At 47.5% G+C, this 144,179-nt stretch overlaps 1 protein-coding gene across 3 annotated transcripts; it reads right to left on the reverse strand.

The window, feature by feature from the left end:
* Positions 1-32,023: 32,023 nt before the first annotated feature.
* LOC126531025 (uncharacterized) lies at positions 32,024-111,912 on the reverse strand. 3 transcript variants are annotated; one of them, XM_072288254.1, is made up of 8 exons: positions 111,588-111,912; positions 61,494-61,843; positions 36,931-37,281; positions 35,062-35,376; positions 34,487-34,738; positions 33,499-33,656; positions 32,482-32,604; positions 32,024-32,270 (listed from the first exon to the last, which is right to left on the reverse strand). In XM_072288254.1, exons 1-6 carry the CDS (start codon positions 111,692-111,694, stop codon positions 33,559-33,561), a joined length of 1,473 nt encoding a protein of 490 aa, XP_072144355.1. In that variant the 5' UTR covers positions 111,695-111,912; the 3' UTR covers positions 32,024-32,270; positions 32,482-32,604; positions 33,499-33,558. The 3 variants fall into 3 exon arrangements, with proteins under 3 accessions (XP_072144355.1, XP_072144357.1, XP_072144356.1); XM_072288256.1 differs by lacking the exon at positions 61,494-61,843; XM_072288255.1 differs by lacking the exon at positions 32,482-32,604.
* Positions 111,913-144,179: the final 32,267 nt, after the last annotated feature.

Raw genomic sequence — 144,179 nt, forward strand, 5'->3', positions numbered from 1 at the left:
CCTCTTAAGCAGGCAAGGAGGTGCTACTAATAAATTGACAGCGGTTGCGGACAAACTGGATAAACTTATGTTCAATGAACCGCAGGGCATGTTTCTCCTATTTCTGAAAATAACACCGTGCAATTCTGTCAAGTGGATATGTGACGCTGTTAGCACCGACGCAAAGCCGCAAAAAGCACTATAGCGTCTAGGGGACACTACGAAAACGACTGCACGCGAAATGAACACTCCTCTCGTCGCTACGGTAGTTTTGCGGCTATGGCGTTGCTCGATATCGCGGGTTACGCCACTACGGCGTGATTGATAATCTGACTGTGGTTTCGACACGTGCAGCCCCATACTTCAGTTGACTATGGACATTTCTGCCACAGTGCCAGGTGCCCTGTGAGGCACTCACAATGCTAACCTCATCGGAGGTTAGGAACCATGGCGCACAACAACGCCTCAAGCAAACACGTCTCGCTCTATGTTCAGTGTACTGCGCAGACAAACAGCAGTGGTACACACTAGGTAGCGTTTACTATCAACTCAACACTCTTGTATTGCACTAAACGCTTGAAAAATTGAACATTCGGCATGAACATCCCCCTTAAATATCGTCAATAAATGTAAACAGCACAGAAAGCGTCGCTTACATCGATTCCCACGGCGACTGCATATCTGCGTGATTTTTTTTTCTTTCTTATTTTCGTGTTGCCTTTTAGTTTTATATTTTTATGGTTACGGTAACAGACACTGACAGGCCGACTTGCTTGCTTTGAAACAGCATATTATTTCTGCAGATGCTCACTCCAAGAATGCATCGACCAGAATGTCACCGCATGTGTAAATAAAGAACACGGCCGAAGTGTATGCCCTCCAGCGCGTTTTGAGAAATGACTGTACACCCATCGAACGGTGAAAGCGTACACTACATTCAAAAGAGATGGAGGAAACGTGCAAGACCGTTCAGAACATGTCGTCGACATCCACTCGGTCGCAGCAGCTAGTCCCCCCCCCCCCCCCGCCCCGCTTGGCTACAAGATCGGCCGGGCAGCGGATCGAAAGAGGGCACACCAGCAAGCCCGTTCGTTACGGCCAGAAGGTGACACTATACCATTGCGTCTGCGCTCGTTTCCAAACGACATGTTTCGACCGACATCACTCATTTCTTTTCTGTGCCATACAGCTATGTTCGTTGTGCAACAAACTACTCTCGAGAGAGACAACCACACTGAGCGTATTTAAGGCGCACTTTAGGCGTCGTTTGTACTGGCGTCGACGCGAGAATATTACGGAGCGCAATCATCCAATACATAGAACTTCTTTCCGACGCCATTTCAGCGCCATGGTTTAGTCGAGTGTCGGCTAATACATTTTGTACTGAGCGGTGACCCCGCTGTAATGTCTACATACCCTGATGTTGCCGACTGAAACGGAAACTCTGTGGTATGTATCTCCAGTATAAATGAAAATTTGTATATTTCACTCTGTGGTACGTAGATATCTTCCGAAGCAATATCAAAGTCGTGTTTTTTTTTCTCTTTTTTGAATAGCAGGAACGCTGAGGCGTATGAGGAAACTGAGTGCACTTGCACTCTTAGCTACTGTACCGGAAGAATCATGGTGATAAATAATGCTTGGAAAGGTGACCGACATTTACCCAATGCCAGCCAAAGGACTGTATATGCGGCTGGTAAGGAGAGCTTGTCGATTCGGTTCTCGCTGAAGTAGATAGATGTGGTGCACCGATCGCTCCTCTGCATGTAGGCGGAGGGGCATCTGCTTTTCTTCAGTAACCGAAGGAGTATATGGGGCTTCAAGGGGCAATCCATGCACAATTCGAGTAGCAGGCTGATGGCCGCCTTACTTATGAACCGTCAAGCTAAGCGTTATGATCAGCAATGCTAAAAGTACAGAACTCTGGGAAGCATCACAGCTGAAAGGCTTTAATGGCGAAGAGCAGTGTCACAGATGTCATACCGAATGACACCCAGATGTAAAATTTCTTTTTTGAACATTCCGCTTCATAATGTGATTTTTTTTGTCACTGTTTCTTTTTTTTGCTCAGGAACCAAGTAATTCTGCCAAATATGAAGCTTAGTGCCTGTCTACTTGCAAATCAGAAGCGATCCTAGGTCATGACGCATGTAAGAAGAAAAACCTGGGTTTCTATTCTTTTTACCTCCTAGCCGCTACGAACATTCTTCCATATTCGCAATCGTCGTAGTTTCACATGCCTTTTCAGACGCACAAACGCTTTCATTCACCAGCCGCACCACAAACCCTTGAACTGAGGAATCGTCTCCCTGATAGTGTAGCTAACATTCGCGATCCCGTATGGTTTCGACATAAATTACCTGCCACGTTCAGATTGTAACATATTGTAACATCCGAGAGGGAAATATACACTCCAAGAGCATTTAGCTCTACGGTAACAGAGCCAGCCTTTGTTAAAACAGAAAATTGCGATGTGATTAATATAGATGGAATGCATGATGCACCACAAATGAGCAGCGCTGAAGAGAGCATCAAAATCAATCATGGACAAAATTAATGAACATAATCATGGTTTTGTGGTACATCGCCTTAACAGCAGCTGATGCTTTTCTGTTAAATATATTTATTTATACTGTTACGTTTCGCCTACAACGCGCGGTAATGCCGGCGCGGATGCAACGGACGCCGGGGCTTTGTTCAAAACGGCGGACATTTTGGCCTGTTCAACGACGCCGCAACGCCTACCCGCCAAGCGTGTCCAGGCGTGTTTCAGTGCCACGTGTCTTCGTGTGTGCGTGTGTGTGTGTGTGCCCTCGCTTGTCAAAGCGCGGCAGCCGGGGAGCGGAGTTCCCCGAATGAGGGGCCTGGAGGTCTCTCGGCTCAACCGCTCGCGCCGTCGTGGGCCCCTGCTGCGCCGTCCCGTGACCTTCATCCCGTGACCTTCCCTCCTTCCCTTTTGGACCGCGACGCCGAGGGTATAAGAGCAGCTGCCCCCGGACGCCAGAAAAGAGGCTCCGATTTGTACTATTGAGTTACGTGCTCTCCCGTCTCTCCACTCCGGTCGACCTGACCGGCCGCTCTTTTGCTATGTTAGAATAAACAAGTTGTTTTGTTACCAGTCTTCTCATGCTTTGCCGGGACCTTCGGATGCTTCCTGTGCCCCAGGCCGCCAGGCCAACGCTACCCTTGGGGCTTGCGACCCATTGGCAATAACGGGCGTCAGCACCGAGACTACAACAACTCGTGCCAGCGGTGCGATTCCAACATCTGGTTGCCAGCGGTGAGATCGCGACAACGGAGGCCAGCAGCGAAGAGATGCGGTTGACTGTATGCTGAGCAGCACAACGACCATCCGGGAGCAGCGCAACGAGCCCTGTGTGATGACTGGTTGCCTGCAGCGGAACGACTGCGCTGAAGTCTTGGCTGCAAGGTTTGGTGAGTGCGGGACTTTCTTCTTCTGAGTTTTGCCAGGCTTTTGTTAGTGTTAGAAACAGAGCTGGTAATTGTGGTTGTCGTTGCTACCGGGTTAGTTTGCGGCAAGACAATAGTAGGCAGTAGAGAAAGCAGCATTCAGAGCAGCCATGGATTTGAAGTCGTTGCGCAAACCGAAATTGTTGGAGCTTGCGAGAGAGTTGGGTCTGGATGTCTCAGACAAACTCAGAAAACCAGAACTGCTAAGGGCTATTCTTGAGTTAGAAGCTGAGGATGACGAGCTGTCGGAATGCCTTGAGACCATTGAGGAGAGGGAGACGGCAAAAAGACAGGAGCGCGAACGAAAAGAACAGAAAGAAAAAGAAGAGCGTGAACGTAAAGAACAGATAGAACGAGAGCAACAAGAAAAAAAAGAAGAGCGCGACCGTCAACACGCTTTGGAAATGAAGCGTCTCGAGTTAGAGATGGAACGCGCTCGTAATGGAAGTCAGGCACACGGTGCAGGAGAACGAGTATTGTTCAAAATGACTGACCTGATGCGGCCGTTTAAGCTTGGAGAGGACATTGGTTTGTTCCTGGTTAACTTTGAGCGAACGTGCGAGAAGCAGGGGTTCTCTCGGGAAACGTGGCCACAGCGCTTGCTCACTTTGCTACCCGGCGAGGCGGCCGACGTAGTCGCTCGCTTGGAGAGAGAGGAGGCAGAGGATTTCGACAAAGTGAAATCGAGTCTGCTAAAAAAGTACCGGCTGTCAGCGGAGGCGTTCCGTCGGAAGTTTCGGGAAAACGAGAAAGGCAAAAGTGAGTCATATACAGAGTTTGCGTACAGGCTTATGTCAAACATGCAGGAGTGGCTCAAAGAAGAGAAAGCGTTTGGTGACCACGAGAAAGTTCTGCAGTGTTTCGGGCTAGAACAGTTTTATAGTCGGTTACCTGAGAACGTGCGGTACTGGGTCTTGGATAGGCCAGACGTTAGTACGGTGGCTAGAGCCGCTGAGTTAGCCGAGGAGTTTGTGACGCGTCGGGCTCGCGGAGCTAAGGACGGTCAAAAGGGTGAATTTGGCTCCAAGTTTGAGAGGCCGAAGTTCACAACCATGAGGGCAAAGGGGGATACACGTAGTGCGGATGCGAGTGAAAGCAGTCCGACCGAACGTAAGGAAACGGCGGCAACCGAAGCCGAACGCAGAAAGCGGTTCGAGACGAGGCAAGCGCGCGTTTGTTATACGTGCCAGAAGCCGGGTCACTTTTCGGCGCAGTGTCCAGAAACAAAAACACAAGTCGTGTTTTTGTCTATATGCAGCACTGACGAGAACATGAAGCTTCTCGAGCCTTACATGCGAGACCTCCTCGTGAACGGGAAAGAGTGCCGAGTGCTTCGCGATTCCGCAGCCACAATGGATGTAGTTCACCCCTCTTACGTAGAACCCGATATGTTCACGGGCGAGTGCGCATGGATCAAGCAAGCAGTGGAAGCTCATAGCGTGTGTCTGCCGGTAGCAAAAGTGCTTATTGAAGGACCTTTCGGAGCACTTGAGACGGAGGCCGCAGTGTCATCTATGCTGCCCCCCCAGTACCCATACTTATTTTCAAACAGGTCCGATCACCTCCTGCGCGAGAAGGGGCTTTTGTTTGGTGAGGCTAGCGTTCAGGCCTTAACCAGATCGAAGGTTCGGGAGCTCGCTGCAAAGGCGGTAGTTGCGGGGCCGACGTTGTTGAACGATGAAAAAGGGTCAGAGGCGCAGCAAGCTGGTATTCAGAGCACGCCCGAACGGGATAAAATTGAGCCTGTAGCGTTAAAGGCAGCAGATACTGGAGAGGAAATTCCCGACACGGGAAAGTTAGAAGAGCTGTCTCCAGATTTGCTCATCGCGCCTACGTCAGACGGACTTAACAGGTTGCTAAAAGTCAGCCGGTCGGCTTTGATAGCCGAGCAAAGGAAGGATGGCAGCCTAGAAAACATACGCTGCATTATCAAGGAAGGTATCGCCAAGAAAAATGCTCGCTTTGTGGAAAGAGGTGGGGTCCTGTACCGGAAGTATCTAGACCGCAGGGGAGTGGAGTTCGATCAGCTGATCGTGCCTCAATGCTATCGTCAGGATCTGTTGCGCTTGTCGCATGGGGGTTCGTGGTCCGGACACCTAGGAGTTAAGAAAACTAAGGACCGTCTCTTGCAAGAGTACTATTGGCCAGGGTGTTTTCGGGACGCAGACCACTTTGTGAAGACATGCGACACCTGTCAGCGGGTGGGCAAGCCAGGGGACAAATCGAGGGCGCCGTTGAAGTTGGTGCCTATCATTACGGAGCCTTTTAGACGGCTCGTTATTGATACAGTGGGACCTCTGCCGGTAACAGCCACGGGGTACCGACACATTTTGACTGTGATCTGCCCAGCGACAAAGTTCCCTGAAGCAGTGCCGCTTAAAGAACTCAGCTCAGTTGAGATAGTCAATGCACTACTGTCCATATTTGCGCGAGTTGGTTTTCCTGCAGAAATCCAGTCAGATCAGGGCACAGTGTTTACTAGCGCTTTGACGACAGCCTTTCTCGAAAGGTGCGGGGTAAGGCTATTACACAGCTCAGTGCACCACCCCCAGTCGAATTCCGTTGAGAAGCTCCACTCCGTCATGAAGCGCGTGTTGAGAGCATTGTGTTTTGAACATCAAACTGACTGGGAGCTGTGTCTGCCTGGAGTGATGTTTGCTTTAAGAACCGCGCCGCATGCGGCTACGGGGTTCTCGCCAGCTGAGCTGGTGTACGGTCGCTCGCTGCGATCTCCGCTTCGCATGCTTCGAGAATCATGGGAAGGCAGGGGCGACGACCCAGTCGTGGTAGAGTACGTGCTTAAGCTCCTCGAACGCTTAAGAAGGGCACAGGAGTTGTCAGGTGAAGCAATGGCAGAGGCCCAGCAGAGGGCCAAGGTTTATTATGATCGGACAGCCAGGGCCCGTCGTTTTGAGGTGGGCGATGAGGTCATGATATTGCGCACATCGCTAAAGAACAAACTCGACGTGCAGTGGGAGGGCCCAGCACGGATTGTTCAAAAACTGTCGGACGTTAACTACGTGGTGAGTCTGCCAGGAAAGCGGAAAGCACAGCAAGTTTACCACTGTAATCTGCTCAAACCCTATAAGCAACGGGAAGCAGTGGTGTGCATGATGGTAAACGTGCCCGAAGAGCTTCCGGTCGAGCTTCCGGGACTAGGCTCAGTGACAAACAGGAAAGACGCCGATCAAGTCATTAGTGACTTAATAAGTAAAGCATCGCTGTCGCCTGAGCAGAAAACAGAACTACACCAGCTCTTACAAGAGTTTCAAGGTCTGTTCTCTGAGAGGCCTGGTAGGACTTCTGTCCTTACTCATGACATAGAACTTACCTCCCCAGAGCCAGTACGATCCAAGGCGTACCGGGTGTCACCCCGCCAGAGCGATATTATGGAGGCTGAGGTAAAGAAAATGCTACAGCTCGGTGTTATTGAAGCGGGTGAGAGTGATTATACCTCCCCTTTGATTTTAGTTGAGGTACCGGGCAAGGAACCTCGTCCTTGCGTCGACTACCGCAGGCTTAATTCCATCACTAAGGATCAAATTTATCCGATCCCTAACATCGAGGAGCGCCTTGAGAGAGTGAGTAGCGCTCAGTTTATTTCCACCCTAGATCTTGTCAGGGGTTATTGGCAGGTTCCACTTACAGAAGAGGCTAGTAGGTATGCGGCGTTCATTTCACCAATGGGGACATTCCGTCCTAAAGTTTTGAGTTTTGGTTTGAAGAACGCGCCATACTGCTTTTCAAGCCTCATGGATAAAGTGTTGCGGGGACAGCAAGAATTCGCTTTACCGTATCTAGACGACGTAGCGATATTCTCCGCATCCTGGCCGGAACATATGGCGCACTTGCGGGCAGTGCTAACCCGCCTGCGCGATGCGGGCTTGACAGTCAAGGCTCCCAAGTGCCAGTTAGCACAGGCCGAGGTTGTCTACCTCGGACACGTGATTGGTCGGGGTCGTCGCCGCCCCTCTGAAATAAAAGTGGCCGCTGTGCGAGACTTCCCGCAACCGCGCACGAAGACCGATATTCGGTCGTTCTTAGGTGTCGCCGGCTATTATCAGAGGTACATTCCCAGGTACTCTGATATCGCGGCTCCCTTGACGGATGCTCTAAGAAAGACAGAGCCGCAAACAGTCGTCTGGGATGAGACGAAGGAAAGAGCTTTTAGCGCCCTAAAAAGCGCCCTAACAAGCCAGCCTGTGCTACGATCGCCCGACTACACAAAAGGGTTCGTTGTTCAGTGTGATGCTAGTGAGCGAGGCATGGGCGTTGTACTGTGCCAACGGGAAAATGGAGAAGTAGAACACCCCGTCCTGTATGCTAGTCGTAAGCTGACGAGTCGTGAGCAGGCGTATAGCGCCACCGAGAAAGAGTGTGCGTGTATCGTGTGGGCCGTTCAGAAATTGTCATGTTACCTAGCTAGCTCGAGGTTTATCATTGAAACGGATCACTGCCCTCTCCAATGGCTGCAGACCATCTCTCCCAAAAATGGCCGCCTCCTGCGCTGGAGCCTCGCTTTGCAACAATATTCCTTTGAGGTGCGTTACAAAAAGGGGAGTCTCAACGGTAACGCCGATGGCTTAAGTCGAAGCCCCTAACGTGGGAATCAGCCTCAAAATTGCTTGTTACTGATGTTTTTCTTCCTGAGGCAGGATTTTTTTCTAACTTATTGCTTTTGTGTAGTGTTTCAAAGTGATGATGTGCTTTTTAGTGCAATTTTTCCGATTTGTGGACGCGTTCTGAGTGCTGCTAAACTACTGTAAGGCACTAGGCAGCAGTATAAAAGGGGAAAGAGCCTGGCAGGGCTTAGTGAGGGTTGTGCCGTGCTTGCTGACTGAGCGGTTGACTTTCAGGCGTGGTTCTAACGCTTGCCGGAAACGAGAACAAAAATGTCAACTCTCCCGAAGTCACTTTGCAGTGTCCTGTGTGCACCTGAACGTGAGAACGAGGCCTTCTCTGTGCGCTGCGCTCAAGAAACGCCAAGGACGCCCAACTTCGGTTATGAGCATCATCGAGCGACATCCCTCCGGACAGCGGATGCAGTCCCCTGACCATCGGGATCTCCTTCCCCCGGCGGGGCGGTCTGTTACGTTTCGCCTACAACGCGCGGTAATGCCGGCGCGGATGCAACGGACGCCGGGGCTTTGTTCAAAACGGCGGACATTTTGGCCTGTTCAACGACGCCGCAACGCCTACCCGCCAAGCGTGTCCAGGCGTGTTTCAGTGCCACGTGTCTTCGTGTGTGCGTGTGTGTGTGTGTGCCCTCGCTTGTCAAAGCGCGGCAGCCGGGGAGCGGAGTTCCCCGAATGAGGGGCCTGGAGGTCTCTCGGCTCAACCGCTCGCGCCGTCGTGGGCCCCTGCTGCGCCGTCCCGTGACCTTCATCCCGTGACCTTCCCTCCTTCCCTTTTGGACCGCGACGCCGAGGGTATAAGAGCAGCTGCCCCCGGACGCCAGAAAAGAGGCTCCGATTTGTACTATTGAGTTACGTGCTCTCCCGTCTCTCCACTCCGGTCGACCTGACCGGCCGCTCTTTTGCTATGTTAGAATAAACAAGTTGTTTTGTTACCAGTCTTCTCATGCTTTGCCGGGACCTTCGGATGCTTCCAGTGCCCCAGGCCGCCAGGCCAACGCTACCCTTGGGGCTTGCGACCCATTGGCAATATCGGGCGTCAGCACCGAGACCCCAACAACTCGGGCCAGCGGTGCGATTACAACAATACACGCTACTCCTGAGCAAACTCGCATTCATATTTCTTGGCATTGCTTGCCAAATGTTTCGTATTTCCTTCGTGTTCAATAAAACTTGCCTCTACAAATATCAGCACGTGTAGTTCACTTGATATTTCTTCATGTCAAAATTAAAAGTTCCTTTTTCACTTATGCATCATGTTTACACAGGCTCTCAACTACTGTATGTGTTGGAGTTCATCAATAAATTTTTCGTTACACTGCTGTACCCAGCCGTTGATTGCAGCCATTATGCAAGGAACCATGTATCACTTTAATGATATCTGTAGTTGGCGAAATCACACTATGTTTGAAACATTTGCTAAATATAAAGCAATGCATGTATTATTGACTCATCAAATGTCTGAGCACGTCTCACAGTACACATTCTGATGTATGGTACATATTAAAACCGATCGGTACATGCCAAAACGAACAAAATAGTGGCAAGACAGGACGAATGGTGAGAATGGAATTGGACGGAAACGTTTGATATACAGGTTGTTCAAAATTAAGCTTTATGGTCTTCTTGATGTTACGCACTGCGAGGCACGCGAAGACCACCTGTGCAAATAAGTTGTGTGGCCAGGGGGACACTAAGTGAGATGATAATTATCGCTGTCGGCAGCCTGATTGACTAAAATTGATTAATGAACTTTTTGTTGACTACAGTAAGTGGGTATGTTTGCAGTGAAAAGTTAGAGGCAGGCGTCTTTCTACACAGAATCAGTTCGAAGAGTTCTTCTCGCGTGTCTGTGCTCGGAGATACCCAACTCCAACTTTTAAATGTCGTTAGCATGATTACGCATGCAAGAGAGTTAGGATCGGCGCAAGGCTCCTCCCTGATGTGACGCGGCTGTTGCGTGCGGGGTTTAGTCTGACAACGGGGCGGAGGCATTGGCAAAGATGATAACTGTCGCCCTTCCCCTGCAGCAAAGCAGCAACGCCTGTGCGATATCGACAGTCCTCAAAGACCGACGCCATCTATCAAAACATGGTGAAAGGAGTGCCAAAAGTTTTAAGCGGCAACGGCACAAATAATCGACTGGCATCATCAATACGTCGTTAGGGGCCTGCTTCTTTTCACCTTGCAACTGATCTCTAGGATGGGGTTTAGTTCTTTTTGTCACTACACAAGAAATCTTTTTCTTTGTCCTGTTGGCACATGTTTAAAGGCGGCCATAAATGTATTAATAGCTTTTTGGAACGTCGGTTTGAAATAAAAAAGCAGGTGAAAGAAAAAGCGAAGCACGTGGTCGAGAACGGTTACATACATACATACATATACATACATACATACATACATACATACATACATACATACATACATACATACATACATACATACATACATACATACATACATACATACATACATACATACATACATACATACATACATACATACATACATACATACATACATACATACATACATACATACATACATACATACATACATACATACATACATACATACATACATACATACATACATACATACATACATACATACATACATACATACATACATACATACATAGCTGTTCAGTGAGAACATGCGGGCTATTCTTATAACAGAGATGGCTGGTACAAGAGAGGTGTAAGTGGAGGTCACCGAGAGCGGTTTTCTTTATGAAGAGAACATAAAATCAAATTATAATTAAAGGGATGATAACTGACTGCGAAAGCGTCGGTAGTCTATCAAACTGGCATGTCGGCGTGATATCCTTTGCAGTAGCTCCACAGCAGCAAGACCCATTGCCTTTCTAGCGGCTCGGCCTGCCAAACTATACTAATTTTCTTGTGCACAGCTTACATTTTTATGAACATTAGCAGCCCTGTTTTTTTTTTTTTGTCCGGCAGTCTTTTTGCTTCATTTCGAATGCAATAGTAAGGTAAAAAATAGATATTTAAGAACAGTCATAAAGTCTGTGAAGTCAGCAACGTGCTGATTGAGGTTGATGGCACGTGATTTAGTGGAGTTCCTAATTGAAACGCAATTAACATAATTCTGGCCTCTCTAATAACTTAAATAATTGGTCTTAATTAAGTTAAATACAGTACAAAACAGCGGGAAACAGTCGCTCCCACACTTTCAGACATTACTTCATATTTTACTAGCTTTTTACAAGGTTTCCTGTTACAGCTTTATTCACGAAAGACTACGGAATCATTGCCTCAGTTAGTAAATTTTATAAGATCCTTGAAAAAATGCTGGCTTGAACGAAATCACAGTGAATCTGCTTTATATTCTTACTTGACCTGCTACCATTAACATGGAAACTGTAAAAACACTGAGGCATAATTTTCAAGATTAAAAAATACCATTAAATTATTCACGTACCATTAAGCAAATAATTCGCAAGCCAGTGGCTAATGTAAGCCCAGGAGCAAACTCTTTGGTCAACTGCTGTATTATTAAGAGTAACCAATTCTACTAGCGCCGCCAAGGCCATCTGGCAGCTGGGCGAAGGTTGTGTAATGCAACATCTCAACTGACACGCCTTGGCCGAGAGCGGCGATGGCTAAAACACTAACAGGGCTCATCATGCCACACATAAACGATACCCAAGAAAGTAGACCAGCAGGGAGGCGCCGCTGCAGCTTAATTGATAAAGCAGCGCAAGCGCAATGCAGAAGACACGAATTTGGATCCCGCCTGCAGAAAGCTAGCTTTTCGTCCACTTCCAAATGCCATCACCTTATTATTTTTGCACTTCACTTAGACATCACAATTGACAGGATAGCCGACGTGCCTTCTCTATATCTGACCGGAAGGGCTACTCAGCAGCAGCATCGCCCCGTGACGATGCTGCGTGGATGCTGGAGTCAGCCTCGTCACGTGGCGTTCTGCGCTTCCCAATGCAAGCATGCGCAAGTCTTCATAATCCATCGACAACAGGAATCAACGGAGAAATCGGTACGGGACATCGCATCAAGCGGGTGAGCGCAAGGCCTGCGATCCGCCGAACCAAGGGTAGCTGCCCAGCGGACGGAGGTGACAGCAGGAAGAGCGGACAAGTTTGTTTACTTAGTATTCTTGGAATCCATTCTTTGAGCGCGCTGTTCATTCTAGCTTGTAAGGTCGTTTAATAAAGAGTTCTTTGTTTTCATCAACCGTGGCCGTCTTTTCCTTGGGAGGAAGGACTACATGGGGCCCTGCACAATCAATATCATTGATGCTTTTTGGGGCTTCAGTGTGTTTCTATGTGTGGTTATGACTAAGACAAAGTTTAGATCCCCTTATTTTCCCTCCTCTGAGTTTTACTGTGCGACAAAACCCACTGTGATGTTCATAATAAAGGCTGCGTATAAAGCTCCATTCATTGTCGAAATAAATATTGAATATTGTCTCGTACGTCATTAAGGATGAACTAGGGCATTCTCGGAACATATTTTAACACATATGTTATCTTCAGGTAAGTTCACTTGGTCGCATGTAGTAATCGTTTTCAAGAACAGAAGCATAACTTATATAATAAAGCCCAACATTACCGAGAAAGATGGCGAGAGAATCTATGAAAACATGGTTGAATAATAAGAATATAGTTTCATTACTGGAACTGTACACATCTGAGGTGGAGAACACGTGGTACTATATTGGTGGAATGACTCCCTGAAGTCCCACTAAACTCCACGCAATAGTTCTTATGTTCCACCAGACAGAGAGCAATGCTAAATTCTCCGCTACAGCTGCTGTTGGTGACAACTGTTTTTTTTTTCGAGTATCTTCCACACCACCTTCCTATGCAGGACTGAATGCCCTATATGCGACCGCTGTAACTGCGAGGATAGTATCGAGCACGTCTGCCACTTCACCCGCTTTGACGACCAGCATAAGCCTCTTCGGAGCGCGCTCAATCAACTTGATGGTCGACCCTTTACAGAGTCAGAAGTCCTGGGTGCATGGCTTCATACGTATCCAACCCAGAAAGCTACATGTGCTCTAATGACCTTGGTAAAATCGACAGACATGAACAGACGTTTATAAACACTCTTAGTATACTATCGTGCACGTCAATGCACTTTTATTTTTGCATTCTCCCTACTTTCCTTCAATCCCTCATGCCCTCTCCCCCATGCATTGTAGCCAACCGGTAATCCATCTGGTTAGCCTTCCTGCCCTTCTTCGCCTCTACATATATATATTTATGTATGTATGTATGTATGTATGTATGTATATATGTATGTATGTATGTATGTATGTATGTATGTATGTATGTATGTATGTATGTATGTATGTATGTATGTATGTATGTATATTTGTATGTATGTATGTATGTATGTATGTATTTATGTATATTGTCACGTGGTCGTGACGTAGGAATACAGTGAAATACGAACTAACCTTTATTGGGCGGACTTGTGCCCACAAAACAGGCTACACTTAAAGAAAGGGCGACAACGGCGAACACAGTCGGCGATCGTCAAAATCTGATCAGCGGGTCAAGCGCGTCAGCTTTTATACATCAGTCGTCGAATGTTCCAGAGTAATCGCTGGGACCCGCGTGTCTTCCACAGAGTTCTACACTGTTCGCGTCGTGCTTACATGCAATCAGATCACACAAGGTTCGGTCACAGACAGCGGATGGAACCATCGATAACATTTCAGAAACTTCTATACATGCAGGCGCGTCCTGCGCTGTACGATAACATTTGTTAGGCGGTGAAACGTGGTCGCCCGATAAAGGTAATGCAGTGCACGTGTCAATATATATATATATATATATATATATATATATGTGTGTGTACAGTTTTCATCACGCGATTAAAATTAAAACGTGGTTGCAACGCCAGCAGGGCACAGCCGCATAATGCTGCTCCCCTCTGCATTTCATTAAAGGGTTATCTCTCTCTCTCTCTCTCCCACAAAAGTGATAAGCCTTGACAACAATAACTACTGAACGGTAGCAAAATGCGACTGTATGGCAGAGTAAAAAAGTCATAAAACTAAAACCGTCGTTATTACTGCTAACCCCCATGCGTAAAAGAGCTAATCTGGCATCTTTCTTCAGTAAAAAAACTACACACCGAAGTAAAATACTGTCCTATATTCGAATTGCACAATGCGAAAAATTCATGAAATGTCGGGAAAAGCGTTCCGGTCTTCAGAGATAATGCTGGCGGGTGTGTATACAGAGTTGCATTGTTCCCTGTTCCGTTGCTAAGCAACCTCGTTTTGCCTCGTACGACAGTCACGTTTGCACAGCAACGGTGAACTCACAAATGAAAGCGCCACCGATAATGCTTGCGCTCGGCATATGTCGCGGTTAAGGAAGAGAGTGGAGGGAGGGGCGGGAGGGGGGCATTGAGGAAGCAAGGTCATGCCTTTGTTGGTGTTCGTCCTCATGGCATTGGGGGACCAGGTCAAACAGAAAGGGCCGGACGCAAGCGTGGCATGCATACAAGATGCCAATGGTGACATTTCACCGGCTTCCTCAGTCTGAACGAGCTTTGTTGTTTTTCTCGATCAGGTCGCCTTCTCATGCCCTTGCTAACAGAATAACAGAAAAGCCAGTCAATACGCCCCATCCACCTTTAAGGCTGAAACTTTGTTCTTCGAGACGTGAGGGCTTTGGTCACTGCGTCATACTTTTCCTTTCCTCGAAATCAACGTTTTCTTGCCTGTTTTATTAAAGCGGATTTTTATATCGCTAGGCGAAACGAAAATCCGTCTGTCCACGCCGGTGTACGGAAAACTACCATCATCAGTGATGGCTCCAGCGTCGTCGTCTTCTTCCACAGCTAGCTCTTTGGCGCCCCTCGGCGCAGCGACGGGAACGCGCTCGTGCTACTGCCGCCGCGTTCATCGTCGTCTTCAGCAGCTGGCTCCGTTGCCGCTCATCATGCCAGCGTAGTATTTCACTTCTGTTGTCGTAATGGGGAGGTCGCGTGTACGTGGGTATGAGCCATTGCTGAAGGAGGTATGAGCCATACGTTGTCTAAGGTGACGGACAGATTTAATTTTTAAGCAACTCAATATTGAAGAATCGCAAGCGTCAATGGCGGGTGGTTGCTGCTAACCACGCCACCGAGCAAACGCGAGACATCGAACGCAAGCGACCACGGCGGACTGCGGGCATATCGTCACTGACGTCACTCTCTCCGTCGCAGCCGAACGTGTGTGTAGCCTAAACAAGAAACACAAAGACGTAACTACTAATTGAGAAAGACTTTAATGCACCATTTGGGTTAAGCGAGTGATAAACACCGGGGCCGCACGTTTCAGCTTCGCTGGTGAACGATCTGTGCGGATTGCTTGGGCGGTGATTTATTTTTTTTTTCTTTACTGCCTCGGGTAAGCTGTACAAGATTAACGCCTGCGGGAAATTACATGAAAAACAGGTTCAGAGAAATGCTTCGTGTTTCTAAAACGTGTGTATTACTGTATATTTAATAATGTCCCAACATAAGTACATCACTTCCCAACACTTGCACAGATCGCGTGCCGAAGAAGTAAATATAGTTAAGAAGGATAGAGTCCTGGGCGAGTTGGTAATTACAAGATTGATTTTTTTTAATTGACGAGATATCAGAATTTTCACATCCATAAATGTGAAATTTGTCAGTTTTGATACGCGTCTTTCTTTTTAGGGCTGTTTTACTCTGCGCACAACAATCCGTCACCTCGCACCTTTCTTCGCGATACGCTTCGACAGGCGCCAACTTCTCTGTAAGCGTCTCTTCATGCGGCCATCATCGTGACTGAGGTGCTAACAAATGTACACGCTTCACTGTTAATGAGCTTCATGTAACAAATATTTTTGCTGGGGGAATTTTTTGTGGCAGAGAGAGGATGTATTTACAAAAGCATTCGCGCGATTGCCTAATGGGAAAATATGCCGCCATGTCGCGATAGCTTCGGTAACATTTGCGAAGAAAGTCTGTGTAGCATGAAAAATCGAGCTGAGCAACATGACTTCAATATTAAATTGTTAAATTATGGGGTTTTACGTGCCAGAACCACTTTCTGATTATGAGGCACGCCGTAGTGGAGGACTCCAGAAATTTCGACCACCTTGGGTTCTTTAACGTGCCCATAAATCTAAGTACACCAGAGTTTTCGCATTTTGCCTCCATCGAAATGCAGCTGCCGTTGCCGGGATTCGATCCCGCGACCTTGTGCTCAGCAGCCCAACGCCATAGTCATTGAGCAACCACGGTCGGTAATAGTAAATAGTCTAGAAATGCAAATCTAATTTGACCTTATGGTTGGTTTCGGTGTCAGCTTGCGATTGCTTTGAGTGCATTGCCTTTTTTTTTTGCTGACGCAAGTTCTGTAAATTACTTTTGAACACGCTTGTATATTATTCGTGAAATTATTTTCTGCAATGGAGTTACGGCGCCGTGAGAAATTCTCCTTAGGGTATAGAAAGAATACCGCTATTTGCCGACTCTCGCTTCAAAATTTCTTTGCAATATGGAATAATGAGCGGGAAGGACTGAATAAAAAAAGCCTGATGAATTTAGTATCAGTGTTTTATACTAGTGGACGCCCTTGTCGTAGTGAAACTGGCAGTTCAGTCCTGTTCACTTTTATTACCTTACAGGCCCCTTTCTGAGGGACATTACATAAGGGGTGTTTTTTTTTCTTTAATTTATATAACGAACAAGCAACAAAGGTTAATTAACATTTAAGATGATCAGTTACACAATCTTGAAAAAATATATGTTGAAGCGATGATGGCGATGCATCCCGGGGAAGGTGGAAGCTGCTCGATAAAAGTACGAGGCGGAAAAAGTAGTAGTACGCGATGATGGGCGGGCAGCCTGAAATGAATGACTGGTGCGGTGACATATGCGTGTCGCAGCTGTTACATAAGGAGGCTGATTTAGTGACATTTAGTGGCATTTGTAAATGCAGTCCATGTCGTGTTATACGTTTCATTAGGTTTGCTGTCGATTGTTTTTACGAATTCTTCTAGCTGAACAAGCACACTTGGCCCGCTTTTTTTCTTTTCTACTCACTAACACCAACTTTAATGCCGGCTTGATCTATCGACACTAAGAGTACGAATGTGCCGGAGAGTCGATAAAGAGTGAAATTCCACGAAAACAATAACCAAGAACAGGTCGAAATAGGATGCCGCGAACACAGCGTACACACCAAATCGATATATAAGTCTAATCACATGATGTCTCAGCGCACTCAAATACTTATGTACTTCCTGTTTGCCTTTGTGCATCATTTCCTCTTATTGTTATCCGGCTTACATTGCCCGGAAGGAAGAACTGAAAAGAAAATAGGCGAGATGCGTATACAGTACTTTTCTAAGGGGGAGGCCACGTTTTTGTTCTTTTTATCTTCTAAATACCGCCCTTATTGCTTGGAGATCAAGCTCGCCGTTGAGTTCCTCTGGGAGAAAGGAGCCTCTTCCAGAAGATCAAGAGCAAAAGAGTTACCGCACTTCCAGCTGGAGGAAAGACAGACAAAAAAATATTGCGCGCAGCAGCAGAGGAAACGAATGAAGAAAAAGCGCAAAAGCGACGGACGTTGTAGAAAGGAACAGATAAACGGAGAAGCGAAATTCCTGCAAAGTAGGGAACCGATAAATGACCGATGGTAAGTGGCACGAGGATCCTTTATACCAGGCCTACACTTCTCATCCGATACGTTACAGTCCTTAGGCGTCCGACGAAGGGATGTAAGAGTATAAAACGGAGAACAACACACACTAGAGGAAGGAGAGGATGGCCGAAGAAGTTCGGGGCGGAATTCAATTGTGAAATGAGTTTCGTCTTTCCCTGGGATTCGAGCGCTAGCCAAGCACGCAGGATACAAGCGCGTTTGTTTGGCTATTTGTGCAAGCTACAGCGCTTTGGAAAAGCCTCGTATGCCGAGCTCATCGTATATAAGAAATCTGTCTTTGTTTCTACGCTCATGTGGAATCTTGAGGTGTACTTTCAAAGCTGCTGAGAATAAAATTTTTTTGATCGAAGTTCCTGCGTTCCGAGAATTATTCTTGCCTTCTTTCTGTAGCGATAAAAACAAGTTATCAATTCAGTCTTGGGCGGTGTAAGGATGCTAGTATTTATTTCTCCCAGCTCTGATAGCTCAGCGTTGTTGCGCACTGGCGATGCTTCAGGAATGCACACAAATTTTTCGGTTCTCCTGACGAGTCAATACGCATACAACAAAATGGTTATTCTTTTTCCGGCGGAATCCTTCTCGCGCCGTTATGGTATCTTTGTTCAGTTTTCCCTGTCCGCGGAATTTTCGTTCTCGCCTTTTGCCTGTTTCTGCCATTTGTCGGTGCACATTTGTTTGTCCAAGCCAGTATCATTAAGTAATTAACATTTTTGGAGGCATTATTACAATTTCACTGAATTGAGGCTTCCGCCTCGGTATTGTAAAAAGGAGGTCTTTCAGCGTATACTTGTAAAGCAGACTTCGTAGACCTTTCCTGGGACCACCGTCTTTCCAACGCAGTTACCGTATACCATTACAGCCAACCAGCGTACTGGGTGTACTTTTTCACGACTTAATGCATTACAAGCTACGAGAAATATATTATACGCAAATGAGTCCTGCAAAACCTGAGAAAGGTAGCAATAATTTTTTTTTTTCGTTTCAAGTGGTGGTCAGTGCACCAAACCCTTTGATCTCCTTCATTCTCGGGGTACCCATTTGCGTACGCGATTTGTTTTTGCCAGTTCTCTCAAGTAGTGACAAGGAGAAAACCACGGAGCTGCGGTTAAATTGAAACCGTCTTCTTAACCAATGTTTACCTAATACTCAATGTTACCTAATGTTATTACCCAATGTTTACCCATTGTTACCTATTTCAGATCAGTGCTCTGAGCTTGCTGTGTACAACCGCTTTCTGAAGTCAGACGAGATGTGCGTCGGATCGCGTTCTGGTTTTTTTGGAGAGGTGTACGGCAGACAGAATACTAGTAGCGACATCTTGTGACGCAGAGGTTAACTAGAGAGCACATGAAGCAACTACAGCAGTGACCTGCCCCATTCTGCGTAACGGCTGGTGTAAAGCCTTAATAGCAACGTAATGGGGAACGTGCAGTTCATTTATGGTTTGAATTCGACCATAAGACTCACGTGACACAACAAAGTTTAAAACGCCCATGTAGCTGCAAAAAATGCGAGAACACCCGTGTACTTAGATTTAGGTGCACGTTAAATAATCCCAGGTGGTCCAAATTATTCCGGATTCCCCCCCAACGACGTGCCTCACAGTGAGATCGTGGTTTTGGCACGCAAAACCCCATAATTTTAGCGATTTAGTATAGCGTACGCTGTAAAAAAAAAAGAAACATAAACAAGAATAAATAGGAATAATTGAGCATATCAATGAGGGGATTTTTCGTTTGCACACACGTCAAGTTCACATTGAGCTTTGCGGGATTAGCGTGGACTGCGTAATTAGTATAACCCGGCGGCACCCAGGAACGCCTCGACCCAAATTCGCCTTGCTACTTACTGACCCTTCGTCACGACTCTTCATATCAACAAGCAGAAATAAATTGTAAAGACAGCCTTCGCTTAGACTAGTCATCCCACTTTGTTGACAAAATGGTAGCGAAGTATTGTCGGCGTTTTTGACACCAGCTGCCTGTTTCCCCGTCGCTAAGCCTGACAAAAGACACCACGGATGCCATGAAAGCACTTTGATTTCTATCTACGAGGTGGCGCCACAGCATTTCGCGTTGGCCATGCGCTGGCGGCGCGAAGCGCGCTACTAAATCTGGCCAAGAACACGCATGTGAAGCTCTACCATAGCTGCATCGCAGCTCATTGCTAATTCATCAAAAGATATATGTCTTTACAAATGGACGAAACTGCAAATGCAAGACGACATCGAACTCGCAGGAGCTCCGTTCTGGCAAACGAAAATAGTGACGTATTATCGACCGGTGAGAACACAGACGCAGTTCAAGCGGCGAACGCCGGCACTTTGTCGCTCGGTCCATTATTTGCACGCCGCGCCCAATGGGTGAAGGGCTGCAGCGATTACGTGTAGCCTGGAGCCTGTCCTCGATCAGTTAGCGCATGCGCACACATAAGGAAAGGAAAAAAACTGCGAACTATCGATGGCCCCAACTTGTAGCGATATTTGGTATACTTGCATTTTTGAACACCGAATTCATTTAATGTCGACCACTTGCGGGGTGAACTTGAAGTTGTATGTGTAATCGGGAAAAAGAAGTCGTCCCTCCTGCATAGTTCAGCGAACGTGAGTTATGTAGGCGGAACCCATTTTCACGTTTTGCGTTTATGTACGCTTGTTGTCTAAAATGTGCGCTATGCTAAGCTTTCCGCATTTTGCGCGACGAAGCTCGATTTTGACTCTAGTGTGTCTGTGCGTGCACTATATACGTATCATGCACGTTTTCTTCATATGTAGGCCTCTTCATAGCAGACAGATTCGCATGCGAATCTGTCTGCTATGAAGACATATGCTGAGTTCCAAACACGTACACGAGGCTGCAGCCTCTTGTACGTGCTTGGAACTCAGCATATGTGCCCAGGGTGTACGTTGAGACTCAGTAGAGTGCGTAGTGTAACCTTCCCTCGCCTTTTGTCAGTGTATGCTACAGTTTGTTTTAGACTGCATGAACTTAATCTCCTTTATTTAGCAAACTCCCTTCTACATATTTCGAACCTGTGACGTTTTTTTTAATCTTAGAATTCTTTTTCATTATATTACAATTTCAGAAAAGGAGTAGCCATCACCATTATAGGTGGCTAAAGCTCTTTTATATAGCCTTTTTTTTAATGCAACAGAATAGGAATTGTTGAGGAAGAGTGAGGCAGAAGCATGGCGAACGGGCCCGTGATTTACACGTTTGATTGAGGGGGAGGGGAGGGATGGGGGGTTGTTATATATTCCTCTCAATTTACCACATTAGCCTTTCAGAATTTGCTAGTTTGCAGGGGAAAATGAATCGCCACACCAGCAGAGCATGCGCTTTTTGAACACGTTCATTGATGTCCGTAGATAAAGAGAAGCATAACCTGATACCATTAGTGCGGTTCGCCTAAGAAGTTGTAGAAAGTACTTAGCTGCATTTTTTTAACCCCATTTGTCACCGATTGTTCGCACCGAAGATGGCGCACTTTCTTCGCACAGCTGTAGGAACTACTTCACACTTTAACGTGTTTTGGTGCGAAACAAACCAAATAGCATATCGAGTGAAAAAGCAGGTGGTGTCTGTAGCAGCGGAACGACACGCTCATGACGCTGGCTCGCGCTTGCTAGCTCGCGCCTCGACGAAGCAGAGCGGCCGAAACGGAACACCTGCTGCTCCGTTGGCGTTCGCCATGTGGCGCGAGGGGAGAGGGCATCGCCGCGACGCCACGTCACCAGCGAACATCGACGGAGGTGTCGTGTCGATGCCCCATTAGTGACAGCTGCTGCTTCCTCCGTATTTCATCGGGCACGATGTCGGTGGCGTGCGGCGTCCGTGATTTCTCAGCAATATCGTCCAAATAATTCCGGCCTACAGCAAACACTCTATCGTAGAAATTGTGCAGAAACATAACCCGCACCAATTTAATCGCGAAACTCGATAACATACCCTGCAGCAAAACTAGAAAACATTACACGCAGCGCAAACCTCGAAGGACCACTCAGCGGCACTCAATTGGACACTATAATGCTTTCGCACTGATAACTCGTAAGAAGTGCTTAGGTTTCCTCGGTTGTTTGATTCCACGCCCGTGTTACACTGACCCTGATGGTGCTGCACTCTTGCTCTACCTTTCATCTTCTCGCTTTCGTCTTCCCCAAGCGCAGGGTAGCAAGTCGGACATTTCCACCTGATTAATTTCCCTGCTTTCACCTTGAAGGTGCATTCACAACGGCGATTGACAAGATCGACCGCAACTGAAGACCAAGGAGCCGTTCGCGGCGACCGATGTTCACACCGGCAAACGCGGCCTGCCCGTTGCCACCCCGAAATGTATAGTGATAATGCCGTTCACATCTGCCTTCCCCCGTCGCTGCCGCGTAAAATAATCGTCAGCGTATCCTGTTCCTGCACCGTTGATTGGTTCTATAGCTTTCTTTAACATCGAGCAGCGAGCGGCTGACCCAAAACCGTCGCTTTTGAGAAACGCGACCAATTGCGACTGACTCTGTCGCGCGACCTCTACGTCTCGCCGGCAAGAATGAGCCCTTACTACTCTTTATTTCCTCCTCCTCCTCATCCTCCTCCTCCTCCTCCTCCTGTACCGATGTTGGCAGCATAATATAAACGAATGTGACCTATCCGCAGCATTAAATACTTCTGCAGAGAAGAGGAAATGGGAGAGGCCAGTAACGCGGTTCCGATTTAAGGCTCTCCAAGTGTATACATAGCCGCGAGTATCCATCGACAAAGTATCCATCTACAAAATGAGCAAAAGGCTTTGCAGGAGATACATGACACCATACTTAAATCATTAACCTCTAACGGCCGAGCATGAATAATATTGCCTTGCTACTGGCCATTTACGCTTCTGAGGCTCCAATAAACCTGCGTCAGCAATATATGCAAGACGGTGTCACGCATTTCTCTATATTTCCCTGTTAACTGTTTCATCGGACTGAAGCTCGTTTATCTTGTGCTCATGGTGCAATGCATTGCTGCCATACGTTGCCCCGAGTTCAAAGCAAGTCTCGATAATTAGACCATAAATCATGGGTAATTGCATAGAGCTCGCCCTCTATACAAACTGCGAAATTAGCAGCCGTAGGTTAAAGTTCTTAAAAAATAAGCTTTGGCGTAGCGCGATAATTTGGATGCGAAAGAAAAAGAAAGACACTGTAGGAAGCAACCGTTCCCTTCTACACGGAGAGCCGCTCGAAAAGAGAAATAGTAGGGGTTAACTATTGTTTCGCCGTAACTGTAAATATTAGGGAAAGCATTGAAACAATGGTAGCGCAATAAGAGGCGCGATGTAAGCCTAACTTACTTGAAATCCTGACTATATATATATATATGTTAACGAGAACAGAAGAAACCGAGGGGCCCGACTTTTATTAGTTATGTATAGGAGGCCAAGGAACATTGACACCAAGGAATGCATTTTAGTATTTTAATTACACGGACATGCTGCAAGCATAGATTCTCACCTTTGTACTTTAGCGCTTGAGCAACTATAGTTATTCAATCTGCTGGGGCGTTTACAAACCGTAAATACACCTACACTTTTGTCAAGTTGCCATTTTGTCTAATGTTCCCTTCATAAGTATTCGTGGGTGACGACAAATTTTGAGTAAAAAAGATGGCACGATCCCACATTTGGCAAATAATTGTACTTGCCTTATAGCGACTATAACATTATTATCTGAAGAACGAAAGGAGAAAGGAAATAATTTATCTTGCGCTTGCGGATTTACTTGCGAAGAGCAATGATTCTTCAGAAACAAAGCTCGAGGTGTCGGGAAAGTAGCCACACTGTTTAAAATTTAGCTGGCAAGAGCACATTTGAAAAAAAAAAAAAACGGATGATTGATTACTCCTGCACATGCCGCCTGCGAAAGCTCAGAATGATAATCAAGCGTGATATCTTGTGTATATACTTACGCATTCGAAAATCCAAATTGGATATACAACAAAAGCTTTTACCACGGAATAAGCAAACTTTCTGCATGCGCGCTCTCAATGATCTGAGCACGAAAACGGACGTGAAAAGTGGCGTCATTGCATTTGCGCTCCAGCAACACAAGGGGAACCCATTTTCGCTTCACTAGAGAGGAACAAGAAAGAGAGAGCGCTTATTTCATGTTAACAAAGAAATCCCGACCCGAGGAAGCGTGCACTGGTCACGTGTTTGACATCTGGGGCAGAAAACTGAAGGCAAAGAACCATGCGATTCGGTGACGCCGAAACATGTACTTTTCCACTTCGTTTGCAAATTCGCTTCAAGAAATGCTTGCTTTCCAGAACACGCGTGCCTTTCGCACCACTGCACAGAGGGAAGGAAGTCATGGTCGCACGCAAATGACAAATAATAAATTTTATATTACGAATCTTTACTAGATGATAAAGAGATAATTAAGACTGGTAATAACCCGACACTGTATTCGCATTTCTCTGGCTGAAATTTGATGACTGTTACCAGAGGAAATAAAGCCAGACTTGAATTTTGGATAGCGCTGATGTCGTCACTGTGAGGTCCTAAATTTGACCGCATATTCGTGTAGGTCAGAAGTTTTAGTGCAACGCCACCTGAACTTTAGTATCGTAAATTCATGCGCAAGCACTTTGCTTAATCACTTAATTTTATTTCGTCAATCTATAGTTATGAAAATCCCAGCACACGTCAGACCAATAGCCAAAAGCTAGTTGATGGTCCAATAAGAACGTGGGAAACCTGTGTATTTGTGTCAAAAAATATAAATGATATAACAAAGTTATGAAAACGTATCATCAATCAAAACATTGTTCTCTTCTTCTAATAAATAACAATGTTGCGAAAGTAAAGTTATTTACAAAATAAAGCACACTTACGCATCAAGAAAGACTCACTACTACATAACACTGTTCAAGATGTGCACACGAAAGAGCTAAAACAAAAACTAAAGAAAAACGATGGTAGCCCTACCGCGGAAATAGTAATCAAAAAGGATTTGTCTACAATACTGATGATTGAAGTTATATTCTTGAGAAGATAGACGCTGCTGTAGTAAAATCATTAAGTAATTCAGTAATCAGTAATCATCAGTAAATCATTAATCAATAAATCAGTAATCAGTAAATCATTAAGTAATCAGTAAAATTAAGATGAACACATTACGATCACACCAAAAGGATAGCGAAGCACTAATTAAGCGAAAAAAGGTTTTCGGTGAAGTCGTCCGTGCGCCTCCAGCTTTTGCTACGCTTTTACGTCAAGGCGTCGGGCAGACAGAGAGCATTTTAGAATATGTCTCTTTTTTTCTATCGGTGATCTGGACGACGAAGACAGACTCGGAATGCAGATAAGAATGGCGCATGATTGTCACGTGTTTCGTTTGGTGCCTCGTCTTTGCCCAAGTTTTCACAGCAGCGACATACAGCATATAACTGTGTTGAACTGACGACCGTATCACTGCTACGAACAGCGCACACGAAATTATGGCGCGCATGTAAAATGTATTAGATACTAGAAATACTCGGATACTCAAAAGTCTGCAGGAAAATAAAAAAGAAAGCAAAGAACAGCACTCCGAAATGCACTATCGTGACTTGAGAAGCGCCATCTCTGTATTCTACAGCGCAAACGAGGGCAGACTCGCTCACGTTCGGATAGAATGTCCAAGCCAAAAACTAGAAGAAAAGAATGACATCACTAGCTCCCGCGCCAACTGGTCTTCGCGGGAGAAAGGTCCAGTGGCGACCAAACTAACCTGGGACTGAGAGCCGAACGCGCTAACCTAGTTTGTCCATCAGCTAAACCTGTTCTTTATTCCTGCTTGCTTTGACCCGATTCACGGCCTGCCGGCGACAAATTGAGATTTAGTGACAAGAGTGCAACCAGGTCCCTTCACAACACGAAGTTCCGATCCCGCCTGAAAGACATCGCGAGCTTTGGTGGGCACTGATGCTTCTTGGAAAACGAGGCGATCCCCTGTGGGCCTTCGCGGAGGAAGTAATCACGGAAAGAGAGACGACGTGAACGAGGCCGAACGCGCGGGGGAGCAATCTACCCACGCAGCGCTCTAAATGGCCACCGTAAAGCTCTCGTGTCACCGTTCAGTCATTAGAGTGTTTTAGTTGAGCGTCTTTACGGTACGCTCCGCTCCGAGCGGCCCCGCTAAGCCACAGCGGAGCGGCGGGTGATTTTCACGTTTTAGTTGCACGTTTAGCGTAGCGGAGCGGACCTTTCGTAGTTGCAGCGCCCCCTGGCTAAATGCAGGGTAATGAAAGAAAATAAAAACACCTATTGATGACTTTTATACAGCAAAACGTATATATGTATATATATAACTTATTTCTCTATGAAGTATCTAGACGTGCGCTTGTAATGCGTTACCGGTCCATTTTATCCAATCGAAAATAAAGCGCCGTCTTGGGGAACGCCACGTGATAGCCAGCGCGCTTGCTTTCTGCAGCCAATCCAATCCTTTCTGACGCCAACGCTAGCCAAAGCACTGCGCAGCACGCTCCGCTCAGGCAGCTTCTAAGCGGACCGTGTTCCTCGCTCCGCTATCCCGCTTACGGCTAAGCGGACGGCGCATGCGCATTCGCGTTCCCGCTCCGCTAAGCTGCTTAGCGGAGCGTAAACACGCTCAGCTAAAACTCTCTATTTACTGTCGGAGGGCAAAACACGAAAGAAATCACGCCGTCGAAGACCCATACCTCCTAGACAAGAATTTAGTGCCAGCGGTAGCTTTCAATCACTTGCCTTTCTTTTATGCTTTAGCGCGCAAGGTGTTCTTAAAAATGTTAACCTATCTACTACTTTTCCGCGTATTTTCGCTTCGCCTGCACCTATTGCTTTCAATAAGTAAATGAGAGGCTGCAACTATTGTATTGCCGGCAAGCATCATTCCAAAATTTGTGCTGAAAGAATGTAAATTATAGGTAAATCTCTACTTCAAGGACAGGGGAGGCTTGAGATAAGCGTCGAAACTGCGGTGGGATTCAGAACGCTAATGACAGACTTCTGTCATTGATTAATGAAGCAGGAAAGAGCGGCGTGCAGAAAAAATATAGGGCAACAATACCTCGAGGTTTCAGTGCTCCTCGCCGCTCACGATGGGCGAACTCGGCCAGAAACTGTTCGGCCCCGGTTTGTAGCTCTGTAATGTGCTGCCGTGAATTATGAGAAGAACCACAGTACCATGTTTCCGATAGCCTCAAACCGAACTCGGCGAGATACGTGGCAGATCAGCTCATCGAGTGGCACTTCCGCCACTAACGCGTCTAGGGCAGCTCTTCGTGGGCGGCTGACAGCGATAACGCCGCCGCTACGAAATCGAAATCAGACCCTCACCCCACTTCCCCCTTTGCGTCGAAGATCGCACTGTTCATCGTCATGACAGTGCCCAGTGCCACAGCCTCTGTACGTGCGGCAATAGATGAGATTGTTGCCAGTCATTGGAACACGTGGAAGCGTTATCACTTCCATCTGCAGCAGCTGCTCCCCGCATTGCGAAAACGCAAGAGCGGGCGGTAGTGTTACAAATTATGAACTTGGCTGGGTTTTTGGTTTGAGGTCTGCTCCGTATCACTCCAAGTTTGGTCCGAACCTACCCATCGCACTGCTTTGTGTTCGCTCGCGCCCATTACTCAAGACACTTGGAACGAAACGAAAACGTAAGGCCGGAACACTTAACACTGCTTACGTGTGGGAAGGCGAAAGCATTGTGCTACTTGTAGACTACGCCATAGAGGTAATGACTGCGTCACCCTCACCGCAGTACGCCGTATAGGCGGGTTTGTCAGCCGGTGGCCCAGTATCCTGTTTTGCAAGTCATGCGTCAGGATGAGGTCGGTTGATTCGTGGGTTTAACGTGTCAAAGCAACACTGGGCAGTGGAGAGCGTCGAATTCACCTGGACCACCTTCGGTTCCTCAACGTGCACCCAAATCGCGCGGCACGAGCGTGTTTCGCATTTCTCCGCCCAAAGAAATGCAGCAACCGTGGCCGCAAATGGAACCTGCGACCTCCGGGCTCAGGAGGAGAGCAACATAGCCACTGCAGCAACGCGGTGGTTGCCTTTGCGTCGGAAGTCTAGGTGAGTGAGGGAGCGCTCAGTACTTGCATGTTTATTTTGCTGCTGAGTACGCTTCAACAGCGGCGAGCATACAACTGCAGCGAGGTGCGGCGGCCTAGCGTAATGCACGCTATTCTAGTGTTTCTTTCTCGTTTTCCGAAACAAGCCAATGCGATGAACATGTGAGTGCTCTTTTTTGTTTAATGTTATTATTAGAAAAAGGCAAGCTGTGACAAAAGCACCATCGAGGCTGTAATTGGATTAACATAGCGAAATTTGGTGTGCTTCGGAGGCCCGAGTTAAATAAAGTTGGTGCCCTTAAGCGTAAATCCTCCCTAAAAAGAAAAAATATAAGAAAGCAATAAAACGGTGGATAATCCTCGTGAACTGAAGGAACGCCTAAGCTCCGGAGTGGTGTCATTCTGTTTTCCATTTTTTTTTTTCAGACGATGACTTTTTGTAAACCGCTTTCGAATGCAGTTTTCAACACTTAGAGGGCTAGCGTATAGTGGACGCATAAGCCTTTTCGGTTTCCCGAAACGCATTTGTCTTGTATCGCACCCGCTGTAGTGCTTAATCCTTCAAACCAGTCCAGTAATCTGGATAAGCCTCACACCGCGTTGCTCGTCCCACCTACTCAAACAGAATGCATTTCGCCGCATCCCTCGAGCGGAACGTCTTTACCGGCGTGTCTGTCTGAACCCGACTGCCTCAGCTTGCACTCCTACAATTTGGTAGTAGGGCAGGTGATACTATCTGCAACAACTAAAGAAAGAACACATACACACAAGTTCGCATTATGTCTAGTAGGCAGTCTAAAATGTGAGCTTTACCTGAAACTTCGTTGTGCAAGATGTGAGAACAAGGGCCAAAGAAAGCACACAGAGAACTGATGTAGGTTATCTTGTGGAATATTTTGTTGTTTTCTGGAATTGCAATTTTTTGTTTAGGTGTGGTTGCATTATTTGGTTGTCTGCCTCTGCCTGAATGAGCGACAGTTAAGCCCTTCTATGGACCCACACAATTTTGCCTAGTGTGTCTGAACGATATACTGCGAAAGGAACGTTGCGATTAGTTTTTGGTGTTTGAGCACCTTTTGATAACGCGCCAAATATTGTCAGCACCAGCTAGACGCACCTGTCAACCAAGTAGCATTTATACTAGTACCTTGAACATTGCCGCTGATGTAGTATTCCTATTTCTTAAGGACTTTTAAGGATAACTTAAGAAGTTGGCCTGAAGGCTGCTGTAGAAATAACGGCAATTTTCCACCAGAATATAAGCTTGTAGGTGCAAAGAGATGATCGTGCGCCTTCTGTGCGATTGTCCTGGTTTCAGTGTACCAAGAAAGGTCCTCTGCACCACGCTCGAGAAGCTTAATAGCCATCCCCTTAAGAAAAACAGAAAGAACCCTTGGGCCCTGGTGGCAGTCGACATGAGCCAGAATTGCTATAAAAGAGCTACAGTGTTTTCAAAAACATTCAGGCTGATTGTAAAAATAAAACCGCCGTCAGTTTGTACGGACATGTTTCCTTCATATCTTTAATTCTTGTCTCCCCACCCTTCCTCCCCTTTTCCCATCATGCACTGCAGAGAAGCCAACCGGACAGTCATTGCGGTTAACCTTCGTCTCATTTTCTTTCTCTCTCACCAATTTTCTACTTAAAGAAGAGGACATCCACTTTTTGCAACAGTTGCGTACCCCTGTTGTAAAATTTTGAAAGTCATCTTCCAACGCTAGAATGAATGATGTAAGACATTGCTGCCGTTCATCTCACCTCAACAGCAATGTTCGGACGTCATCTCGATGGTGTCCTTGAGATTGATATTGTACATCGAGAATAAAGGCCAAGTCTGTGGTAGTACGAGAACAATGGCGGCTTGCCACGTTACTGGCTTGTAATGGCGTTGCTTCATCATTGGTGGTAACTCACACGTTGAAACGGTTGAAACACCCACTGACTTGCAGAAGCTCACAAATTCGTCGAAAGCTTAACGTCAATCAATGCAATGACGCGGAATGAACTATGACATAAAAACAGATGTCCCTCATTTTACGAATCCTCCTGACAACGGATAGATTGTACACCACGAGACTTAGACACGCTTCAGGTGTACACTGATCGGTTATTGTGCTCCTGTCCTGTGGCATAAATAAGCCACCGCTAGGCGAAGATTCAGTAATATAGAAAAACGCCTAAGGATGCAGACAGGAAAATCATTAAAACATCTGACTTGTCCGGCTCCCCTTTTCTCGCGGAGCTCACGTCTAGAGACTACTGAAGCGCTCCCTGGCGTTCACAAATGTACAAACGCATCAGATCGCATCCATAAATTTTCTCTAATTCTAAATGCATTTTTGGCGATCCGCACTGATAACGTGTGGGCTATATGTAAACCTCAGAGTTTCAGTTTTGATTCCTGATCCATAAGCCGCAGCGATGCACCTCATTCAGTGCTACTTCACGACAACCCCGCCAGGGAACTGTCGTGACAAAGCGCTGCATCGACTTCAACTAGCTGAACGGACCCAGTTAGGTAGCACCGCTAGAAAGAAACATCGGGCCGATGACCTACTAAATAAACAAGGAACGCTGCGAACGCGCCAGTCGTGCCCACTAAGGCCATAGCAAGTACGTGCGACTGGCACACCTCCCATCATAAATAGCAGAGCAGAAGACAACATATTCGCGCTGTGTCGTCTCTTCTTGTCTGCACCCGTTCTTTAGATTGCTACGTGGTGAACGTAATCCAATTCGCCCGATTCTGTGTTCTCGAGTGCGTCTTTATGGTTGCTTTCATTGCTCCTGTAGCTCTCACTAGCCACAGCGTTCGCGTTCGCTTAATTAGGTTCAAAAAATCAAATCACCCTATTAGTTTCCCGCCAAAGTCAAGTAGTCAAAGTGTTGATCATCAACTTCACAAGCATTGTACAAGGTTCAACCTCAAATCGCCCCTTTAATATACAGGAAATTGCTTGGATCGTGGTGAGCGAGTCATTGAGGGCGCAGCTGAATGCAAACAAATTTTTAAAAATCTCTGTTTCAAAAGTTTACATAAGATTAGATCAGAGCTTGTAATAAGTAGCCCTCTACAGTTTTACATGAAGATAAACTCTAATGATTTTACTGTAAACGGTACTTTTGCGTATTTGGACCATACGTTTGGTACGTAGTGCACTCTTTCACCAATGGATTAGGATTGAAAAGTCCGTTTATCATTCAGTTAGCGCCATGCACAGACGTGAAGTGAGCTCTGCGCTGCAGCGTTGTTATCTTTATTTGTTTATTCCCCCTTATTTTTCATTCATTTATATGTTTCAGTATTACTTCCTTTTCTTTAGTTTTTCCAATATACAATTTAGAATTGGAGCAGCTGAGGTACTCCCTACCCCCATCTCGCTGCAGCAACCCGTGTATAACAGAACAGAAGAGAACGTGGCAGATCTGATGATCACCACACAATGCGGTTGTTTACAGTCACCACATGCATATGCACACCAATGGGACATTAGGCAATCCTCAGTCGCTTGCTTGAGAGCAATTTCCTAGCGCATGAAAGTTTCTTCGCATTTAATGGCCTATCCTATGTCTTGATATCATGTGCTTTAGATCGTAAAACACTATGTACACATGCTGCTGGTTTGCATGAATAAATTTCTGAAAGTGTCCATAGTGAGATTCTTAAATCATCAATGACAGTCGGGCGTATTGCAACTCTCACAGAAATCCATATTAGCGGTGAAGTACGCGGCAACATGATAGAATGGTGTTCAACGTATTCCAAGGCAGCTGGACGAGGTGACAAGAGACAAATCGAGGCATGTAGTTCGGCGTTTCCATGGTCGTGAAAATGTTGCAAGCCAGTGTTGTTTCAACATTCGCGCGGATTCACCGAACCACAACGTCCTCGTATCGGCAGAGGCCCCGCGTGCTGTGCACTATTCGTGCAGTTATCATTAGATATATGGGTGGTGGGGGGAAAGGATTTCGTTTCGTGCAGGCCATGTTTGAGGTGAACGTTTTGGGAGTAGTAGTAGAAGGTCAGCAGCCAGAAGGGACGGTGTCAGACTGTACCTTCCTTCCTGAATGTGTTCTGGAGAAGAATGACGTTGGGGCATTGTAGTTACACGCAACTCTTGCAAAAATGATAAGACGACATAAAAAAGAAAACACGGCAATGAAAAATGACGCTTTGTTGTATTGAAGGGATTGTTTTTATTCTCCGCACGTAGCGCAGGTGGCTGTGCATAATGCTTCAACTGCACGCTACAGCTTCGCGTAATGCCATGTAAGTTGTTGCCGTCGTATTTTTTGCATTCGTATCCATTATGCACACGAGGGCGCTCGCAGTCAGCGGAAATCGCCTTGCAGCCAAGGTCTACAATGTCATAAATTCCACAGATGTCTATATAAAGGTCCTTAACACTTGCACCACCATCTGAAAATGAAAGAAGAGAAGAGAGGTAAGATAACTTTCTCAATGGATGTCCTCAGCATATTGAAGTCATACCAACATTATAATCTCAGAACAGCCACGGATAGGTAATGTCACTGACAGCGGAGAGCAAAGAAGTCAACAGCACTGACAACTCGCACTGCGACGGGCACGTTTCATGAACGATCCGAGAAGGTAAGCTTAAATCACCCACCTTGCTGACAACAGCGTCGGAGGCCATAATAAAGATTTGCGGATGGGCCAGCATATACTCATGCGGGTCCCGGGGTGAACTGATGGCCAAACGTAAACTAAGGCACGAGCGGATACCAGGTGACTGAAAAAAAGAAGAACGGCGAAGCGGCTTGAACTTTTCTGAACATCGGCCATAAGCGGGCTCGACTTCGCAGGATACTATGATGGAAAAACACGTATTTAGAAACAAAGGCAGTATATGTGGCTGAGAACTCAATTACCTGCAGACAAATTTTTTTATCAAGTGTGGCAATTATTGCAGTAGTAATGATAAACGGGAGCGACATTTCTCTCTGGTTCTCGAAAATTATGAACAAACTGAAAGGTTTCATCAAACAAAAACAAAGCGCCGATTAATCTATTTTATTTATTCTATATGCTCTAAAAGAACCAAAAAGCATTTCATCGGGGTTAGATTACCAATTATTTTTCAATGGTTCGATACAGCATTATGCAATCGTATGAAGGAATGATAAATGGAATGTAGAAAAAGTAGGAGACAAATAAAAACATACATGTGCGCCCTTGGTCAGACTTCACCACTCATCATAAGGTAACTGGAGATTTCATTTATTTAATTGATTTATTTGTTTATTCATTTATTCATTTATTTACTTATTTGACTATATTGCCAGCCGCATCTTGTCAGCCGAAAGCAGGAATGTTACATGACATAACAAAAAGAAAGCGGAGAGCTTTCACAAAGCGAAATGTCGAAAGATGATTCAAACAAAGGAAAAAAGTAAGACAAACATACTTATTTTAAGCAATATGCATCCTCAACAGAGCAACAGCACCGAATACAAAGGACGGGAATTCAAATAAAAAAAAAAACACAATATGCTCGTAAGGAGCTAAGATCACTGATGTGGTGGTAATTGAAAAGATAGCACTTATTAGAATCGGTACAAAAGAAACTTCGCGCTTCACTCATAAGCGCCTTCGATTTGCAAGAAACCTAGGTTTGATGTCTCACCTGTTCTGTCTACCTCCATCCATCTTGTCCTGGGCAGGTTTGAAAGGAGTGACTCTATGCTTAAGACGGGATAAGGTGTAGAGACAGTAGCACGGGCAGTGTTGTCATCAAGGCAGTGAAAAAGCGGTTGAATGCAACGGTGGCTTGGCAGCTCATCTCTGTGGAAAAAAAACGAAAAGGAGGGATGGGAAATGAAATAAATATTTGTTTGTACACATTGAACATATGCAAGAAAACAAACCAACAAAAGATATGCTGTCTAGTAGGTTTGTTCTTTAGAAAGCTATTTTTATGAGCTCTTTGTACAGAGAGACGTTGGTAGATTGCTCATTTGCCAAATAGGAGCCAATTTGACCCGTCGAAATCACGTTCTCGAGGGCAGGGAATAAAGCAGCACTTAGGGATTGTGAGATATTGACAGCGTATTTATTGCTCGAGCTTGAGTGAGCAGGCGCTTATGGTCGCGTCTGCTACGGCCTGAGTACGTTTCACATAGCTTCACGAACTTAACTGGAATGCACAATGAGCTATATTATACAAGCCTCTTTTAAATTCACTAGGAATATCATTATTCTGAGGTGGATGGTGATTTTCGAAGAAGCACAATGCATGCAGCTGCAGCACGCGTGTGACCTCGGATGCATGTGCGTTTGGCCAATTTTCTCTCTGCATTGAGACCGGCCCTAAACATAATCCACGTTCGGCAGCGCTAAGCGATGCACACAACTTGATCTGTAATGGTTGATGTGTGGCGTAAAGCCTTGCCATATACGCAGTCCAAGATAAATTTAACACTGCAGGCAACCTCCTTTGTCTGTTGTCGACTGTCGTCCAGCCACGTCGATATTTATGTCGACCACATGACAGCACCTACCTTGTCTCTCGATCAACGTCAGACTGTAACACGCGTGGCCTGAACATATGTTACACGTTAATCTGAGCGCTACTGTATGCATTCGGGACGTTTCACTCTAGTGGAGGAGCCTACCGCAGATGATGCTCTTTAAGGGCCTTCCAGCTGCTGGAGTCTGCTGTCTCCTTGAATAGGTAAACATCGGCGCCGGAACCACCCAGGTGCCGTTGTGACAGACCAGCTCCCGTGGTCCCCGCAGTTCGAACCCTTCGAGGCAGTAGTAACGCGTCACCGATCCCTCGGCCGGCATGCGCCAGCAAGTATCCTCGCCGCTGACATTGTAGTAGCCATTCACGATCTCCGGAGGGTCAGGCGAGCACCCTGAATCTGCGTAGACGAGACAATTAACATCCTAGTGCGTTAGAGAGCACGTTCACGGTTCTATAGCGAACGCTACAAGGACGTTGTGGCCGCGAATGGGAACAAGAATAGAACACACATTACAATCCGCAGTGAATATGTAAAACTCTATCCAACCTGCTTCGCAAGTTGTCCTCTGTTTTCCAGTAAAGCCGAATCGCACATACGTAATGAATAATTACACGTTCAAAAGTAAACAAGAGAGCCAGAATACTCAGAAAATTTCTCCACCGAACCCTTTCCGTTGTAGTAAAAAATAAGCGATGCACCTCGAGGCAAGCGCAACTAACCTCCGAATAGTTTATGCGAGATTCCAGTTCGCCAGTCTGTCCCAAGCACAATGACGTGGCAACGGAAGGTCAGGTTACGGAAGGCGAGCCATTCTTGCACGTGGAACACGCGATGCAGCCGCACTTCGTACGTCGAGTTGGCCGCTGTCTTCAGGCGGTCGAACGGCATTGTGTTCAAGTACACTCCGGTCTGATCATTGTAGACACCGCACGCTGGGGAAGGCTTGGGGAACATGCCAGCGCAGTCCAGTTCCACAGTCTCGGTGCACGACACGCGGTCCGAGAACGTAGTCCAGCTGTCTTCCTTGCAGGAGTCTGCGGTATAAGCGAGGTGCGGACAACACCAGGAATAAAAATGTGCGCATGTGTGTATGTCCGTGCAAAAAATATGTATGTATATATAATCGCACAACATTTGGTTGTGCAAACATTTTTTGAAAGTCGACATAAGGATTTCTATGATGTACAAATAAAAATGTTGTCTCAGCACAGCAGAATAATTATCCGGGATCATGTTCATAATAGCACGCTTACGCTATTGAACAATACGCAAAAGCAAGTAAGTGTCTATTGTCATGTCTGATGGTATATTACTGAAGGTGTTAAATTACTGTAGGTGTTCCTGAAGGTCTTACTGAAGGTGTTACTGAAAGTGTTAAATATTAATCTGGACACTCCCACTACGGCGTGCCTCATACTCATATAATAGTTTTGGCACGTAAAACCATATAGCTTATTAAATGATCGGTAATGAAGTAAGGCTTAACGCACAGTAGGATAATATTCCAGGCGACTGACTCAAAAATTATGAAGATGTTTGTAAGGCCACTAGTTCTATGGACGCAGAATGTGTAATTACTTCAACGAAATACTCAGCCCTCTTGTATCCCATTGCTATGGATGAACAGAACAACTATGAGACACGACGTTGAAGTGCCACGCAGGAAGCAAAGAAAAAAAAACGCAGTTAAAGGAATAAACGAAAAGACTTCGAATATCTAGATGTAGGAACGACCTACCGACAATATAACACAAAAAGTGTTTCATAGATGTCATATTCATCGCTAAACCTGTGCTGTACTGCGTCGGCTGAATTACCACATATCATTTTAAAATGCTGTGCAAACATTGAATAACTCAAATATAATTTATTTATGCTAAAACCGGCGATAAATAGAAGATTTGAGTGCAGCAATGACTGACTTCGAAAGTGTAGGCTTATTTAGGCTACTGCTAGCGGTTTTGTTAACAGACACTTCCTTATTGGATATAGTGCGAAGAAGCCCCATTTGCCTGTACAAACCGGGCGGACACCTTCAGAGCCCTGACAGTAGACTTGGGCAAAACATTTAATAATAATTTCTCCAACACAGTTGCCTTTTTCGGCTTTCTAGGCCTAGTTAGTGAAAACTCAGGTGATTTGGCCCAGTTTGAAGACGTTTACTGCTTGGGAATAACAAATTGTGACTGAGTCACACTGGGTGGCTCAGTGCATTGCGTGATTTACATGTCTGTGCATGCGAAACTGATGCTCTGCGTGGCTATGTAGTGAAGTGGCAGGCTCTGTGACAGGGCTCACACATAATAGTGCCATCAGCACATAATAGCGTCATTTAAGACAGAAGCCAGCTACAGAATATTTATTTACGCGAGAGACCAAGGTATGAAAAAAAATGAGATTTCCTCTCCAGCACTTTAACACAAGCTAAATCTTACTTATGTCTTCAAGTGGCGCAATTAGGCGGTCCTCTGAGCAACGCCATTCATTAAAGTAGGAAATAAAAAGGCCAAATTTCACTACGGACTTGTTGAACATATTAAACTCGATAAATGAACGAAGTAGCTCGAAGCTTCCCACTGAGGGCTCACCTACGATAACTGTGAGGAAGAGGTCGTTCTGCGACACGCCCGCGTCCGTCTCCACCCTGCACGTGTAATTTCCCTGCATGGACATGTCCGCGTTGAGGATTGTGATGAAGGATGGGGACCGGTTGCTCAGGTCGACCCGCTTGTCGAACAGGTTGCGCGCCAGCGGACGGCGTCCCTTGCGCCACACGTAGACCTCGGCGCCGTCCTTGAACCAGAGGACGCGTCGCAGGTCCTCGCCTGGCGACAGCACGAAGAAGCAGAGCAGCGTGGCGCCCTCGCCCTGAAGCACGTACTGCGTCTTGTTGCTGTCCGACAGGAGCCGCAACTCGGTGACCACAACGCCCAGCACACCTGCGTCGAGCATGTCAGACACAATGGCTTTTATGTAGCACATTTACTTTGTATCATTAGTTCATCTCAACCACACTGTGCGCACTGTCAATTTCACTCAAAAGTCAGAAAGGGCACTCATAGACACGGCTGGCATTTGCAACTTCACTGACAAACGAATCGCCTTATGTGTGCACCGATATATACTGATGGAAGATAAATTGACTTTGGGGACGGAGTTGTAGGAATGAAGTTACATTGCCTGTAATTACGTTGCTTGATGTGCAACAAATTACATATCTCGCAGTGTTGTCATGGCAACTCAAGAAAGCTCTTCGCTCGTCGATACTTCCGACACTCAATTGGCAAAGGCGCCCTCGGTGCAACTCTGTGACAGAACGACACGTCGTCTTCGTGCATTCTCATGGCGCTGTCAGTAGGAGCACTGATTATGGGTTTAATACAGACCGTAAAGAGGGCCTCAACGCCAAGTTCGGCAATGCTTAAATGCAAATGGCGTTATGGATGACGTACGTATCAAGGGCGATCACCACAAAAAGTGTTGACAGCATGTGCGCACGTAGAAATTCACGCTGCTGAGACTAATGTAAGCGTACCTACGTCGTCCCCTCCCCCCCCCCCCCCCCCCCCCCCGAATAAAGGAAAGATGCAGGAAATTGTTCAGCATACAGGAATTTGTTAAACGTGAGGCCAGTTATTGTTGCAATGGAGAAGTTAAAAGTGAATAGAACACCTTTTCACTGCCGGGCGATGTCATACAGGGCGACATGCCGTTTCTTTGCAAAAATATGCAAGTTTACTTTGATTTAATGCACACATATATCGTAGGTTGTTGGTAGTACAGAGAAAAAAGTACGAGAGAATAAAGGTTATATATATCAATATTATAAACCAAGTATTCCTCATCAACTATAGACGAATTTCGTTCTTTTACTTCATGAAGAGTATGAAGTCAAGGCAATCTACAAGTGTCCCGACACAAAGCAAAAAGAAGAAAGATTATTACAAAAGCAAAAAACGGGCCACATATTAAGAAATCCAAAAACCGTGACGACTCGGAAGCGATGCAGATTCCCACTTTTAAAACGCATGCGCCATATTGAAGGTGGCCAGAAGAAGAAAAAAAAGGTGCCTCGCGGCTTTTCTTTAATTTCCTCAATACACTATATAAGGGCTAACAGAATGCAGAAGTTTCCAACATTCGTATCCTGTTTAGCTGCTAAGAAGGCCTGACACGTGTAGCTCTATATGTTAAGTGACAATTTCAGTGCCTATAATTTTTTTTTTATTGTTCTGCGTTTGGGAAGCTCGCGTAGCCATAAATAGTTTTCCTTTTGCTTAGGCGACGTAACAAAAACTGCCCATTTCTTCGCCTGACCTTGCACACGCATTTTCACTCGAGACTGAAAAGAGAAAAGGAAAACGACTCCAACCCACAAGAGGAGTGGAGAAAGCACTTAGCGTAAGTAACAGAGAAATAAAAAAAAAGTAAATGTGTCAGAGCGCCGTCGGCTGCCAGCCTTGCTCTTTCCGCTTTTTGTTCTTTCTTTCCCATTCTCTTTCATTCCTACATACTGCTATGGATATCTATCTACACACTTTTTCGACAAGGACCCGTGCTTCTGTGTGTAACACGTACTCTTTTTGTTTTTCTCTCAGCGCTTCAGATGCGCTTTCTCCGTGGAATTCGAGAATGTAAATGGGGAATTACGACAACAGCTCGGCGGAGCGTGAAATGCCCAAGTTTATTTCGCAAACAGCGGTAACATTATTTACGAACCAAAGGAGAATGGTTAGCTCCCGTTTTCTGTGTGTAGTTTCTGCATGGTCGGGGCGACGCGCTAAAGTTGCAGCAACGTGGCGAAGTAGATGTAATTAGGGAGTTACCCTTGGGACAATAATTGTAACGGAACGCTCCTGACGCAGTTGACTGCTGCGCATATTTCGTATTTTTCGCGTGTTTCCTTGTGCGTTTTCATTGTTTTGAAGTTCTTGGCGTCAATTGTGCTTTATATGCAGCCTCCCGGTGGCTCGAATGTTCTGAACGCGAGAGCCCTTCAGAATGAGTTTCCTGTGCGGTGCAGCACTTAGTATGACGAGAAGGCTGAAATAGAAAAGTGAAGTAAAGTGAGTAGAAAGAGTGCGTTTTTTCAGAGCGTGTCACTTTGAAAGAGAAAAAAACAACAACTGAAATATCAATTAATCTTACATGCTTATAGGAAGGTTACAAGCACTTCATTAAATCAAAGCTCCGAAGCCACTCGTTCGTACAAATTAGACTAGGAAATGTGCTGTTGTGTCAGTCGTAAACAGGCCTTAAGCAGTTACGGTTTATCTAATATAAGCGCTGTATCCCGCATAAAGATGTATGCACATACAAACGCAAGTAACGAAATGAGCAGAATAAACCTACATCCTCCAGTGCCCGCCACAATGATGTTAGCAAAGTAGAAATACGGTTATTTTAAGCTGCTTGTATTCTTGTCATGTGAACTTGAGACATTGCCTAGTCGCCCACGATAAAACCGTCAGATATTATTATTGCAATATTTTTCCCTAGCATTTCGCTTTCTAGGTAAATAAATTACGTTTTCTAAGAACACGAGCCTTCTTTACGTACTTCTGAGGACGTTTTTTCTCTGCAGAGTTTTCGCTGGTATCACTGAAACTGCTATTAGTCACTGCACCACATCTCAGTTGTTCCGTCACTTTGATAGCGGAGATGAATGAGTGTCTAACAATGCAGACAGCATAAGGCATCGCCTCTCCTCCCTGAGTAATATTTGTTGCTGGGCTAGTCTGTTCGTGCTGAATTACGAACCATAAGAACTGTAGTCCGTAACTAAGTCCCTTGCACCCCTTATATTTATGTCAATCTGCGCTAAGTGGCCTACTCCTCCCCGAGTATTTATTAAACTGAAAATTTTCGAGTTGATTACTCTGGTTTTAAACTGGTTTGAAGTTCTTTTCAGGATTTGTAATCTCTGAGCCATTGGAGCCTTACAAAACAGGCTACACGGTACATAATACGTTGCACTCAAATCTCTAGCGACTTCTAAACCTCAAACTCGCAGAAGGAACTAGTTCTGTTATCGCACCTGGATTACCCACGTATTTACAGGAAAGCATCGTTCGGAGCTAAGTGAAGAAATTTCTCTTCCTGCCCTGCGAACAATGCTAATGCTCTTTCTCTACTGCTTTACTAGAGTCGTACGTACTTGATATTCCCTATTTCGGTAACTAAACAGTTTTAATTTTGATCTAAAAACACTCTTGGAGAAGTGATGTCTATAGCAAAGGTCGTTCGCTGTTTCAGTGTAATCCCGGTGCTCACTTGTTTTCTGACATAATTAATTTGTCACCATATCATTTGAACGAGACCGAAACTCAAGCGCTACCGCTGTTTAATTCAAGCAATAAAGAATGGTCGTGTACCAACTGCGAACGGCGAATACACGCACTAGCATGCGAACGTATGCACTAGTTCGTACTCGGGAGCCATCAAAACAAGGTCGGTTGCTCTTTACAGAAGCTCGCCTCCGAAATCGGCTGGCATGTCCTCGCTGAAGTGCATACTGTGTGGTTCATGGCCCTCTAGAGCGCTATTGCTGCCCGCTCCGGTTAGGGTTACTCTATATGGCTCCTGTTAGAGTTACACCATATGGTTTCGGTTAGAGATACTCCACATGGCTCCGGTTAGAGTTACTCCATATGACTCCAGTTAAAGTGACTCCATATGGCTCCGATTGGAGTTACTCATTTTGGCTGCGGTTAGACTTACTTCGTATGTCTCCGGTTAGAGTCACTCTATATGGCTCCGGTTAGAACTACTCTATATGGCTCCCTTTAGGGAGTCAGAATTGCATTATTGTTTTCGGCGCGGCGCCCGCGCCGTCTCCAGTGATATATACTACCGCCGCTATTCATCGAGTTCCACCACGTTGTTCCACCACCGAGTTCCAACAGCCCCATGTTGTGGAGAAGCCAAGCCTTCGGAGGCGAAGGGTTGGCTTCTCCTGCTTGATTCCGCCGACCAAGAGCTATTGACATATCCACTGTTTTTATTCTTGTCGCTTCTTCCTCAACTCTGTGGGTCGAAATAAGTGTGTTCACAAGTGCTTTCTCGGTTAAAGCGCTAATTCAATTGTCATATTGCTACGCGAAGGACGAGTCAGTAAGACGAGCAACTATTTACAGATATATTTACTACAGCTGTTGCAGCACTGACCGGTTAGATTCAGAGCGCGAGCCCAGTTCGTTCTTCCTTCTCTTTTCTCGAGTGATGGCGCCCACGCGCCTCGTTCAAACAATCAAATGTCACACGCGTGTAGCATAATCCCCCGGTGGCAGAAGAGACGTTCCGGAGCGTCTATATGTCATCACTGGGAGCGGGATACTGCTTCAGTCGTACAACGTGCACAATATCACTGGACTGGGAAGCAGGTCATCAGGGGCGATCTAGCAGGTGACGGGGGTCACTGCACGAAGCACTCGGCATGGGCCTGTGTAAAGAGACCGCCGTTTTTCTGAAAGCCCGACCTGACGCGACGGAGACCATAGAAGCACCAAAAAACCAGGCGGTAAGTGCACGTCTCAGTGTCGCCGGTCGTACAAACGGCTTTGACTCTCTTGGTATTTCAGAAGGCGGTCACTGGCAATTTTTCTTGCGTGGTCACAACGGGCGATGGTGTCAAGTGCATATTCACTGGTCGGTGCCGCGTGAACAGAGAGGGTTGTGTCGAGGGGCAGTGCTGGTTCTCGGCTGAACAGAAGGAAAAACGGGGAATAACCGGCTCTATTGTGGCGCGAGGAATTATAAGCGAATGTGAAAAACGGTAGAGCGAGGTCCCAGTCAGTGTGGTCTGAAGAGACATATTTCACGAGCATGTCTGTGATAGTGCGATTGAAACGCTCCGCGAGGCCATTTGTTTGCGGATGGTATCACGTGGATAGCTTGTGCCTCGTGGACCATGACAGCGGGATGTCAGCGATAACTTTGATAGGAATATCCAGCCACGGTCTGTGGGAAGCTGTAGCGGAGCTCCATGGAATAAAATCACGTCGCGTAGAAGAAAATCGGCGACATCTGTGGCGCAGCTTGTAGGAAGCGCTCGGGTGATGGCATAGCGCGTAGCGTAATCCATGTCCACAACGATCCACCTGTTCCCAGAGGTAGAAAGATGAAAAGGGCCAACTAAGTCCAAACCAACCCCAAAGAATGGTTCTGCGGGAATGTCGAGTGGTTGAAGGTAGCCAGCAGGGGGCTCGATGGCGTATTGCGTCGCTGGCATTTCTAACACGCAGCTACGTATCATTGAACGGAGCGACCAAGCCCTGGCCAAAAGAAGCGTCGGCGGATACGGTCGTAGGTAAGTGACACACCCAGGTTATCGGCAGTGGGGAGGTCGTGAGGTTCGTGGAGAACAGTCGAACTAAGGTGTTTAGGGATCACAAGGAGCAATGCCGGGCCGCCGGATGAACGTTGTGGCGGTAGAGTACGCCATATTCAAGTGTGAATAAGCGAAGGGAATTGTCGGGAAGTGAAGATTCCAGGCGGTCAGTGATTATACGCAAGGACGGGTTACGGCGCTGCTCGTCGGCGGCATGCAGCAGTGGAAAAACAGAGAGAACACAGGCGTCGTGGTCAATATCAGACATAGAGGTCGCGTCTTCGAATGGGTAGCGAGAGATGCAATCTACGTCCTGGTGTTGGCGTCCCAACATGTAAGTCACTGTGTAGGGAAATTCTTGTATTCGGAGGGCCCAACGACAGAACCGGTCAGTAGGATCCTTGAGCGACGAAAGCCAACAGAGCGCAGGATCGTCTGTGAGTATTGAGAAAGGCTTGCCATATAAGTATGGGCGGAACTTTGGAACAGCCCAGACGAGAGCAACACATTCGTGCTCGGTAATCGAATAGTTGCGCTCTGCAGGTGTCAGGAGCCGGCGAACGTAGGCTATAACGCGGTCGTGTCCGTGTTCGTGTTGCAATACGACGGCGCCGATCCCATAACCACTGGCATCGGTTCGGACTTCTGTAGGTGCGGACGGGTCAAAGTGGGCCAAGACTGGTGGATTGGTGAGAACGACGACGAAGTTACTGTGCTCGGTTGCTGGTTTTCTCCTGGTGCTGCAGTTTTTCTCTGTTTACATTATTTTCGTGCATCAGTAACAGGCTACGACGTTTGTGCTGAACCCTGAAGTCTTCTACTCTGCTGGGAGATCTTCCCCGCGGAGCTTGCCATGGAAGATATGGTCTTGGACGTGTCTGGCGGTCAGCATAGACCTCCCGCGGCTCGGAAGCGGCTCAGTTCGGCAGTAGGATCCGACGCTACTGATTCCGAGCATTCTGACTCAATATCGGAAGATTCGGATGCTTTCATACCTGTCAAGCACCGCCGCCCACGACGGACGTCTCCGGCGTCGTCTTCAAGTGAAGGGACTATCATATACAGCACCATCAAGACTACGACAGTAGCTTTCATTCCCATCGACGTGATGGTAAGCCTGAATGCTATCTCTCGACAGAAACTTAATGATTTCTTCTTCAAACTTGCCCCTGGACTAATCCAAGAGGTTCGCGTGAACCCCTGGAAAAATGTCATTGCCGTTGACACGACTGATGATAAGATGGTGCAAACTCTACTTGGTTTGTCTGAAATCTGTGGGGTTCGCACACGTCCCTACATACCACAGGGTACAAATATAGTGGATGGTGTCGTATCTGATGTGGACTTGGATCTCAAAGACGACGTTTTTAAGAACATGATCGTTTGCACGCCACCATGCAAAATAATTAGCGTTCGAAGGCTGGGCACGTCAAAGTGCATGAAGATACTTTTCGCCTCTGGAAAGCTGCCTAGTCATATAAAGGCTGGACTTGTGCGCTATCCTGTTCGACCTTTCGTACCACGGCCTTTGCAATGCCATAAATGTTTCAAGATTGGTCATGTTCAGGGCTTTTGCACCAGAGATCTGGTCTGTGCCAAATGCGGTGGGAATCACCATGTAGATTCCTGTGAAAGTCAGGCATATCGGTGCTCTAACTGGAATGGTGAACATTTGGCAACGGATAAAGGATGTCCCTCATTGAAGAATGAACTGAAGGCACTAAAAGAAAAAGCCATAAAGAAGGCAGCAGGAGATGAGAGCTCCCGTCGCCGTAGTGCTGCCCCAGCGACTGGAAAAGTAGCGCGTTCAAAAAGTGACAAAGAAACAACACATCAGAAAGTAGGGGGGCGGACCTTCTGCCTCTCAGACACATCGTGGCCAGCGCTTCCATCGAAACCGCCGGAACAAGTGTCTACAAAGACTTCGACCACAGTGGAAAGCACTGCAAACACAGTACCTAAACCGGTATCAGCCAACGACGATGTGCAACTTGTCAATCTTCTAAAGATGCTTGTCAACGTCATCAGATCTCTAATCGCCGGTCGCCAGACACCAGCAGCGTCAGCAGCAGAGCAACTTTTGGAGGCACTCGTTCCTGTCCTCGACGGCCTTCGCTACACGTTTTACCGGAAACAATTCTAACAGTTGTCAGCAGCCTCGCCTCTTTGTGCTACAATAGAATGTCAGGTCGATGCGACCGCGGCACGCTGATTTAGCCCTTCGACTAGTCGCTATGAAGACTCCACCAGACGTTATAGCGCTTCAGGAAACTAACGTAAGGAAAGACGAATATCGATTGCCAGGCTTCGTGGGTGTCCACAGTAACACTCGATGCGCGGAACCAGCTTGTGGCTCTTTCCAGTGTGTGGAGGCGGCGCATACGCGCAATGCTTCAAAAGCATCAGTGTACGTTCGTGCCGGCTTGGACTTCGCGGTTATTGACACAGACGGCATCTGTGACGATGAGTTTGAGTGTGTAGCTGTTACTGTAAGCCTCAGAGGTGTGTATACGACGGTGGCAAGCATATACAACAGGCCTACGCGTTCTTCCGATACCTCGCTACTTGAGTGCCTAGTGTCTCGGTGTGGTGCATCGTTTGTGTTATGCGGATACTTTAATGCCCACCATCCACGATGGTGCAGCCGTCCCCAAGACAATCGTGGGGCAGAGATTAACGAGTTTATTATCAAGAACGATCTCCCAATACTGAATGACGGTTCACCTACATTTATTGGCCGAGCAAAGGAGCATTCCACTATAGACCTTGCGATAACAACGAGAGATGTGTGCTTAGCCTGGTCATGTGAACCCGACCCGTGGGGCTCAGATCACCTACCCATTTGGTTAACACCAACACATACTGCGGGTCGCCAGAATGTCGTTTATACAGTTACTAACTATGACAAGTTCCGACAGCTGATCTCAGAGGCACCATCTCAAGACAGCCTATTTAAGCTTATGAGTGAGTGCTTACCAAAAGCTACAGTACAACGAAGAGGGAATATCGGCAAACTAAATCCCAATCTAAAGCTTTTGCGGCTCCGCGCATGTCGACGGCGCGCTTATAGACGGGCACAGCGCTCTAAACGACGCACCGACTGGACTATATACAATCGCCTTGATGCAGCCATACGGCGGCATACAAAACAGCTTCGTCGCAAGAGCTGGGAAGATTTGTGTAGTTCGTTGCATACTGGAAGTGGTTTTGGAAATGTATGGCGCATACTGAAGGCTCTCTGCACTCCTGAAATCTGCAAGAATCCTACGGCTACATTGAGCATAGCGACTGGCCAGTCACCAAAAGTAATAGCAGAGGCATTTGCAGACATTTTCGTCTCTTCTGCATCCAGTGACACCACAATTAGCGACCTTCCTTCTTTGACAAGTCACAGCATTGTAACCGCTTCCTATGGTCCAGCTTGCCAGATGGACGAGGCAGATTTCACTCTTGAGGAGCTGCGACACGCGCTGAGCCTCTCCAAACGCCGCACTGCTCCAGGCACAGATGGTGCGACGTACCAAGCATTGCGAAACGTTGATAAGAGTTTCCATGACCATATATTGGACGAGTATGATGAAGTATGGAGAACCGGTGTAATCCCTGCTGAGTGGAAATCGTCCGTGGTAATACCAATTTTAAAGCCCGGGCGTCCGGCAAGGCACCTCAAGTCCTACCGACCAATATCCCTAACTTCAAACATCATCAAGTTATTGGAGCGAATGGTCTTGTTTCGCTTATATGTCAGGCTAGAGGAGCTGAATTTTTTCCCTGATGTCATGAGTGGCTTTCGTCGCCGCCGTTCGGCTCTAGACAGCATATCAGACCTTGTCTCAGCACTCGAATTTGCTAAAGAAAACAAGCATTCCGCCTACATGCTCTTCCTAGACATACAGCAAGCTTTCGATTCAGTTCCGCATAAGGCGATTATTTTCGCTCTTGCAACCGCGGGAATTTCGCGTCGTCTGCTCCAGTTTGTGCATAATTTTCTATCGGAGCGCCGGATGAAAGTGCGTGTCGGAGTAACTAGTGAATACCGAAATGTGAAGTGCGGTGTTCCACAGGGCAGCGTATTATCGCCGCTTTTGTTTAACGCGGTACTCGCCGCGCTTCCAAGTCGTTTGCCTCGAGACACTGACTTCCCTGTGAGCATAGCTGTCTACGCAGATGACATTGCTCTGTGGATAAGCGGCCCTTCGCACCTTGGTCCGCGGCTTCGTGCAAGCTTGCAAAGAGCTCTCAACGCTACTTCGGAGTACTTGGGTGAAGTTGGCATGCTCATATCACCTGCTAAGTCGGCTGCAATAGCATATCACCCTAAACAACCCGCTCGTCGAACAATGAGCCGACTGTATCTTGACGAAACGCCTATAAACTGGGTGCCTCAACACCGTTATTTGGGGTTAATTGTGGATGATCGCATCTCTTGGCGTCCTGCCGTTAAATCTGTACGACGCAAATCACACTCCCTTCTTAAGTATGTGGCCGCCTTGACTGCTCGAGGTGCTGGCTGCGACCAAACAACGGCTCTTCAGGAGTACCAGTCATCTGTACTCTCAGGCATGCTGTACGCATTACCAATTTTGAACATACCACCTAGTTTGATGGCCCAACTGGAGCGAGATCATCGCATTGCCCTTCGACTAATGCTTGGATTACCTCGTGAGGCGCAATCTATTGCATTACTTACTGAAGCGCATCAGTTACCCCTGAGGCTGCAAGCAGATCAGAGAGCTCTATATCATATTGAGCGTCTGCACCGCACATCGAATGGTCAATCGCTCCTTGATCGTCTGATTCACCGCCCATTATCTCGCATGGGAAAAATGGCGGCATTGTTTATGGATATCACTACCATTTCTGAACATGCTGCTTCAGATACGTCTCCGCCTCCAAAAGGTATCACGAAACACGTATTCCCCATTTTCCTCACAATCCCTGACATGCACAAAAAGTCTGATATGGCTGTTTCGGCAATATTTCAATTGGCTCAGTCTCACTTGTTCGAAAAGTTTCCAGATTATCTTCAAGTTTTCACAGATGCATCTGTACACAACGACGGTCAAGGCGCCTCTGCAGCTTTTTACTGCCCTTCAACTCAACTACGACGTATCTTTCAAATACCTCATCCAACTTCGTCAACAACTGCGGAACTAGCATCGATTAATGTTGCACTGAAATACGTGCAAGAGGAGTTAATTACATCGAACGTTGTCATCTTTACGGACTCCCGTGCTGCCCTTAGCAGGTTACAACGCAGTGAGCTTGATTGTCCACTTGTGCGCAGCATTAATGACTCTGCGAGCAAAATTACATCACGTGGGGTATCTCTTGTTGCTCAATGGATACCTTCACACGTAGGAATCGCCGGAAATGAAGAGGCTGATCGGCTCGCTTCAAGTTGCGGTCATAACAACTGTGACTGCCCAGAAATTTTGTGCAAGCTTGATGACGCTCGTCTGCTGATTCGTCACCACCTACTCCAGCAGCATCCAGATCAGCGCGTCGCAAATGGAACGTTCCCGCCCCGTGTTCGTGGTCGAGGCTTGCCTCGTCGCGCTAGAGCACAACTGCTCAAGCTGAGGGTTGGTTGCGTGAACGTGCACGAACGTTTATACAGACAAGGGCGTGCGGAAAGTCCATTGTGTACGTCTTGTGGCTGCTACGAGACACTTGAGCACCTTATATTTGAATGTCCCGCTTTCAGTGCGCAGCGCATGTCGCTAGTGAGAAACTATCATCTCCTTGGCCTGCGGTGTGCGACACTCGAGGAATGTTTGTACCCCAGTGGTTGTGCATCTAAACGTGATCAGGCCCATCGCGCCTTACTAACCTTTATAGAACTAACTAACTTTAGTTCACGTTTGTAGCATGAACATTCAACATTCTGTAGTAGCGTGACCTTCAGTGACCGGCTCTACTGTGTGTGATCAGTACTGTACCCTAGCGCTTCTTCCTTCGAAGATGGGAGGTGGTGGGTTCAAACACCTTATAGTGTACATTGTGAACCAACTACCGGTGAAACGGTGATTACGTGCAGCTTTACTTGGCATCTCATCATGGAGAACACAATTAGCCGCATAGCGAAGTAGCCATGAATGTGGTTGATAATTGTGGACGCTGTTCGACGTGGCGTCACTTTAATTCCGGCTGCAGAGTTCTACTTTTGTCTTTAGATTTGACCTGTTGCAGTGTTCTACTTTGGTCTTTAGATTTGTCCTGTTGCTCTCCTTTCTCTCTTTCCTTTTTCCTCCCCTCCTTCCTATCTTCCATTTCTGTGTTGCTGTCACCTCTCTTCAAAAGAGTAGGCAGGCGTTGTGCCCCTTCCAGTGGCAGTTGCCAGCCTGCTCCTCGCTTTCCCTTTCCTGATACCTGCGTATATGTGTATATGTGTTCAAAACAAATAATAATAATAATAATAATAATTGGTGAGAATCGTGATAAGGCGCGAAAATGCGGCAGCCTGAGGGGAACCCCACGTAAAAGGCACGTCTTTCTTCAGAAGTTCAGTGAGTGGTCGAGCGATTGCTGCGAAATCTTTCACGAACCGTCTGAAATAAGAACAGAGCCCCACAAAACTCCGGACGTCTTTGACAGACTGAGGTACAGGAAAAGCCGTCACTGCTCGAACCTTCTCCGGGTCGGGTTGTACTCCGGAAGCATCGACTAGATGACCTAGCACTGTAATCTGTAGGTGCCCGAAGTGGCACTTCGAGGAGTTTAATTGGAGCCGAGCCTTGCGGAACACGTCAGGGATAGCTGCGACGCGCTCAAGGTGCGTCTCTAATCTAGGAGAAAACACAAGGACGTCGACGAAGTAACAAAGGCAAGTTGACCATTTGAAACCTTGAAGCAGAGAGTCGATCATCAGCTCGAACATGCCGGGGCCTTGCATAAACAAAACGGCATAACCCTGAATTGGTAGAGGCCATCTGGAGTGACGAAAGCGGTCTTTTCTTGGTCTTGCTCATCGACGGAAGTTTGCCAATAACCAGATCGAAGGTCGATGGACAAAAAGAATTTGGCACCGTGAAGACAATCAAGAGCGCGGTCGATTCGTGGTAAAGGGTAACGTGCTTTTTAGGAATTCCGTTTAGGTGGCGGTAATCAACGGAGAAACGCCACGTGCCATCTTTCTTTTTGACGAGCACGACAGGCCACGCCCAAGGACTCGACGAGGGCTCAACAATGCCTCTGGCGAGCATCTTGTTTACTTCCTGCTGAATAACTTGCCGCTCTGCCGTGGACACACAATATGGTCGACGGTGAATGGGAACAGCATCACCAGTGTTTATCCGATGCTTAAGAAGGGACGTCTGCCCAAGTGGTCGATTATCAGTGTCAAATATGTCGCGGTAGGAAAGCAAGAGGCGATATAGGGCGGCTGTTTGGTCAGGTGCGAGGTCCGGAGCGACCATGGGACGTAATGACCATCGAGGTTCAAAGAATCCTGCGGGTAATCAGGAGGATCTGGAGACGCGTCGGCTGCAAAAGCAGTGACGTGGTCGTCTGTCACTGATCGGAGCGTGGCCACCGCTATGCTTTCAGGTAACACTTGCTTCGTCAAGCCAAAATTGATAACGGGGAGGCACATCCGATTAGCGGCAAGGGTTACAACGGAATGTGGCCCAGAGACGTCGCGCGCCAGGAGGACATCACAAATAGGTGCGACGACATAGTCGCCATCAGACATGGTTATCGTTGAGGCCAATTCGACCAAGGTTAGGGATTTTGGAGGTAAGCGAACAAACGCTTTAGTGCAGAGGGTGTTCGGTTGTTCGGGGCGAACGTCTGAAAGAAGAGGAATCTCGAGCCACTGCGAACCGGTGGATCAGTCGATGAGGGCAGAATGCGCCGTCAGAAAGTCGAGCCCGAAGATTAGGTCATGAGGGCAACTGGTCAGACGGTGAACAGGGCTGGAATTTGGCGGCCAGCAATTCCTATGCGAGCAGTGCACATACCTCTGATGGCAACAGTGGCGCCATTAGAGACTCGTACGGCTCGAGTGATGGCAGGCATAAGAACTTTTTGAGGCGACGACATAAGTTAGCGCTCGTTATGGACACTTGGGCTACAGTATCAATTAATGCCGTCAACGGAACACCATCTACGTCTACTTCAATTAGGTTCGTATTGGTGAGGAGCGTCAACGGAAGATTTGGACAGGATGAACGTGACGCAGCACTACCTCCAAGAGCTGCATGGCCTAGTTTTCCGTCCGGGATGGTCCATAAATGGTCGGCGACGAATAGCGCAGTAGCTGGGGTGACGGGGACCGACGGTGCTGAGGTGACGGCAAGCGAGCAGGACGACGGAAATCGACGGATACGTCAGAGGTAGGAGGCATACGGCGAGGCGAGTAACGGCGCGGGTCGGCATGTGGCCGAGGAGACGAGGAGAAGGAGCTAGAATACGGCGACGTCCAGGAGGTGCGGCAGTGGCGAGCTACGTGGCCAATGCGGAGGCAACGGAAACAAATGGGCTTGTCGTCCGGAGTTCTCCACTCGGCAGGGTTGCGGTATCTGGGAGGGCAGTACAGATCGGCGGAGCAGTTGGCACCGGTCGGGCGTCAGGTCGGGAGACGGAGCAGGCAGCAGGAAAACCTAGGTTTGCAAATTCTTACCGTACAACTGCCTGATAGAGGGAGATCGCTGAGGCTGGTTGGTTAATGGTGGGTTCAAGTGGGCGTGAAAGGAACGCCGCAGGACTTGTAGCCTCGAGTTCGCGGCGAACAATACGTGTGACGTGCTCATTTAAAGGTGGTGAAGCGGTAAGGTCAACGCAAGATGACGTCGCAGCCGTGTTAGGGAGCCGGGAGAACTGTGGAATGACGCGGCGGATTTTGCTGAGCTCAAAGCGGCGGCATTCCTTGACAATGACGTCAATGGCGGACACATTTTTGAAGACCAACAAGTTGAAGGCATCGTCGGCGATCCCTTTGAGTACGTGGTCGACTTTGTCAACCTCAGCCGTTTTCTCGTCGACCTTCCGGCAAAGAACGAGCATGTCTTGTATGTATGAGACATACGATTCAGTAGAAGGCTGAGCTCGGGTAGCAAGCCCCTTTTTAGCAGCCAGCTGCCGACCGGTGGGATTTCGTTGACGAGCTTCTCCTTGAAAGCATCTCAGTTAGAGATCTCGTCCTCGCGTGTCCGGAACCAGACACGAGCAGTTCCGCCCAAGTATAACAGGGCATTCGCTTGTATAATGGTAGGGTCCCATGGTTGTTTTGGCTAGCACGCTCATACAGGTTCAGCCAGTCCTCAACGTCGACATTAGCTTGGCCGGAGAATATTCCAGGATCGCGGGGATTTGTAACCGTAACGTACGTTGTTGTCGGGGTCGCAGGAGTTGATGGATACAAGGTGTCGTCAGCGGGAGCCATGGCGGAAAGCGGGACATTGCGGCCGCTGCAGAGGTCTGTGGCGAGGATGGCGAACGGTACCCTTCACCACAACGTTACGCGAAGGACGAGTCAGTAAGACGAGCAACTAGATACAGGTTATATTTACAACAGCGGTTGTATTCACAGCGCGAGCCAACTTCGTTCTTCCTCCTCTTTTCTCGAGTGATGGCGCCCACGCGCCTCGTTCAAATAATCAAATATCACACGCGTGTAGCAATATGACGCACTGATAGCTCTTGCTGCATTACGGGGTTTAGCATGCCGAACTGTTACAAGCGCAGCTAAGATGATTATTAAGTATGTGCATCCGTCTAACATGCTCCATCTGCTTAACAGTGCATGCCCCCACTGTATACGTCACGCCACTTGGTAATCCTCGTGATTGAGTACATACGCAGGTAAATAAACGTGTCCATCAACTACGTCGCTCGTGGAAAGCCATCCGTGGAGCTGTGCATGTCTGCCAGACTGATCGTGCGTCTGCGCTCACAGTCTCGCGTCAAGGAGCCATCGCCAGGCGTCAACCGCGTACACCGGTGGCAGCCGCTCGCGCGGGCTGCACAGCAGTAAATCACTCTGTACACACAATTCTGTGGGGAAGCCGTACAATCTGATCTTACGAGTAACCAAAGGAAAATGAGAATGAACGCAGTGGATAGGAACCTGGGGCCAAATTGTCAAAGCTTATTTCTTCGTAAGTGCCATTTGCCACTGGCAGTAGCCTTCGCTAATGTCCAGCAGCAGGATTGCCCGCAATTTTCTCTCACGAACAATTTTAGGGTAAGAACTGTTTGTATACACGTGCCCCGGTGATGATCTTTCTTTATGGGGACGGGGAAGACTAGAATGCGCGGCTTTCAGAAAGGAAGTGACAAAGTTGCAATAGATTAAGAAGCTTGAAAGGCATCTGCTGCACTGTATACGTTACAGCGCGACAACGCCTTCCCGTTTTCACCAATGGGAACGCCAACTTCCTTGACTTTTCAAAAGAGCTCTACAGAAATAAACACGGATATGCTGTGAAAACCTGTGCTCTTGCATACGAACGTAGAAAGAACCCCGTGGAAGTGCCACGAAAGAAACTAGTTGGAATGTTGTGTGCCGCGAGTTCAATGTTTTTTATGGAACGTAAAAGAGTCAAAACACGTTTTAGTGAATCACAATATCTATTAGCGCAAGAATTGTAAGGTATGGCCAAATGATTCTTGCTTCTCCTGAATGAGCAACAAACACTAATTTGGACGATTGAAAAAAAATTATGGGGTTTTACGTGCCACAACCACTTTCTGATTATGAAGCACGCCGTAGTGGAGGACGCCGGAAATTTCGACCACCTGGGGTTCTTTAACGTGCACCTAAACTAAGTACACGGGTGTTTTCGCATTTCGCCTTCATCGAAATGGGGCCGCCGTGGCCGTGATTCGATCCCGCGACCTCGTGCTTGGACGATTGAGTGTATTATGCTGCATTATTACCAATTCGTCTAATAAGTCCGGACAACAAGCTAGGAGAGAAGTTATATAATTCTCTGACCATTTCTGACAGAAAAACAAAAAAACAAGGTTGAACCGGTTCTTTGTTATATGGAGCTCAATTTATTTTTGCTTGTGCGTCAGCAGAACCCTTATACCATGCTTTAACAACATAAAACAAAGTATAACGTAAATTGGTGTCTTAGACATCGAAGGGAAAATTCGGTTGTGTTAGCTCGAAAAAATGAATCCGCGGAACCAGTGAACCAGTATTGGTTCCTTTGCTTCATTAACAGTATATTTGAGGAGAAATATAGGAATTCATTAAATTTTTGTGTTTTGCGTGCCAAAACAACCACATGATTATGAGACACGCCGTAGTAGGGGACTTCGGATTACTTCTGACCATCTGGGGTTCTTTGACGTGCACCGAATGCACTATAGGTGGGGAGCTTTCTGCATTTCGCCCCCCCCCCCCCCCCCCAACCCTATCGAATTGCAGCCGCCAAGGCCGGGATTTCAATCCTCGCTCGTGGGCTTAGCATGGCAATGCCGCGGCCGCTACGCCACCACGTTGGGTGAGCATATCAAGTACTCGCTGAAAGTAGTAACACCTGCGAAGTTACTAGTTTAAACCTTCAACTTGTATTGCGGTTTTGCTGCAGTGATATTAATTATGAATCACACCAAGTGTCTTTTGTAAGCCGTATCACGGGAGAATGCCTACAAAGTTATTTTATCACCGCGAGAGTGGGTTTTAAAGGGGCGCAGGTGTAAATATTTGTATGCCAAGACAGTGTGCTGCAACAATAATTGTGTGCGCTTGCATTCAACGCGACGGCTCCTCTCCAGTAAACACCTTTTACTTTAGGAACAATTGAGCCTACGTCATTCTTGTCGAGCTGGAGACAGTATTGCGCCAGTAGACGTCCAAGTTTCCCCGGATTGTCCACCTAAGCCTCAGCGCGTCGAATTGAAATTTATACTTCGGACAGAAAAAGGAACTCGCTTTCGTGAAGAAGTGTCCAGTTAACGCTCCCGCAATTTTTTTTTATTATTGAAATGAATAATAGGTGAGGTTGGCGCCTTTATGGTGGCACCGGCTACTCCTTGTGACTTGCCAAAGGAAACAAATATGCGCAAGAATGGAGAATAATGTAAGGAAATATGGCCCTCAGTAGAACACCGGAGAATAAAACCATACATTCCAACAGCGCATGCATCACTGTTTTGTGCATGAGTTCAGTTCGCATACGCATATATCAAGTAACAATTTTCAATAGCCAAACACAGAACACATGTAATTACACTGCAAGCAAAGAACAGAAGTAATTACACATAGTGTTAAAATTGTGATCACCACATAAATCAATTTGGAACCCAGAAAATTTACATCACTCATTTAACTTATTAGGATAAACTGAAATATGATATCTCCCCAAACTGTTTGTGTCCTCAAAAAACTTTTGCAAAGCAAGAAGTGCTTTTTTCTTAAGGCCTGCAATTGGCTATGGACCTGACTCATTTCTCGCGTGAATAGTCTTCTGTCTACGAGCAACAAGTTTGCTTCTAAATTGCCTTCGTTGTGGATTAAATTTAATGCACTCGAGAAGGAGATGGATGGCCACAAGACCACTGAGCACTAGAGCCACGTTTTGTGCTGTACCATGACTGTCTCTTAAATGCAGGACTAAGCCGCAGGTGGTGCACTAATGTTTCGAATTGTCTGTTTTCTCTCAGCTTTCACGGTTTATATATGGTTCTACTATAAAGTATAACTCCGAGTTCTTAGATTGCTCATCAAACCAGGTTGTTTTGCTGAGAAGACAGGATAGCTGTCTCAGGAGCACGTGGACTTCACTACGCAGATGGGGAAGATTGATTGTCTCTGCCTTATTGTGCGCCCGATTCGCAGCAGTGTCTGCTCATTCATTACCAGGAATATTGCAGTGCCAGGGTGTCCACTGCAATTCAATTACGTGATTGCTTACGTAACTGCGCTTGCTTTTGTTCGTGCACATAAATGCACCGGCCCGACTTCCCGCTCAACGTACTTTGTATATGTTCAAGAACTTTCACACTCTGGCAAACGGTAGTCAAATCGCAGCCATATCGGCACGCGAGACCTCAAGAAGAAAGCTAGAATGGATGCGAGGGTACGAGCGCATAAGTGAACGAGGTACCCATTTCCTGTGCACTGAAGCACCGCGAAGCTGCGGTTAGAAAAACTCCCCTTGGCTGTCACGCTTCGACGAATCGCCGGGTGGTAAAGAGTATCTAGGCCGGCTATCGCGCACCGCCTCTCATTGGCAGCCCCCGCTGCCGCTGCGTATTTCCCTCCGTTCCAAAGAACTTTTCGTGAGCCGGTGTGTTTCACTCAGCGAAAAAGAGAGAGAGAGTAGAATACAGGAAGGCAGGGATGTTAACCAGTCAATAGTCTGGTTGGCTACCCTACACTGGGGGATGGGCGAAGGGGAAGAGAAAGCGAAAGATTTCGTGAGTATTAAGCACGGCACGTAGACATAGGGGAACTCGTCTTTGAAATAGTGTTATTTTAACACGACGTGAATTATGCCCCTAATTACGGCCGTGTTCTATCGCTAAGGACACTTGTCTTATTTTTTCGATATAAAAATTTTATCGGGTCTTGCCCGCTTGAAAGGCTTTTTTATTTGTCATAAAAAAGGTTCTAATTTTTTTATAAAGGATTACTATAAACGTATTCATGTTTCAAATTCTCACAGAAAGATTTCATGCGCTATGAATCCTGTAATTCTTGCTCAGGTATAATGCGTTCTTATATTTCTCCCCTTTATTGCCAAAGAAACCTAATTGATTTACCCCAAGTGTTATACATTACGTTCACGGCTTTTCCCTCGAAAAATATCGTTTGTGGGATAAATATTGACAAGTCAAACATATTATTCTCTTCGTAACAGGCCCCAAAATACTGCGAACACTGCCATTGCAGTCTATTGATCAATAAAGACTGGTTCTGCTAACTTTTCAAATGCGTGTATTAGAAACTTGTAATGACAATGAGAGCGGGCCGTTCTTTGTATGTAGCTGCTTTTGTGTCATCATACTTTTCTGCGATTTATTAATTTCTGCGTGTGTTCACTTGGACAACTGGCAGCAGTTCGAGTGCACTGGGTAGCTATTAGGCTGGATAACTAAGCGAGTTTTTCAAGACGTTTCTTACCTTACTTCGAACTACAAAGGAAGCAATCAAAGAAACACCAAATCATGCGCTCGCACACCAGCGTGTGCTCCGGGAACCTAATCTTGAAGATCTCGCGTGCTTCTTTGAAAGGAAGAAATTTCTATAGTACTGAAAGCATGCCTCTCAACTTTCTCGCCGGATTGATGAAAAAGAGAAAACACGAGAAGACTGGAAGGAGAATAAAACTAAAGAAAGCTATTTCGTTGAAACTCTAAGAAAGCTATTTCGTTGAAACTTTCTTGAGTGTCTGGCGATATAACTTCATTCTGCGTTCGTTTTAGAGCCTGGGTAAGCCCTCATACACTACTTAGGGTGAAACAGGGCTGCGATAAATACGAACTTTTCTTCTGGATGGCGTTTATATTGAGCTTATCGGTTTGTAACTTTTCAGCAGTAGCAGCGTGAACGTGATGCCTGCAGCAACACGTGGTTTCAGCGCATCGCTGTCGGTTGTTATCTTTGCCTCCCCGCCTATACTTTTTCTCTGGCTTTCTCTCTTGTTTTCCTAGAAAATATTAGAATCAGCTGAAAAAGAACGGAAATGTATTTTGTGAAACAGTGCGGCATTTTTAATTAACAGCGTTTCATTTCATTTTTTCATTGCCGATGAGCTAAACCCTTCGGATGGTCCCAGAGGTCTCGTCTCAAGCTTACCTACCACAAGTGTAACGTGCCCATTGTAAATGCACGTTTAATTATTATTCCCTTCGGACATGTAGTATAATCCCTCTTTAATCTTCCCCGTTCGAATGTTCATTAGCGTTCACGAAAAGTTTTCTTAATTATTCGATCGCGATGTACGCATCACCATGCCACGTCAGTAGTTGAGGATCCGGTAACATGACAACCTATCATGCAAGTACCATGTTCCTCTGCCACCTCGTTAAATGGTAACTGAGTTCATATAGATACAAATGTACGGTTCTTATCAGGCGGCCACGAAGACATTGATTATTGATTCGGGCAATCCGTCGCGTTACTCACTAACGAGTAGTGGATAAAAAGCTTGCACGCCCTTAAAAGGAAATTTTGCAGGCCACTCGCCCTCCCGTGCGTATTGTCACAATTTTTCCGGCGGTTTACGTATTGGCTACTGAGCACTCAGATTACAAACCCCGTTACGGACCCCTTTTTTCCTCTTCAATAAGCCCCTTCCAAACAGTTTTTTTAAATCATTTTTTCGACAAAAAACTAAGGTATCATGTTAGGCCGCGTTCTGCCTAGCGAGCAGGAAGCTCACTTCCTGCCTGGCTACTTTATTCCTCTATGAGCCGTGTATGTCGAGCTGAGGCATCGGATGCTGACAACGCGCCCCCAGCTTGGCGCTGGAGCTCTTAGGGTAAGTGCGTCATGAAAGAAGCTTGTTCTGTCGGCTGACACTGTGGACTACAGAGACATCATTTTATATATCTGCGCTCTCATAAACGTCAGCCCAGGTCTACTTCTAGTGATTATAGGAAAGGTTAACTGGTTGGTCATGCGACCGCCTGAGAACTGCCTTAATGGACCTGGGGGTTGTCGGATTTTTCAGCGGACGTTGACGGATCGTTCTATTCTGTGAATTCTTGTCAGGCGTACTTGTGATCTTCTAGACCTCCCCGTCTTAACATTACGAGGACGCTGTGAAAACATGCCAATGCTGTACGATACACAAACAACGCAATACTGCTGCCATCGCTCAAAAATATATTGTTCCCAATGGCTAGAGAACGATCACATACCAGCAGCCAGGCATTCACCCCAACTCTCATTCATTCATTCATTCATTCATTCATTCATTCATTCATTCATTGCCAAAGCACCATAAAAGCTAAGGTGCCTGAGCAATGGTGATGCAGCCGCAGGCTCGATGTTCAGAATGCATGACAGTTCGCAGCAAAGCTGCAATTCAACGCTCCGTAGCCCTGTTTGCTTTTTACTGATTTGCTCGTTACTGATTTCATAGGTGCCATTGATGCCCGTTATTGTTGAGCTAAAGCAGAATTTTTAGCGTGGCCATTTAGCTTGGTCCAGTCGCTATGTAAAACGGTACTCGAAACTTAGTGTCCGAAATTATGCTCCTTCTGGCAGAACGTACAACCAACGATTTTGCAAACAAGCTAGCTTTTGCTTTCTCATTCCTGATTAAGGTATACAATAGATTCCCCGGACATTAACTCTGCACTATAGCTTCGTTCGCGCCGCAACAACAAGCAGCTGCCATCTGCAGGATTCCTGCACCGTAATAAGCGACAGTAGAAATATATTTCCAGATTCGGACCTAATAATATTAATTGCAGAGTAGCAGAAATAATAAGAAAGGCTGGACACTTCGGCTCCTTTTTTATTTAGCTGCCAGTGAGCGTATGCGCTGTGGGAGTAGGCTTTGACAGTATGATTTAGGGACACAGACAACATCACTATTGTCTGTGTCCCTCTCCTCCTCCTGTTGTTTAGCGGTGTTTTACTGCTCGTAATCATGAACCAACCAGCCCAAATGCGTACCCATCTGTTTGTTTGGTCACTCTCGCACGTTACACACGCCTTATGCACCTCATTGTTAGCACACACACAAAGTTTTCCCAAAGGTGCTAACTCAAATGTATTACGCTGTACTATATGTTGTGCAGAGATAAATAAATAAGGTGGTTTGGTTGTACCGTGTGCAGCATTCATAATCGGAGAGAAAGGGAGATGAAGAGGAAAGGCAGGGAGGTTAACAAGACATCAGTCTCCGGTTTGCTACCCTACACTGGGGATGGGAGATAGGCGTTAGAAAGATGACAGAGAGGAAAACGCGAAAAAAAGCAAAAAACACACGCACACACGGAGACACAAACACACAAAAGGCTTTCCTGTTAAAGACGTTCACAAAGGCCGGTATATCGCAAAAAGCGCAATAGCGCTTGCACGGCCTTCTGCTGTGACGTTAGGTCCCTTCGATGGTGTAGAATTCTTTTTTTTTTCCCGATAGCGGTTGGTCGTCCAGTTGGTCGAGTTCATGGCGAAGGCATTCCTTCTGTGGACTGTACTGCGGGCAGGCGCGCAAAATATGGTCAATCGATACTTCATGGCCGCAGTGATCACAGGCTGCGGTGTCGGTCATCCCTAAGCGGAATGCATAGGCTTTGGTAAAGGCAACACCCAACCAAAGTCGAAATCAAAAGCGTGGCGTCTCCACGGCGAAGCTATGATTGTGCTCGAAGACTTAATGTGGGATGAAGGGAGTACAGTCGAGAATTTCTTAAAAGGAGGTCATTCCATTGTCACATGGTGCACTGCCGAGCAAGCAGGCGGAGCTTCCATGTTGAGTCAGTTCTAGAAAGTGGAATTGATATGTGCGGCTCCTCAGTATGGGCTGAACGGGCCGCTGGATCGGCCCGTTCAGCCCATACGGCACTGCAGCCGTTCAGACTGCAGCGCCGCCTTTGAATCGCGGAATATTGTCCACTTGTGTGGCGGTTCATCACCAATGTAATGAACGGCAGCAAAGAGCGCTGCGAGCTCCACTGCCTTCAATGCTGTCGCGTGAGTCGTCTTAAATTTGATTGCAGTAACTTTCGCTGGTATAAGCATTGCCACTGCGAAGTTGTTTGGCAGGACAGATCCATCAGTGCAGATATGCGTAGAGTCACGGTAGTTTTCGTACAAAAATAGTAGCGTGAGCTGTTTAAGGGCTGGTGATGATAGATCAGTTTTTTCGTGATGCCAGAAATTGTGAGGTTGATTTTTGGCTGAGCGAGGCACCATGGAGGAATCGAAGGTCTAGCAGCCGGAGTGAAACAAGTTGACAATGATTCATCATGTGCGGTAATCGTTTGGCTGAAAGATGTGCGAGGTCTGTCTACTGGTAGAGAGGCTAAAAAATGGTGACGAGTAGTCCTGGTTAGATGCCTTATATGAGTCCTGAGCACTTCCATTTCAATGTGGGTCTTGACAAGGTGGTCTCTAGCGATTGCTATCGTAGCCACTGTTAATGCACTCCGAGGCAGGCCTAGAGAGATTCGGAGTGATTGAGCCTGAAGACTTTGTATTGTGCGTAGATTCGTTTTGCCTGTGTTCGTTATTGCTGGCAAGCTGTATCGCAGAAAGCCTAGAAAAAGCACCCTGTACAGTTGTAACATGGTACTTGTCGACATTCCCCATGTCTTGCCAGTGAAAACTTGAACATGTGGCAGATGCCTGTCAACTGTTTTTTCACGTATGATACGTGAGGGCTCCGTGACAAGTCCCTGTCGATTATGACGCCTAGGAACGTGTATGATCGAACATGTGGTATTATTTGGCTATTTATCATTAGGCTGTAGTTTGTCATGGGTTTGCGCGTAAATGGCACTAGTGCGCATTTCTCGGAGGAAATTTCCAGGACTCATTACGGAGGTAGATAGCAGTTTGGGTGGCGGCTCTCTGAATTCTCGCTCGCAACTGTAGGCGTGTTACTGCCGACGTCCATATGCAGATGTCATCCGCGTACATTGATAGCCTGATTTCCTCGCTAACTCAAACCGATGTCCACCAGTTAACGGGCACAGTGAGGGTCCTCGGGGTGCTGTACATCCATCACCGCGATGTAAGGGGCGGTAGACCCACAAATGCAGTCAGAAGTCCAGAAAAGCACAGAGACGGACGAGATGTGTTCCACAAGAGAAGCACTTCGTTTTCCTCTCATTTTGAGCGAAAGAAATATGCACCTAAATATATGATAGAAAAAGGCGCCACATCCCGGCAGCTTCAAGACCCACCTACGATGACGGTGAGGAAGAAGTGGTTCTGCGAAGTGCCCTGATCTGTCTCGACCTTGCATGTGTAGTTTCCCTGCATCGGAATGTGTGCGCTGAGGATGGTGATGAACGACGGCGATCGGTTGCTCAGGTCGACGCGCTTGTCGAACAGGTTGCACGCAGCGGATGGCGTCCCTTGCGCCGCACGTAGACCTCGGCGCCATCCTTGAACAAGAGGACGCGCCGCAGGTATTCGCCGGGCGGCAGCACGAAAAAGCAGAGCAGCGTGGCGCCCTCGCCCTGAAGCACGTACTGCGTCTTGTTGCTCTCCGACTGTAGCCGCACCTCGGTGACCACGACGCCCAGCACACCTGCGTCGAGCCGAAACAAAGAATGCTATAGTTTTATCGAGTACGGCCGCATGATCGCAGGGTACGGTAACCGATGTCTTGATCACATTGAATGACTCAGGACTAGAAAAGTAGAAAAAGCAGTGCTGACCTGACAACTTGTCACGTGTTATAGTCGCAGGACATGTCGAAGCCAAGTTGCACAGTAACGCTCGACACTGAACATTAACATCCACACTAACAACACACTACCATTTACACTAACTTGACACTAACAGTAACATCCTTTCCCACTAAAAAAAATGTTCACCACGCACGTAGAAAACCTAAAATGCTGCTGCGTTCACTCATTACATGTGCAAAACAACAGTTGATTTGGTGCAGACACATGATCACAACCAGTACGGTAATTTTGCGATCTTACGCATTGCAAGGATCGCTTTCTCGTCACCTGGAAGCCTGCCCATTTCCCTTTCCTCTGAAACCTGCTCCGTTCTCATTGCCTAAAAAACCTATTCTTCAGCGGCACAAACCTGCACTTATCCTCCCCGTGTCGTTGCTACCTTAAAGGGGCACTGAACTGACCTTCGGGCTTGATGAAATAACGCAAGTCCGCGGGTAGCATACCCTGCTGTGAACTTTTCAGGCAAGTTTTGCTGTCGTACGCGGTACGTGGAACTCGCAAGAAGAGCTAGAAGTCACCCCTCTCTAAACGCTCTCTCTTCAACAGAACCCTGCTCCTCATTCTCTTCTGGACGCTTTATTTCATAATTGAGCGGATGTCCATATGCGCGTCTGCTATTGGTAGCTGCGGTCCATTACGTAGCATAGAAACCGCGGCCGCTGCGGGTTGCTGCCACGAGTCCACTGCCTAAGCGCACTGAGGCTCCCTGAGGGCTTTTTAGTAGCCGAATTCTTGATTTCGGCTCAGCGAACGCCAAAAAACAAAAGGACAAAACGCAATTTTTGGTAATGAGAAAAGGAAACGCGGAAGGTGGCAGCACAGAAGCAGGTATAGTGGCAAGATTAGAAAATTTATAGACTATATATTTTTCACGGTAGGCAAATGTCAGCTGTTACTGTAGTGCACTTAATGCTGGTGGTGTATCGATCTTAGTCCGGCTGATGCTGATAATGACAATCGTCCCGAGAGGCTGGTAGCCCATCGCGTAAAGGCTTTACAGTGAACTGCATGTCGTCGTACGGTAATTTGCTGCCGTACAACGAATATGCAACGATAGTGAAGAAGGTTAGTATGCGCATCTGCGAGGTTGTTGGAAGCCAGAAGGACGGAGCTTTGGCAAGCTCACGTACCGCCCAACATTCCAAACGATCGAAAGACAGCAGTATAGCGGTCTCCTGTATATATATATGTATATATATATATATATATATATATATATATATATATATATATATATATATATATATATATATATATATATATATATATATATATTGTCAGCCTAGCTACGCCCACTGCAGGGCAATGACCTCTCCCATACTTCTCCAACTACCCCGGTCATGTACTAATTTTGGTCATGTTGTCCCTGCAAACTTCTTCATCTCATCCGCCCACCTAACTTTCTGCCGCCCCCTGCTACGCTTCCCTTCTCTTGGAATCTAGTCCCTAACCCTTAATGACCATTGGTTATCTTCCCTACTCATTACATGTCCTGCCCATGCCCATTTCTCTTTCTTGATTTCAACTAAGATGTGATTAACTCGCGTTTGTTCCCTCGCCCAATCTGCTCTTTTCTTATCTCTTAACATTACACCCATCATTATTCTTTCCATTACCCGTTGCGTAGTCCTCAATTTAAGTAGAACCCTTTTCGTAAGCCTCCAGGTTTATGCCCCGTAGGTGAGTACTGGTAAGACACATCTGTTATATACTTTTCTCTTGAGGGACAATGGCAACCTGCTGTTCATGATCTGATAATGCCTGCCAAACGCACCGCCGCTCATTCTTATTCTTCCAATTATTTCAGTCTCATGATCCGGATCCGCGGTCACTACCTGCCCTAAGTAGATGTATTCCCTTACCACTTCCAGTGCCTCGCTACCTTTCGTAAACTGCTGTTCTCTTCCAAGACTGTTAAACATTACTTTAGTTTTCTGCAGATTTAATCTTTAGGCTCACCCTTCTGCTTTGCCTCTCCAGGTCAGTGAGCATGCATTGCAGTTGGTCCCCTGAGATACTAAGCAAGGCAATATCATCAGCGAATCGCAAGTTACTAAGGTATTCTCCATTAACTCTTATCCCAAATTCTTCCCAATCCAGGTCTCTCAATACCTCTTGTAAACACGCTGTGAATCGCATAGGAGAGATCGTATCTCCCTGCCTGACGCCTTTCTTTATTGTGATTTTGTTGCTTTCTTTATGGAGGACTACGGTGGTTGTGGAGCCGCTATAGATATCTTGAAGTATTTTTACATACGGCTCGTCTACACCCTGATTCCGTTATGCCTCCATGACTGCTGAGGTTTTGACTGAATCAAACGCTTTTTCGTAATAACTGGACGTTATGTATAAGGGTTGGTATATATATATATATATATATACGAAGGTGGCCTACAACGACTTTTGCTTTAGCGTACACTGCAGTTTTGCGGCCTATTTCGCAACACTATCCTCGCACGTCAGAGGGAGAGACTCTTTCCTCGCTATAGATAACCATGACCTTCAAGATCGAAAGCAGCGTACAGGCAGCGCAGTCTATCTCAGTGGCCATGCGACAACTCAAACAGGGCACTAATTCAGCCGTGTACAGACCTTTTCTCATTGTACAGCACCTTGTGACTATAGTCTCGCAGATCGCAGCTGCAGAAGGCTACAAGAGCGCTGCTCCGATTCCCGAAGCCAACATTATACAAAGCGGCCGCAATTAGCAGCGCTGATAACTTCAAATATATCGGCGACTCCAGCACACATAAACTCTTGAATATTTTTTTCCTGCTCATGCTCCTTTTCCTTTTGTGCAGGGCAGCGAACCCGCCTCATCACATGCTTAACCTCCACGCCTTTTGTTTCATTCTCTCCCTTCACTTTTTTTTTCGATAGAGGCCGCGTGAATTTTTATTCGAAGCTACAAATAAAACGCTGCCAGCCCAGAGGTGAAGCATGGCGGTCAGGGCGTCGGCTTCGCTGTTTTTCCGCTCTTTCCTTTTCCTCTTAGTTCATTGTGCTAACATGCACACAAGCGCCTTTGGCTCTCAGGAACCGCATTATTTCTTTTTACCTTCCAAGTAATTTTCTCTCCTCCTCCTTTTCAACGCGGTTGAAGGAACTTGTGAATATAAATGGCGAATTATGAGGACGGGCTGGCGGAGCGTAAGATCGCCCGAGAAAGGAAGGTCCTTTCGGGAACAACGTTATGATTTTCGGCGATCACATTTGTGAGTGGTTCTTTTCTTTTTCTTTGTATCGTCGTAGTTTTGCTTTTAAGCAAGCACTTCGCTCTAAGGTTGATGTAGTTACACCTTCTTGCGTTCCGTAACGTTAATGAGGCAGTTACTTTGCAGACAGTAATTATTGCAAAGAGACGCACCATTTGCTTATGAACCGGACGCTTACGTGTTTCTCGCTCTCTAGAGCGCGCTTGCTACGTTAAATTTTAAATTAAATTCTGAGGTTTTGCATGGCGAAACCACAACCTGATTACGAGGTACGCCGTAATGGGGGACTCCGGATGGATTCCCACCACCCGGTGTTCCTTAACGTGCACCCTAGGCAAGGTGCACGGTCGTTCTTCCATTCCAACCTCATCGGAATACGGCCGCGCGGCGGCCGGGATTCGAGACCGCGATCTCGAGCACAGCAGCGCCGTGCGGTATACGCTGGGCTACTGCGGCAAAAGCGCTTGCTAAGTTGTGAAGTCTTCTGACATGAAGCTTATTTGCAGGGATTATTGGTCATGTGCAGGAAATCATGGGTTCTTGTTATTTACCATGGGCGAACGGCAGATGATATAACAAAAGGGAAAATAATTGGCAGATTCCACGCACTGAGGAAATGTTTATGAGAAGCTTTCGGCAGGTAACTGGCTATCAAGCATATCTTAGAGGAGGAGGAGGAGGAGAAGGAAGAGGAGGAGGAGGAGAGAGAGGAGGAGGAACGGAAACAAAGGCAGGGAGGTCAACCAGCTATATATTGTGTAGGTGGTGTTGGGTCAAGCAGAAGCGCGTTCGGTTTGCTGCCCTACTCGAGGAGAAGGACGTTAAGAGATGAAAAGATACAAATAAAGACAGAAAGAAGAGGGAGGATGGAAAGCACTAGCAGGAAGATCGTTTGCGTTTCTTCAAAGCACTGTTTGAAGGACTAATATAGAGGAGACGTTAGAACCAGTTTTGTTACCACATGGGTGGTCCGATACGGGAGTGTTTGGCGTGCTCTCGTTTTTAAAAGAAACTTGCTGCTCTGAGACGTGGCACACGCGTATAGGGCTATGGTGCAGCTGAAAATTATTCGCGCGTTCCATTCCTGTGTGGAAGAGACTCATTAACTCATTTTTTTTTGTTACCCGCAAGATTCACTTGCTGTCTGACAACAACTACTGCAAAAGCCAAGTAGCATTTAGTGCCAAGCAGAAATGCCTGACACAGGCGCACGCAGTCGTGCTCACACGCGCACACACACACCGTCGAATTTTATTAGATGGGTCCTATTTGTGTGCTTTAATTGCGAGGCCAAGCAGTCTAATACAACAGTTCGCCTTAAGATATGAAAGTAGTCCTTCAGACGCCTGCTGACCCAATCTGTTCATTTCCGTTGACGCTCCGTGTGACTGTAGTCATGAATTGAAGAGGAATAAGAAGACGCCTGTTCCCATGTCCGTATACTTAGCCCTGTTATCAATAGGAACCTATTGGCGAGTAGCCCAACAACATATAGGGCGATATAAAACGGGCGACATATACCAGCTGTGTCTTACCAGTACTCACCTACGGGGCAGAAACCTGGAGGCTTACGAAAAGGCTTCTACTTAAATTGAGGACGACGCAAAGGGTAATGGAAAGAATAATGATGGGTGTAATGTTAAGGGATAAGAAAGGAGCAGATTGGGTGAGGGAACAAACGCGAGTTAATGACATCTTAGTTGAAATCAAGAAAAGGAAATGGGCATGGGCAGGACATGTAATGAGGAGGGAAGATTAGCGATGGTCATTAAGGGTTACGGGCTGGATTCCAAGGGAAGGGAAGCGTAGCAGGGGGCGGCAGAAGTTAGGTGGGCGGATGAGATGAAGTTTGCAGGGACGACATAATCACAATTAGTACATGACCGGGGTAGTTGGAGAAGTATGGGAGAGGCCTTTGCCCTGCAGTGGGCTTAACCAAGCTGATGATGATGATGATGATGATGATGATGACGACGACGACGACGTCGACGACGATGCTGCTGCTGCTGCTGCTGCTGCTGCTGCTGCTGCTGCTGCTGATGATGATGATGATGATGATGATGATGATGATGTAGGGCGATATGAGAGCGGAATTTTCCATTCTCGACATATCTTTTTTTTTTTGTAGAGATGATTTCTTGGGCATGTTAGAAGGCTGTTTTATTTGACAACAAACCGAATGGAATTGAAGTCTGGGATTTTACGAGCCGAAATCACGATTTGATTATGAGGCGCGCCGTAGGGGAGGACTCCAGATTAATTTCGTCGACCTGGCTATTTTAACGTACCCCGAATTGACGCCATTTTAGAGTATAGCTAGTTCATGTCGATGGAGATAGACAATCTTATGTTTTTATACTTTTGTGTGCATGTCATTCATTGCAGTCTATAAAAACTCTGCAAACATTCTTCTGTGGTCTAGCTATACCCAACCAGTGGACTTTTGGCCTTATACTTTCTTTGGACTAACCTGCATACATTTCGTTTTGCAATTTTCAGGATAGCGATAACTCAAAGAAAATATTCTTCTTAGAGACTTTTGCTTTTGTGAAGTATACAGGCTTTGGAGAGTTCGAAGAGGTCTATGAGAAGGCGAAGGCGGTCTACAAGAGAGGGAGAGAGAGAAAGTGTGCAAAGGAAAGCATGGAGCATAACCAGAGGTAGTTTCGGTTGGCTACCCTGCACGGGCGGGGGGGCGAGTAGGGCGATAAAAAAGAGAAAGAGAGTGGAAGGGGGAGAGAACGAGAAAGAGAGACGATCACAAACAAACCGCGTACACTATAGCGCGGTAGGAGGCGGCCTCAGAGTCTATCGTGAATTCCAGTAGACTGTAGGGATCTTAATAGCGTGAATAATACTTTCTGCGCGGTGTTCTTCGGGAGAACTGAGCTAGATCTTTTAGTTATGACAGTGGACGATTGTCCAATTGGTCCATCACTCTGCACATCCCTTGCCTCTTGGCACCATAGCGGGGGCAGGCGCAGATAATGCGTTTGAGCATCTCTTCACAGCTGCATGTGTCGCACGTGGGGCTGTTAGCCATTCCAATAAGGAAGGCTTAAGAATTGGTAAATACAACGCCTAGCCACAGACGGTACAGCATGGTCTGTTTAAGTCGTGATAATCCAGGTTGTCGATGCCTCTATAGACCGTTTTTTCGTAGGCGCCGCCATATTGTGAACGCAGTGGCGCCGCCTATGAGCAGCGCCATACTGGCTTGGGTGAAAGCGGTCTTTTGCATGGCAGGTATACGCTCGGCGGTAGGTTCTGGCGTCTGTTTTCGCGATCGGGCGATCTGTTTAGTATGACGTGCGTCTTCTACGTGGTAAACGGTTCTGTGAGACGTGCTGAAGTGGTTTAAGGCGTCAGGGCCGGAATTTCTGCTGAGCGTTGAGGTTGACGGAACACGCAGCGCGATGTGTACGCGCATATCAGCCTCGGAGATCAATTGTGAATTTATGAAGGTTTCAATCACTGATGTGACCTTATTGCAGTTATATCCTCTATTTCTAAGCTGCGGTTTAGGAACCATGAAACATACGCGACGATCGTAATAGCGTGGGTACCGTTCTGCTACGATAGGAGCTGTGATGTTATATTTTGACAAGCGTTCGAACTGTTCGCTGCAGGTTACATTGCGTGACTAGGTTCAATGGATGAGGCTTCCGCCCCTGAATAAAATAGTTTTGGCAAGTAATAGCAGCATACCTTACAGTCTGAATTAAGCTTGTCCAGCAAAGGGACTGTTTACGAACGCGCGAGCGTCCTAAACAGTGGTAGGTGCTGGATTACAGATATATTTGCTCTATATACCGCATGATCCAAGCATACGGCATTAGCGGTTATATATTTATAAACGTTGTGCGACGTGACAGTGCGAGGTCGTATCGCGGCGTTAGCCCGTTTTCTCTTGCGTTTTCGAGAAAGAAAATGATAACCGAATTTTTTTTTTCGGTTGTGTTTGTTCCGTTCTCTACTAAGCCCTCACACGTATTACGGAAATTTGGTCCTCAAAAATGGGCATCGATTTTTTTTATGCAATCCCTCTGATATATTATGGCTGTATAGAGGCCAAAAAGGCAATGCCGAAGCGCACAGCTTACATTTTTATCGTGCTGGTTCACCAACCGCAGTGATCTGTGTTGAGCAGCGCCATCGGGCGCCTCATGCAGGAAGGGCTAGCGTAGACATACGGTAATTTGAAGCCTACTAGACTTGATATGCGCGAGAACGATGCCGGTGCATCACAAATATTTGATAGCGCCTGCCGCTTAGATGTTTCGTGGTTGCCTTTGGTTGGCCATGCACGAGCATGCGCTCTTAAGCTTTATATTTTACTCCCTACGCCAAGCGATCAGATAGTGAGCAGACTTACAATTTCATGCTGCTAATACAGAGACACCGGTTTTTCTTGTTGAAGTAAAACCGATATAAGCAAAATAGTTAACAACACATACATACACCGCGACTGATAAAGCGCGTCAAATTTTTGCGCCCCCAAGAGATGTTTGCGCCTACTGTAGTTACCGATACACCGACAGGCTTCCCTGACGACCTTATACGAACGGACATGGCGTAAATTTCATAAAGTACCATCTAAAACATCTCGAAATGGTTCCGCAGCACGCGACAGCAATACTTCCAAGCAGCGCCGCGCCAGATCGCCAAAGCCAGAGAGGAGGAAAGGCTCTCCGCGCGCTCTATCCTCCTCGCCCGATGAAAAGGCCTATATATCCGGAGACAACGAAACAAGCGACACATGGTGTAAACGGTCGAGTCCCACAGGGAAAAAAAGTGCAGTCACGGGGAGGTCTACAAGAAGTCTATAAATAGTATGCAGAAAATTATCCTTTCAGTAATGGCGATCCTGTAGACACTACTCTATTCAAATAATATGCTCATATTCTTCAGTCTCGTCTAGGTCTTCACGTAACTTGCTCCCTTTCCGCAGAATGAAAATAGGGGGAGCTTCACGTGATCCTGTTAATCCGGTTCATTTTGTGCGTGCCATCACGAAAGCTCACGGCTCCTGGGTTGTCCGACAGACAATCAGAGGAGCTCCTTCCTACTTCCACACTTTTTCCCTTTTCCTTTTCCGCTTCCCGACATCTCCGTTTTTTGAAGAGTGACAGCGATGTCGACTGCTTGTGACAGCACCGGCACGCTCCGCTATATTCACCGATGATTGCCGTACACTCCCCCTTTCTCCCAATCCCCTTTTTTATCCAGAGCGGTTCTCGTCAGGATTCCCTGGTTCTCGCTAAGCGCGCAGTTTCCTTTTCGAAAGGCAGCGTTTCGTTTGTGGAGTTGGGGGGTGTAGTATCTAGACTGCGCGAGCATCCATCCTTCTGGTTCTATGAGGAGGAAGAACCGTCGCCTCCCCACCGAGTCGACGCTATTCAGGGATCAGCGGGGAAAGGCGCCTTCGCGGCCGGAACTGGGCGAGTCGTCGACGAGGAGGGTACAGCTGCAGCCAAGTTGCGCCTATACGAGCACACGCGATAGATCGCCCTCGAATGCAGACTAAACAAAGACGCTGGCTTCAGCGCACGGAAGTTGATTGTACAAAGCATGCTGACTTGCCCTCCCGAAGACGAGCGAGTGTCTTGTGGCTTGTCTGGTAAGGATGTAGGTGATAGTGACTCAACCGACAAAAGCGAGACAGGAGGTATGTAATCGCATGCAATGTAATCGAACAGCGCAATCGTTATGCTTATTGATGACGTATGTGTTTCTCAAGCAAGTCGAAATGATTCGTTTAGGTACGTGTAGAAAAGCAAGGAAGCACCAGCCGTTAGATCACGTACAGATTTAAGAAATGAACGAGTTTTATATCACTCGTCATGAATGCACAAGTTTCAACTGTACGCGCATCATTTGCGTTTGCGGACTTGACCATATCCATCTTGAAGGTGCAGCGCAAGACGACAAAGACAAAAGGCAGGAAACATACAGGACAGCGCCGAGCGCACAACTATAACTTTATTAGAAGGTATACACAAACTTAAGTACTGCAACCTACACCCACATGCTCTGCCATCCATGGCGTCATTATCAGTGCGCAGGCAAAACGCAAAACCCTGTAATCTAATGCAACACTATGAAGCGGTATAAAAATGCAAATTCACTGTCATGCAAATTTAATGAAGACACGCTTACACAACGCGATCGTTTTTTTTTTTTCCTGGAATAGTAGGTATCAATAATCTCCCTCGCGCATAGCAAGCGGACTGCGAGGGAGATTATTGAGATCTACTATATCAGAAAGAAAAAGAAAAGGATCCCGTTGTGTAAGCATGCCTTCATTAAATTTCTATGGCAGTGAATTTGCATTTTTAATCCGCTTCACAGTCTAGCATTAGATTAGACGGTTTTAGGTTTTGCCTGTGCACTGATAATGACGCCATGGATGGCAGAGCATGTGGGTGTAGGTTGCAGTACTTAAGTTTGTGTATACCTTCTAAGAAAGTTAGTTGAGCGTTCAGCGCTGTCCTGTATATTTCCTGCCTTTTGCCTTTGTCGTTTTGTGCTGCCCCTTCAAGATGTGGAACCAGTACCAAGTCGCTCAAATGTCGATTCTTTTGATTATGTCCACAAGTTTTAAAGCACATAGGAGCAAACACCATCGTCTGTGCGACACCATTCTTAAAAAAAAAAATTCATCCGCCTCGGTACTTGCTCTAACTCTTCCGACGCGACGCGCAAGGTAAACAACTGTTGACGTCTCCTGAGGAAAGCAGTATATTTCTCCGCATTTCCCCGCAGTTTAGTGGCTTCACTTTGCTTTTCTTTCTCTTCTTTGAAAGCTCGAACACTAGAACCATTTGTTTCAGGGAAAGCCGTTCCTTCCTTCATTCTTTCTTTATTTTTCAAAGAGTATTGCTTCACGCAAAATACAAGGAACACACGTGGTAGAGTTGTATAAACCGAGGACAGCGACCGAATCTGCTGGAATTAAAGCAATATAAATACAAGTGCAAACGTGAAATGAAGGAGCATTAACGCACGTCGCTCCATACGGACGTTCTTCACAAGGGGTGGGAGGTGAAAGCGCTCCGCATACAGGAATCCGGCATTTCTCTGCGCTGGCACGCGCGAGAGTGAGTCATGCCCGGGCGAGCATATTTCAGGCTGGGCGGACACAGTAGGGTGCAGCGGTATCGAAGCTGACGGAGCCAGCAACCGTTAGCGATTAACGACGGGTTGCGTTAGGTTACTTCATTTGAAACACGTGTCTACCGCACGCTTCTCTTACTGTTACTTGTTCAGCGCAAGCGGGGTGTTGACGGGAACGTGCACAAAGAGTTCGGCATTGTTGGCACGCATGGTAAACCATGTCAAGCGCAATAATTAGACAAGGACCAACGAAAGGAGCGCCCATGAACAAGCAATACACCACTTTGATATAGCCAGGCTTCGAGGATAATATACGACATTTGTCATGTTACAGGGTGACTACTAAAACGACGAAACGAAATGTACCATCGAACAAACGGCATACAGGATACTTTGTTGAATCAAGTGAAGATGTACAGCAGGATGTTTTAGTGATGTCATTTGTGCAACCAGGAAACGTCTGTTGAAGAAATAAAAGTGTAGTCTACAACGTTATTCCGTGTTTGGACGGGGTCTTGTAGCTTCGCTTATGCCAGTAGCCCTAACTTACTCTGGCAACGTGAAAGCTGAAAAGGCCTGTGGAGACTTCGATAATCCAAGGACACTGCCGTGTTGGAAACGTCAACACTGGGCAACTGACCTGTTGCTCATTTCAGCCGCGATCGTAAGTGGGCGACACTTTGCGGTCAATGGCACGTGACTTTGTACACACACCGCTGAGATCCTGGATGCGTTTCTCATAAAACAGACGCCACCGACTGAGTGTGAGGTCACCGAGACGCCGCTCCCTGCTGAGCCTGGCCAACACATTTGGCCTGGCTGACCGAGACTTCTCAAGTGCTCACACTTCTTCACGTGTTCACAAAACTTCTCTTATGCAGGAGCGCTTTCTCAGTATCCGAAAATCTTGCGGTTGCCAAGCATGATCGGTGGGATAGTGAGGCGATTACCAGATTATGGCCAATACTAGATGGCCAATCGCAGACGGCACTTATCTAGAAGCTTTGTGAACACAGGCCCATAGTGACTGAATTCATAAAGTCTCGTATCCATGAAGCAATCTTTAAGCTATAAGGAGGTTTGTAGGAGCAGATGCTAAAGCCAATCAGGATAACGGAAATACCATTAGCACAGGCCGTAGACCAATGACAAACACGTCTTACGAACGAGAAACTTTCTAAATTCATTGCAGAAAAACTTTGCGAATCATTGCGTTTGTGAGAGATTTTCGCTGTTAACCAGCCGCCTTCGCTATTAGGATGTGTTCAACGTCACGGTTGCCTGGCACATGTTCTTGCGAGTGGTTAAAGCATAAGAACTTTATATGAATTCAGACCCAAATGCGCCAATGCGCCAAGCTCAACCTCGTCGTCACTGCATGGTATTAGTGAAACGATGTTTAGCTCGTGCTTTGCTCTGCTTGCGTAAGCTCGATGGGGAGGGACCCGCCCCTTCTGTTGAGCTTCTATTATTTCTGTTTTTTTTTTATCCTTCTGCGGACAGCCAACGTAGCGGTAAGCCCATTTAGCTTGATGGAATCCGATAAAAGAAACACAAGGCAGTGAAAACTAACGAAAATGTTGCGAGACCGACACAGGGCCACATCGACGATAAATGGAGGAAATTGAAATAAAAGTGCAGCCAGAGACGCGCGGCCTAAGGGGAAAGAAAGAAAATATCGTTGCGTCATAATTCCAAGAATCCGCGCCTGGTGCTCATTAATGAGGTGATCAAAAAAGGAGGATAAAAAAAAGAGAACCCTAAAAAATATAGTTACTAGTCACTATTTGTACGGACGAGGAACACCTGCGAACAGGAGATTACGCGGCACAATCACTTTTTCATATTTTCCTGCAAATGTCTTTCTTTCCGGCTGTCAAGAAATTCGGGATGGAAGGTACGAGCTACAAAAAATATTAATTCGCATATTCACGTTCGTACACCCCTACAAGCCAGTATGAGCCCTTGGGCTGGGCTCAACTAACGGTAAAAAAAGGGGAAGGGAGAAAGGAAGAGACGAGAGGGCGAAAAAGTAATCGAACACAAAAAGTGCAGCCGCGCAAAGTACGAGGCTTCATCGCTTTGAGTGCCGCGTTTACAGTTCGAACATTACACTTTCTTTCTTTTTTCTAACGAGCACGCTTTGCTCGCCGCTTGAAGGTAACTCTTTTTGAAAGCGAGAAGAAGGCGCTTTTTGCACGATGAAATTTGTTGTCCCCCTTTTCAACTGAGTGTCCGCTGGCTTTCAACTTCCATCGTGGCTACGCGTTCTCTATCCAATAGAGTCGGTGCAATCAATTCGTTCGCAGAAAAAAAAAGAAGACAGAGGAGGAGTGCTGTCTCATATCCAGTTAAACGCGAAAATGAAGAAAAGAAGATATAATAAAGCGTATGCCAAGGTTGATAACGTAAGTAGTCTGTGCGCGGGAGGGAAGAGTGCGCTGTTTGTCATTCTTCCCCGCAATCGCTTTTCAAAAAGTTTGTATCGAATAACTTTTTTTTTTTAAACTTATATGGGAGCACAATATTGGCAACAATCAATACTGGCTTTCATATTCGAAGCGATCTTCCTCCTATGATTTTTTTCTTTTATTTCATGTTCCGGTGAATTCGGCCGCGCGGTATTTTAGCGCGACGCTGCTAACGGACGATGCTGGAAAACGTTCACGTGAGAACTGAATTACGAGAAGCGCGCAACACTATGGACGCTTGCTCCCCAGCATGGCGCTTCTGAATCGCTTCTCTAAGCTCCAACTTTCGCGCTGAAGCGCTGAGGGAAGGGGGGGGGGGGCGGGTATCGGAGAGTGGTTTCTCTCCATTTTGGGGAATACGGGACGAAGGAGCCTTTGTCGCGTGCCAGGAGTCCGCGAGGCAAGCGCCAGGGGGACAGTGAGTTTTGTTGAGGGGGAGGGAAAGGGGGGGGGAGGATGCGGGTGAGTCGGGGTTGAGTCACGAGTCTCTCGGGGTTGCTTCCATTTAGGGAAAATGGACAGAGAGGGTGCCGCCTCATTTGACCGTCGATAAATACAGCGACTACGCATCCTTTTCATTCGGAGAGACATTTGTGCCCCTCGACGTGCCAGCTAAGATGTCATGGCGTTCGCGCGAAGCACCTCATCGGCGCATCCGGGCGTGTGATTTGTCATGACTTCTGAACAATCGTTAAACTCGCAAAGCCACGACGTAGCAAACTACTTGACGAAGCACTTTGCACTAAGTGTCGACTTGATGCGCGAGGTTTATTTTTCTCGATAGATTGCGATCGATTGCGGTAGATGACAGGGTTCAGCTGATAGTTGTGTTATCACGTGCGACAATCAGCATGGCTTCCCTGGCGTCCATTCGGTTTGGGCAAAGAAGGAAAGGCGCGCCATATTTACGTAATTTTCTTTTCATAAACGAAAAGGCAGCTTTTCTGCAATGCTTCTAGCCCGAAACAGCAGTGCATGTATTGCTAACCTGTCGGATATGCTTGATGCTATTACGATTATCTTTATGCACTGAACATGTGAAGTACACGAGATTGCTTGGAACGCAGTTGGCAACATTGGCATAACAACCAACTGCCGTTTCTATGATCAGCATTGTCGCCATAATTTGGGAATCTGTCGCCGCAAGAAAACCAACTTAGGAGTTTTGAAAATGGTCTACTAACGAATATACTCAGCAGCACAGTGCAACAAATGCAACACGCCTCATTGCAAACGTTAATGCCTGCCTGCATGATAGGTGACACGGACTCAGTACGAGTTGAAACATAAGGATAGTCCGAAATCCACAGGATATTTGCGGCCACGTCACGCCTGCAACAAAAGGCGCCCGTAAAACTGTGATAAAGTTGTGTAATAGATCACTACAGCCGGCGATAATCAACTGCTCCACAAGCCACCGCAACGCATCAAACGCCGTTTCTAGACAATCAGTGTCATTTGATGTTCAATAGGAGCAACGCGAACAAACACAAATAATGTAAACGCGTATTGTCTTGTTTGTAAGTTCTTAATTACTCATTACTTAATTACTTGTTATGTTTCAGTTAGGCAGTACAAGCGTCAGTGGGGGCGCTCTTCGAATGGGACGTGGGATCGGTGGCTCAGGAGTGCGCTGTTGGCGCTCTACAGACTTAGATGTGCGGAACAATTGTCGAAACTGCTTCAGCAGAGACAAGAAGTGATGGGCTTACTTTAGCTTGGAGATGCCGTGATCTCATTTTGAGGCTTGTGTAAGTCGCGATAAAATCAGCTATTGTTGAAGGCCTGTTAGCTGCAATCGCGGCTATGACGCGTGGGTCGCGTAGGCCGCGCAGCTGGTATTAAATTTTCTAGGAATCGGGAAGTGTGACGGGGTAACTCTCAATTACTCTCAGGTTTAGGAGTCATACTGGCGCAGGCTCTCGGAGTGCTCTTGGAACACTCTCAACCTCTGGTCTTTTCATTTGCTGAGCGAGATCGGCGGACCATGTGATCCACGTTCCGTACACTTCCAAATGCGAGATGCCAGTTCCGTGTGGTACCTTTGAGCTTGATGGAAGCTCTGAGGCGTATGACAGAGCACTCGTCCCAAGAACAGTCGTTCACGTCATCAAGCCATCCATTAACGTCATGTAGCATCTGCACAACTCCAGAAACTCTCGTTGCCAACACCGTGTCCATGCGCATCTGTCCGCACATTCAACCAGTCAACATTGACCAGCGGTCATCCTAGCCAGCGGTCACCCATTGAATATATACTACCCAACGCAGCTTTGCCATCGCTCACCATAATGGCGATCTCAACCGTTTGAAAGGGTAGCTTTGTTTGCCTACCATTCCATGGTTTCGCCTGTGTCGGTCAATTGGTCGTTCGCTGGTCGAGTTCTCGCCTAGTAGATTCACATTCGCTTTAAGTAAATGAAGCGCGTCCGGATTCGAGTTCTCATACATTTACTCTAAAAGACAGTGTGGCCGAGGTGACAAGTGCCAGTGGCCCATCAGAAAATTACGCCCCTTGTCAGTTGTGCCTACCATCTCTCAGGTCAACTAACGCCAACTACCATGAAGCGAGTGCGTGTTTCATGTTCGAGATCTTGCGTTAACCGACGAGGCACAGTGCACGTTCCCAGCTAAAGCCATGCGCGCATGAAATTTCTTCAATGAATCTTCATGTGCACATGCCCAACTCAAAAGCCATCAGCGACACGAATGTGGACAATGACACTTCCCCAGACCAGGTGCAGCCTCAGTGACTACAACGCACTTTATGGCTTCCTAGCAACCTTGACACCATTGCGCAGGATCTAGTGAAGTGTGTATGACATTTCGGCTGACTACGGGACTTGGTCAAAAAGACAAAGGTGAGATCCGAGAGCGTGTAGTCCAACACATCACAACGCCATCTCAGCTCCTGTCTGACTGCCTTACAACGCCAGGCCTAAGCGACCTTTGAGGCGCACTTCGTTCTCTGCTCATCAGCCGGTTATCGGCGATGTCACGCGCTTTAACTGCACGGTATTTCTGTGCATTAAATGTGATGATGTTCCTGATATGCGCCGGCTTGCCTCGCCATGCCTAGCTTATACCTCTATAGCCATCGCATCCAGCAATTCCAAAATACTGACTGTTAATAACACCGTTTAATGAAATCTACACATTAACGAAGAAAAAAAAAGCTAATAGGTCAACGAATGCTGTGCATTCTAGAATCATGGACAGGTCGGAAACTAGGTAAGATGACACATGGATACAAGTTTAAATTGTTATTTAAATATTTATTTAAAGCGCTGCAAATTCAATTCGAAAGGCACGCGAAGACACAAACAAAACATTTACTAATGAAATGCCCAATGCCACTTGGCACAAGATGCTTTAAGACGCTTCTTAGCTATAAAGCTTCAATGACGTTATTACATGTGAAAGTGAAAGAATAAATCTTGTGGTCACGTTAAGGACAAATATGACTGGTAACAGCGATTCACTGCGCGAGTGTTGTGATTTCAGCAGGATTTGGCAGAACTGTAGCACATAGTTTGCCGTGACTTGTACGTACATGACAACGTATGGATAGCATAAAAAAAACTAAAGTAAATGTGTTAACACTATGCGGCATTTATTACTTTATTTTCCTTATCACTGAGTACAAACGCGCTACAAAAGTTCACAATGAGGAGTCAGATAAGGTGATGCCGAATTAGCCCCCCTCCCCCCCCCCCCCCCACACACACGTTCCACATTTACGACTTTCCATTCTGCGTTTCGCATGCCACAAGAATTCGCTAAAGTGTGGAACGTGGTAGGCGGAAAACTAGCGTCGCCACTGCAACATCGCCGAATATCTTTTTCAACGCTATCTCGCTTCGCGTTCATGCAAGCGCAATATAAATATTTCAACGTAGGTTCCGCGAGCAAGACCAAGAAAGAGTATGCGTATCGTCTGGGGTGGGGAGGTGGGGGGGGTTTGCAGTCGAGCAACGTGTCAGAAATAGCGCGTAGCCAATCTCGAGGAGTGCACGAGTTGTTCTTCACGCAGTCGGTCGGACATCATCATCATCATCATCATCAGCCTGATTACGCCCACTGCAGGGCAAAGGCCTCTCCCATACTTCTCCAACTACCCCGGTCATGTACTAATTGTGGCCATGTTGACCCTCCAAACTTCCTAATCTCATCTGCCCACCTAACTTTCTGTCGCCCCCTGCTACGCTTCCCTTCCCTCGGAATCCAGTCCGTAACCCTTAATGACCATCGGTTATCTTCCCTCCTCATTACATGTCCTGCCCATGCCCATTTCTTTTTCTTGATTTCAACTAAGATGTCATTAACGCGCGTTTGTTTCCTCACCCAATCTGCTCTTTTCTTATCCCTTAACGTTACACCTGTCATTCTTCTTTCCATAGCTCGTTGGACAGATTCTTGATTTATTTACGGATGCTGTCTGAAATTTCTTCATTGTTTGGCGGGCTGATCACGTGAAGAACAGAATTTTTCGCACTTACGCATGTCTAAAAAAAGGCGATTGCTTCATTTATTTCTCTGTGCTTGCGCTCATAGATTAAACGTATTCGTGCCTACGACTCTCCTCTTCTTTCACGCAGCCTTTCTTTTCTTGCTTCTTCCCATCGACTTCGCTCGTTCATATTTCTCCCGAGGCAACGACCTCCATTGAAACCGCATTTGGCGCACAAGTCACGATTTCTTGCCGGCGGAGTTGCGGAAATAAAGAAGAGAAAACGACCTACGACTGCTCATACTACAGCAGCAAAAACTTCCCACTTTTCTCTACGTGCACACAACGTTTTTTTTTCTTGCTCTATTTTTGTAGAAAACACAAATTAGTTGGGTCTTTTGTGACAAGGTCATGTATGTCGTGAAATATGTTGGATTTCCTCCTCGTTTTTGCTAATTCTCTACGCTGTGAGCAGAATGCACCACTACGCTCTGAGTATGATTTCTTGTGCGTCAGGTTTTCGAAACCTTTCAACACCCTCGCAATACTCGACGATGGGCGACTGCTAGCGACAGGCACACGGCATGTAAATTTATCTTGCTATAAGAATTCGAAAGTAAAATGGCTATCCGATTCTTTAAACGAGCAATGTGAATGCCGCAACTTCGTTAAAGAAATTGCGTTTTTTAGAACGTGTTGGCGTAATCTGACAGCAGAGAGGCAAACAAGCGCGACGATTAAAACATATGCTGGAGGTGACAAGTTGAGTTGCAAGTTTTGACGGAAAAATTGGTTGAAGAGCTAGCTAGAGAACGGTTAAGGAATAACTAGTACAAGGGGCGACATAAATTCTAGTAGAGTGAGAAGTGAACTAGCGTGGAAGGAATGAAATGAAAGAGAGGAAAGGATACAACGGCTCCTTTATGGCGTCCTTTTCGTGTTTGCCATGGCTTCTGGTAGGCTAGAGTCTAAATTGGTAGGTTTTGAATGATCCGCGTAGTGTGACGTAGCCGGGAGAGCAGCGTAATTGGAACGAAGGTCCTTACATTTGATATATTTGATTTATGAATATCTGGGTCTCATTTCCAAGATGACAAAAAACAAGAAAATTGGGTGCACTTAAAATGTGGCTGCTTCCAAATTTGCCATTTAGACAAATGTTCCCAAGGCACTAGAAGAAAAGTTAATTATGAAGTGTCTGTTTATTATTCTTCCGAATATCAAGGTATTAACGACAAATTATATCCGCCTTGCCTAGAAACTCCGCTGTTAAAGCGCCACACTCGCTGCCTCAAAATTTTGTATGGTAAGAGAAAATGAAAAAAAAGAAAGAAATACCTGTAGATTTCAAATCCCGTTTACAGATGTCTGGTTTCGTAGGCTTCTTCTATAACAACGAAGACGTTTGAAAAGAAACAGGGAAACGAGCAACGTTCACTGGACGAGAACGTTGTTTTGATGCAGGCGTGCTCCCAGATAACGCTCTGTTTTGCGATGCGGCCGTCTTTGTGAAGGAGGGTGGGGGGTATATTGTGGCGTGCCCTTTCACGACCATTACATGGCGCGGGGAACAAAGGCCAGACTCCGGAACGACGTCCTCACCATTTCTCGTCTTGCACAGCCAGCCAACCGAGTGCTTGCGCAAGGGAAATATATATACATAAAAACAACAACGAGATAGATTACGTACTTGTCGCGCAGAAAGTACAAAAAAAAAAACAACGCAGCAACGAACTACCCGTAACCGTAACACGAAAGCCACCAGATGTATAACAACGCAAGCAATCAACATTAACAAAGAGACGTTAAAGAAGACTGAGACCGTGTTCGGAAGAAAAGATAAGCGAGAGCCATTATTATAACAAAAAGGAGCAGCGAGCCTTTTAGCCGCCTATGAACAAAAGGCTCCTTCTTGTACACCGAGCACAATTCAGGCGTATCTTTTTGTTCTATTTTTCCCGAGGACAATAACAAAGGAAACGCCGCTTCAGTTAGAAACACGACGGCAAAAAGATTTGCTTCGCAGTGGCGGTTTACTTCTAGCTTGAGCGTCCCTGTATAACTCCTGAAATAAACGCGCGTATGGATCGAATGACCGAATCGAAGAGTTCTGGAAGCCTTTGACTCTTCTCTGCCACAAGCCAGTTAATGCCACGATGAAAGCATAGACCATTATCGTTCTGCATTCGCGGCGTTTCTGCGTCTGCGTTTCGGTGTGGCTGTCGCTAAACACTTTGACGGACATGGCAACAATACGAATGGCGTTGTGTTAAAAAAATATATATTACAGGTGCATTCTTGACCGTTCTTGATCAGGCACGGTTCACAAAACCTAAATCTGAAAGCTGAGACACGTAACGTATAGGGGATGAAAAGTTGCGCTTCGGTGTGGTCCCATTATCTCCATAGACCATTTTCTTCAAGCGGGAAATACGGGTCCTCAGTACCCTCTTTTAGACTCCTTTAAGCACAGTGTGACACAACATGACGCGCGCGAGCGTGTCTGCTGTGAACAAACGATCAATTATTACGAAGCTGCAGCTAGCCTCTAATCACTCGGTTTCCGCGTGTCGCCCAAAGATCGACGGAGCGAGCGGCCTGCTATCCTGCTATCGCTCCTAATCCTGCTATCGCTCCTAGTCCTGTGAGTGACGCCAACGGCAGCAGTCGCGTATTTTCTGCTGGGGTCCAAGAGGATTAGCCGTAAGCCGGCGCTTCCCTCGGTGATTGCGTTTCGTGCGGATTGCACGGTGACTTCCATGAAGCGAAACTCTCGCTTTTAACAAACGGCTGCTTGCGGGCTTTCGTTAACCACTAAATTATTTTGAATAATCCGATTCCTGCCGCGCTCTGTCCCGAGCACTGCTTCTTCTTGTGGATTGTAATTCCTGGAACATTAGGACTCCTGCTAAATTTTTTAAGCGGTTGTTTTCGCAGGTAACGACTAGAGGTTTAAATAAGTGCATTTTGGGGGATGAGTAGGAAAAGAGCAGCTGTGAACTATGGAGGGTGACTACATCTCTTTCCTCAATTTTCATTTCAGTAAGAACTAAAAAAATAGATGTCTAAACTCATTTTTAATGTTTACTCGAGGCTCTGTAACTGGAACATTTTGGTTGTGCGACATAGAGGAATACGCAAGCGCTGCTTTAAATGCAGAAGCTCAGCTTCATCAGTGCAAGAAATACTTTCATTCAACAATACCTACGTAACCATGACAATGCAAGCGCGCCACATATAATAGGAAATGATCTGCACATATCTAATTGTCAGTCATACGAATTCGGTAGAACACGCAACATGAAAGAAGTTCGCACTATAGTTGACTCTCCCCGGAAATGTGATATCAAGTCGTGTTGATGAAAGCGCACTCCTAACATGTAGGTGTCCTAGTAAATTGTCATGACATTATTGTCAGCCTTCTTTTTTGGCTGTACCTTATTTTTTAGACGTCCTGCCAAAACTACTAAAGGATTCTGGTCCTATTCAAAAGCTCTACCAGAGGTCCTATTCAAAAGCTCTACCCAAAAGCTGTCACCCTTCACGTTGCTGGTGAGATAAAAAATGTAATTATTAACGCAGTTTAGTTTCAAAAAAATGATGCAAATGCAAAGTCCCGTAAAGTAATCTTAAACTTATGCCAAAAAGGGCAGAGAGAGAGAGAGAGAGAGAGAGGGAGAGAGAGAGAGAGAGAGAGAAACAGAAGACAGGAAAGGCAGGGATGTTAACCAGACGCAAGTCCAGTTTGCTACCCAGCGGTGGGGGAAGGGGTATGGAGATGAAGGGAGAGAGGAGATAAAATACAGTTTCGCGTACATTTGAAGGTTCACACCGAGTCTACACACGGTTGCCAAGACCTGTGGACTTGAGGTATTACAACAGCGCTTTCGTGGCTTTCTGTGCCATCGACACGTACGGCCATGGTCCAAGGATCTTCCTTACCGAAAATGTTATAGAGTCCAGCTGGTTCAATGCTGTCCGGAGAGCTTGACGCTCGATGTCGTGTTGGGGACAGATACATATAGGATGTGTTCAATTGTTCCTATGGTTCCACAAGAGTCGCACATGGGCGTATCCCCCATTCCAATGCGGAACGAGTAGGCCTTCGTAATGCCACCCTGAGCCAGAGGCGGCACAATACTGTCGCCTCAGAGCGGGAAACTTTTGATGGCACTTGTAGCTGTCTCATTAAAGCCGACGGGATGGATGGAATAAACTTTGTTGTGATGACCAGGCTCGTCCTGCCCTAAGTCCAGGAAGCCATGGCTATCTGCCGACAAGCTGGCCCTGCACACCAACTGAGGCTGGTCCTCAGGTTCCTGGCACGTCAGCAGGGCCATCCACTGGTCTTCTGATGGTTGCTGTACTTGTGGTGTCTTCGGGTTGATTGCAAGCCACCATACCTTGTGGTAGAGGTTATTGGGTGTGTCAATGGAGTATTTGTGGTCTCTCAGATATGTCACCGGGTAGTTTGCATGTAATAGAGTTCCACGCATGCAAATGTTTAAGGCTCCCAGCACCTTGATACGTTTTTTTGTTCGTGTGTATTTTGCTGCTCCCGTGATCACGTAGTTATTAATGCGTTAGCCTTCTTATGGTGCTTCGTGCACTTTTAGGGGGCTATGTATGTATGTTTCTATGTATGCATCTATGCTCGTTTGCTTGTATTTAACCGCTTTCCCGCCTACCTGGGTCACTGGGTAGTTCGTGGTCGAACGGGTAGCCCATCAGGCTGCTGTGCTGAGGTAACAGGGTTCGAAACCAACCATCGACTCAATCTGGGTCAATGTGCACATACGTGCCACACTCTTCAACGAACCTCTTTACCGCCGACACGGCGACTGTAAACGCGAGACTGGGCAGGTACCACTTTTCGAATAAGCTCTTTGACGCCGACTTGGAGCACTGGTCTTGCGCCACTCGTTCTGTGCCGGTGTCCAATGAACCTCTTTGATGCCAACATGAGTCATTGTCGGTAAGTGCCATTGGGCGTGTGCCGCTCAACAATGACGAAATTCCTCCGATGCTGAGCGGAATCGAGTCCTCGTCGCAAGGGTTCCTTAGGGACAGCGACCCGACGCATTAGCGTGCCGTGTCACAAGCGCACTGGGCGTGCGCCGATATTCAATGAACGCCACCGCGTTAGCGAGCTGCGTCATGAATGCACTCGGTACGTGCCACTCTTCAGTGAACGTCTCGCCAACTTGAGTGGCCGAGTATGTGGCACTGAGTGTAAGACAGACGAGGAAACACTTTTCAGCGTTCGCGGGCACTGGCGCGCCACGCTTCTCGTCTCAGAGGCCACGCGCGGACTTCTCGGCAGTGCCACTAGGTGGCGCAGCGTGTCCAGAAGGAAGCACGAGAGAGGCAATCGGTTGCAGCATGAAGCGTTCCTCAGCTTAAAGGGAAACTGAAGAGTCTGTCGAATTCAATAAGACGCTCATATACGGATGCGGGAACCTTATAAACCGTGCAGGTAAACTTTTGGGGGGAACTTTTTCAATTAGGAGCGACGTAATCGTCGGTTGAAATTGCGCTGTCGCTCCGCCCCCCGTCGAGCGCCGCGCGCTGCTGCTGACGCTGACGGTGCGAGCGGAGACCGGAAACCGCGGCGTAGTGACGTCAGCAATGGTGTTCCGCTCCTTCGCAGTCTCCGCGACCGTGCCTGACCGTGCTTCGTTTCTGCGTGCGTGCCGTCATAATCTGCTTCGGTCGACCTTGCATTCCTTTGTTTGTGTGTATGTAGAGTGGTAGTTTACGTGCGCAGCATCACTTGAAGTGGTGGGCCGATCATGCCGGCGTTCTGTGCAGCCTGCGGTTGCACGAACACCAGCGGCCGCGACGACGTTCCGATGTTCCGTTAATTCCCGCAAGACAAGACGCTTTTAGCTAAGTGGGAGGCTGCTGTGAATCGAAAGAATTTCAAGCACTCAAGAACAACAGTGCTGTGCTCTAACCACTTTAGTGACAACGATTACTACCAGAGTTTATCAATAATGCGTGAATGAGTGGGAGTACGACTTGCTGCTATCAGGCTTTCTAAACGCAGCGCGAGAAGGTCCGGGCAACGAACACATAAAGACGGGACGGGTGCGGGCGGTCGGACGGGTGGTAACTGGTTTTGGAAGACCTTATGAATACACGAACTCGTTCAAACCTGGATTTTGATTTACTGCTAGCTTCGTGTTAGCACGCTGAATGGAAGGTGCATGTTTACCTCCCAGCCTTGACGCAGGTTTGGTCGCAAACCGCCGTTAATTTTCTATTCGCACGTGCGTTGTGAAACAGCCTACATGCAGCTACCATAACCCAGCGCAAGGGTAAAATTTGCATGTGTTTGAAAGCCAGCGCACGCCAGGACGCCGCACTCCCCCTTCTCTCGCGCACAGAGAGAAACAGGCCGCCTCCCGTAGCCCACGGAATTCGCCGCCTTTACGGCTCCGGTTACGAGTAGCGTGTGGACGGCGCGCTGATGAAGGTCACTACACGTGCTGCAAGAGCCGGAAAACTTTTCCCGTATGTAAACCGTCTGTGTACATTGCCGACCGCTTTGGGACAGCGCACAAATGCCGACGATCGCATCCCCGCTTACATTCCACGAGGAGGTATGTTGGAACATATCAGTACAGTTGTTTGCTCGGAAACGAACTCGCTGAATTTCTGAATGCAGCTTTGCAAAAAACATACTCACCACAGAACATTTCTGACACGAGGAGATGCTAACACTTCGCTTTCGTTTCCGACGAAACCGCTGCTTGCTACCAGCATCGTTTGCTTCTTCGAGAAGCCGGCTCCTGGCAATCGGCTCGTACATCTAAGGAGCAACGCCGAACCCCTCAGAGAAACGCAAGCTCTCGAAATTTACCATTACCGTCTCAGCAAACCACCTCGCAGCAAAACAGCGCCAAACCACCTTGCACCGTGCTTCATGGGTAGCGGCAGCGGTCTGTCTGGACGAACACCATTGCTGAAGTCACGAGGCACCCGACCAATCACAGGCGCAAACGAGGCGGGAGAGCTGCCCCGAGTGTGCTGCTGCACTTTCCGTCGAAATAAAATCTGTTTGCACTTTCTTTCTCTCAATTTCAATGTGATATTCGAATTCAGAGGGTTGAAAACCATTACGTACCGCTCTTCACTCATTTTTTCTGGAAATCCCTTCAGCTTCCCTTTAAAAGACCATTTATAGTGTCGCTGTGCATCCTCCCACACGCACTCAGTGCTTACTTTCTCCATTTTTTCTCTTTCTATTCCCTTTCCCCACCCCATTGTAGGGTAGCGAACCGGGTGCTCGTCTGGTTGACCTCCCTGCCTTTCCTGTCCTTGCTCTCTCTATCTCTCTCTCAGCGTACGCACGCACCGGCGCGTCGTGCATTTCTGCGGCCAAGCGCAGGCTTCGCGGTGGCGGCGCTAGATGGCGCAGAGTGCTTTTAGGGAAGCGCGATTGAGGAGTCCCGCTGCCGTACACGCCTCATACATAACTCGTTTCGACGGTGGCAATACGATGTGTCGCTATATTTATCATCGTGAGCTCACTATATCATCGTGAGATGGGTTCCGCCGCATTTTTATTTTGTTTTTGGCAGTTAGTTTATTCTGCTACCGATGCATGTCATTACATTACAGAATGCCTTTGCTATTTTTTTATTCAGAGAAGACGGACTTTAGTAGGGTGTCTATGAATACATTTTTTTCTGCCGTTTACTGATATCCAGTGCTCGATGAATGAATGAATAAATGAAACATGATATTTTCCGTGTTCTGATTGAATAAATAAGCTTGTTTTGCGCAGTTGCTACATTCAGCCGCTCTTAAAGTATCCAAGCTTTATTTTGTACTACAAGACACTATAAAAAATAAAATAAAAACATAAGGAGCCTCTCTTACTAACGCAAAATGCTGCCCCGTTATGTCGCGAGCTGCGATGAGACGGCTTCTTATGCAGAGTATAGTGATTCTCACGACTCAGTTATTAGCTGGAAAAAAAAATCTAGGACATATAACGTGTACTTATAAAACCTCTGGAAGGCATCGCGATAACAGCGTTCTGTTGAAACGCACTCGTAAGTTAATACACGACGGCAGAGGTAGAAGGGGGTGATTTGATTGACTTGTTGAAGAACATCACCACCCTCTCCCATTTAATCCAAACCAACGATCAAAGTAATGAATGGTGCAAAATAGAACAATTCTTATGCCGGCGGAGTGGTGAAAGAAAACTAGCGCGGCAAGAATAACGTGCATTACCAGCGACGTGATTGTAGTTTTCGGCTGGTTCGAGTTACAAGAAACTGACTAACTTGCGTAATCTTAAGACTAATTACGGTATACAAGTGACTTCTGGCACTTTAGAAAAGAAGTCAACAGTTCCGATTTTCTAGTAATTCTTGCTACTCACAATGCAATGCTCCCATTCACGGTTAAGCCTGCTGTGACGTTGTTTACACAACGTTACTTTCTAGATTTCAGGTAAGAGGCCTTCGTACCGCGATCTCTCTCTTTTTTTTAAAGTAGTCAGCCAGCCGTACATTCGGTTAGGTTCCTCTCCTTTCCTACCCTCTTTCAATTTCTTTCTCGCTACGCCGGCGTCTCTTTCATTTTTCCGCTCTGCCTCATAGACTGAGCTCGTGTGCCTGTTTCCTTACAGGAAACCTGTTACCCACACCAAGACAGGCCGAGGGTACCTTCAAGATGATTTGCTACGTTGTTCTTTTACGGGCCCCACGTTCTAGAGCTGACTATACCAGAAGCGAGTTCGTGCCCAGCGGAGATGCCACATTGATGTTACATCTTCGAGTAAACAAGTACGCCGTATAAAAAGAAAAGAAAAAAGGCGATACTTCTTGTCGGCGCTGCGTTTATGACACCGGGAGACGCTAGTCTCGGTTCTCTCCTTCTTTCAGCGAGCGCTTGCCTCAGCCCGCATTTCCGTTTGATGACCGTAGGAAGGACTTGGTTGGCGAGCGGAAGGAGCGCTCGACACGCCTCGCAGGAAGTACTCGTTTTATGGGGATATCACTGCGCGCGAGCGAGCGGGAGCTGCGTCGACTTTATTCAGCCGAGTTCCTCTCGGCGGCCTGTCGCAGTCCACTGCGAGGCAAGGCCCATTCAGGCGTTTCGAGTTTCGTCGCTGAAGATACAGGTTCGCGTGTTCGATAACCTGACAAAAAAGGCCCAAGCTCACAGCCCCGCGCGCTACTTGAGACTGAGACTCTCGCGGTGACATAGAAGTCTTACGCAGTGGGAGCACGTTAGCGCAGACGTACGCACAGAAATAACGAAAGACGTACTGTATCCGACAGTAACAGTGTCAGTGGCGACATTTTGTTGCGATGTTATCAAGTAGAGAACGCTAGAAACACTCGCGTCTCTCACAACCCCTCCCCTCCCCTCACTTCTTAAAAAATAAAACGCACGAGGACAACTTCGTGATGGTGAAGCGGCTACCGATGAATTTACGTCAGCGGATGATGATGATAATTTCCATGAGATGTCGCCAGCAGCGCTGCTCCTCGCGTCTATGTCAACTGCATTGTGCACTAGTAAGTCCTCAGTATTGCCAAACTACTGATCAAACTAATGTTCCCTTAAACATCTTTTACAGCAAAGCTGTTTAAGGGAACTACCACAACCGTTTTCGTTCCGCGACGGTGGTAGATTGGTATTAGATTCCAATCAAAGCAGAACCAGCCATACAGCCTGCCTCGGAGTACCAAATGTTTGCTTCATGAGTAATTATCCATAATTATGACATAAATGTTAGCCTACGTGGGAGCCCAAAAGTGACAGTATCACCAGGGTGTCGGTGAAAAATCATACCTAACTAAAGCCAGCATAAATGCCCCTAGTATACTTCCGACGAAAGGTGTAGTAACTCGCTAATACAGCTTAGCTGTTTTTGACTAGCTGAGTTGCTCAGATTGGCATAAATCTCCGAAAGTATTTTTGGCGCAAAGTCCAAAGCCACCACCCAGGTTTCGGCGATTTGCCTTACCTGCGTGCTCACCGCTCAGTGATCCCAGCCGGGGCGGGTTCCATGTTCTTTCTCGCTAAGCAAGGTAACACTGCTTTGCATTTCGATGCTGATTACAGAGTGGTTGAGAAGCTGCATGGAAAAGTACGCGTTTTCGGTAGGCGACGCCACGCCGTAATTGCGCCGAAAATACGTCCCTCGACGTTATCGTCAAAGTTTCGCTGGAAACACGTTCCATATCGTTAAGGCTTTAGGAAGCGCTCGACCAGAAAGACGGCAAAGACAAACACACTGACGGTGCTTAAGTCTGGAAGAACAGTTTATTGTTCGAATGCTGACACGAGTGGTTGCTTTTCTAAAATTTCTTCCATTTCATCAGTCGTAAAATTTTAATCGCTGTTGTGTGACAGAAAGAGAGGAAAGAAGTTGTTATATATAGGGAAGGTAGGAAGGTCGCCCTCGACTAGTATGTTCGGGAAAGTTATCACTTTGAGCAGCCCATTGAACTGTTTGGCCACTGGTCCGAAAGTAGAAGTATGAACCATAAACTTCTTGGCCAATAACTACAGCAATATTCGTTTTATTCGTTTCTTTCTCTATCTTCTCTGTAAGTTTTCTTTATTCCTTTTTATCCAAACCTACAAATTACTTCGTCCGCATGTAACTGCCTCAATCATACTTTTATTTCCTTCCCTGCTTCTCTCTTATTTAGCGTTCAAGGCGTATTTCAATAATGCATTTTTGACTATGCTGCCCCGATGGTATACTTCTTAGTGAATATGCGGCGCCTTCATGGTCGTTATCTTACTTGCTGTCCTCCTCCTCCTCCTCCTCCTCCTCCTTCCCTTTTTCTCCTTCTTCTTCATCACCATCATCATATCATCATGACCGCGACAACCACCGCCGTCGCTGTCATCGTTTAATCGAAGAGTACAGAGCGGAAAGGAGCCGCCTATACAACAGGCGAAGCTGCGTAGCCGAGAGGGGGGCAGCCGCGGCACGACGGGTCGCGACGCGCGGCCGCGCTCGCGAGGTCAAGTCTGCCGCAACGTCTGAGAGAGATTCTCCCCAGGTCGCAGTCGGATCAATGGCTCGATGGCAATACACCCCTACGTCGGGCCACCGCGTAGGGTGATGCGCCGGATGAAGACCGCTAAGCGCGCCATCCGTCAGGCGGGGGAGCAATGGCGTCCGTTGCTCTCCCAAAGCACGGCCGTATCCAGATCTATGGGGCTTGCGTTGTCTGGGCGGCATCTAAATTGACAGCGCGTCGAGGAAAAAGAAAGTGATACAAGAAGAAAAGGTGAACCAACCGTCGTCATCGTCGTCATCATCATCATCATGATCAAGAACATTTATTGATCTCTGCATGATTTTTTGTTGTACTTGAAGAACAAAAAAGCAGCGCTACAAAGGCGTGGACTAAAAGAAGAACATGTACGACGGACAGGCTCTAACTTCAAACTAAATTACCCCATTTCTTTTGTCGTAGTCCGTCAGGGTCTTCTTGGACGCTCTTGACTGGTTTTAGCATGAGTGGGGGCTTTTGTCCAGGGCTTCAACGGCCTTAGCTGCCCTGCGTGCTTGCTGCACGACACCGATTTGGTCCTCGCAGCGGTCGCTGGCCAGCAGTGCCTCCCATTGCTCCGCACTTGGATTTATGATTTTGGGGACTGCTCTTATAAGTTGGCATTCCCATGCGGTGTAATACAAGCTGGGCTTTTGACCGCACCCCGGGCATTTAACCGCGTATCTGGTGAGGTACATTTTACTGAGTATAGTTTAAGTTGGGGAAGGTTGCTCTCTGGAGCTCCAATCAGCGGTCTCCGCCTTCGTTAGCGGCTTAAATGGGGGAGGATGTCGTATCCTGGTTACCCTGTAGTGTGCCAATAAAGTGGAGTATTCATTTGGAACAGAGGGTAGACTTTCGTGTGTGGATTCTACGGGTGCTCGGATAGAAAGCCCTCGGGCTACTCTGCCCGCCCCTTCGTTCCCCGCTATCCCTGCATGTCCCGGCACCCACAGTATATTGTGTTGGATCGGCTGTGTCTAGGTATGCAGCGTGGAGGAGCAGCGTCGATCGAGTATAGAATGGCGTTAAACGTGGTTTTAGGGCCCAATTTTATCCAGCAATCGGAGTGCAGTCTGGTGCAGAAGGATATGTCGCTATTAGCGCCGGCACTAAACAACTTGCTATACTTCTCGTGAAACGCACAAATTATTCAAAATTGACGAGTCTGCTTTTCTTTCATAATATATTAAACACAGCTTGTCAGCTTAAATTAGAACCACCCCTCCTCTACAGTATGTGTAACAAAGTGTTTAGGTTGCAATTATTATAATTCTCTTTATTAAAAAGTAGTCCTCATTGTTGGCCGAGCACAGGTAGTTGAACGCATTGTTTATCGTACATTATTGCTTGTGTACGTTACCTGTTATCATAGGCATTTATATATTGATCCCACCCGTACTACGCATTCAGATTAGCTGTGGCAAGAGGTTCCTGTGTGCATTTGGAACTTTTTTTTCTCTAATTAACCCCACAAACTGCGTGCGTTGTGATGCCAATAAAAATGGTTGAAGAAAGCCGGGTACTGGAGCGTCGTCCGCGATTAGAAAGCTAAGTGGACTTGCTGGTGCACTAGTTGAGAAATAATTGTCAAAATTTTTCTATGCAAGAAAGACGAGTGCACAAACCATAACGTCACCATGGACGACCATGAAAGAAAACATTAACCAAGACGACACCAAGAAAACTCGAGCGTAAACTACGCGGATGAATAAAAACACCGTTTTCTTTTTTCAGAGTGATGACTTATGGGGCCTAAATAGAAAGATAACCTTTTTTTGGCAGGTAATGGCCTTTTAGAAACGAACGCATGAATACTTGCATCAGTGTTGCCTGTCCGTGCAACGTTATACGTGCGGCGGCACCATAGAAGGCGTTCTACTGATATTACAGAGCGGCGAAAGCCGTGTTGACTTGGTATAAGTTAATATTCTAAATTATACTGAATGAGAACGACTTGCACCGTAAACTATACCCCGAGACTGTCTATAGCGCGAAAAGCCGTTTCACGCTATCTAAAGCCCTTCATGGGCGGTAAAGTGGGTTCCTGAACTCTGGGGAGGAATATCAATAATTCTGTTATCGCTGCCGAAAACACTTTCTGCCACCGTAAAACGCCTGCCCACGAAGCAAACGATCCGGAATAATAATTACGGCAATGCGCTGATCGCCAGATTGCAGACGGTGACCAAATAGGTATATGGCCTCCGTTCGCGGGGAGTACATCCCGATTCTGGCCATCATCGTTGTCATAGAACTAAAGTACCTAAGGAACCATCGCGGTAATGGTTCTTTGGAGGCAATCACGTTGTGTCGGGGAACGCGTTAGGAAGCCCGCAACACCTTTTGCACAGTCGAGATGTGATTATCGTCGTTTCCACGCCCGTTGTTCGTGATGCCATGTCACTAAATGAAGCTCAGTAATCGGCACCGCACCCAAGTATGACGATTTTTTTTTCCGTACCGTTGGATCGCCCGCAGAAGGCAGTGTCGGGAGCTTTCGTCGTGATGAGCTCCATTCTAAGTGGCTCTGCCAGCGTCGCGAATGTGATAATCGCGTTGGAGATCGGGATGCAATAATTTCGGATGTCTCAAAAGGTTTGTATTGCTCTCATTCTAAGAGTGTCCGCTACGTGTATTATAAATGAGTGGCCTTTAATATCGGTGCTGCGAGGTAACGGCGCGGTGAATGCTCAGTTGGGTGAAATATTGATTTAGTTAGGTTAAGTAGTTGGGATTTTGTCACTGGCTTCTCCGCAAAAAACTATCAGATAATCAAATAACTATACCATGATGAGAAGCTCAATCTCAATCATGGCAAGTGGGATAAAATGTACGAGCACACACACACACGCACACAAAAACACACACACACACACACACACACACACACACACACACACACACACACACACACACACACACACACACACTCACACTCACACTCACACACACACACACACACACACACACACACACTCACACTCACACTCACACACACACACACACACTCACACTCACACACACACACACCGATGTTGTTTAGGTGTTAAAAAAGACAGTTTCGCCTGGAAGGTGAAGCATAGATTGCGATAACAAATTATTATACGAATTAAGGACACTACTTTATCAGCCAATTAAACTTGTAAACATTTGCTTACTAAATAAATTAACAAGCATGACGTCCTACACTCACCGACAAACATGAACACATCTCACGCGATGACTGCGGACACTTGCTGTCAAACGCTGGCATGAGGAAACGAGGCGGTGAGGCAGCAGCAGCGAGTAAAGTGACCTTCGTGCTGCCTCTCGCTTCAACGCAAACTAAGAGGTGAGGACACAGCGCTGACGAAGTTATGAGCCCTCGGCGGAGCTAGACTCTGTCTCAATCGCAGATCACTTTCAATGTAGTGCACAAGCTGCCGCGCTCAGCCGCGTCATACGCAGCCGCCGTCGGATTAGAACGCACCCCCTCTCCCGATGGTGCCTTGCGCGCGATGCAAGACGCGCGCTTCCTCCCCGCCTTTCTCCCTTGCGCACTCGAGATTGAGTGCGCTCGCCTCATCCTCGCACGCTTTCAGCTGCACACACATCCTACGGCGCGGCCACTATGTTATCACACTTGGACTTTATATGTAACATCACCATGACGACGACGACGGAAGTGTACCTGGAGTGTCCATATAATTGTTATCGCAATAAAAGGACCTCTTTTATGCAAAACAAAAACTAACAAACAAATAAACAGTGATTATTCTACATCACTATCAAAGCAGCTCAACGCAGACGCCATGTGCTTGATGCGAAATCTCCGCACTCTTTGTCCTAAGTCGAATGCACCCATACCAAACGAGCAGGACGACTGCACTGTCTGCAAGATGTGACGTCATAAATTTTGGTCAGAAAGCTGGTTCACAGCCCAACCCCAAAAAATGCCCCCGTATTGAATCCGCGTTATAAGGAACTATTTATTTTTACTCTTCCTCGCGTAGCGATGCTGTCACTTCGGCGTCAATGCGCTTTTCTGTCCGGGCAAGTGGTTGATTAGGCGTCGGCCGCTCGAAGACACCTTACGACCTCAGGTACAAAGAGAGGAAAGCGAGGAACTGTTTGCTTGGAGTTTGAGTCCCGAGCCGGAGAGCTCCTGCCGGGGCGGAGAAATTCAATTTTCTTCCAGCCAAGGTAATTGAATGATCGATGATGCAAAGGCTTCTTTTCCGCGGCTAATTACGTGGTTCGCCTCCGCGGCCCTTTTCTCGTTCGCGTTACTTAATTTGCTGTCGAGACGAGGGTGGCACTGCTTTGTGGTCGAACCCACGCGCTGCCTGCGAAAGAGAGGGTGCTGCGTCATTCCATTATTAGGCTCCACGTTGTGGTTCGCACTGAAGTGAGAATTGGAAACAGGGACGGTTACTCTGTCACATCACGGGAGCTCAGTTGCTGTCCTGTCTTCGCCTGGCTGTTCTTCTATTTTCTTCCGTCCTGAAGCGCTAAACGTGTTTCAGATATTCACGTTCTTCTTTTTGTTTTTGTTTACGCACGTGCGGACTTTGTGGACGTGGGAGCTAGAACACACCGCGACACCAGGGAGTAAAGAAGGGGACTTCAGTGAATACCTCGGTTGGCATCCACGCCAGTGTACAAGTGCGGAAACACTTTGTAGTAATAAACCACTGGTGTAGGAGTTGTTCATGTACGGACGTTCGTGGACGGTTCAAATGGCAAATTCCTAGCTCCGGTAGAAGTCATTAGAACGTAAGAACACATAAGAAACCTCAGCGGATGCATCAGTATACAACCCAACCTACCCCAAAGATCTATCCAGAATTGCGTCCACTAATCTTATATTAAATTTGAAAGTCTTTATGATTGCAGACGTCTGCGATGTCTCAAGATTGATTCCTAATTTCGAGTGTGTAAGATCTCTAATACGAATTAAACATATTTTTTTCTAACGAAGCATTACATCTGATGTACTCTGCTTTTATGGTTGTTTGGCTGTGGCCACACGCGAATGCTTCTTGCGATATCTGGAGAGTGCCTGCTCGCAAAAAAGAAAGAAAAAAGAAAAGAGTACGCATATAGCGGCTTCGCAGTGAACGGTTAAAGCCTACTTGCCATGAAGCATCCTCTTTTTTTTTTTTTTTTTTTTTTAGATTCTCGCTCAACCATTTCAACATTCTGCGTTCGGATAGGTTCTTTTTTCTCCCTCAAAAGCTTCCTTGCTGAATATACTGACCATAAAACTGAGTTTGTTCAAACTGAAATCGGACTAAGCTTACAGTATCTATCAAGGCTTATTTTCGTACGTTTATTAGAAATAGAAACATATTCCGTATTCAACTCAAGATTCCGAACTTTGCTTTTCCGAGTATAATTGTATTCGCTCTCGCTAGAAAATTATGATATTTGCGCGGAGCTATAAATAATTTCCAAGCTAAATCTATGTTACTCTAAAGCTTTCAGCGATTGGCCGAACAGCATTCACGAAGGGCAGGCTGTTTCCGCCTGTGCGAAATTAAACGTTCTAGACCGCCAGTCAAGGAGCGGAGAAAACGAGAAGAGAATGTTTCTTATTTTTTTTTTTCGTGGACTTCGCAGTTTCGGTAGGAATTTGAGCAACAGAAAGATAATTACAGCGATAAAGGCATGTAATGAAGGCGCCCGGACCGCAGCTTCTGTCCCAGATTCCTTCGTTCAGAAAAGACACATAAGGCTAGCGTAGGGAGGCATTAAAAAAAAAAATAAAGAAAAAATTTTTTTGCCCATTAGCCGCAAGACGTGGTGTAGCACTACTTTATTTTTCGTTTAATATTGGTGGAGCTTGCAGTCAGCCGATCCTTTAATTAGTCCTTCTGAAAGAAAAACAGAAATTGCGTCTTTTTGTTTTCTTTCAAAGGCGCAAATAGCCCGAGAAAAAAATAAATATAAGTGAGTAAGGACAAGACAATGGCCCATGTTATCGGGCTCCCGACTTTCTCATTTTCTTGTATGGCTTTTTTTTAATCAGGAGTCGAGGTAAAAAGAAATCTCGTTAGCTGATGGGTGCACGCAAGTTTTCTGGCGATCCCGGGGGGCTCTGTTCTTCCGGCGGCAAGAGCTGCTATCGATATTGAGGTTGAAGTTTTCAATATCCATGGCTGCGCTGAAACTATAGATCGCCACCTCTTTAGCGCGCCTAGACTGGAGGCAGCTGCGTAGGAGGAGGAAGAGATGAAAGATGGGGAAGTTGACGAGATGCATACATCTTCATTCTAAAACGAAAGAAATCTTAAGAGAATCTGTATACTTCGCGACAGATCTATCAGCCAGACGTTACAGTGCTGTGGTATTTGTTTGACTGTGTGTAGATTAAACTTAACGAAAGAGATAGACAAAGACAGACAGGCAGACAGACCTGATAACACACTGAAAGAAGATGTAAACGTGTTATCTGAGTTGAGGGATCGAGAAATAAAATTTAGAACTTCTTTAAATGGCTTTACTCCAGTGATAAATCACAACGCGCTGCGTCTCATTACTGTCCCATTGGCTAGCACTGTACCACGGTTATCATTGCGTTCGCACCTCGAAGTGCTCTAGCGTGAGATAATCCTAGAGAATACCAATACCGGGGATGAATTCACTTAGCTTCTCTTTTGCTAGAGCCGTTTGCCACTGCTCGGCTGCCTAAGCTGACAATATAATTTCGGAGTATCACACATACAAGGTGGTACCAGTATGCACAAACTAAACCATTAACTTAACATTAACACGAGGCACCTCTTCAATGTCGGCTGTCATTCGGAGTTGTTTTAACGACAGCTTATTGAACACTAAACAGAATGACTGAGAGTGCTACATGTGATGCTTATTTCTGCGAAGAGAACATGGAGCCCTCGTCTGCCACTGTTCTCGATTTGCTATATAAATACAATCAATATCCAACGCCTTGCGGTGACCAGACCATCGTCCACTGGCCGTGCAGACTCTACTTAAACACTGCCACAACCGATCATCGCCCTACGTGGCAGTGAAGGCACTTTTGTGCTTTTTGAAGTCGACTGGCTAGTGCGAGCGCCTCTGATTAATTCTGTCCAGGCGCGTAGAGACATTCACCGCGTCTTCCCTATCTGTCTCATCTTTATGTTCCTCTTGTACCTTTTCCAAGAGTAGGGTAGCCAACCGGATGCTTTCCTAGCAAAGCTTCCTGCCTTCTCCTTTTCGATTTATCTTCGCTAACGGTTGGAGGGTCTGACAAACTATTCTTGCTTACAAAGTTTTCTTGCAACGCCAGATTTTTAGCTCTGTCACTTAAAAATGACTCGCCACCAAACATGAACACCTGTCATCCCAGGGAATGAATTGGCCGTTAAAGAGATTGTTTATTGTGCTTACAAAGCGTTCACAATAAGGACCTGCTAAAGGATCCGGCATTCTCTGCCACTGCCTAACAAAAATGGACACAATTTTCTGCTGTCACAGTAACGAAAGAAAATAATAAAACACAGAATCCCTTGAAAAATATGTAAAATAAACAGTATAACTTATTATTCCATCTCGCAGGTTGCCTAAATCCGTGCACCTAAATCCGAGCCAGATGAAAGTAAGATAACCAGATCTCTTATGACAGCTCACGAGCTAGGTCTAGCCCTTCCGTTCTTTATGTTAGCTTTTACGTTGAACTCTGCACATTACGCTGGGTTACCTAGCTGAGCACCGATATTGCCCTTGCGCCACGTGTCTGATGCCAAAGCAACAAATTTTGTCAAAAGAACCAGCGCCTGTGGTCACGTCCCCATTTCCCAAGCATCGTCAGATCGAGCCATTACCCCTGTCGTTTCGACGCGCTGCTGTCCGAAAGAGATGCGGCAGGAAACGGGAGGACGCGGTGCTGAGACGCGAAGGAAATTGCCAAGACCAAGAAGGTGACGAAAGTGCATTAGGCAGTGTCGCCATGAAACAAAAAGTTAATAAACAGAGCAAGAAAATTGATAAAGAGGGAAGAAGAGTCAAAAGGCGTGAAGGAAAAGAAAGACGGCGCCGGTTCGCATTAGGGGCTGACACTTCTCTTCGGCCACTCGCGCTGAGACGCGGAAATAATATATGAGGATCTTCCATCTCGCGCTGTCTGCGCGGCCTTCACACCACTCGCTCGCCCTGTGCGAAAGAGAAAGCAAGCAAGATAGTGCGGTGCCCTACGCGAATCGAGCGCTGGAACTGGAAACCACGTGCACACACCGTCGTGGTGAGAGCGACACGGGGGAAACGGATTGAGGGCGAGCGACGGCGACGGGACCGGTAGGGAAAATAACGCGGCGAAGATTCACCGCTGTAATTTGGACGCGAAAAGAAATGAGCGAGGAAAAGGGTATCATCACGTGGACGGCCGACCAGGCCGGCCAGTACAGTCTACGTTACTAACGGGAAAAGCTGGATATAAGAAAGAAAAAGCGTAGGCCTGTGCGGGAGCGGCACGTTGCTTGGTGCGGTGATAGGGAGGGGAGGGGGCGGGCATCGGTGAGTGAGTGCTGGGAAAGAGGTTCTCGATGGGCGTGCTACACATAGGGCAGCGGCGTCCTCACGGTGGTTATGGAGGTGGGGAATTACAGATGATGATTGGAGAAAGCCGGTCGCGGCGCTGCGCATTTGGACAGATAGAGAGAGATAGAGAGAGAGAAAGAGAGAGAGAGAGAGCTGGGGCTTCAAATAACGGTGCCCTTCTATCTAAAGCCTTTAGCGTGATGCCAGCCCCAGGCCTCGGGCTAGGGCTCGCCGGGGCAGCAGGCGGAGGAAGGAACGATCGTGCCAGTCGAAGGAGCAGCGAAATGAGCATCTCGCCATCGAGCTTTCCCTCTCGGCATCTTCGGCGTTCCTCCTAAACCCCGCTGTACACAAATGCGAGCGCGGGGCGTTTCGATGCGAATGCACGAACGTGCGCACGTTTGTGTGGCGTTCACTGGCTGTGTATGTTTCTTTCCAACCCGATCGCTTGTGCCGTCTCGTTTCTATATTCGTTTTCGTGTTGCACGCGGAACCGAGGAATGTGCCCTCGTCGATCGATTGAGAAAGCAATCGACGCTGTCGTGAGGAACAAAAATGCGGCCTTTTCGAACCCTGTGGCACTCGGGAAGCCCAGACATCAAGATTTCTGAGGTGCGTTTTAGGCGGCGCAAGCTTGTGTGCTCGTTCTGTTGCTTGTTTTTGTGTTATTGTTTCTTTGTTATGTGCGTCTACTTCTTAGTACGACACAAGTCGCCCCGGTTCGTCCGGTTCAAGGCTCTTCGCCGGTACAGCTACAGCACGTGGATAAATCAACCCAACTGTCCCAACAAGCCTCATTCGAGAGTTGGACGTAGAACTAGCTGCTTCGATCTAGTTTGCATGAGATTGATTTTTTTCTTTCGAATATGCCTTCAATCGCACTGGAAACAGCCTAAATGAAAGCGTCATCGAAGTGACAGTGCCTCTCAAACTGTCTTTCAAGGATCAAGAAGATCCGCCGTGGTTGCTCAGTGTCTATAGTGTTCGGCTGCTGAGCACGAGGTCGCGGGATCGCATTTCGGCCACGGCGGCCGCATTTCGATGGGGGCGAATTGCGAAAACACTCTTGTACTTCGATTTAAGTGCACGTTAAAGAACCCCAGGTGGTCCAAATTTCCGGAGTCCCCCACTACGGCGTGCCTCTTAATCAGAAAGTGGTTTTGGCACGTAAAACCCCATAATTCTTTTTTGAAAAATTAGAAAGGAAGCTAAAACGTCGCATTGAATGAGAATTTTTTATTAAACTGAATTTGTGCTTTGACATTGCAGTAGCAGTAATAATGGGGATGGTGATGCAATAAAAAATTGATGACACGTACTATGTTAGTATGCCCGATCAGCAAATATTAAGATGGCGAAAATTTTTGCCAGTGCCGAGCAACCTTGACGATCCGCATTCATAACTTCCGAGATGCAACCTTAAAACCTCTTGCGTGCGATCCGCATCGTCATCTCCCCTCATATCTTCCTCTTACCTGGCCAGACAATCTCAGTTCCACCTCTCGAATATTTTTCGAAATGCTTGGGACTTTAACCCTTCCTGAAAGATAGAAGTCCCAAACTCGATATTTCTTATTGTGAAGTCGCAAAGCTATCTCAGCATATTCATTACAGCTAGTTGCCTCTCCTGAAACGCCGAGTTTTTGGTAGCGATCAGTTCGGTTCAATACAGTAGTTCTTTCTATATGAGTATGCGGTGGTAGGTACTCGGAGTATTTAGAGCGATCGCTCTGCTCAAGGTTTTTCTTCAATTCAGTAGTTTACTCCGGGGCACAAAACGGGTAGTGCTTCTTATGTACACGTGCGTAACAGGCTCTATCGACTAAAGTACAGCACAAAAACAAATACAAGTATATCGATGGTTGTTCTATGGGCGGTTTGGTTGTTGCCACAATTTCCACAAAGAATGGAGCCTTAATTAGCGCAGTCTCGGGTGCTAGAGATACACCGCAGGAGATACGGTGAGTCAAACAGCAGCTTGACGAGGGCAGAAGGAACAAGTCGAGCTAAACGTTTACCGACAATCCGCGGGCCATAAAGAACTTGCAAACCGGTGTCGATGCAGCCTCGCGCGGGTCCAACTCAGCGCAACCTCCTCGCATCCTCGCAGTGGGAAAAGACGGCGCGGGAGGCCTTATTTACGCACATTTATCAATGCACGTGAGGAGCGGCGAAGAATTTCGCTTTCTCAGAACGGTGTGATCGCTGGATACTCCGGGATAGGCGGTAGAGGATATGATGACCGAAAGTTCGTGAGTAGCCACATCTGTCAGAATGTGTCCTATGGAGGACAAACTGGGGTGCGGGGGATGGGAGGCGCTATCCACACATTTTGACGCGCGTGCAGTTTATCGCGACCATGAGTGACGTTTTCCTTCATGTGGTTGAATTATATCTTCTAGATATTCTCACAGAGCAATCAAGCGACGTTGTACCCAAATAAAGATGTTAAAAGCAGAACAAAATCTGCAGAAGGGAGGTTTATTCTTGCTCCGGTACCTCCTCGAAAATAAATCACGCAGATCCAATGCACATGTTGGAATCTATGCTTTATAATGAACGACGATGCGCACAATATTGTTTACTATCATCCTATTGAACGAGTAATCTCGTGGAATATTTTCCTTTATCCACCACTAGTGTCACAGCTTCATTGTCAGTCAGTTGTTACGTTTATGCACTGCAACGCTTACAAGCTATGCCGAAACGCAAACTTCAATTCGTGCGGATGCAATGTGTGAGACGTACACGTAGCGATGTCACAATACGAAGGCGATATGCGATCCTTGCCGAGGGAAGAACTGCGATGACAACAGGTGTGTCTGCACAGTAAAGTACGACACGTGTCAAGCAACATTTAGGGAGTGTGTACCTCTTGTGCCACAGTGGAACATGCCCAGTGGCAGACACCGAATGGTTAAGCAAAACAAATACAGTAATCAAAGAACCCGTGTAAATATAATTATCCACTGTATTCGCAAATCGGTGTGCCTCCGAGATATCCGACATGAGATATTCTGGTCTTATGAAGGAATTGTAGTGATACGTGTCCATTCTGGAGTATTGGCCATGAATGGGGATTGGCATGTACGTTGTAGCTAAATCAACGAAAATTAAGTGAATCCAGGAATCCGTTAAACATTATTCCCCACAAAAGCCAGATCTTTCAAGGCGCTGGTCACCTGGCATTTCATCATTGTCGTCGCTGTCGTCAGCATGGCTTGTGCACCACCTTTTGAAGATATGATGATTCTTGGCAGGGGCAGGATGATAACCGAAAGAGAAATCTTTGAGGCGTTTTATATCAGTATACAACAGGAAGGAAAATACACCAGTGTTCCATCTATCTGAGCGATAAAGAGGTAGCTTTTATAAAAGGCTGAATTTAAAGATCAGTTAGGGCAAATGGTGTACTCATCAACTTAAAGATTTTGTACCTTGCTAAGAGCAATGCGCATGCGTTAGTCGTTTGATGTTCGAAGGGGATCCGTGTTTCAAATATATATCAGTTGCTAGTCCAGCGTTGTCTTGTCTCTTCTTGCTGCGGTGTTTGCGTCTCAATTTTTTCGCTGGCTTCCTCAAGTTTCAGCGCGAACCAACTAGTCAAAGCAGTAACTTTCCCACGACAGGACGTGGAAATGTTGTGTCATCGCCGCCTTGCGGGCTTGCTGGACGGCTCAGAGTTGGTCGCTGAGGTCGAAGCTGCGCAAAGCAGCGGCCCACTTCAGCGATATGGTCCCGGAGTTTAACTCGTTTTTGCGTTGGGCGTTAAATTCCCATAGCATGTGTTTGAGTGTAGTCGTGTCCTGTTTGCATATCTTACATCTGTATTCTTTGTGTACTTGTGTACGGCCCTGCACGACCTCAACAGCCGGTCGGCAGCCGGCCCGGATTTCGTCACGAACAAGGCGCTCAAGAACCTCGATGACGGCTCGATTGAAAAGCTCGCAAAATACTACAACAAGTGCTGGAGAGCGGGCGCGCTGCCAAAGCTGTGGAAGACAGCCAAGACCATCCTGATCCCCAAGCCGGGGAAGCCGCCGGACACGGATAACCTCCGGCCCATCTCGCTCACGTCCTGCGTGGGCAAGGTGCTGGAGCACGTCCTGCTCAACAGGTGGCAAGACTACCTGGAACGAGAAGGGCTGTACCCGGCCACTTTGATCGGCTTCAGACAGCATCTCAGCACGCAGGACGCGATGCTGCAGCTCAAACACCAAATCATCGATGATGGTGGCAGCGCCCGCGACAACAAAGCCATCCTATGGCTCGACCTGCAGAGCGCCTTCGATAAGGTGAAACACTCGGCGATTCTGTCCCACGTTTCCAAGCTCAACATGGGGAAAAGATCCTGCAACTACATCAAGGACTTCCTCACGGACAGGACCGTCGAGCTACGAGCAGGCGACCTACAGACGCAAGAGAAGAAGCTCGGGAGCACCGGAACACCGCAGGGATCGGTCATTTCGCCGATGCTGTTCAACCTGGTAATGATCGGAGTGGCCGAAAAGCTCGGGCGCATCGAAGACGTCAGGCACACCATCTACGCGGACGATATCACGATATGGGTGACCGGTGGCAGCGACGCCCACATCGAGGGCGCGCTGCAAGCCGCCGTCGACGCAATAGAAGACCAGCTGGAAGGCACCGGACTGAGATGTTCGCCGAGCAAATCGGAGCTTCTCATACTCCCACCTACCAAATACAGCAGAGGCAAGACCAGACAACGCGAAAACGAAAAAATCAGAATCGTGACCAAATCCGGCAACGTGATCCCCGAGGTCGGCAAAATTAGGATCCTAGGCATGGTCATCGAAAAGCACGGAAGGAACGGCGAAACCATCACCCGTCTCAAGGCAAAAGCAGCCAACGCAATCGACTCCTCAAACGAGTCACTTCCCGAAAGGCTGGCATGAGAGAGGAGAGCCTAATTAGGCTCGTCCAATCTTTCGTCATCAGCCACGTCGCCTACGTTGCAGCCTACCACAGATGGCTGCAACACGAACGAAACAAGATCAACGTGCTCATCAGAAGAGCGTACAAGACGGCGCTGGGCCTGTTCGAGTCCACAAGCACGACCCGCTTGTTACAACCCGGGCTACACAATACGCTCGAAGAAATAGCCGAAGCGCAACGGACCTCTCAACTGGAGCGGCTGTCCATGACCAAAGCCGGGAGGAAGATACTGGACGATCTGGGAATAAGACGCTCGAACGAGGTGGAGATGAAGCTCCCCGTCCCCGAAGAGGTCCGACGCCAGACCAGAATCGACCCCATACCGAAGAACATGAATCCCGAGTTCAACAAGGGAAGAAGAGCGGCGAGGGCCAAGGCTCTCATCGACCAGCATGCCAACGACGAACACGCGCGGTACGTGGACGCGGCCGAATACCAACGGAACGCCTTCGCAGCGGTCGTCATAGAGGCGTCAACCGGCGCCACGAGGACGGCAGCGAGCGTGAGAAGCACCGAAGCGGAACAAGCGGAGGAGGTAGCCATCGCCCTGGCCATCGCCGACGCAGATTGCCACACGGTGCTGAGTGACTCAAGACAGGCGGTGTGAAACTTCGCCAAAGGGCAAATCTGCAGGGAGGCTGAGCGCGTACTGCGAGCGGTAAAACTAGACGAACGAAAAGTACGACTCAAGTGGTTCCCGGCGCACGCGGGCGACGCGTCGGAACGCAATGAGAACCATAATGAGACGGCACACGCCGCGGCACGAGCGCTAACCAACCGCGCCCCGGCGACAGACCGTCCGACGTGGTTCGGAACTAAGGACCGCATGACGGATTACAATGAAATCGCGAAGGCCTACCGCTTGGCTCGCAGGACTCTTCCACCCCCGCACCCGAGACTGAGCCGAGCGGAGGCGGTAGTACTGAGACAGCTCCAGACCGGATCGCTACCGAGCCCGAAACTGATGAATCGCATGTACCCCGAGACATATCCGACAGATATGTGCAGAGTCTGCCGGAGGGAGACCGCAGACTACACGCACACCTTATGGGACTGCATTAAATATCCAGAAGACGCTAAATCAAGAACACTCCCACCGCGGCTCGAGGCAGCCGCAAAGAGCTACGACCGAGACGATCAGCTCTGGGCCGTCCAGCAGGTCCTCGAGGCGCTCGAAAGGCACGGACCCAGCGAGCCGGCAACGGCGAGCGGAGACCCGCGCCGAGTAACGACAACTTCGAGGATGACGTAGGCCCTCGTCGGGGTGCGCGAGCGCCCAACTGCAGGCATAAATAAAGTTTCTCCAATCCAATCCAATTCAGCAGAACGAACTAAACGCGGCTTCCCCGTCTGACTGCCGGGCCTGAACTGGCGGGAAACGGCGGGTGCGAGGCGAGCGAGCACGCAATCATCGCCCACCATCCCCCGGAGAGAGAGGACGCCTGTGACTGGCTCGCGCCTTGCGCTACATCTACTTCTTCATGCATATAAAACCCGGTTTACAGGGCGCGTATAATGAACCGACAGTGGCTGAATCGTACCGCAGCCGTGGTCTAGAGCTAAGGGCGTCCACCTCGGCTGCGGGAGGTGGTTAGTTCTAAACTCGCCACCGGAGACCCAACCGGTTAAGAAAAGGGGTAGAGACGTGACCCCGGCCTGACGTCCTGCTTTCCTTCTGAGATGTGTGTCTGGGAGAGGCCTCGCAAACGCTGCCTTGGGCGGTAGTCTCTATATATCAATAGTTTAGAACTATTCCAGCCTGCAAAGGTGGTGCTCGATACGTCGTGATACTGTGACGTGATTCACAGGTTGATGCACCATGATACTGTGAGTATTCACACGTAAACACAGGCTTTCACAGGTTTGTTCTGTGGTGCTCCTCACCTTCGCGTGGTCGTACGTTCGTGCCCTCGCCTTGTCAAGCGACGTGAGTCAAATGATTTCATTAATCCTGCCCTATCGTTGCTGTCCCGACACAGTCCAATGCAGTGTCTGCAGTGGCTGTCCTACAGGAAAAAAAAGAGTGAGTGGCTGATACGGCTAGCGTGGTAGTCTCGCGACCCGGAGGTCGGTGGGTCGAATCCACAGCCCGACAAACAATTCTTATTTCCGCACGGCTTGGGCTTTTTCGTACTGCAACACCAATACCGACGCCCACACAAGTGAGGCAATACAAGCTTCGTTTGAAAAAGAAACGTGTGGCCTGTCGCGTGCATAGAAAACTTTGTAATCCACCGTTGCCCCACGAGTCGGGGACCGTTGTCTGGGTTCAACATAGAAAATGCATCAAGAACGCGCTTGGAACACCGTCACGTGGAAGCACTCTCATTCCATGCCTGACGGCTTGTGGCGCTCGGCCAAGGCAAGCGGCCTAAAATGCAACCACGGCTGAGACGGTCGCTCCCATTGGAACCTGCCTGACGCGGCAGGCAGCACTGTTCTTTTTATCCAGCGGCCGTGGTATAAGTCTGCCTTCTGGCCACAAAATTTGATCAGTGCCGATAAGACTTTGGGCCAAATGGCGTGGAGTTTAGCTGAATTATTAAAGGAAATAGTTTGTAGCCGACAGAGGTGAGACTCTTCTGATTTCTTCTTCTGACTCAAAAAAAAATAGAGTTGTGCGTTTTAAGAAACATTTCTTTATAATAAATCATTGAATGGTGGAGTACTGCGAAACACAACGCAACACTGCAAAGGATGTATCCGGCGTCACTTATGGCCACCAACACTTGCTTTTACATTCTTGTGATTTACGAGAGTCCCGCTTGACGTCTCCCCAACGTATGCTTCTTTGCAAGCACAGCAAGGGTGCGGTAAAGCACGCTTGTAAGAAAGCCGGCGCCGGCCAAGTTCAGGCCGTACGATGGATGTTTTACATGCTTGCTTGTTCAAAGGCTTAACGCTTTACCGCTCTCCTTCACATGAAGAAGGTAAAAGAAAGAACGTAACGTTTTTTTCGTGTTTGTTCTTCTTCGAAGCGTAAGAGGAGACCTGACAGACCAGTGCGTATTGTTTCTACCCGAACGAAAGCTTATCGCGGCCTGTCGCTGGCGGCTGCTGATGTGTGAGCAGCAGTTGCTAACACATTCTCTCCGCTCCCACGTTTCGCAGGGGGATCAGTTGCCGTTGCTATGACCACGCAACGTCCGTCAAAATAAAGTGCGCTGGTGGCTTTGTGAAACAAGCAAAAATTAAGAGAAATGGACAGTCTACGTGTCGTCAACAAGCGCTGGTTGCCGGTTTTTCGTTGCCGTTTTTAGGAGTTACGCGTCGGACAGTCCACATTTGGGCGGCATCAGCAAAAAAAAGAAAACTGGAAAGAATAAGACGTCAGCACGGTTGTGTTCATGCGACATACATATACCTTGTGGTTCTGACGGCCGTTTTAACGGCTACGTGCCGTCGGTAGAATCAGACTTCTATTTGGAAATGAAACAACGAATACATATCCTCTATGAAAATGTGAAAAAAAAACAGGAAATACAGGACCGAAGGATTGTATTAGATGCACAGAATGAAGGGAGAGAGACAGATAGAGAGAGAGTGAAAGCGAATCGATGAGTGATTAAGACGGCATACAGAAGGTTGATACGCTTGTAAGCGTGGTTAAAGTCCGCGCGGTACTACATTGGCACAAAAGAGAAGATGCCATATTTGCTTTTGTCTACAATCAAGCGGCCCTCGCGTAACTCCTCTCTGGCGTTAATTAGACGAAGCAAGAGGAGACACGCACGGGGAATCAACGTGTGTGCAACCATTGCCGCAGGTACACACTGCAGATTAAGTGCGACTGGTGAGTGTTTTGAGGCTTTCATAAATAAGCCAAAGAACTTACTCGATGCTACTGTCCACGTGCTCGCCAGACTCACTAGATTCAGTTTGTTTGAACAATGCAACACGTAAGTAAAGGAAACCGCGTGAACTGCAACTTCGTTTTACTTCCATACTACGAAAGATCACGTATGCCAACGACACATGAATTATCGTTTCGGTATTGCGCCGCGCACTGCTACATAATTAGGGTAAACACAATGCATTGTTCGGTCTTTACACTGCTATCCCAGTGTCAAACGGCAGTTTCTTCAACCAACGCACAATGCGAGAACCTAAGTGCTGTGGGCACTGGTGTACTATTGTTTCTCCCTCAGTTGCGTCGGTATCACTTATGCAAATCACCAATGGAAACATGTAAAATGTGCAAATTAAAACATCTTCTATTGTTCCTGACGCTGTATTTCACAGGGCACCACCGCATGAAAGTTATGTAGAAAAAGAAATAAAAGAGAATTAGTAGTTCAAAGCCAGAAAAACTGTTCTATCGTTCCGAACTTAAAGATACATTCAGGCAGAACTGACCTGTGATGACTATCCAAGTATGCGAATAGCCGAAACGCGTCATGTATGAGGCGTGTACTGCGGCGGGACTTCTCTATGACGCTTTCCTCTGGACACGCTGCTCCTTCTGGCGGTGCCGCCGTGAAGTCCGCACAGCCCTAGTGACATTCTCACATTGACCCGAATTAGCTTCAGAGAGGTTCACTGAGTAGTGGAACATACGTAGCGGCACATGCCCACCGGCACATTCGCACGTGAATGGCCCACATATTATACTGCACAATCTTCGGGAACGGCTCACATTTTTGGTGTGATCGCTACACAGCTAAATAGCCGAAAAAGGAAAAGACTGGCCATACAATGCCAAGAGTGTTATTTGTATTCGTCACAGCTTCGCCATAAGGGCAAAGCAACGAATGCGATAGCAACATGTTAAAATATTACACGAAGTGTAAGACTCGTAGCTGTAATGGGAGTATGACTTAAAGTAAGCCTAAGCTTACTAAGTAAGAACGAGCTGTTGTGCTATGGATCCTCTGTTTGAGTGTTGCCATCGGACAATTTTATTTGTATTTATTAATTAAAGCCAACAACGCCTTTCATAGCGACGTTACCACCCCTTTTCTGTATCGAGTATATCTAAACCTCTGTTTTGGACCGATCTCGGAGGTAGCGCACAGCCGCGTCGATAACTTTACGTCATTTTCAGGTATGAGCTCTGGTATTGTTTCGCAATTTTATTATTTAAGTCGGAGAAGATTTAAGATGAAAGGTATGCATTGTGGGTCTGTTGTTTCATGACATTTATTTGTAGGCTGCCATTCTCGAAATTCTGAAGAATATTTGCAATTTTAGTGATGGAATGCTGAGGCACACAGCCCGCATATACCGCATGTCATATAGCATGGCAAAACATGTAGCACATATACCTAAACATATACGAGACCTCAAGGCGACGACGACAGCAAAAATTCGCTCGAATTTTTCATATAACTGCTATCGCCGTAAAACTCGTATGCCACTTGTGTAAGACGCCATCTGTGTCGAGCTGTTAGGATAGATATTTGCTTACTATCAACCGGATCCTCCGCGTTGCCGGCTAAGCGGCGTGTTATGGTTGGCGGCACGCCTCTGATGCAACACAAAGAGCTTGACGGTGAATACCAACTGAGCGAAAAGTTTACGATCACTTTGCCGTCGAGCGTGGGGGCAAACTGTCTCATCACGTGCCATATTATGCATTCAAAAAGGGTATTGTACGTAATCTCACGCGTATTTATAATTTTTTAAACCTCCTTTGCTGGTTCATGCAGTGCTCCTGTTGCAACTACGTTTACAGCGATCGTTCAGCGCAAACCTCCTCATACGAGTTCTGAATTCTTCCTCTGACCAAACACGTACCCTGTAAAAAAATTGCTGACAGAATTTGTGAGAACACGGAGAGCTAGTAAAATTGCCCAGTACATTGGCTTACAGGTATTGAGCAAAAGAAAAAAAAAAAGCAGAAGGTGAAATTTGGGCTCAAAATATTTTGCTGGTATTGGACACGACAAATAGATACCGTCTTGAGCATACCTAATATATTTTTCGCAATATATATATATATATATCTCACACACACACACGCAAACACGCACTCGCTTTCTCTCTCCACCTCTTGCACGCATGCACACTGGACACAGTTGCTCGAGGAACTGTAGCACGCCATAAGTACGTCGGTTAAGTGAAACATTGCACTTCACGAACTGCGAAATCGATACCAAACAACAAACAGTAATAAAGACATAGCTTATGGAAAAATGAACGGCTGCAGTTTCAAAGCAGCCAAATTTTTCTTTTACCAGAGAAGGAGAAGGAAGAGCTATCCCTTGGAGTGCTCGAAATTTATTCGGCATTATGAGGAAGCAAATGCACTCGTAATCATTAACGCGTTTAGCTTTCTTCAGGAACTAAACGCGGTATTTTCGTGTCTGACCGTTTTCGTGGGGCACCGATCCCGAAGTTAGGTAAGTCTAACAAGGTAAAACCGCACGGTAAAAAACACGCTAGAAACACAGCTATGAAAACCGCACTGAAAACCGCGGTGTTTCCTGTGATAAAGGGAGCGTGCTCGCATTTTCTCTTTGTGACAGGTACCGTTCAGAGACGCTGTCGTCAAGACGCTGCAGCACCTCTGGTCGCAGACGTTGTACGGGAGGTGCTTGTGGAATTGGCACTCGAAATACCGGTTTCCTCCAGCGTAAGGGTAAGGCACGGTGGTGAATTGAGCAAGAACAATACCGCAACATAGTGTCACAACTAACCACTTACCAAAGCATGCCAAACGCATTTTGGGATAAGAGTCGAAGTTGGCTCTTCATAAATTTTATTTGGTTTCTTCACACCGAGTGTAATATCTTCCTGAAACGCTCCCGAAGGCTAGGAAAGCGCTAAAGTGGGGGTATCGTATAACAAAATGATAATCAATAGGACAAGACGCCCAAACATGTACACGCTTAATCCGCCTCGCATATTATCCTCTATTTGGCACTTTTTATTTTCGAGCAATACATCATCTGTTGTCTAACTACCCACTAGTCCAGGCTCTCAAGTTAGTAATGAGCAGACTAGGCCCAGAGAATTACGCTCCTCACACAAGACTAATAAAAGAAATATCGCTGTGTGGCGATCGCGCTGCAGCTTAGTTTAGCGTAGACGTTTATTCATCGACCATAGTGTCGTGAAGCAGGAAACATCAGAAGAGTTCGTCCCAAGTGCCCCTTTATGCTGAATATATCAGTATTCGTTAAACCAGCTATCAGGGTTTCATGATAGCTAACTATCAGCTATCCTTCCCAGGAAGAATGGCTGGCACTGCCGAATTTTAATAGCTGCTGCTACAGCGTGTAATAATTCATTTCTCCGTATCTTGAGCGAGAGAATGTCCGCGGCACGGGACCCTCTCCGTCCTTTGCAACTATGCCGAGTCCCCTTAAATATTCTATAGGAAAGTCATTGTTTAACGTGCCGACGTATTAGCAGCTACCAACACCAGTCCGGTATATTCTTCGAACATAGCCTACCAAACAGTGGCTTGTACTGCTTGCAGCACCAACGGGGACAAGTAAATTACTGCAGCTAAGCAAAAGGTGTTATAGGAAGCTGCGTACCGCCCTTGTGTACGCGTGTTTGTATGCCATAGGGTGACCTTAGCGATGTACTAGCGATGCCGTTTATGACTCCAGTTGGAGAGAGTGAACATTTGTCGGCGTATTCTCGGAAAGTTGGACATGCGCGAAAGATTGCACAACGAAGGCATTGACGAGCGAGCATTCACACACGCACACACGCAGACACGCACACACGAAGACACGCACACGCTCTATAACTCCGCCCGCCAACGCGTGAGCCATGCGACAAAGCGATGCGCGCGTGAACGAGCGCGCCGCAACATCTCGTCACGGCAGGCGTTCGCGGCCTGCCCCCCTCACCTGACACGGCAGCGACCAGGAGCAGGAACAGGGTGACCCAGCGACGTCGTCGAACACCGCGCTGGTTGCTGCCGATGCAAGTGGCACAGGCGGGGCTCGCGACGCATAACTCCATGGCCGGCACGTTGCCTCCATGGACGCGGCTGGCCGCCGGGTCCACAGCGTGTAGGAACTCCTTCTTCTAGCACTGGCCGTCGACTACTCGCCCCCGATCACCGCACAGCGAAACTGGGCCGAGGTCCCACCTCCAGGCAGAACGCCGTGGGACCGCCGCTTCGGTCCGCGGTCGTTCACGCACCACGCGCGCACACGCACCGCACAGGCGTCTGGGCACCGAATGAGCAGATCGCGATCGTCAGCGTGGCGCTGGCGGCGCGCAGACGCCCAGTCGGGGCTGCTCCGAGCGCCCGCTCCTTCAGACGCGAGCGCGGGAGAAAGTGAGGCGCGCAGCTTTTAGGCGTGTCGAGGCGCCTACGGTGCTGGCCCCGAGAGCTCTTTGCTACCTGGTCCGCAGGGAGCTCTGTCCCTATTTTCCTTATTTCGGGTCGTTTTGTTTGCGACTCGAACACCTGTTCCCGTTCTCGTTTTTTTGTTTATATTTCGTCCGGACAACAAAGCTAGCTGTTCACGTACGGCTGAGAAACAGGCCCGCAGGATGCCCGCGCGTTTCCTCCCGTGACCTAGCTTGCTCTCGAGCAACAAATGACGCGACGTTCGCCCCGCGCCCCGAGTAGAGAGAAGTAAAGCTCGATCGCTCGTTTTTCTGTACCCCCTCGGTGTTCTTTCTTTCTCTTCAGGCTCGTACCTAAAGTTCAAGTGGGAGTGGAAGCCTAGTTTTACGACTTGTCTAGCTAGGCTCCTGCACGCCGCTTGCTGCCTTCCGCATCTGCAGCGACTCCTTGTGTGGATCGTACTCTGCCTCGTGCTGTGAACTCCTACGGGAAGTGCGCCGTGCTGGACCGCCGATAGTGGAGCCATTATTGTAATGGATGTCTACGCGAGTGTTGCAGACGTAAGGGCGAAATGAGTTTGTTTGAGCTGGTGGCATTTTGCGCTGGTCATGTATTGACCTGTGTTCTATTTGCGGGGCCAAATCGTACTGCAGCATTACTGCCCCAGCTCTAGTTGCTGCTGGTATTGTCCATAACTTCGTAGTGTGGCCTGTAACGCATCGCTCAGTGATTTTCTTGTTTGTTATGTGGGGTGGAGGTGGCGTGAAGAAGGCAAGAAGTCTATATACAGGTGGAAGCAATGCATGATTCTTGGAAAAACGTTTTATGCATTGCGCCTACCTATGTACGGTCCGAATGGCAAAAAATTTTAACCTGGTTGACAAAATGACGCAGTAGACTTTTTATTAATAGACAGGAATATACAGCAAGGATCGTAAATTTATCGGCCGTATAAACTTGTAAATATAGGCATACTAATTAAATATTAAAAAACATGGTGTCGCGCACGCAGAAGCCAACATGAACATATCTCCCTCGATGACCGCGGAAACTCGCTGTCAAAACGCTGCAGTGAGGAAACGCGGCAGCAGCCACGAGTGAATTGACCTTCGTGCAACCCAAGGAAGTTTAAAAAATATTCAGTGCCCTTCCACTCTGTGAAGAAGGATGACCAGCGAAGCTGTGAATGTCGTCCGCTTAATGGCAAACTGCACCTCCATCGCGGGTCGATCCCGGTATTCCACTACCTTAGTGATCGGTCCCCGTATGGGGAGTGCTTAACGCCTGCTTAACGGCTGATTCACCAGCGCCGCGGGTCAGTATTCCACTATCTTCAGTATCGGCCCACGTATGAAAAATTGTCTTTGTCCACGGAGACGAAATCTGCCAGAACCTAGCCATAAACGGCTTCGCTGTTAAAAACAAACAAACCAACAAACAATCACACCTGTGGAGTGGAGATGATGTCCTAATGGTGAAGCCAGTCACCTCCATCTTACCAGGGGAATCCATTAGAGTTGGCCTTTGGCGGAGGACAGGAAGCGTTTTGTTCTCACTTCGAATGACTTTAACCAAGGGCAATTTTGCCCTACATATGCTTCGCGATGTGCCTGTCTGTGTCGCTGGTTTTACGATGAAGCTTGAAAGTCTTGGCAACTTGTACGGGAGATCAGGGTGTCAGTACTCAGCCTATGGCAGGGTTTTAGCCTGAAACATCATTGCACTTTTTTCCAATTAGTCTAGAATTTATATTAACAGATCAAGAGCAGTTGAACTGCGGCTGTTCTCCGCGTAGTTCAACAAACTTTCAAAGGTGAAGTATGGGCAAACGCTGCCTTAACCTCTGCTAGTAGGAATCTGCGATTGCTGCCGCTCCAGAATTTCTTTTTATAACCTCCATGGTACAGCCGCACGCATCAACGCGAAGTGCGCCGCGAAAACACAGTGCAGCGCGGACACTGTACCGTCGCAGATGGCTTCCAAGTGTTACGAACGGCCTGCGGGGGCTGGCGATCTACGTTGAAGCAACCTCCGAACTCTCTCAGCCCGCTGCGGTGACTCGCTTTGTAAAAACGTCAATGCGCAGCGTCCACAGCCACTCGGCGCCGCGATGTCTAGACGCGGTCGGCGGACCAAGTATTGTTAGTGGATTCGCCGTCACCGTCACGGTTTGTTTGAAGCGGGGTACTCCTAAAGACGATGTTTTGGGGTGCCGTCTCACGGGCCTTAGAAGTCGTCAGTCAATGGACAGTCGCGGCGGCCATTGTGCGGGGTCAACTCTGGGATCAAGAGGCACCTGCTCTGGGCAAGGCCCGTGTCTGCGAAAACCCTCTCACCTCGGTGTGGTCAGCGAAACCTGTGCGGAAGTGAGTGTGTAAACCCTTCCCCTCAAAGACTCAAAGACGGGTTGACTACGATGACTTTGGACGCTCCGAATTGGTCGAAGGTTGAACGGCCGTTTTCCCTCACCTAGGGATCTAGGGAGGACAGAGTGTTTATAAGCAGCCGTTGTCGGCTCTTCAGGATGCAATCTCTTTCAGTCATGCTAGACTGATGAACTGTAACGTTCTCATGTAGATACTGTAAATAAATCCCATATTCCTCATCCTCGATGAGAACAAGTCATTTCATCAACGTCCTGAGCGTGGATGAGTTGGACGACGGCATGGGCCAGCTACCATCTATTTCATGCCCGACCCCAACCCTTACACAAGATACAGCGGCCCGGCATGGCGCGCGCGGCCGCCCGGGCCGCCCAAAGTAGAACGCGCCCCCCCTCCCTACCCTTTACCCGAATCCTTGCGCGCGGCGGAAGGCGGTGCGCTTCCTCCCCACTTTCTGCCGTTGCGTGCACGTGATTGAGCCGCGATGGCCGTATCACTCTCTCACGCTTTCACTGGCACATACAGCATACGGCGCGCGACGATGATTTTATCGCCCGTGGACTTTATAGGGAACGTCACGGCGACTCCCATGCCAACGGCAGAAATGCACATGGATCGTCCATATAATTGCTATGGCAATAATACACGTGGTTCGATACACGTTAAGACGTGTATCGTCGGTGGGTTGTAGCCCGGAAGATACGCTGCTTGTGCATTAGTGCGAAATTTGTGAAGGAGCAACGAAAGCTTTACAACTTCTCAGTATGCACGTTTCACATCTGTATTGTGGCCACTTTCTTCGCAAGAGGTATTCAACGGATATTTTCTCTATTTCCGTGTTTCCAGATTACCTTCAGTAGTCTTTTCTGGTTTTTTGGATACCTTCTTCAGTGCGTGTAACTCTCTGGTTCTCGAGTAGAACTTGTTGCTGGGCGAGTTGGTTGAGACATATTGAATACATGCAGAAACTGATGAGCCTTTACTGACACACTGACTGCACAAGATGACAAAAATGGTTGATGTAGCTTGAAGCACACAAGGTAAAGAAGGGGCCCACTGTACTAGCAATGTAGTTGAGAAGACCTTGTTTCTGGGCGAGTTCGTTGAGATTTGACGAATACATAGTGCTAGATCTGATCTGATTAATACAACACTCGACGTATCGTTTCTTACTTGCCCTCGTTAGTCTCCATTTTTCTTTTGGCGCAACAATGTATTCATTGTTGCTCGTTCCCTTATGGGGTCTTCTCTTCGAGAACAACGCCCCAATAATGCTGCATATCTTCCTTCCAAAAACCGAGGTACTTGGCCACGTACTGCCTTTCAGCAGCCTCGATGGTGCTCCTCAAAGACAATCACAATGTCACGCCAGCTTCATCGCTTCTCAACGTCCTCGAAACTGCCATTTGACGAATGCTTATATCGCCCGTAGCTTCCCCATACGCCCCTGCCTAGTTCACATGCATTTCTCTTGCGTCTTCCGGCTACCGATAGCGCTGCACCTGGATGTTGTGCCTGTCTAAAACCGTTCAGCCTTATTAAAGCTATGGCTCGTGCCGGCGGACCGTCGCCCAAACCAAGGAGCCAATCTCACTAACGAAGTCGTCGTTGGCGTTTCAGAGGCAAATGGCAAGTTGAATCCTTGCTGAATAGCAGTCAGTTACGAACTGTTCACAAGCGCAAACCGATTTTGTCAGTAATGGTTATTTGGTGCGTGGTACATTAGCTTTCGTTGTGCTTCTTTCAGCAGAAGTGGACAATTTAGTTAGGATTTACGGTTAGTGCCAGCTGAAGGGGGGGGGGGGGAACGCAATCATATGAAGTGCCATGAGAATGAAGACGTTTATGCCTATAGAAGAAAGCGAGAAGAAGGCCTGAGAGGAGGAGCACTGTATGCTAATAGACCTTAAAAGAGGGCGAATTCGTTCGGCATTTAACGCTTACGCCAAGCTGACGGGCACACACTATGAAAGCGCGAAACGTAAGGGCCTATATTTATCTGCGATAAGCATTCCTATATTTATCCTCCTACAGTTAGCACATTCTTTGCGTTTCATCCCTGTAAAATAGCTGTAGCCGTACAATATTTCTTTTTTTAAAAGCTAAGCTTTCTTGCCCTTTCCTTTAGGCTTTCCCACTACTGCTGCTGTGTGACACACCGCGACGGGGGGTGCTTCAGAGCGTGTGTATGCGACGGGAGAAACTCGACTAGAGTTTTTTCACCGCGTCGAATGCACACAATGCCCTGTGGAGCTTCCTGGGCATCGCCACATCAGCTCTTGACAACTGTAATTATCCGTGAGCCCCCGCAAATGCGTTGCAGAAATTGCAGCGCTTACCGGTCTACCAGCGTGCAAGTACATAGGAAAGCTAGATAGCATGGTACAGAGGAGGGGGAGAGGAGGCAAAGAATGGGTAGAACCGACGCAGTCGCGAAGCGATTACAAAGGTATACTGAAAAAAAATTTTAGAGGCCGGATTCACAAATATTTTCGTTGATGACATTTTTCATTGGCCAGACACATTTGCTAATAGTTTGACTGTTATTACATTTGGCTGGCGTCTGATTATACGAACTGTTCGAGCATAAGGGTTCCTTTTTTTTTATTAATACCGGCCAGCAGTGTTCAGCACGCTGATGACTCATCAGAAGTACTTGGCTGGCTATGGTGCCCAAGTGCAATATTTCGTAAGTAATCTTGCTTCTGTCGGTCGCGGTTGACTTGGCCGTTGTCATTAAACCAGTATCCTCACGAATAACGTTGTGCAGCTAAGAAACACCCCAAGGAGTTAAGTTTGGCAGCATTTGAAGCAATATGCTTTTATTTCGCTTGCCGGAAAGAGACACGCGGACAGTCCGCCGTGTACGTCCTGTGAGACACTTGAACACCTTATATTGGAGTGTCCTGCATTCATCAGACAGTGCGCTCTGCTAATTAGGGAATATGGACTGATTGGACTCAAGTGTGGGACCCTGTTTCCGATAGGGAGTGCTACTCAACGCGACCGGGGCCATAAAGCCTTGCTAACTTTCATGCAGAAGACTGATTTGTCATCCCGTTTAAAGACATTTTTTCCGTGTTCCTATTTTCTGTTCTCCGCGTCCCTGTCATTTGTTTATTTCGTATTTTCTTTCCTAGTTCTTTGTTTCCTATCTTCTCCTCCTGTTCTCCTCTTTTTATTGTCTGCTCCCGACAGAGTAGGCAGGTGTTCCCTAAATAATAATAATAATAATAATAATAATAATAACAAACGGATTGAGACCTGGCATCACCGAGAGGCCATGGGACGAGTGAGAAGCTGAAAGAACTGTTGTGCGCATTCTATAGTTCTGAGCAACAACATCAAGGGGTGTACGATAGCGCGTATAAAATACTGGACAAAAGAAGACACACAGGGACACGCACAGCGCTAACGTCCAACAATGTTTATTATTGAAAACCAGGTCGTACTTATACACTCAGCCAACGTGAGTCACAGCCACGTGAACAGATAAACAATCAGAGGAAGAAGAAGAAGAGGCTGCGCACGGTTGCACCGCACATGGGTTCCGCCTTTACATCGCTAAACCCTGGATAATCGACGTCAGCGCCGCCACAACCAGCCTCACTCGACTCCTTACGTCGAGCGGAACACGTGGACACCCAAAGCTATACTGTGAGTCGCTTGCTCCACGAATTACCGGACTCTGAACTTCGCAAGAGGCGCCCGCCCAGCTAAGCCTAACGACGGGTACGGTCTAGCCGAAGACCTTGGCCCAGTTCGGCGCTCCAATGGCCACCAATGATGGCACCGAGATGAATCTCGAGCACGCACAAATCCCACTTCCTGATGAACCTGCCGGTGGAGACTGGCTCACTGTTAAGTACGGTCGGAAGAAAACATCGACTCCCACCAATCCACCCCTCCAACCCCGACACCCATCGGTTCCTCGACAAGCCCGACTCCCACCGCTACCCCGAAATGACCTCAAGGTAATCATCCGCCCCCGAGAAGGACGCAACCTTGCCACCTGGACCACGCCACAGGTTGCTGAAGGCATCCAGCTGGCATGTCAGCACCCCACTACTGAACACGTACGGACCCTTACTGTAAGAATTGACCCAGTTCAAAACATCGCTATTGCTAGCACACCAAACGAAGAGCTAGCTATGAGCATCCGTCGCATCACTACAATTCACCTGGGCGGTCGAAAATTTGCAGTCACGGCATACGTGGCGGCACCCGACAGCTCCGTCAAAGGGGTCATTCACGGCATTCCCGCAGGAACTCCCACAGAAGTCCTCCTTAACGGACTCTGTGCACCTGGCCGAGAAATCTTACATGCCCGTATGCTCGGACAAACCGCTGCGGCAGTGATCACATTCACTGGCAAGGCTGTACCCTTCTACGTGCGATACTACAGCGGTGAAGTGCGATTCAAACCATACCGACCAACCACACATTTCTGCCGCATCTGCTACCAAGTCGGCCACCGGACCGATGTATGCCCAACTCCAGAAGCAAACGTATGCCCCCAGTGTGGTACACGGAACCCCGCTCAGGACCACCCCTGTCACCCCCGGTGCGCCTTATGCCAGGGGCCTCATCCTACGGCTTCCAAGGAGTGCCCTGATCGACTGAAGAAGGCATCTTCAGCATCCCAAAGGACCAGCCGCCGGGACTACTCACGGTCGAAGTCTCGGTCACGTACAGACCAGCAACGGAGGCGTTCCCGCTCCAGGTCTCGCTCCTGCTCGCGGAACCAACAAGGAGGGACCCGGAACCTCAGCGGACCTGCTGTACCGGGATCACAAGCGGTGAGCTGGTCAGCACGGCTTTTCCCCTCTCACACAGCCAACCAAGACAACACCCTGTCATCGCGTCTACACACAGCACCCATCCCACACAATTCTTCACTCATAAACAATACTGATGTTCAACTGCAAATTCTAGCTGAGCTAAAGCCCATCAGAGAAGAAAACAAACGCCTTCATGAAGAAAACAACAAACTTCGCACGCAGATTGCAGAACTATACGCCACTCGTACTGCCACTCAGCATTCCACACCAATAACCCCACCCTCAATGCCATCATCTTCGGAACGTTCTGAACCGATGATTCTCGCGGAATCAGCAAAACCAACAGAAATCGCACAAGTCGAGGAGAAAGTTGATGTACTGCAACGGCAGCTCCTAGCAATGCAACAAAGCATCCAGCAACTGGCAAGTGTTATTGAAGAAACACGGCTCGCAAAAGATCAGCGACGCAAGAAAGTTAGAACACTAGTACAACAGGAAGTAGAGCAGGGACACCCTGCCAATCCACCCATCAGCCAGGACGAATAGCAAAAACAACCACAGGAACGAAAACCCACTCATAATCTGGCAATGGAATTGTCGCAGCTACAAACGCAAGCAAGGGTCACTGAGACAGTACATAAGTAACGCCAAAACGACACCAAGCGTAATCGCACTACAGGAAACAGGCACACACCCAACTCAAACTGGCTACAACACACATACCACCACGCCTGAAAGCCGCGTGGCCACACTTACATCTAAAACGCTCACAACCACACAACACACAATAGACGGCAGAGATGTCGATCATAACCTAATTGAGATCCTGCCACTCCAACGAGGCCGAAAGAGCCTTTTTATACTGAATATATACAGCCCACCCAAGCAGAAGCAGGCAAAGTTCGACTACTTGATGACTAAAGATATTGGCATAGCGAAAAATAATAGTCTGCTGATTGTAGGCGACTTCAACGCAGCTCACCAAGCATGGGGCTACACGACAGCCACATCAAAAGGCACTGCACTCCAGTACACGATACAGCAGCACCGTCTCACCATCCTCACAGACCCCGCATACCCCACACGTCGGAAACAGCGTCTCCCGAGATACATGCCCTGACCTCACCCTCACTAAAGGGATACAGCAAGCTGCCTGGCACAACACGGAGGAAACTCTGGGCAGTGACCACTGCATACTTGCCACCACATTGAACGTTACGCATGCACGCCACCCGATAAAAAAGACAACACTCACAGATTGGACAGCTTTTCGCAAAGAGCGAGCGGATGACTCCTCAACCGGTATTACGGATCTCGAGCAGTGGGTACGAGAGCTCCAACAAGACGTAGCCAGACATTCAAAACAGATCACACTCACCACAGACATACCGGCCGTAGACCCGCACCTTCTTCACCTCTGGGAAGCACGTCGAGGCCTTGTTAGGAGATGGAAGCGCCAAAAACATAATCGTAAATTGAAACTACGTATAGCGAAACTCACGGCAACCGCGGAATGTTATGCTGGAGAGCTCACCCTTCACAACTGGCGACAACTATGCAACAAGTTGCAGGGTAATCTTAGCACGGCCAAAACATGGTCGCTGCTACGCCATCTTCTTGACCCCACACAAAGCAAGACAATTAGCCAGAAACAACTCAATGTATCCTCCACAACCATCCGGGTTCTGATGACGAAATCCTGGAGGAGTTGCGGGCGCGGTACATAGGCGATTTCGAACCCGCACAAGGACAACCTCCAACCTACAGCGGGAGCGACAATTACGACCTCGACAAGCCGATCACTATCACTGAGGTGCAACAAGCACACCATGCACTCACACGAAACACCACCCCAGGCAAGGACAAAATAAATAACAAGCTCCTGCGCAATCTGGATGATTCAACCATTCAATTTCTTACTGACCTCTTGAATCATCACTGGGAAGCGGGTACGCTACCAGCAGACTGGAAGCACGTGGACATCATACTCATTCCGAAGCCAGGCAAACTCTCCAGCTTAGAAAATATGAGACCAATATCACTGACTTTATGCCTAGGCAAGCTTCCGGAACATGTCATTCTGAACCGGCTTCAACCTTACCTAGAATCCAGCGACCTCTTTCCCGAAACAATGTTCGGATTCCGGCCCCACCTTTCTACCCACGACATCCTTCTTCAGCTGAAGGAACAAGTCCTTGAACACATCTCACCGCACAACACCGGAGCGATTTTAGCACTCGATCTCAAAGGCGCTTTCGACAATGTGGCTCACCATACCATCCTTACAAACCTAAGCCTCACGAACTGTGGTCGTAATATTTACAATTATATACGCGCCTTTCTAAGCGACCGCACGGCCACAATAGGCATTGGCTCACTCAGAACCCCGACGTTACCTACTCGCAACAAAGGAACCCCACAAGGTGCTGTTCTATCACCCACCCTTTTCAATATTGCTATGATGAAATTACCTGACAAACTCAACGCAATACCAGGAATCAGGCATGCAATATACGCCGATGACATCACTATCTGGACCACCACTGTTTCCGAAGGAGAGAAACAAGACGCCCTTCAGCAAGCGACCGACGTCGTCCAGCAGTATGCAAAAGCAAGTGGTCTCCGGTCCTCCCCCGAGAAGTCAGAACTATTAGTCGTTCGACAGAAATCACGAAGAAAGCTCAATGAACTACCCCACATCACACTCACCCTCGACGACAAAGAAATACCCACAGTAAACCGCGTCCGCATTCTCGGACTCCACATACAACAGGACGGCGGAGACGCATACACCATCCAACGTCTCAAGCAGACCACCTTCCAAATCATGCGAATGGTCAGCCGTATCACCACCAAACAATACGGACTGAAAGAAGACGACATAATACAGCTCGTCCAGGCCCTGATAATCAGCCGCATTGCCTACTCTGCCCCGTACTTGCCCCTCACTCCCAAGGAGCTAGATCAATTAGACGTACTTCTTCGGAAAGCCTACAAGCAAGCGCTCGGCCTACCACCGGGAACAGCGAAACTCAAGCTTGAAGCCCTAGGAGTCCATAATACTATAAGAGAAATTATAGATGCCCACCTCACAAGCCAACGAGAACGACTAGCCCTCACACCAACAGGAAGAACAGTCCTAGCGCGCCTAGGCTACCCCACACACGGCAAAGGCCACGAACAAACAATCCATCTGGCCCCCAACTTCCGGGAACACATCAAGGTAGCCCCTATCCCCAGAAGCATGCACCCGGAACATCATGCCGATCGTCGCCAAGCTCGCGCAAAAACTCGACAGACAAAATATGGCAGTCTCCCCACCACACTGTTCACAGATGCCGCGCAGTACCCCCAAAAAGCAGCCATGACGGCCAGCGTTGTCGACTATAACCTACAAGAGGTGGTATCGATGACGGTCCGCACTGCCAGCGCCCTCGTAGCGGAGGAGACAGCCATCGCCTTGGCCCTCACCTCTAGTCCGACCAACGAGTACGACACAATTATTACCGACTCCCAGGCAGCTTGCCGTAGCTACGCGAGAGGCAGAATATCTTCAATCGCCCACCGACTCCTCAAACAAGCCTCCCAATTCCCGGACGTTGAAATAGTGTGAACTCCAGGGCACGAGTCCCTCCGTGGAAATCAGCGTGCGCACGCTGTAGCCCGAGCTCATGCCTCCCGGGCGCCACAAGAGAGAGATACGGCCACATCCATGGAGCCCGTACCTTTACAATACAACGCCATACTACAACACCACAAATTGAACAGACGACAATACCCGCCTCCACACAAAACCCTCTCACGTGAAGACGCCGTAACATGGCGACAACTACAAACCAACACATACCCCCATTTAAGCAGACTACACGCAATACACCCTACACTATATACATACAAATGTCGCCTTTGTAATGATTACGCCTCCCTATACACACCACATGGGCGTGCTCCAACGTGAAGGCGGCCCCGCAAATACCCAACCCCACACCCGAACAGTGGGAGGCCGTGCTGACTAGTTCGGACCCTCGTAACCAGCAGCAACTGGTGCGGCGGGCCCGGGAGACAGCAAGAGCCGCAGGAGCCCTGGACTAAGGGCGCCTCCCGCACAAGCAGAAAGACACCTGCTTGTCCTTTCTTTTTAATAAATGTTTCTCCTCCTCCTCCTAAACATTCAACTGAAATTTTTGCGCATGGCTTAACATATCACTTACAAAAATGTTTCGCTCTGATTGTTTATCTGTTCACGTGGCTGTGACTCATGTTGGCTGAGTATATAAGTACGACCTGGTTTTCAATAATAAACATTGTTGGAAGTTAACGCTGTGCGTGTCCCTGTGTGTCTTCTTTTGTCCCGTATTTTGATCGCACTACCGTACACCCTTTGAATATGCATTACCAACAAGCCCACATTGCAACCCTCCTGAGCAAAAAAAAAGAAAGAGGAAACATCCAAATCGCTTAACATAAGCATTACTCATGATCTGCCGATTATATCCGTTGTGTTCATATTTAAAAAAATTTCCCTTGAACATTCACTCTCACTAAACACTTATGTGGGGGGAGGCGTGTTTAGCCACTACAAGGTTTTCAAAGGAATTTCGATGTTTTCTTTCACAGTGCTCGAGGGTTTACAATGCGTGTAATGTCACGTTGTTGAGACGGCGAAGAACTAGACTGTGAGACAACGGCGAGTCACTTAACTAGCTCTTTATAGGGCGAATCTGTGTTCACAAAAGTAAGTTACACTCGGGTAGAACCATAGTGGCGAGCCCGCGCGTTGATTGTCGAAAATCTGATTGACGGGGGAAACGCGTCGGCTATTTATACACGACTCGTTGAAGGTTCCAGCGTAAAAACGCGGGTACTCGCGTGGAAAGTACGGCACCATACGCGTCGCGCGCACATTCTGATTACTCAAGGACAGGCGAGCTAGAATCGGCTATAACAAGAATCGAGAGTGTTCTAATACATGCAGGCGCGTCTTGCGCCAAGCGATAACGTTTATATTTGTTAGCCGGTCAAAAGTGGTCACCGGAAAAAAAGATAAAGAAGTACACGTGCCAGTATCTCAGTCTCCTACCTGCAAGCGTAAAATATGCCGTAGAAACGAATTGAACGTAATGTTACTTTAGACGCTTTAGACGCGTTTGTCCACCCACATGGCTACTTAAGAGCTAAAGAGGAACATAGAAGTGAGCGGCAGGGAGGTCAACCAGATTGAGCCCAGTTGGCTAGCCTGCACTCGGGAAGGGGGACTATCAGATGAGATGAAGAAGAGAAGTTCACACTTTGCACGGACACGCACTCGAAATCAAGTGATCATCATTAAGAAGCAAACGGAGTAGCAAAGGCAGGGAGGTTAACCGGAAGAGATTGTAGTTTGCTTGCACTGGGGAAAGAATGAGAGGAAATGAAGGGCGGAAGGAATAGCGGAGAGATAAAGCAAAGTCACGAAAAAAGAAATTAATCGAGGAGGTGGGGAACATCCCGGAGAATTATAGTATCTCTAATAGGCCACTTGAAAGCAAAAAATTCAAGAGTGCCTTGACCGATTTATGCTGTGCCGGCTTTCCAGGAATGTGTGCTCCAATATCGCCCACTCGTCAAGACGGGCCAGCGCGGTCGCGAGTGGCTGCCTGTGTGCGTTGTACCGAGGACGTAACGTGTTCAATGGTTTCCTCGCTGCCGCAGTGGTCACAGGAATCCCTATCTTCCCTTTCGATGCGGAAAGCAAAGTATTTTGCAAGAACGACACGACGCCACAGTCGGCAAAGTACTGCCTGGCCTTGCTTTTGCTGTCCTCTTTTTTTGGGCTTAAAGTCAAATTTGAAAAATACTGTTTTCTCGGGTCAGGACAGTCCAAGTCAACGACGAAGTAGAAGACAGGAGTCCAGTCGATACAGACGTGTGTTCTGGAAACTAGGTGTGCCCCACAACGATAGTCCGGCATCATTCGCAACCTCTCGGAGTTTCGCTTCTGCATCTGTCCTCCATAGCGGGATTGGTTCTTGTACGCAGTCTTCGCGAGCAGATCGAGCAACTTCAGTAGAAAGCTCGTTGCCCATTACGCAACAGTGGCTAGGGAGCAACTGAAATATAACATTGTGTCCTTGTTCAACGAGGGGATGAAGGAGCTCTCGGATTTCTAGAACTAGTTGTTCGTAGGGTCCATGGTGTAGAACAGAAAGCAAGCCATGTAGAGCTGCCTTAGAATGACTGAAAACACTTCATTTTTGAGGTGATTCCTCACGAATCATGCGAATTGCGCTACGAAAAGCAGCAAGCTCCGCGGCTGTCGAAGTCGCCTGGATAGATACCTTGTACCTCACAGTGGTGACTTTCGCAGAGAAATAACTCTACCTGCAGACCCGTCCACGGTGATTGAACAATCAGTGTACAGACGGGTATGATCGTTGTATTTTTCGTACAGCAAGGGAAGTGAAAGTTTATTGAGAGGAGGTGATGAGAGTTGCGCCATCGTTCGAATTCCTCTGCGAGTATATTCAGTCGAACTTGTGGCTGAGCCAAGAACCAAGGGGGAAACAAAACTCTCGCTGCAGCTGCACAATTTGATGGACGCTATACACGATAAGGCACTATCGTCTGACAAAAAGAGGCGCGCGGTCGGTCTTCTGGCAGTGAGGCGAGATAATGGAAAGGGGCGCGAGCAAGGTGCCTGACGTGTGCTCTAAGTGCTTCCAATGCTTCCAACAATGTCAATTTTGGCTGGGTAGCTATGCGCAATTGCAAATGTTTCGGACGTTGATGTAAATCGTGGCAGCCCTAGGCAAACCCTAAGCGCCTGGGCCTGAGCACTTTCGAGTGTACGGATGTTAGTTCTGCAGGTATTGGTCCGCACTACCAAGCTGAACCTCAGGTACCCGAGAAACAGCGTCCGGTACAGTTGGCAGCATCACGTGTACTCCGGGGCCCAAGGTTTTTCGTCCAAGAAACTTGAAGATGTGAGAGATGGCAGCCAGACGCTTCTTTAGGTACGCCCCATGGGGACACCAACAGAGGTTATGATCGATGATTACCTCTAAGAACCTGTACATCCTCACATAAGATATATTTTGTCCGTCCGTGGATGGATGGATGGCGTACGAAGTCATTGGCTTCGAGCTAGACGTGGCGAATGTACATTTTTCTGTGGAAATCTTAAGGCCTTGTTCACCATGGTACGTTCATGACAAAGCCGTAGATTTTTGGAACCTAGTACGCGCCTGAGAACGTGTCATGCCAGATTCTCAGACGCAGACGTTACCCCCATAGATTGACAACTTCACAGTATTTGGTAGGGCGTTCTACGAGACCAATGGGCACAAGGTTGAAGAGTGTGGAGCTCAAGGCACCACGCAGGGGAATTCCAGGGTGTGTGTAGCGTTGAGAAGTTGGGCAGTCTTCGCTATTCACAAAGAGAAACCGCATGTATAAATAACTGCGTCTCCACTGATAGAGTCGTCCACTGAGACGAATCATTTCCAGAGCCTCAAATATAGCCTGATGAAGAAAGTTTTCATATGCTTCTTCTATATTGTGGAACATGGCGACAGATAATCGCTTACACGCCTTTTGATGTGGAACGTATGTAACCAGATTGATGACGTCGTCAATGGAGCGTCGGTGATGTCGAAAGCCAGCCGTGGCGTTTGGGTTAACTTCGCATCGTTCGACGTTCCATCAAGTCTGGCGAGGATAATTTGTTCTATCACCTTCACAATGCAACTAGCCAGCGTGGTTGGATCGCATGAAATAATCTCTACAGGATGCTTGCCAGGTTTTAGGAGCGGTACCACGCGGCCGGTCTCCTAATCTTGAGGAATGTTTCCATCCTGCTAGGACTCATTGAAAGTGTACAGCAGTGCACTTCGGACCTGTTCATCGTGGTGGTACAATATTTGGTAAGATATACAATCTTTGCCAGGTGATGACGGCTGATAAAGCAAGTGTCGCGTCGAGCTCTTGAGTGGGGAATGGCAGATCCATGCGTGAATCCCGTGTGCCCGGAATGTAGCTAAATGTAAGTGAACTTGTGCCTATTTACTGTCCTGCAGTCATACCACAGAAATCTTCCGCTACATTCAGATCTTGTCGGTGTTGGTGGGGTCTTGAATGGAAAGAGCTGTTGCGGAATAGAACATAGGCATGTCGCAGTTCCCCATGTTTGAGATGGTGGTTTATGGAGATCAAGGGCCTCACAATATTTTGCCTATTGCTTGGATACCAGTTTATCTATGCGGCGTTGTATCTTCTTTTGAGTGCGCCGGGTTGTCCTTAGATCGTGAATGGACTTCGTGCGTCGGTATCTTAGTTCGGCGCGACGACGGATCGCGCGAAGTCGCTCCAACTCCAGGTCGAATTGCGAGTACTTTGGTGATCACATGAGCGTGCACATCCGCTTCTTCAGTAGATTCTGACAAGCGTCCTCAAGTAGGTTTTTAGACTTCATCCAGTCTATTCTTCGTAGTGTGTTAGCCGGATGAGTGTTAAGCATCCCGTTGATCTTAAGGTAAATGGGGATGTGATCGCTCTCATGTGTATCAATGCCCGAAAAACCACTTAACGTGCGCGGCAAAGCGGTGTGAGACAAAGATCAAGTCCAGGCTGCTGCTCACCGTAGAAATGTTCACCGGAGAAATGTAGGACTAGCATCATTCAGCAGCAAGAAATCATGATAGGAGATAAATGAAGTGAGTGGTCGTCCCACTGCGCTGACTCTTGAGTTTCCCCAAATGGTGCGGCGGGCATCGAAGTACCCAGTGATAATCCATGAACCAGGATATGCTTTTATTATGTATTCTAGTCTTTTGCTGTAAGAGGAGATATGTACCCAACTACAAGTGTAAAGATGAGCTTTTATTTTTAACGGTTAGGCAGAAACGCTGATTGTCATCATGAGGGTGCACAGGCTGGTCGACGTAAGTAAGCTCACGGGCAATAAGGACGAAGACCTGGCTACTTTCACTGTTGCTTGAGGACGTTATTGACTCGTAGCCGGATAGTCTGCTCGGTGGAATAATTTTCGTTCGCAGATAACGTTGACTACACATCTGTTAACATGTGCAAACTGGGCAAAATCATCGTTCAGTTGGTAACAAGCAGTCAAATAGGCTGGTGCATCTGAAGAAACACAGCTGCGCTTTGGCGGCTTTCCGCGTCGTAGATGCACGAGCTGACAAGATCTCATCCTGGGGTGTTCTTTCTAAAGTTGACCATTCGCTCTTGTTCCAAAATAAAAGTTGTACGCTCTTTAAATGCAATAGTTTATTTTGATGTGAAGTCGAGGGTTACTGGGCTTCCATGCGATAACTTAAGATATATATACTTTGTGCCAATATGGAATCTTCAACGGTACTTTGTGCTAACGAACATTCAGGCGTCTGCTGTGAATTTCTATTTCCACGCTCACCAAGTACACTGCCGAAGCAAAAGATTTGTGCAAATGGTTTTCACTCAGATGAATTGAAAATTACTCTGACGCGTTAGCTCTTCATATAAGTCGGCCAGCCAACCTTTTGTTTTCTTGGCACTTATGTAGAATAAACTTATTACCGGAGAAGACGTGGTAACTCGCAGCTCCCTCGCTTTTAACAAAGTTCAAATTTTTTCTGCGTTCCAGCAATTTACTGACCTTACTATACTTCAACAAACTGCCGTACTTGGGAAGACCAAATGCAAAGACTCTCGCAAGCGTGAACAGTTCTTGTTAAAGAATGCGCCATAAATAAGTCAGCGAACGATAAGCCTGTGCGACTACGTTGTGCTTAGAGGCTGCCATCGGCCTGAACTTTCGATATACAAGTTGCACCCTGACTGGCTGGCATCTCTCGGACGGTTTCTGTATCACTGAAGAAGCGAGGATACGATCACGCAGCGCAGTGAGAGAACAAAGCAAAGTAACTGATCAAAGGAAATCCTCGCGGATGGAGTAAACGAAGAGAGCCGGGCGCTAACAAGAATGCAACTAACGAGGCAGGGCTGTATAAACACACATTTGGGCCTGCCCGACTCTTGCTCCTTCATACGTCCCGTCTCAGTTATTCTTTCCTCCTCACCCGATGTGCAGTTCACCGAACGCGAACAGCCAGCAGCCGTAACGGGAAGAAACGGTTGCCTGAGGTTGTCTGCTCGACTCTTCTCGGGAAAAACGAAAAGCAAACAATGAACATACAAATTTAATCACGGAGCAACCGCTACAACAAGGACGTGGAAGACAACAATGCAACGAATGTAAGAAAGCCCAGAGAGTAAAGTCCGATGGCACATAAAACGCGCAACCGGCAGACGAAGCGCCGGAAGCAAAAGCTGTAGCTCGAGGGAAACCTCACGATCGATGGCAGCCGCTCCAAGGATGGCACTCGCGTTTATTACGAGTGCGTACTTTTCGGGTTTTTTTTTTCTTCCTTTTCGATCGTTTCCCTTCCTTTCCTTTTTCCTTCTCGTTCTCTTCCACGAGCGCGTCCCTTTGGTCTGGAAGCAAAGGTGATGGTCCGATCTTTTCTTTATTTTTGTGACGCAGTCGTTGAAGCACATTGTTTCAGCACAAAACTTATTTTTCTTTTTCCCAGTTGTCGCCTCTGAGGGTTCGGTGAAAAACGCGCTGAAATATTGACGACGCATCGCGGGTTCTTTCAGCCGCGTCATGGCGCTTCAGTTCGGTGTGAAGTGGTTCTTCCCCAACTCCCTCTTCACCAACATGCAGCGCTGTGATCGAGAGCGGAAGCGACATAGCCAGATGCTCACACACACACACACACACACACACACACACACACACACACACACACACACACACACACACACGCACACGCACACGCACACGCACGCACGCACGCACGCACGCACGCACACACACACACACACACACACACACACACACACACACACACACACACACACACACACACACACACACACACACACACACACACACGCTCTCTCTCTCTTCTTTCGGCACGAGCCGTCAGACTCGTTATTTCTTGTACTCATTCTTCAACAATAAACGGTGATATATCCTATAAACTGCCAAGAACACAACGGAGACAGAAAAGATGATTCGGCAAATAATAATTACCACTCTCCTTGAAAAGAAGTACTCGTCACCTGGGGCTACTTCAGTTGTAGCAGAAATAAGGACGATGGAGCACGCTTATGCACTCGAGTAGCAGACGTTTCACCGCTGAGCAATTCAAGCTACTATATAACGATGCATTATGTTTGTTACAGTCAAAGTGAGTTTAAAGCGTGTAGTGAATTCGCATTGGACTTGCGAATGGTAGAGCTTCGAAATTGCTCAAAGCAAGACTACTTGAAGTGATTTCTGTGCTTATGTCTAAATTAATATCTTTCTGGATTTAAAACTAACCCTGCACCGTGTTCTATTCCCACTGCTACCTGAAAGGAAAATTGTCTCACTTGGCCGTAGAGTGGGTGGATGTATTGCGCCACATTTTTGTTGACTTTATTGGGAAAGTTCTCGTATTCTCACTAACTGATAAAAGGGGTTCTGTATTTCTTGCTCTGGAATATGTGTTCTTCCGAAAACGCACAAAATGATGACGTAGGGCTGGCGGAAAAGCGGCGACATAATGTATTTGTTGCCAACACTTAGACTACAGAACAAATAAATCAACCAATCAATCAACTAATTAATTCCAAATGTTACGTGAGGCAAGGAAAAAACTGCGACATATAAGAAGGCAAATCTGAGTATAATAACAAAAGGGAAAGAAATAAGAAACGCAGAGAAGTCCACTTGAGGAAATATTTTGTCTATCCTGCTACTCTTCTCAAGGCAAAGTATAATAGGAGAAAAGGAAGGTTATGAGAGAGAGAGAGAGAAAAAAAGCAAGGACAGGAAAGGCAGGGAGGTCAACCAGAAGAGTATCCGGTTTGCTACCCTACACTGGGGGTGGGGGAAAGGGGAATAGAAAAAGGAGAAAGGGAGAGAGTGAGCACTGAGTACGTGTGGGCGGGACACTATGTACAGGGACACTATAAACGGTCTCTTAAACCGGTGTACCTCAAGTATTGCAGTAATGCACGATTCGCTTTTCGTGCCAGTGACGGGTGGGGCCACGGTCCGAGTATTTTTGACTCGGTGAAAGGTCGTAAGTCTAGTCGGTGCAAAGTTTCCCGCAGAGGGAGGCGTTGTACATCGTAGCGGGGGCAGGTACACAATAGGTGCTCGATGGTCTCCTCGCACCCACAGGTATCGCACATCGGGCTCTCGGCCATTCCCAAACGAAAGGAATATGAGTTTGTGAACGCTACTCCCAGCCACAAGCGGTACAGCAAGGTTGCTTCACCGCGGGAAAGGCTAGATGGCACTTGTAGCCGTAGCGTGGGGTCCAGTTTATATAATCGGCAGTTGAAGGCACCTGAACTCCAGAGATCTTGCGACTTTTTGCGTGCATGTAGGCGAAGTTCCCTGGCAGCGTCCGACCTCGCCAAAGGTATTGAACGCGTCTGGGTATCTTCGTGGGCAGACCGGGCAGCCATGTCTGCTAGGTTGTTGCCGACAATGCCACAGTGAGCAGGAATCTATTGAAATGTAATGGTGTGCCCTCTTTCCAGAGCATGGTGGTGCACTTCCCTGATGTCAGATATGATCTGCTCGTATATTCTGTGACGTAATGCAGACTTGATGCTGTGAAGGGCTGCCTTAGAGTCACAAAATACGACCCATTTCTTTGTTGGCTCTTCGGTGACGTACATCATAGCGGCATGGAGAGCTGCAAGTTCTGCCGATGTCGATGTAGTCGTGTGCGACAATTTGAATTTAACTGTAACCTTCTTGGCTGGAACGAGGAATGCGGCAGTTGAGCTGGCACATGAGGTCGAACCATCGGTATATATATGTATGCGGTCATGATACGTCTGGTGTAGTAATAGGAGCGTAAGTTGCTTCAGAGCCGGCGATGGATGATTTGACTTTTTTATAATTCCAGGAATATCAAAATTCACTTGAGGCTGTCGTAGGCACCACAGGGGAGATGAAGGCTTTGTCGCCGGTGTAAAAGATGACGGTATGCACTCTTGATGAGCGCTAATCACTCGTGAAAAGGTCGCTTGAGGTCTTTCGGCTGGTAGGGAGGTCAAATGATGGTCGGGGATCCTTGACAGATGGCGAATGTGCGCTCTGAGAGAGTCGAACACTACGTGTGTCTAGATCATATGGTCCCCAGCGATGGCAATTGTTGCTGCTGTTGACGTGCACCGAGGCAGCCCTAAACACGTGCGTAGGGCTTGACCTTGTATGCTCTCCAAGGCGCGAAAGTTCGTCTTGCATGCACTTGACAGCACTGGTAGACTGTAACGTAGGAGTCCGAGAAACAGTACCCTGTACAGCTGCATCATAGAACGGACTGGTGTACCCCAGTTTTTGCCGCAGAGAAATTTAAAGACCTGAGCAATGGCAGCCAATTTCTTCTTTAGATAGACGCAGTGAGGGCTCCACGAGAGGTTGCGGTCAATGATTACACCCAGAAAGCGATGTGTCTTAGAATAGGATGACGCTTGACCATTGATTGAAACAGGATACCATGACATTTGTTTGCGCGTAAAGCCAACCAATGCGCAATTTTGAGCAGACACACTGAGGCCTTGTTCTCGTAGATAAGACGCCGTCATGGTTGCCGCCCGCTGAAGCCTGGCTCGTACCTGAAGTCGAGTCACCGCAGAAGCCCAGATGCAAATGTCGTCGGCGTATATTGAGACGTGAACTGACCGCGGTAGGTGCTCCGCTAGTCTCACCAAGACGAGGTTGAACAGAATGGGGCTCAACACTCCACCTTGCGGCACACCACGCCTGATGTACTGTTCCGAAATTGGGCCGTCTTCAGTCTGTAAGAAAAAGCATCTCTCAGTTAAATAGTCCCGAATCCATTGATACATCCGGCCACCAACTCCAACAGCCTCAAGCGAGTTCAGTATGGCCTCATGGGCGACGTTGTCGTATGCTCCTTTAATATCTAGAAAAAGTGCCACTGATAGGCGCTTGAGGTTTTTTTTTATTTTGGACCCAGGTTACGATGTCAATGACGTTGTCGATAGACGAGCGACCTCGACGAAAGCCCGTCATGGCGTCCGGATAGATGTTGAATCGCTCTAGGTACCATTCCAAGCGAGCAAGAATCATTCTTTCCATCAGTTTACCGACGCAGCTCGAAAGCGCAATCGGACGGTATGATGAGAGCTCAAGCGGAGACTTTCCAGGTTTCAGAATGGGGATCAAGCGGCTCGATTTCCATTGTCTAGGAATGCGTCTAGGTTCTGCCAAGACGCATTGTAGTAGCTGAGCAGCTCATCACGTGCGTCATGTCCAAGGTGGCATAGGGCAGCATACGTGATGCCATCAGGTCCTGGTGACGACGAACGCCTGCAGGTCGCCAACGCAGCATCGAGCTCTTCGAGTGAAAAGAGCACGTTCATTTCTGGTACACGTGCCTCAGGGATGTCATTCAATGCTGCGTCAGTAATGGTGGCCGCGGACCCAGAAGTGATGATAAAAATGGGCAGTACGGTCCATACTCATAGTTGGTAACAAAGTGCAGGCTTTCGTGGTTTTTGGGAGCAGGACCCTGCAACTTGCGTATCTTGATGCGCACACGCAGCCACGCTCTCCAAACTGTACTTTTGTACGACTCCCTCTCGGCCGTAAAGTTGTTACGGCGTTCAAGTGCTCAAGTAGCAGACAGAATCGATACAGCACGCGCAACGGTCTCTCGCCGATACAGTTCCCGTTCAGCCCAGCCGCTAAATTCAAGCTGTTGGCCCTACGAGGTGCGTTTCCGTTTCCCGTCGTCGCGGCAGTGCCAGCCGGCAGAGCCCTTCTCAAGGCCACACACAGACGCGTACGTGTGGATTTCTTGTCGTTCCCAGCTCCTTTTTTTGCCCGCAGGCTGACAAATGCGCGACTGCCTCGCGAGGTCGACAATCGATTCTTCTAATCAACGCTGCCCCCATCTCCGTCGATTATATGGCAGCCCGAATCACCTCCCGGTGCTCATGGCCGCCCATAGTCGTGGTGATTCGAACTGGGTCAGTTCTGCGGGACCTCGAGTTAGCCTATGTGATAGATGATGTCATTCTAGAAAGAAATAGGGAAAGAAAGAAAGCAAAAAAAAACGAATATATAAGAATAAAAAAAAAGGAAATAACGGAAGAAGGCCGAGCTCCTCAGCCGCAGCTGAACACGGATATGGTAACATCATAGTAGAGACGAGAAGAGGGTAGGCCAGAAAAGGACTAGTGTTTCTTTGAGCATGGCGACCGCCTGACAAAGGAATTGGCGGGAAATCGTCCCGGGACGCTGGGACCGTCTATTTGTTCGCCGAAGAAGAACAGTGCGCGACACGATAAAGGAGAAGAAGCGGAGACCGAATAAGGAGGGAATAAACGTGAAAAAAAAAGAGAAGAAGCGGGAAGTACTTGGAAGTGACACAAAAATGACGCAGTTTTGCCTGAAAGGCGAAGCATCGATTGCGATACCAAAGCGCGACTGATAGAGGACGCAGAAAGAAACAGAGACACAGAGACAGCGCTGTATCTGCGTCTCTATTCTACGTCCTCGTTCAGTCGCGCTTGCACATTACATCATGGATTCAAACCGACAAGCCCGCCAACGTGTTTTAACTAAATTAACATGCATGGTGTCATGCGCGCACAGGTAAACATGAACACACCTCGCTCGATGAGCGCGGGAACTTGCCCCCAAAATGCTGGAGTGAGGAATCTCGGCAGCAGCAGCGATCAAATTGACCTTTGTGCATCTCTCGCTTCAACGTGAGCGAAACGACGCAAGGACAGCGCATGCGGAGCTACCGGCACTACGCGCACAATGCAAACATTGCAGATCGCTTTGAAGATGAGGCCCGCGCAGGCGCTTTAAAAATGCGGCACCCGCGTCGTCGAGTCGTAAGCAGCAGCCACCGGAGAAGTACGCCCCCTCCCCTCCCTCGCTTCAGCCCCGTGCCTTGCGCGCGACAGGAGAGGGCGCACTTCGGGCTCGCCTCACTCGCTCGATCACGCGAGACTTAGCCGCTATCGGGGGCTTTCCCTCGCCCGCTTTCACTCGCACATATAGCATACGGCGCGCGGCAACGATTTTATCGCCCTTGGACTTTTCACGGAACCTCACGGCGATGCCGACGCCGACGGCAGAAAAGCGCCGGAAGTGTGCATATATTTGCTATCGCAATAATAGGAAAGGGTGCTTGCTATATTTATTCTCTGTTGCACCAATTTATTAGATAGGGGTGGTTTTCATCTCATTCCGATTTCTGTGACTCAAGAGAAAAGATCGCACATGTTTTTGAAACATGGAAGCTCAATAAAGCATCCGTGTTTACGCGTAATCACTGAAAGGTGTGGCACTTATAACGCACTATGTAGCGGCAAATTTTAAATTTGCGAAATCACAAAGCCGTTTGAAGCCATGAGAACGAAGTACAGGCAATACCGTGTACTAAACTCTAGTACTTAATACGTAACCTTTAGTATTTCCCTCTAGTACTTTTTGTAGGAATATCTACGGTCATATGAAGACAAATACGCCATGTTTTTTCCTCAATCAATCTTATTATCCAACGTATTAGGCAGAGGGTCCTAAACAATGTATTTGTGACATGGTTCGGACGAACTATGAGCGACCGCTATGCTAGAATGCTAGAATTTTGCTATGCTTTATTAAGCGTCCGTGTTTCAAGACATGTGTGATCTTTTCTCTTCAGTCACAGAAATCGCAATCAGATGAAAATCACATTTAGCTTGTAAATTGGCGCCACAGAGAAGAAATATAGCAAGCGCCTTTTCCATTTATTGCGATAGCAATTAAATGGACATTTATATGGACGTGTGTCGGGTTAACCTCCCTGCATTTCCTCTCTTCTATTCCTCTCTCTCTCTCTTTCTGCAATGCGTATGCATCATATCAACACCACGTAATCGAGCTCTCATCCCCTGACGTTTACATCCCCTACATTCTGTGCTTCACTGCGGGGCGTAAACGACTCCTGGTATTTACTTACGTGGAACTAGTTGTGCTCGTTCAGACCTCTGGCAACCGTTGACTATGCAAAGCGACAGCTATACATGGAACATGTTAAAAATACATTCTCGGCAGGCGTCAATGGTAGCGCTTAGCGACGTGGTTGTGATCGCCAAAATGCTCTCCCCGTGGTATCCACTGCCACTGGTTATAGCATGACACGCATTACAACTGCGATTGCAGCGTGGTCATCGTGTTGCAGGAAATGAACTCACCAAGGCCGAGTTGCGTCATGCCAGAAACACTTCGGAATACATTCTATTTGGTTGCGGCTCTATCGATATGAAATATTCTTTGTCTTTGGGGGTGGGGGTGCAGAGGTCATCGACAAATTAAAAAAAAAGACGGCCGTACTCAGAAAGCTTATCTTTGGTAAGAGTTCTTCCCCATTGCCAGGCCGCCTTTGATAATATTGTGTCCAGCTGCTCTTACGAAAAATTTTAGGGGCTTTTTGCAAATAGAAGCCCACTTTAGCAAGAACGAAGCGAGCAGACTCTCCATGAGCGTGTCCACGAGCACGTGATTTCTTTGTAATCTGTTTCCGAATGGGCCAACATGCTTTAGTAAGAAGAATTTACTAAGCGAATAGTACTCACACGTTAAACGACGGTGCGTTGAAGCTAACCGGTTTCCATTCATAATTGTTAAGCTGAAAACGGAGCCACCCTTCTCCTACCGGAAAATGGGGGTAAGCGGAGCTTATCCTGCGTGCACCTGACCTTCCACATGGTTAAGTAATGCACAGGTAACGGTGGCTGATTGCTTCGACCTCCCGCTTCCTCAATTCGCGATCTCCTCGTTGCTGTGAAATTGCCTGGGCTCGGGCGTCTCTAACGACTGGATCGGCGGGCCGATGGTGAACCTTTTCACGGGCGAGTTCTCGACAACCCTCGTCGAGGGCTGCCTGTTCCTTGGGGGAACGCATAACGCGTGGCCGTCCCATCCGCTTTGCGAGACTGAACTGAACGGAAACAAAGCCGGCGCGGCACACATGAAGCCCTTTCCATCCCTTTCCCTCCCCGTTGGAAGCGAAGTGGCCCTGATTGGTTGTGCGCGCCTATGCTACTACAATCCTTGCTAATGACTCACGCTCCGGCGCTGGCACAACTGTCGACTCATCAAACCACCCTTTCCGGCAGCTGATCTGTTCTGTGAGCATCAAGGTTTTTTGCGTGACCACAACGCCACCGAAACTTGTGAGCCAACACAAGCTTCGCTTGAAAAGAGCCAGTGCGTAACGTCAAAACCTATCGACTGTGCACATAGCGGAACTGGAAGATGGTGCGAATCAGAAGGCGGGAGCGAAAGCAGCTCCGACGTGACAAGGCGTGAGGACAATGACGAACGTTGAATTTGTCGACTAGTCTGGCATGCGTCGTCGAGTGGATGTATAACCACGTGAGTAAACGAGTGCATTCTCTTCCTAAATTTGTAATTACTAGCGTGCGTTTGGAGCCGCTGGAACATATGTTATGTGAGTGCCCAGCCTTCTTGTTATGTGAGTGCCCAGCCTTCTCTGGCGCCAGGGCCTCTCTGGCGAAATTTTATTGCAAGCAGGGTTTACCCTGCTCCACCCAGGCAGAAACCATGCAGCCCCCGAGTTGCCAGGCAAGGCGGAAAGTTCTATTTTGCACTCCGCTCTACTCGCCTGTCGTCTCCCTGAACGACTGAACTCCTTCCCTCCGGTGTGCGTTCTAGGCACCATTCCTGCTTGCGAACTGGCACGCCCTTGCACACCTCTCTCCTCACCGGCCATTCTCTCTTTAATTCCGCTAACCATGTGCAGTGCGATTGATCTGTCCTCTTTCGGGAGACGGTTAATGCACTTCACGTACCCCCCTTTTCCCTCCCCAATCTTCAAAAATGCGAAGCCGAGGGCCACTGGTGCCGGACTTTCACGAAGTGACCGAACCACGAAGCGAGGGAGGACTTAACTTGCATACCCAAACACCGAATCAGAAGAATATCGGAGTCTAGTTCATCGTTATGCCTCGGCTTAATTCGCATGGTTTGGAGAGTCTCCTACATAACTGTGGGAAGACTTAATGAATCTTTTCTTTGTCCTTTTCTTGCAACTTACCACAGACACCAACAGTATTCTCTCTCTTCACTGGAGCTGGCAGCCAGGTGCGATCGCTGCACGCTTCGACCAATCTTCGTTTTTCGCTGTCGTTCCCACTCCTCTCTCGCTCCCTTCTCCATTCTTTTCGGCCATCTCGCTGCTGAAGTGTCAGCTTATTAGCCGTCCCAAGTTGCCGACCGCCTTTTTCTTCCTCGCCTGTCGCACTGCTGTGGAGCTTCTGTGCGGTTACTGTGGTTGTCGCCATCGGCCGCTGTCGGGTCCCATTGCTCACCACAGCCTTCATTCAGACGTACCGATACGTAAGTTCGAAACAAAGCTAATACACGTTGCTGCTGCTACTAATATAAAAGAAAAAGCGAAAAAGGCATGCCCACTTCGAAAATTGAGCTGAATTTCGCTGTGCCTGTGTTGCGCAAGATATCTGAGCAGGAGGAAGAAAAAGAAAGGAGGAAACAGTTAGGCTGGTAGTATAAATGCCGGCGAAATAGCGTCTAGAAGGATAGACGGTATAAAAAAAAAACTAGAGAGACAAAAAATTCACTCACTAACGCGATGCAAGCGCCGCAACTTTCAGAGCAGGTCACACAATCTTCGAGGCCTTAGGTGTCGGAGAAATGCATTTAAAGCCTTAAGCGCCCAGTACGGACTAGAATCCTAGAAGTGTTTCCTCGGTCAAGGTGCGATCGTCCAGTGTGCCGAGCATGGAAAAGCATGTAATGGTCCTCTGCGCCATCTGGAGTTTTTCTAAGGAGGGAAGGCTGATTTGTCAAAAACTGAAACTCCAGCACTTTATGTAGAGGTATTAATCACAGCTTGACGCTTTTTGATGCCTGAGGGAGACGAATGGGCTCTGAGGGCCACCGTATTGTGATAAGATGACCATCTTTACCTTTACCTTTGCTGTGCACTCTAAGCGCCATGCACAAGCGTTCTCTTTATTAAATTTATTCCTCATTGGAATGTGTATTTCATTCTCAGCCACGGCCGGGAATGAAACACATAACCTCGCGGTGAGCAGAAAAATTAATTATTCGTTGTTACCAAATAATGAGTCACGTCTCAAATGCTAACAGCGCATGAAACGATACAAGCGCAAGTGACTTTTGAACGAATTTAGGAATATCCTTTCCAGTGTAGACCGGCACACAAGAACCCTCCGAGGCTAGAGAGCGACGTATCAGAGCCAATCTATAAACTATGTCTTTCAGTAAAACATGAACCTTGCTTTATCATGGAGTTTGAATTACCGACAGGGTGGAGCTGCTAAGCGTCGAGCTCTTATGACTGCAAATGCCTGCAAATATTGGGAGGGGCGTCGCTGCAGACATGGGCGGATTTGTTTTCGCGAATGCTGACGGTCTCAACTTACACCGAGCACCGCATCTTAAGTACGTCACACGCCGAGCTCTTGAAGGACATGACAGCTGGGCGAGCACGAACGGTATGCGAGTCAGGTGAACATAGCGAGACATGTAGACACACCAATGGGGTAAGACCGAGCTGCGCATTTGACGGAGCAAAATTGTATACAATTGCTTGCTTTGTTTAATGTCTTTTGCCAATCGGAAGAGCTGGAACGTGAGCAGGTAGAGGCAGAGAAGCCAGCAAATAATACCATGCCCGAAATGAGAAACAAATAAAATTTTAAAGCTCACCCCTCGTAGTGTTTAGGTGGTGCGTGATGGAAAGAAAAAAATAAATGACACAGTGTGAAGCAAAACGACGCAACAAAAGAATACAACGTATTATATGGCGCAAACGTGGTTTGTTGAAATTCTAGCTGGCGTCGACAAAGTGCTACAGATGTGTGTACAAGTAATCAGTGGCTTGACGGGAGCAAGAGAATGTACGTTGAGAGAAGGGAACCGTTGTGGGGCATGGCAGAGCACCGGACAGGATGACATGCTGATACGGAACTACGGGCATAACCACGCGTGTACGTGCCACTACTGGCGAACATTGTTCGCCAAATCATTCGTGCCATTGGCAAAACACTTGACGGCCCATTAATTTCGTTTAGTCGTGCGGTCAATCCAACCACGAATGAGGCATTTATTTCTCAAGCTTATGCGAAAGTGAACATCTCAGGAAGTAACAGTAGTGACAATGTAGAAGCAGGAAGAAACGAACATCCATGTAACGGTTCTCTTAACGCGATAAAGGGGCAAAACAAACAAACAAATAAGAAAGCCACCAGGCAGAAAGCTAGATAATACAAGGATGAAAGTATACAAGCTACATGCAGTCATGCGAAAATAAACACTTTGTCATCTGAGGCAGACTTCCCACAAAGCTTTCTTGTTCGTAAATTCTTATTACTGTTGGCCGACTACCTTCCCTAGTGGTATGTTTCGCTTGCGATTAGGTGTAATTTGCTCTTACGAACAATTCTAGTGTAACAGCGTTTCGAGAATACGGGCCCTAGAACATCTCTATTTTGTTCTAATGCTCAGAATAGAAGCAAAAAAGCAAGGACACCAATAACAAAGCATATCGTACAACGCTCCCACTTCAATTACACTGCCCCGTCCCGTTTGACACGCCAGGCCGAGGGCGCACACCAAAGTACTGCGACTGCCGCCCACCAGAACCTACATGTTTTCCACCTTAGCATACCCCAAGCGAAGAGAGTCACGGAAGGTGAATGACGTCACACGCCCGAATCGACAGCGCACTGCTCCGGAGGCTAATTTGAGATGACACGCTAAGCTAGCTGGCGGAGTATTAGTTAGCTTCATGCCGAAGTGGGGCGACTCCCGTTCATTCCGACCGGCAGTGGCAGGCTTTGCGTTGGGGAGAGACGGCGGATGCGGCGAAGGCCAGCTCGTCTCACCCAACCCCCTTGACGCAAACACACACTACCCACACACACGCATGCTATCCCAGCGACTGGTCTTAGTGAATGGCGGCTTTTCGGGTGTTAGGCAGTCACACTTAGACCGGAACCGCTGCGAAGCCGACCGAAAAATGCGCGAAGGGCACGTTTGCTGGGTACGCCTTGGTGATCCGGGCGAAAGCCATAATGTACGATGGCCAGAGGTGGCCTTACGCGCTCATTATGCGTACCCTCACTCTCCCTTCACCATCGCCCTCGTCTCTCTTTTTCCGCCACCCCAACACAACTACCAAGCCGAGAGCCTTCTTTCTGCACCTAGCTATTAAGACTCGCTACTGTAGCCACAAAACGAGGAAACAAGGACGCCACCCGAACAAACGAGACTTTTGTTTCATTCGTGTTCGTCTTCTGGCCCCGACTATTCTTGTTGGCAGACTTCTGCTCACCTTTTCGTCCGCTTATCTTTCCTTTGGCCCTAACGTTTTGTTCTGCTTGTCAGTTGTCCTTGCGAATGTTAGACACTGGCCACGAAACGAGTTGGCAAGGACGTCGTCTGAGCGATCGCGTCTTTTACGTCGTCTATGTTTACATTCTTCTCCTTGCTCTCCTAGTTCCAAGTCGGCTGCTTAATCTTTTCTTGCCTGAACTCTGCTGCGTTCTCTGCGAGCCTAGCTCAACAACGTTAACTCCGCTGCTCCCTTCTTCGTTGTGAGTGCTCAGTACGAGGCCGCAACCTTGTACTTGTGCGAGAGAGGGTGTAATTTATTCCCACCGGGAACATCTCGCACTTGCGGGGACGTGAATGTGGAAAGGAGGAAGGAGGGGGCACGAGCAGTGTGCGCAGTGCGGAGGGGCTTTGCCGACGCGTGGATAACTTTGTGCTGAGCAGTCATCCGTCAAATCAGCGCAGGCGTCTCTCGGGAACAAGTGCTCTCACGTCGGAAAGAATTTGGAGTCTCACTTTGAATCTCTGCGAACGCGAGACACAAAGCCGACTTTAGAGATGCAGTTCCTCCAACTATTCTTTCGGAAGAAGGGTTTGTGCTAATATTTAGATTTCTTCGTTGTGACATGCGATGTCAGCCGTGAGGAAAAACGAAGCTCATCCAACACACCATGGTTGAATATCTTTTTCTTCCCTGTCAGATAGTATGTTCTGACACACGTCGTTTTGCATTCGGCATTAAAGTTAATTTCAAGATTCGAGTCGCGCTAAGCAGCGGTTTGATATTGTTGAGTTTTATTTCTTGCGATAACCGTTGCTTTTAACACATATATCATTTTACAGTATCACTATATGCTCGGAAACGCGTATCACAATGGGGCAAACGCATAGCAGAGTATTCTACAAGGGGAACAGTGAATATTTGTGCTTAAGTTGAGTAATTTGATAGAAGATTTTGCTAACACCATTCCTTTTCAAGTGCGACATAGTTTGATACATTCGCTTACATCCAGCGGGAACGTAGCGCGAAAGGAAAAGAAAAGCTTGTGGAGTGCGAATTTATGTTGCTAGCATTGATTGAAGAAACGATCACCAGTATGTGCGACACAGGTGCGATTGACTTCCGTAAGTATATTTTTGGCCGCAAGTGTGTAGTCCCGAAAACTACTTCACTTCGAAGCATTGATTTCGGAAGTAGGGTACGGAAATCTTCGGTGCAGTCGCCAGGCCAACTGTTCAACTACCTGCGTCGCATATCTCTTTCGCACTTTCGCATCTGTCGCATACTTTCGCTTATGCGGGCACGATATGTGTAATAAGTTGTGAACTGCTGAAATAAAGATGTATGTATGTATGTATGTATGTATGTATGTATGTATGTATGTATGTATGTATGTATGTATGTATGTATGTAAGTATGTATGTATGTATGTATGTATGTATGTATGTATGTATGTATGTATGTATGTATGTATGTATGTATCCGCGCTACCGTGAAACTTGTCCACATTAAATCTTCTTGATTACCTCGAATTTTGAACAGCGCAACACAGAATACGGACATAAAGAAGAGGACGCACAGAGCGCTGTTTCATAATTCAACATGCTCAGCCGTCAGCACCAAATACGGACTTTATCAAGATTGACTATTTGGGGTTCAGAGATCCGATGCTTGCCTCAACGTGTGAAACAGCAGCCATGACAGCATACAGAGGTCCGCAGTGGCGCAGTGAACCTTGCTTTGCCTAGCTCACCACGGTTTCGATATATATAGATATATATATATATATATATATATATATGTATATATATATCATCATTGTTCATCATTGTTCTGCGTCAAGAAACAATATATCATGACATAAAACCTGTACACGTGATGTAGCGTCATACGTATCTCTGAAGCCCGTAGATAACTTCATGCGATAGCGCATAATATTCAACGACTTATTTGATTTAGTAAATTTACACTACCCCATTCTTAAAAACTTTCGATGTGCCATCATACGGTCGAATTTATATAGCACGGAATTTTTATCGACAATGTAGTGCCAGGGAGCTGCATTATTCAGAATGGAGTTATTCAGTATTATTAAGTATTCACTGCATTACCAAAAATAAATGACTGCATAAACCTATAAGCATAACTTTGACTTATACGTACCTATAAAGCGTACGGACGTCTTAATGGATAGCGCATGAATTTCTGCGGCGTGTTTTATTTTCTTGTATTTGCTATATTCGGCCAGCCTTGTTTTTGAGCTACCGTGTATCCGCCCATTCTTGGCCAATCTCTGTGAATCGATAAGTAGCACCGAGAGAAAATGGGCATAGAAGAAGCCTTAAATGCATTTTTTATTTACGAATGTATATAAGTTCTCTCTGCATACACCTCTTGGCACCATCCTTCCCCGCAAAAATATGAAACATCTCTTTTTAGCCGCTTCATCGAATCTTGGCTCCACAAAGATTCTGACATGTGTGTGGATATGCCTAATTTTCTCTTATGTAATTTATTGCACGCACTTCGGCCAGTCTCATCGATAACAATGTCATCTATA

The sequence above is a fragment of the Dermacentor andersoni genome, chromosome 5 (genome assembly GCF_023375885.2).
Source record: "Dermacentor andersoni chromosome 5, qqDerAnde1_hic_scaffold, whole genome shotgun sequence".
NCBI classification, from domain to species: Eukaryota; Metazoa; Arthropoda; class Arachnida; order Ixodida; family Ixodidae; genus Dermacentor; species Dermacentor andersoni.

What these genes read in the sequence shown, in the direction of transcription:
- LOC126531025 (XM_072288255.1), bottom strand. Translation starts at nt 111,694, where the DNA reads ATGCGTCGCGAGCCCCGCCTGTGCCACTTGCATCGGCAGCAACCAGCG. An exon ending in CTTCCTCACCGTCATCGTAG is followed by an intron (nt 37,282 to 61,493) that starts GTGGGTCTTGAA and finishes TGCTCGACGCAG; the next exon opens with GTGTGCTGGGCGTTGTGGTC. An exon ending in CTTCCTCACAGTTATCGTAG is followed by an intron (nt 35,377 to 36,930) that starts GTGAGCCCTCAG and finishes CTTATACCGCAG; the next exon opens with ACTCCTGCAAGGAAGACAGC.